This window comes from Mytilus edulis, chromosome 13, assembly GCF_963676685.1.
Source record: "Mytilus edulis chromosome 13, xbMytEdul2.2, whole genome shotgun sequence".
Taxonomy (NCBI): Eukaryota; Metazoa; Mollusca; class Bivalvia; order Mytilida; family Mytilidae; genus Mytilus; species Mytilus edulis.
In genome coordinates, this window is record NC_092356.1 from 59580128 (window position 1) to 59724306 (window position 144179).

The 144179-nt window shown below is 32.2% G+C and overlaps 5 protein-coding genes across 5 annotated transcripts; 3 read left to right on the forward strand and 2 right to left on the reverse strand.

Moving 5' to 3' along the window:
* The first annotated feature begins 920 nt into the window (after positions 1-920).
* LOC139501520 (sulfotransferase 1B1-like) lies at positions 921-28636 on the forward strand. Its single transcript, XM_071290635.1, has 6 exons — positions 921-1074; positions 6370-6539; positions 16673-16993; positions 21202-21305; positions 25677-25845; positions 28060-28636. Exons 1-6 carry the CDS (start codon positions 1061-1063, stop codon positions 28176-28178), a joined length of 897 nt encoding a protein of 298 aa, XP_071146736.1. The 5' UTR covers positions 921-1060; the 3' UTR covers positions 28179-28636.
* A 1975-nt stretch (positions 28637-30611) lies between these two features.
* Positions 30612-81425, forward strand: LOC139501521 (uncharacterized). The gene is made up of 6 exons (XM_071290636.1): positions 30612-32126; positions 63037-63168; positions 63998-64109; positions 78655-78753; positions 79523-79614; positions 80633-81425. Exons 1-6 carry the CDS (start codon positions 30930-30932, stop codon positions 81299-81301), a joined length of 2301 nt encoding a protein of 766 aa, XP_071146737.1. The 5' UTR covers positions 30612-30929; the 3' UTR covers positions 81302-81425.
* An 11071-nt stretch (positions 81426-92496) lies between these two features.
* LOC139501301 (acanthoscurrin-2-like) lies at positions 92497-96693 on the reverse strand. The gene is made up of 3 exons (XM_071290334.1): positions 96643-96693; positions 93823-94352; positions 92497-92601 (listed from the first exon to the last, which is right to left on the reverse strand). The coding sequence occupies exons 2-3, from the start codon at positions 94349-94351 to the stop codon at positions 92594-92596; spliced, it is 537 nt and encodes a 178-aa protein (XP_071146435.1). The 5' UTR covers position 94352; positions 96643-96693; the 3' UTR covers positions 92497-92593.
* Positions 96694-108861: 12168 nt separating this feature from the next.
* On the forward strand, positions 108862-116256 carry LOC139502111 (uncharacterized). Its single transcript, XM_071291477.1, has 3 exons — positions 108862-109293; positions 109794-115457; positions 115958-116256. The coding sequence occupies exon 2, from the start codon at positions 110626-110628 to the stop codon at positions 114937-114939; it is 4314 nt and encodes a 1437-aa protein (XP_071147578.1). The 5' UTR covers positions 108862-109293; positions 109794-110625; the 3' UTR covers positions 114940-115457; positions 115958-116256.
* A 2096-nt stretch (positions 116257-118352) lies between these two features.
* LOC139500990 (acanthoscurrin-2-like) lies at positions 118353-123055 on the reverse strand. The gene is made up of 3 exons (XM_071289929.1): positions 122986-123055; positions 119955-120484; positions 118353-118456 (listed from the first exon to the last, which is right to left on the reverse strand). Exons 2-3 carry the CDS (start codon positions 120481-120483, stop codon positions 118449-118451), a joined length of 537 nt encoding a protein of 178 aa, XP_071146030.1. The 5' UTR covers position 120484; positions 122986-123055; the 3' UTR covers positions 118353-118448.
* Positions 123056-144179: the final 21124 nt, after the last annotated feature.

The following is a 144179-nucleotide window of genomic DNA, read 5'->3' on the forward strand; positions in this document are numbered from 1 at the left end:
ATGTTTCGCCTTCTTTAAAAACTTCGAAAAGCTTTTTCTTTGGAACTATAATAAATCGGGCCAGTGGAGCTCTCAGATGAAGGAAATTTTTCACAAAGTGGACATGGACAGTTGCTATGAATATGTAAATTTATGCAACATTGAACTTTTTAAAACAAAGATTATGAAATACTGTGAAAACGATTGGACTGGTAAAATCACTTCTCTCCCCAAATTAAGGTTACATTACTATTAAACAGAAGTACGAGACTGAACTTTGCGTCAAAATGAACATTAAGAAACAAGAACGATCAGTTATGGCACAATTTCGCTGTGGTATTCTACCTTAACGCATTGAAACTGGACGATTTAGAAATGAGGCTCCTGATGAACGATTTTGCACTTTCTGCGATGACGGATCTGTTGAAGATGAAAAACATTTCTTGTTGTACTGTAAAGCTTACCATAATTTAAGACAATTATTATTTGAATCAGTGAACCTTGATAGACATTTTATTGATAATAGAACATTTGCTAATTTAATGACACTTCATCAAAGACAAACTGCTAAATATTTAAATTTATTTTTCTGTAAAAGAAAGGAACTTCTTTATAAGTAACAATCACATTGCGTAATGCAAATTTGAACATTAGGTTTAAAGTGACTTATAGGTCCAACGGGCCGGGTGTAAATTTATTTAACTATTGTATTCTTATTATGTAATATTATATATACTACACATGTCACTATAATAAATGATATACTTACTTACTAATAAAGAGCTTCGATTCTTTTGTTCTATTTCAACCGGGTTTCCGCCTGTATACATAATGATAATCAGACGTTTTTGTAATTTGAGACGACCCCTTCATTTTACCTGTAAACTGTAGGTATTATTAGTCGGTGTCTAGAGTTGTTGAAAAGGTCTAATACTATTTCATGGCCATATTATTATTCAATTTTGATTTTCTATGATAAGAAGGATAATTCTGGAAACCATCAGTGCGTATTGATTATATATGTGTACGTGTATAGTGAAGTTTTGTTAACGGTGTAGGATCGACTTATTGACAGAACACGATGGACGCAAAATCGTAAGTAGATAACATCTGCAGTATAATCATTGTTGTAAATTATATGTCAGACATGTCAGATAGAATGATTTTTGACTCGCCTTGACCATGTTGACGGAGTCAAAAAGCGAGATATAAGTATGCTGTTTCCGGTGTCGGCGTTGGCAGCAGCGTCCACAATGTATTAGTTTGTGATTATGTCTAGTTTATGGTGAACCACTAACTAGTGGTAGGTCTATGATATTTGGTATGCCGTTGTATAAGCGTTGGCATATCTCATTTCCATGAAGATTATTGGATTCAGCTACCTCAGTCATGGTCTATTGACTTTGATACTTTTGCTTAGTTTACGTGTATTAAGATACAAAGATTGCATATTTTGGCTTTAATATTGATTCACTTATAGGGTCTTTGCATCGGAACTAAACACATTTATTTAAAAAAAAAAAAGCAGTTGTTGGCATGACACGGGTTATGTTCTTCTCATATGTTTTGTGATAACTACACAAGTATGATACTAAACTCCTAACGGGAGGGATTGCGCGGGTGTCATTCGGTTTAACGAGAGAAATGATCGTGAAAGAATACCTAACGGTGGTCAAGTATTGCGAGACGAGCGTGAAAGTTCTGGTACCGGATCGTGAAAGACATTTAATCGAGAAAACATACAAAAGGTCAGCAAATAATCTAATTTAATTAGTAACAGAGACAAATTTACAACAAAATAAAACTGTCTGTCAAAATGGTTCAACGTTAATATGATCAGCATGTGGGAAAACCCAGTTTTTAAAAGTACATAGTTTTTACAAAACAACAAAAGCCAGATTGCTTCTCGACATTTCAATGACATAAAAAATGTAAATAAACAAACATGATTTTTTCACAAATTTGAATTAAATAAACTACTTTTCTCCGAATAAGGAAATTCTATTTGAATGAATCAAATGGTTTTCTTAGTTATTTTGCATAAACATAATCTGAAACTTGGTAAAAAAAGAAATATTTACAAAAAAATTGATCTCTGGATCGTGAAAGATCACGTACCGCTTTTTGAAGATCGTGAAAAGGATCGTGAAAGATCTGATGCTACGAAGACGTTCAAATTATTCTTCAATTATTTGATAATTAAAAAAGAAATATTATATGTTGGTATAGAGATAAAACTAGATTGGCCAAGATCCTCAATAGATTTGAGAAGTTCAAAATATCAATATTTTCAGAAATGAAAAGAAAAAAAGGAAATAACAACCACGACAATAAGAAAAGACAATGACCAACAAAACGCCGAAAAAAAGATTCCATACAATAGTTTATTCTCTATCTAAAGACCAGCAGAATTGACTCACTTTTATATTTTTAAATGATATAGCTATAAAAAAAAAAACTTATCTTTAATGATGATTTATACCACCAACTTTCGATATCACAGTAGTACATGGTGCAGTCGCAAAAAAGTAAATTTGATATTATCCACAAATGAATGTATATTGTTATTAACCTGCAATTTACACCCGGCACTTGAAACTTTTGTTTAAACATAGAACTCGAAGAGGAGCCAAAAGTGAACTGTTACGCATTTTAAGGCAATCCATATCATCGCTTGCTCAAAATATAAATGGGTAACAGAAGATTTTATTTGTGCAAGTACAAATAATACATAAACATATTATTTGTGCATTTGTGTACATGTTATTTGTATAACTGTTACAGTTGGCTAATTGCAGGATTGAGGTTCTCATTGTCATGTGGAGTACTCACTTATTACGAGTTATACGATAACTACATTTTATATATTGGATCCTATAATCTTCATGTCCGTCAGACAGGATTCACCTGACCTCGACTTTGCATCATATCATGGTTGAGGATTTAATTTTGTAGTCAAGTTCTTATCGCGGATTCGTTAAGCTATAGGATAACTGTCTGTTGTTATGATTGTATGGTGTACATTTTCGACTTCTGCAAAATAACTTCAAATTACATTGACCTCGTTATCATGCATCATTTGGCAATGTTCGTTTTATGTTGTTTGTCCTTTGCCTTATATACCTCTATACTATAGCGCCACATTATTTGGTGTATGGTGTACATGTCTGTCAGCATGTTTCATATATGACGTCAATTGAATTTGATATATTGAATGATAGTATTAAGATGTCTATTTCTGGCTGTCGGTCAGGGTTCATGTTCCGAATTTATTGGCCGAACATTACTTTAACATTTGTCAGTTTCTAAAGTACTGTAAGGATAGGAACACCTATATTTGGTGTACGGGATGTTTGTAGAGATCTGTATGGCACGGTTCATTTCACCTTGACCTCTTTTTATGAACCGATAATTTTTAGCGTATTTGACACTTCTAGTTAAACCCTTAATATTACAGACGTCAGACAAATATACTATCATGAGTTAAGCAGAAGAGACATTTCAGCATTTGTACTCTGGTATTTTTTAGTCTGTAGTATATAGTTATCTCATTGGAAATCAATTCACACCTGCTACGTTGTATATCAAGATACATAAAACTTGCATGTAAGTAAGTACATGTAGTGTTGCACAAAATATTGGTTATCGTTCAAACTCAAATTGTTCATGAAAGATGCTATAAGATTTTGGTTGATGGTTAACATTTTGGTTTAAACGTTGCATTCCCATATTATTGGCTAAATAGTGGCGGTCTGCCTGAATTGTTACACAGTACTATATAGATCAATTCTCAGAGCTAAATTTTTCACACTGATTTAGACATGTTTTTGATTGTGTTTTTTTTTTTGTAACTTTCGGGGTAAAGTGTTGAATAAAAAAAAGGATAGCTTTGATATGTTCATTCTTATCAAAATAGATACTAACAGGCTTCAACCAATTGCAGGTATATCAAGTGGTAAAAGAAATATTTATTTCTGATTACAAGTATTAAGTCTGGTCACGCATTATCTTTCACGATCAAGTTTGATGAAAATTCAACAACATTCAAGGCTTTCATATACAAATTAGCGGTTTTAAGGGAAGAGCATACTTTTATTTTACTGTCCTATTAGATACACCAAGGATTAAATTTCAAATATATCATTATATATTCAAATATGACCATTATAGGTACAAATAGCGTGTTTTTCTTAATTAATTCCATAGACATGAATTGCGCCTTTTGTGTTATTTCATAAAGTACTGCATATTTACTTCATCTTATTGCACAGTAATGTTGAGGAAGTTAAACCATTTTGACAAACATATTTTTTTGTTTGGATTTGTTCTGCGTTTTGAAATTTCAGCGATTTTTTCACAGATTTTGAAATTGAATTTAAATTCACGATCCGGTACCACTGAGAGCTTTCACGATCGTCTCGCAATACTTGACCAGCGTTAGATATTCTTTCACGATCATTTCTCTGGCTAAACCGAATGACACCCGTGGATTGTGCCTGATATTATGAAGACATAATCTTTCAATCAGGTTAATTAAGGTTTGGAGCTGGCATGTCAGTTAACTGCTAGTAGTTTGTTGTTATTTATGTATTATTGTCATTTTATTTTTTGTTTGTTTCTTCTTCTGACATCGGAATCGGACTTCTCTTGAACTGAATTTTTATGTGCGTATTGTTATGCGTTTACTTTTCTACATTGGCTAGAGGTATAGGGGGAGGGTTGAGATCTCATAAACATGTCTAACAATTTTGCGCCTATTCCAAGTAAGGAGCCTCTGGCCTTTGTTAGTCTTGTATGATTTTTAATTTTAGTTTCTTGTGTATAATTCGGAGTTTAGCATGACGTCCATTATCACTACAATATACTAGCTAGTATACATATTTTTTAAGGGACCAGCTGAAGGACGCCTACGGGTACGGGAGTTTCTCGCTACATTGAAGACCCATTGGTGGCCTTCGGCTGTTGTCTGTTTTATGCTCGGGTTGTTGTCGTTTTGACACATTCCCCATTTCCTTTCTCAATTTTATTTATTAGTTTATGATTAGGTCAGTTCAAGGGGAACCATTAGTGGCAGGCCAATGTTAATTGGTATGCACTTGTATAAGCATTAGCACATCTCATTTCCATGGAGAATATTAGGCCCCACCACCTCAGTCATGGTCTATTGACTTTGAAACATTTTCTTAGTTTATATGTATTAGTTTGTGATTTATTTAGATCAGTTTAAGATGCATTTGCAAGTCTCGTTTCCATGGGGATTGTATAAGCCCTATACGCCCTCATCATGGTTCATTGACTTTGAATATTTGAATAACTTACATGCGAAAGTATTTTAATTTCAACATTTGCACTATTACAATTACAAATTGGGGAGACATATCTCTGTGTTAACAGTTTATTATAATTATATCATGTACATAGCATACTTGAATTTAAATATGTGCGTGCCTCCTAATTGATACGGGAAAAATAGAAATACTATTTATACACATGTACCGGTAAGATTTCATTTGATGCCAGTTAATCAGTATAAATTATGAGATAACTGTATTGTATTTTAAGCTTGGACTTCGTAAAACATAGATATTACTGTCTCGAATTGAGTTTACATAGCGACGCGTAGCGGAGCAAGGTAAACAGATATTTGCGACAGTAAAATCAAGTTTTACGAAGACCAAGCCTAAAATACAATACAGTTATCTCCATTATAATAATTGTGCCACAATTTAACAAAAGTTCCATTTAATAAATATTTTGGCTTAAAAATACCATAAATGAGAAATCCGCGAAACTGTTGCATTGTCTTTGGTATCTAAACAATGTGACGTCATATATATAATCCCGTATCGAACATAGACATATTTATACTTTTCGTACGCTTCTGAATGGTTTCAAAATTGACAAGAAGAAGATTTTGATGCACACAATGTGACTTTTTTGTTTATTTTTTTGAGAAATTACATACCCCAAAAAAAAAAAATCAAAATGGTGGCCTTCTTAGTTACGGACTGGTAGAACGTGGATTCAAAATATTTGTCAACGTCCAATGAAAATTATCGTATTATTAATGAATTGCATTAAAATATTTATTTATTCGAGAAAGCAACCAATGCCACAATAATACCAATAAGATAATCATTCACCGTAGAACAAACCTGTTCAGTTCATATGAGAGAGAGAAACTAGATGTGGGATATACAGTTATGGGACAGCAGCCCAATATTGCACCAATGTTACAGTATAGAATATATTACAGTCTTCAGCACTTCGAATTCTGTGTTGACATGAATTATCATATATATTTTGAATATTCATATTCATAAATGATCTGTTTACAAAACTTTGAATTGTTAGAATGTGAATTCATTAAAGTGGAACTTTATTTTTCAGTCTAAAAACAGAAGAACCAAGAACAGCCTACCCCTACATTACATACAAGGGCAGTACATTTCCACCAAAGCCACCGATACTCGAGAAAGGTCCAGAAAAACATTTTGCAGACATAACAAATTATAATACAAGAGACAATGATATTCTGCTTTGCTCTTCACAGAAATCGGGTAAATAAATCGCTGTTATTATTAAAATAATTACTAGAGACGGTACTGTACAGCTACTTGTTTAATTTCCCGAAGCAGGATGTCGCTTGCTCTGTCGATGCATCATGTCTTGATTTTCCCGAAGCAGGAAATCACTTGCTCTGTCGATGCATCAAGACTTGACTTTCCCGAAGCAGGAGAACGCATGCTCTGTCGATGCATCATGTCTTGATTTTCCCGAAGCAGGAGTTCGCTTTCTCTGTCGATGCATCATGTCTTGATTTTCCCGAAGTAGGAGTTCGCTTTCTCTGTCGATGCATCATGTTTTGATTTTCCCGCAACAGGAATTCGCTTTCTCTATGCATAATGTCTTGATTTTCCCGAAGCAGGCGATCGCTTGCTCTGTCGATGCATCATGTCTTGATTTTCCTGAAGCAGGAGATCGCTTGCTCTGTAGATGCATCATGTCTTGATTTTCCCGAAACAGGAGTTCGATTTTTCTGTCGATGCATCATGTCTTGATTTTTCCGAAGTAGGAGATCGCTTGCTCTGTCGATGCATCATGTCTTGATTTTCCCGAAGCAGGAGTTCGCTTTCTCTGTCTATGCATCATGTCTTGATTTTCCCGAAGCAGGAGTTTGCTTTCTCTGTCGATGCATCATTTCTTGATTTTCCCGAAGCAGGAGATCGCTTGCTCTGTCGATGCATCATGTCTTGATTTTGCCGACGCAGGAGTTCGCTTTCTCTGTCGATGCATCATGTCTTGATTCTCCCGAAGCAGGAGTTTGCTTTCTCTGTCGATGCATCATGCCTTGATTTTGCCGACGCAGGAGTTCGCTTTCTCTGTCGATGCATCATGTCTTGATTCTCCCGAAGCAGGAGTTTGCTTTCTCTGTCGATGCATCATGTCTTGATTTTGCCGACGCAGGAGTTCGCTTTCTCTGTCGATGCATCATGTCTTGATTTTCCCGAAGCAGGAGTTTGCTTTCTCTGTCGATGCATCATGTCTTGATTTTCCCGAAACAGGAGATCGCTTTCTCTGTCGATGCATCATGTCTTGATTTTGCCGACGCAGGAGTTCGCTTTCTCTGTCGATGCATCATGTCTTGATTCTCCCGAAGCAGGAGTTTGCTTTCTCTGTCGATGCATCATGTCTTGATTTTGCCGACGCAGGAGTTCGCTTTCTCTGTCGATGCATCATGTCTTGATTCTCCCGAAGCAGGAGTTTGCTTTCTCTGTCGATGCATCATGTCTTGATTTTCCCGAAGCAGGAGATCGCTTGCTCTTTCGATGCATCATGTCTTGATTTTCCCGAAAAAGGAGTTCGCTTTCTCTGTCGATGCATCATGTCTTGATTTTCCCGAAACAAGAGATCGCTTCCTCTGTCGATGCATCATGTCTTGATTTTCCCGAAGCAGGAGATCGCTTGCTCTGTCGATGCATCATGTCTTGATTTTCCCGAAGTAGGAGATCGCTTGCTCTGAGGATGCATCATGTCTTGATTTTTCCGAAGTAGGAGATCGCTTGCTCTGTCGATGCATCATGTCTTGATTTTCCCGAAGCAGGAGTTCGCTTTATCTGTCGATGCATCATGTCTTGATTTTCCCGAAACAGGAGTTCGCTTTCCCTGTCGATGCATCATGTCTTGATTTTACCGAAGCAGGAGATCGCTTGCTCTGTCGATGCATCATGTCTTGATTTTCCCGAAAAAGGAGTTCGCTTTCTCTGTCGATGCATCATGTCTTGATTTTCCCGAAGCAGGAGATCGCTTGCTCTGTCGATGCACCATGTCTTGATTTTCCCGAAGCAGGAGATCGCTTGGTCTGTCGATGCATCATGTCTTGATTTTCCCGAAACAGGAGTTCGCTTTCTCTGTCGATGCATCATGTCTTGATTTTCCCGAAGCAGGAGATCGCTTGCTCTGTCGATGCATCATGTCTTGATTTTCCCGAAAAAGGAGTTCGCTTTCTCTGTCGATGCATCATGTTTTGATTTTCCCGAAGCAGGAAATCAATTGCTCTGTCGATGCATCAAGACTTGATTTTCCCGAAGCAGGAGAAGGCATGCTCTGTCGATGCATCATGTCTTGATTTCCCGCAGCAGGAGATCGCTTGCTCTGTCGATGCATCATGTCTTGATTTTCCCGAAGCAGGAGTTCTCTTTCTCTGTCGATGCATCATGTCTTGATTTTCCCGAAGTAGGAGTTCGCTTTCTCTGTCGATGCATCATGTTTTGATTTTCCCGCAACAGGAATTCGCTTTCTCTATGCATAATGTCTTGATTTTCCCGAAGCAGGCGATCGCTTGCTCTGTCGATGCATCATGTCTTGATTTTCCTGAAGCAGGAGATCGCTTGCTCTGTAGATGCATCATGTCTTGATTTTTCCGAAGTAGGAGATCGCTTACTCTGTCGATGCATCATGTCTTGATTTTCCCGAAGCAGGAGATCGCTTGCTCTGTCGATGCATCATGTCTTGATTTTCCAGAAGCAGGAGTTCGCTTTCTCTGTAGATGCATCATGTCTTGATTTTCCCGAAGCAAGAGTTCGCTTTATCTGTCGATCCATCATGTCTTGATTTTCCCGAAACAGGAGTTCGCTTTTTCTGTCGATGCATCATGTCTTGATTTTCCCGAAGCAGGAGATCGCTTGCTCTGTCGATGCATCATGTCTTGATTTTTCCGAAGTAGGAGATCGCTTGCTCTGTCGATGCATCATGTCTTGATTTTCCCGAAGCAGGAGTTCGCTTTCTCTGTCTATGCATCATGTCTTGATTTTGCTGACGCAGGAGTTCGCTTTCTCTGTCGATGCATCATGTCTTGATTCTCCCGAAGCAGGAGTTTGCTTTCTCTGTCGATGCATCATGTCTTGATTTTCCCGAAGCAGGAGATCGCTTGCTCTTTCGATGCATCATGTCTTGATTTTCACGAAAAAGGAGTTGCTTATCTGTCGATGCATCATGTCTTGATTTTCCCGAAACAGGAGATCGCTTGCTCTGTCGATGCATCATGTCTTGATTTTCCCGAAGCAGGAGATCGCTTGCTCTGTCGATGCATCATGTCTTGATTTTCCCGAAGTAGGAGATCGCTTGCTCTGAGGATGCATCATGTCTTGATTTTTCCGAAGTAGGAGATCGCTTGCTCTGTCGATGCATCATGTCTTGATTTTCCCGAAGCAGGAGTTCGCTTTATCTGTCGATGCATCGTGTCTTGATTTTCCCGAAACAGGAGTTCGCTTTCTCTGTCGATGCATCATGTCTTGATTTTACCGAAGTAGGAGATCGCTTGCTCTGTCGATGCATCATGTCTTGATTTTCCCGAAAAAGGAGTTTGCTTTCTCTGTCGATGCATCATGTCTTGATTTTCCCGAAGCAGGAGATCGCTTGCTCTGTCGATGCACCATGTCTTGATTTTCCCGAAGCAGGAGATCGCTTGCTCTGTCGATGCATCATGTCTTGATTTTACCGAAACAGGAGTTCGCTTTCTCTGTCGATGCATCATGTCTTGATTTTCCCGAAGCAGGAGATCGCTTGCTCTGTCGATGCATCATGTCTTGATTTTCCCGAAAAAGGAGTTCGCTTTCTCTGTCGATGCATCATGTTTTGATTTTCCCGAAGCAGGAGATCGCTTGCTCTGTCGATGCATCATGTCTTGATTTTCCCGAAGCAGGATATCGCTTGCTCTGTCGATGCATCATGTCTTGATTATAATAATAATAATAATATCTTTATTTAGAGAGAGTAACTCATTTGGATTACACCAATTTTCAATAAGGCTCTCTTAATACAATAATAATTACATTACAAATAAACAATGCATCAATAATAATAAATTAAATAAAGATTATGTACAATTTAAAATACAATAAACAATTATGATATGGCATTACAGTAAAAATATGATGGTAATGTTAAAAGTACATAGATTTGTATTTATGTTTAAATTCGGATACTGTATTTGATTTTTTTATTGAATTAGGAAGAGCATTCCACACTTTTGGTCCATTGTACGAGAAACTAGACTTATACAACTCTGTATTTGGTTTTGGAATAATAAAATTATCTGAGGATGAAAATCTCGTATTATATTTTTGGTTTGCAGAAGCTGATACAATAAGACTGGACATATATTCTGGAGCTAAGCCATGTTTTGCCTTATACATTAGTAATGATTTGTGATAAAGTATTCTTTGTGTGATTGGCACAATGTTACATTCGTGAAATAATTCTCTTGAAGGTTTGGTGTAATCATGTTCGTCTAAAATTATTCTTGCTGCCCTTTTTTGCAGTTTTAGTAAACTATCTAATAGAAAGTTATTACAGTTTCCCCATATTGAACAACAATAATCTAAGTGAGGTAAAACGTAAGCGTTATAGTACATTTGTCTAGCTTTATGATTTAGATATTTCTTTATCCTTTTTAGTAAAGCTAAAGAAGAGTTAACTTTTTTGATTATATAATCGATATGAGAAGACCAAGATAGAGATGCATCAATAAAAACACCTAGAACTTTTTCACATGTACTTTCTATAATTTGTTGTCCATTTAAAGCAAGATTAATGTTTTCATTTGATGTAACGGAAAGCTTTTGTTTAGATCCAATGCATATAGCTTTCGTTTTAGATACATTTACAGCCATCTTATTGTCATCACACCAGCGAAAAATATCTTGTAAAACCGTATTAAGTTTTTGACTGATGCAACTTTTGTTTTGTCCAATGACTGATATGGTGCTATCATCAGCAAATAAATCGGTGTTATGATTAGGATTAGACAAAGGAAGATCATTAATAAAAATTAAAAACAACACCGGTCCTAATACGGATCCTTGAGGTACACCCGTTTTTTGTTTTTGTACGTCTGAAAATGTATTTGAAATAGATACTTTCTGATATCTGTCAGCCAAATATGATGTAAACCAACGTAATGAAGTATAAGCTAATTTGTATTTGTTTAATTTTTGAATAAGCAGTTCATGATTGAGAAGATCAAAGGCTTTTGCTAGATCTAGAAATACTGCTCCAACAAGATCGCCATCATCAATGGCTTTAAGCCATTTATCTATTAAAGCTGTTAAAGCAGTTTGACAAGAATGGTTTGCACGAAAGCCTGACTGCATTCTATACAATAACTTGTATTTATTAAGATATTTTACTAAGTGTGTTTTCACATGTTTTTCAAGGATTTTAGAAATAAGTGGTAAAATTGCAATTGGTCTATAATTAAAAACATCCTGTTTTGAGCCTTTGTTCTTATAAACTGGTATGACTTTTGCCAGTTTAAATGAGGATGGAAAAATACATGTTTTGATACTCAAATTAAAAATATGACAAAGTGGTAGTGAAATAGCATGAGAAGACATCTTTAAAAATTTTGCACTTATGGTATCAAGGCCTGTTGCTTTTGATTCATCTAGTGCTTTTAGTTGTAAACACACAAAATCATTACTCATAAGTGGTATAGAAAAATACACGTCATCTGGTACATGACCCGATATAAAATCACCAAGTTTGTTAAAACAACTACTAGAATTGTCGATGTTTTGATCTATATTAAGATTATCTGTGATATTTGTGAAATAAGCATTAAAAACATCAGCAATGCCTTTTGGTTCTAAAATTTCCTTTTTGTTACAATCACTTATGATTTTTATACTGGTATGATTGTCGGTACCGCTGACAGTATGTAGGTGCTTCCATAATTTACTGCTGTTGTTCTTTTTTTGTTCTATGATATTGGTATAATAATTTTGTTTAGAGTTTTCGATGAGATATTTGACTTTATTTCTCCAAAGTCTATAACTATACATATCTTTTTTCTTATGATAAAAATCACGTTTTTTCATGCTATCTAGAATTTCATCATTCATCCACTCATTTTGATACAAACGTTTTACTCTCTTTTTAATGAGTGGAGCATGATGATTTAATACTTTAGTAAAAATATTCAAAAAAGACAACAGTGCTTCTTCGGGGTCATCAATTTCTAATACACAATTAAATGAACACTGTGATATGTCATTGACAAAATCATTTTCATTAAAATGTTTAGTAGATCTGAACGTAATATATTCATGAATTTTCTTTTTCGATTTTAACCCTCTTTTGTGAGAAATGCATACTGGATAATGGTCACTGATAGAATACTTCGGAACAGATATAAAATGAATATTATGTGGTTCATTGCTATAAATATGGTCTACCAAAGAGGAAGATGTTTGTGTGACTCGAGTAGGAACTGAGACTATTTGAGACAAGTTAAAAATGTTTTTTAAATGTGACCATTTAGCTGGAATCTTTCTCGACGACAAATTAATATTAAAGTCACCCAAAATAATCATTTCCTTATCTTCAATATCGACATTTGTTAACATTAATTCAAATTTTGTAACCCACTCTGCATTACTTTTTGGTGGTCTATAAATGTTACCAATTAATATAGGTTTTTGATGAACAAAAATAATTTCGATCCACATTGATTCTATATCATCATTTTCCAAATCATGTCGTCTTATTGTGGTTAACATGTTAGAAATATAAATTAAAAACCCACCGCCAGATTTTCCAATTCTGTCTTTTCTGTTTGTATCATAACCCTTAATATCTATTTCTTTGTTTTGGACAGAATCTGACAAAAATGTTTCACTTAAACACAGCACATCTGTGTTAGATTTTGATAGCAAATATTTAATTTCAGAAAACTTTGGCAATATATGATTGATGTTTAAGTGACATATATTAAGTGACTTGTGTGGAAATATAAAAGGGTTTGTAAATGGAGATGATTTGGAATTAGATGATAGAATATGTGTTGCAGTACATAAATACAAAATAACAATACTGACAATATTTCCTAAAATAGAATTACATGTTCTGGTAGTGGAAAAGTTATTGGTTAAATTTACCTCCAGTACGTTTGACTGGACACACTTTGTTCTTGAGTTGTTGTGTTGTTGAATGGTATAAATCTCCTCCCTGTTGACCTCACCGATTGAAAATTTGATTCAGTTTCTGATGTACAATTTGAAAATTGAAATAGATTGTTGACGCAGGAGATAATGTTGTGGCTTAAAACTTTGGCACCAGCAACATTTGTGTGAACATGGTCTGCAAATAAAGAAAGATTGGGCTGGTCTCCATATAGAAAGTCTAAAGTATTGTCCAAAATTTCCACATGTTGTTCCTCTAGAGAGAACAGATGATTATTGACATTGTAAATTGTACGATTAGCTTGAGAATTGGTTGGCCTTGGTAGAATTGAGGAAATTACCAGCTTAGTTCTTGGTAAGCTTTGCCTGACTGTACAAATCAAATTTTTGAAGTCGTCCATAATAGCATGAACAGAGTCTCCATCTGATACATTGTTAGTGCCCACATGAATAACAATAACATCAACACAATCAAGTCTGCCTTCTGATATGTACTGAATTAGGCAATCTTCAATGTCTCTGATCCGTCCTCCCCGGATAGTCTTTACTTTGGTATTGATTTGTTGAGTTGACATTTTCCTAGGAGACATCTTTTTAAGAGTTGAACTCCCAATAAGAAATAAGTTTTTCTTGTCAAAAGACCGATGAAAATGGGGATAAGTAGATTTGACTTCACGGTCCGTGTATTTTGTATTTATTGGTGACCTTTGTTTTTCCACATAAGTAGGACTTTGAGCATTATGCTTGTTACCTAGATTTGTTCTATTTAAAGAAACTGGCTTATTAGAGCTGCTTGGTAAACCACTTCTTACAGCGTTGCTGTATGTTCCAGGTGTTGGTTTATTTGAAGCTGAAATTCTTTCCTCTCTTTTGCGATTTGGTGTTTCTGTCACAGTTTTTGTTAAATCGTTGACGTGATATGATTTTAAATTTACAGATTTAATCTCATTTGAAACGGCATTTAATTTGTCCCACAAACTGTTGGATTTATTTATAAATGCCTTATTGTTTACATCGATATCCGATTTAATGAGCTGTGTTTGTGTAAAAACTTCTTGGACGGAGGTTAAAGCTGAATTGGTTTGAACTTTAACCGTATTTGTTAGTGATGCAAACTTGTCTTTCATCTCTTGAAATTGATTGTTTGACGAGTCAATATGACAGTTAAGGGCATCATTTAAATTTAAAACTTCCTCAGAAGTTGACAATAAAAGACTTTCAATTCTCCTGAGTGTTGACATGGTACAGAAAGTCGGAGAGTTTGCCTTATTATTATTTTTGCGAAATTTATTGGTGGAGATACTTCGACGCGGGGTTGTAACCTTCATCGGTATAGTTTCCTCTTCATCGTCGGTCCATTCAGTGTTGTTACAAACATTCACGATACTATTATTATTTGCTTGAACGGTGTTTCCAGACGTTTTTATATTTAAAGCAAGTTTTGCGAGTTTATCGGCTTCAATCTGACCGATTTCAGAATCACGAGCAACGTGCGTCCACGTTACTTTTATATTTGATAACAAATTATCTATCTCTGACCAGAGTTCTTTGTTTTTCACATCATTTCCGGAAGATTTAAGTTTCCAGTTGTTGCTTTTCCAATAAACAATGTCATTTGTTATACCTCTAACTAAATATTCACTGTCGGTTTTAATGATAATGTTTGATATTTGATTTTCGTGTATTTGTTGAAGGCATTTTACGGCAGCATACAGTTCCCCCGTATTGTTTGTTTGCTTGTAAGATTCAGGAACTGGACCATTTATATTTTTGATGTTATTTGGTTCCCAAAATATACCATAACTGGCCTTTGCCAATGGCTTGCCGTTATTCTTGCATGCTCCATCAATGTATACTTCCATCATTTAAAAATGTCCTAACAGTTCAGGAAAACGTTAACGTTGTTTTCGCGGGCTTTCTGATATGACGTGATGAACATGGTTTTGATTTATAAATTTTGCTTCATTTGTCTTTTGTTACAATAAAAATGTTAATATTGATAACAAATAGTAAAATTTACCATACCGTTATACATTTTGAAGTCTATCAAACAGTAAAATCCATCGTAATTCACGAATCGAGTTTTCCTAAAAAACAACATCCACAACGGACCACTGCAACTCGTCTCAAATGTAGAATACACTATAGGAGTGTCCAGTAATAACAAATAACTTCGAACAATGTTAAACGATGCTTTAGAAAAATATTCGGATACTTTCCACATTTTCCCGAAGCAGGAGATCGCTTGCTCTGTAGATGCATCATGTCTTGATTTTTCCGATGTAGGAGATCGCTTGCTCTGTCGATGCATCATGTCTTGATTCTCCCGAAGCAGGAGTTCGCTTTCTCTGTCGATGCATCATGTCTTGATTTTCCCGAAGCAGGAGTTCGCTTGCTCTGTCGATGCATCATGTCTTGATTTTCCCGAGGCAGGAGATCGATTGCTCTGTAGATGCATCATGTCTTGACTTTCTCGAAGCAGGAGATCGTTTGCTCTGTCGATGCATCATGTCTTGATTTGCCCGAAGCAGGAGATCGCTTGCACAGACAGCTCTGTCGATGCATCATGTCCTGATTTCTCTTTGATTTAAGTTCATGTCATTTCAATTGTTCCTTCTTCGATGTTTTTCTGCTTTGATGCATGTTTGTACAATCAAAGTTTTCAATCAAAAGAAATATTTGACAAGGTTTTATGATCGTGATAACCGGCATTAAAAAAATTGATCAAAACATTGATGGACTTTGAAAAATAACCTATCCTGTATTTCTACATTTGTAACCTTTCTGGTGGACTCTTAAGTGACCTGACCTAGTAGAATGAGTTTTGGAAAACAAGATAAACAAAAGCCCACAGCAAATATTGAAGAGAAAATTACATCTGCAAATATAGACACAAATGACCAGAAATATAACCAAACGAGATCTCTGACAAACCGATAAGTTAATTTGCCGTATTAATCATGCCAGTTTCGTTAAAATCAAAACCTTTGTGTACGTAAAATATGCCTTTTTTTCTTTTGATTTAGTTTTTCCTTCAAATTCTGTGGTATTATAACCTGAGAAAAAATATTCGGATACTTTCCACATTTCCACATGTCTAAGGTTTGTTATGTAAAGAAAGGTTTGGTCTTATGAATTTTCATACCGTATATTTCTAATTTTTCAAGCAGAATCATATACATATACATATATTGACTTTTGATATAATACATGTATATTTTTATTTCAAGGAACCCATTGGGTACATGAGATAATATCCATGCTTTTGACACAGAAAACAGAATATAACTCCCATGGACCAATGTGGGAATTAAATCTAGAATATCTAAGACAACCAGAAGAGGTTGAGAAACTTGTTGGCCCCCGAATTTTTACCACGCACCTGCCATTTAGTATGCTACCTAAGAAACATATAGAAAACAGAAATAAGATTGTTTATCTGAATAGAAACCTGAAAGACAGATCTGTGTCGTTGTATCATTTTCTTCAAGGAAAAATAGGAGTTCCAGTTTGGACTTGGGCAGAATATTTCGAGCAAACCGTTTTACACGGCAAGTATTTTGTAGGATTAAGATGTACATGTACATAATATAACTAAACATGATGTTCGCCTCCTACATTTATCGCTTTTTCTTTAGTGTTTCAATTATTTTGCGTTTTCCCAGGCTGTATATAAAAATCTTTGCCCAACAACTCCTACAAGTCATATTTATTTTTTTTCTTTTAAATTTTGCATTTCAAATACATAGTTGTTATTGTATAGCAACATAATAGTTTCAACAGAAGAAAACGAAAAGTTATGGTGCAATATTCTGTCTTATCATTGTATATTGTATTAGATCAAGTGATCGGCAATTTAGCGTACATGTATGTCAAGAAAATCAATAAAATTGGCGAAGTGTTATCTTGGCAGGATCAATAAAACATCTCCTGTGGACAGGATAACGTTTTGTATCGGTGTTACCACTGTCTGTATCCACACTGGTGTCTCTTCCTTATAGAAAACTATACACAGACGTGCCGCTGGTAGGGGTACATTTTTTCAATCTAATTTAAATATAGAACTCTGATTTCGTTATACTCCATAAAATATAGAACTCCGATTTCGTTATACTCCATATGGAGTATAACGAAATCAAGAGTTCTATATTCTAATTAGACTGAACTTTTTTGGAATGTCAAATATATCAATGGGGTGCAATTTCACGGAGGTGATACAAAAATGTATATCAATGGATAAGAATTCACATGTTTATGATGTTCCTATGAAATATATGAATGGGTTTGGATTTTCGCGTAAATTAATATACGAATGAGGGGTGTGGGTGTTTTCTAAACACGAACCGGACGTCTGTATCGTTTGTATGTTGAGACGTTATGTCTGTGGTCCGTCAACGATTTTATTTTGCACTATTGCGCAAATGAAAGACATGATGACGTTTTGTTGTTTTTTTTGTGGAATCTGATTCTATACTGCATGCCTCATTTATCGAGAAATAATGTAATAATTTAAATTTAAAGCAACCCCGCGACAATTTTTTTGTATGAGTTTGAACTGAACTTTCCTGTTGTTATTCTGATGTTTAAAGATTTTATAAAGCCCTCTGACAGATATTAAGATCTCGGGTTAATAATAGGGCAGATATGGCAAAAGGAAATGAAATATTGCGCTTGTACAAATATATAATGCAAATATTGACATCATCAGTGACAAAAATATATTTTAAACAGTTTTTCAAGCTTTGGGCTTTCAACGTTGCTAAAATATTTGGTACGTTGTCATGTGGAGTAGGAGCTGCTTACCCATCAAAAGCACCTTTGTATATATATATATGGTTCGTGTTGCTCGGTCTTTAGTTTTCTCCTTTTGTGTTTTGGATGTTATTTGTTTGTTTTTTTGCCATTGCGTTGTTAGTTTGTCGTTGACCAATGAGTATGAATATCCCGGTGGTACCTCCCACCTCTCTTTTTGTACTATATTGTTAAAGGGTTAGTACACTAATATTAATGCATATTGTCCCTCGTAGTATATCGTACTGCACTCGAAAGCTCGTGCAATATGATAAACTGATCGGGGTAATGTTCCTCAATGTTAGTGCAATGACCCTATATTTTTTCTTTTATTATTAACACATTTCATATGAAAAATCAAGGTATATTTCCCGTAAAATATTCTTGGAGGAAAAGAACTCCATCCTTTACGTAAAATAAAATATTCGTTCCCGGACAGTAATCAGTGATCACCATTCATTCATTCGTGTTCCCTAAAGAATCATAATGTTTATTGTAACAAATTCACAAAATTACAGAAATAGATGTCACAACACAAAACGTCAAAAGCGTACAATTTCAAAATTTTACTCTTCATCTAGAAAAAAACATTTACCTTGTGGTACTCGGTATGGTTAATACTACAGAGAAGTCAAATGAAGTTCTCATTGAAATATGAAATGAAAAACTTCTTTGGTGGTTAAATTATAGAGGTTGGAGATATGAAAGCGAACTTGATACCTAATTGAAAGTGAGTTCCTACATGCAATTTAACTATTGAACCAAGGTTTCTTGATGGTCAAATTGAATATGAATAAAATGAGAATTGTGATTTAATTACATGCGAAATAAAGATGCATTCACACGATACGATTTTCCATTCGATTTTCATTCAATTTTTACCTATGCACCTGCTTTCGACTAAAATCGTACCGTATGAACACTAAAATCTGAAGTCGAAAGTCAAGTCGAAACGTCGTTTTGAATTCGAAACGTACGCTATTTCCATTCGACGTTTTGACTGGAATCGAATCGTGTGAACGCCAAATCGACTAAATGTATTAGTCGATTGAAGAAATCAAGCAAATAATTTTAATCGACAATATTCCGATTTTCACATCATTCTAAACATAATTCGTAAAGGAAACAGTGTCATCTTTTATTCAAAACCTGGCCGCCATTTCACAAAGTCTATCGTAAAAAAAAATCGTTGGTCTACAGCTTTTCACAAAGCCGTCGTAAATTAAAATGTGAAAAGACGAAGACGAATCTTTAATATGAGAACCACATTTTCTTCATTTGATCATTTTTAAAATGAAATGGATATCATATCCAGATTGTGGCAGATACAGTCAACAGATTACAGACGCGCTAAGTAATACGGATTGGATTGGTTTCCTCTCAGACCTGGCCAGGGGCGGACACCACACGTGACACTAGCGAGGAACACCACCTGTGACACTAGTGGGGAACACCACATGTGACACTAGTGAGGAACACCCCATGTGACACTAGTGGGGAACACCACCTGTGACACTAGCGAGGAACACCACCTGTGACACTAGCGAGGAACACCACATGTGACACTAGCGTGGAACACTACCTGTGGCACTCGCCACTAGTGGGGAACAGTTCACCTGCTAAAGCACATTAGTTCACTCCCAGTTATCGGCGTAATATGAACTGTTGTTTCGTAGTTTATTTTCCAATTAGTCATGTTCTTGCCCATCTTTAATCAACTTGTAAGTGGCTTTATGGGGGAGGGAAATTTGTCTCCGTCCTCTACCCCTTATGAAATTTTCTGTTGTACTGTTTTGAAAATTGAATTAAGAAGAGTGTATTTTAGTTGGTAGTCGTGACAGGTCTATTTCTGTCAATTTTTACATGTGGTAAATGTAGTAAAAAGGTAGGCTCAAATTAGTGAAATTGCATTTTAACATCAGTTTTATAAGAAAGAAAGACTAAAAATGCATTATAGATAACACGACAATGTGTCATTTGTACTATAAAGGTCAGCGAAAGTTGCCATGAGTGTTACTTAGTGAATTATTATTTTAAAACTGTCGAAGTATTAACTCATAGCTTTTATCGGTATTTGAAGGGGGTTGTGTTGTTCATTCATTTGTTTTCTATATTAATTTTTGTGGACGTTTTTATGTTTTTTGTCGTTTGGTGTTGTTATGGCGTTTCAGTAACAATTATTGTATATCACTGATATATGTACGACTATGAACCAAGATTGTACTCCGAACCACGATGGTCACGCTTATGTGCGATGGATTGACGCTAAAGTGCGTTTTAAATCTTGCTGAAGTGCGATGGTGACATTGTGACGCTATTTTGTTAAAAGCTACACACACATAGTTGCTGCTAATCATTATGCAAAGCCGGATAAGTTGAAAATGATTTATACGGGCTTTAAACAATTTTTATTGAAAAAAATAACTATTAACATCAAACATTTTAGCAAAACCAGTTTTTATATGCAATTAAAAGCTTTGAAAAACTTGCAGATTATACACAGTGCTCACAGAAAATTTTTCTGTTTCCGCTTGATCTTTATCAGCAATGAAATAAATTCCACGTAAGGGAAATATCTCGTAAAATGAATCTCTAATTGGAGAGCTCGAGTCAATCACGGAATTTGAATCCGTCAGATAAATAGTCGATCGTAGCTCAATTATTACTTTCTATTAGGACCGCTTACATCAATAACTACAATAAGCAAAATATGTATAGAAAAGCAATGTAAAGTCTTTGAATTGATTGGAGAAATATTTGTTGGAAAATGTTGTATGAAATGAGTAGAGGTAATATCACTGAATATGTGGTGGATAACAAAATATATTAATAAATGGAAGCGACGTAGTGCTAATGAAACAAAACAAAAAACAACATCAATTAAAGCAAAGTTTAATTTACCAAGAAAACTAGAACCTTAATTGATAATGTCCTCTACCTAAAATGTACTTGTTCAATTTAATTTTAGACACTGTCTATACCGGATGGTTTAACTTTACAAAGGAGATGACAGAAGCAGTGAAGAATAGTTCTGGTCATATATTTCCGTTAATGTACGAAGACTTAGTATTGGTAAGTTATATATATAATTTAGCTGATCTGTAACAATAACATCTTCATGCCTTATATATCATGTACTGTAGTACGCCGCTAGATTAAAAACTGACGTGGAAAGGTAACACATGCCCACCGAAAGCTCTTTTAATGAGAGCCCAGGTGGTCGTGTGGTCTAGCGGGACGGCTGCAGTGCAGGCGATTTGGTGTCACGATATCACAGTAGCATGGGTTCGAATCCCGGCGAGGGAAGAACCAAAAATTTGCGAAAGCAAATTTACAGATCTAACATTGTTGGGTTGATGTTTAGACGAGTTGTATATACATTATGTACACAGCCATGTATCACCATCATTGATGGCGATCCGATGGATACATCTGTTGTAGGGTTGTCACTGACTCAGACGTACTTATGAATATAATTATTTTCTGTGACTGTATCTTACATTAATTTGTAGGATCCTTTACTATAGATAATTTAGCTGATCTGTAACAATAACATCTTCATGCCTTATATATCATGTACTGTAGTACGCCGCTAGATTAAAACTGACGTGGAAAGGTATCACATGTTTACCGAAAGCTCTTTTTTTGAGAGCCCAGGTGGTCGTGTGGTCTAGCGGGACGGCTGCAGTGCAGGCGATTTGGTGTCACGATATCACAGTAGCATGGGTTCGAATCCCGGCGAGGGAAGAACCAAAAATTTGCAAAAGCAAATTTACAGATCTAACATTGTTGGGTTGATGTTAAGACGAGTTGTATATACATTATGTACACAGCCATGTATCACCATCATTGATGGCGATCCGATGGATACATCTGTTGTAGGGTTGTCACTGACTCAGACGTACTTATGAATATAATTATTTTCTGTGACTGTATCTTACATTAATTTGTAGGATCCTTTACTATAGATAATTTAGCTGATCTGTAACAATAACATCTTCATGCCTTATATATCATGTACTGTAGTACGCCGCTAGATTAAAACTGACGTGGAAAGGTAACACATGCCCACCGAAAGCTCTTTTTTTTAGAGCCCAGGTGGTCGTGTGGTCTAGCGGGACGGCTGCAGTGCAGGCGATTTGGTGTCACGATATCACAGTAGCATGGGTTCGAATCCCGGCGAGGGAAGAACCAAAAATTTGCGAAAGCAAATTTACAGATCTAACATTGTTGGGTTGATGTTTAGACGAGTTGTATATATGTCGTGTACATGTTATTATTTTGTACAGGTTATTACTTGTACAAAATTTTCATACAAGTAATTACTTGTATGATGCCATCATACAGGTTATTACTTGTATAAATATAATTGTACAAGTAATAACCTGTACAAATTTTGTGGAGAAAAAGATAATAACTTGTACAAATCATTATTTTATATTGGCCTATTTGAAGTCCACAACAAATTGTTTCCCTTTTAACATATAATTCATTACTTTGCCTAAAGTTATAAACTCTCAATATGTGAGTACATTTAACATATAAAGTATATGAGCAAAACTGTTCATTTAAGTAGTCAAAACTAAAGTGCAGAGATGGAAAACAGTATAGAAAAGAAATTTAATGATGAAATAATTAAATTGTGTGATGACAATAATAAATCTTCTAATAATTCATTATTTACACGTGAAATATACAGAGAACCTTTTAGGAATGTAAAGAAAGCAAAATTAAGTTCCAAAAAGACTGCTCTTCAAAGATATTTCTTAAGGCAATATGATATTTTGAGTGTAGCAGGCATTGAAAAACTCATTCGCAAAGGCGACATTTTTTTTTACTATTGTACAGTAGATGAACTTTATCCATTAACATTAGAACTGCACATTCTGGAATTGGCCATGGAGGCATCCACAAGACCTACAAGGAGTTAATAAAACAATTTGCCAATATCAGCAGAGAAATTATCAGAATTTTCATTCAGATGTGTGAACAATGTATTTTGAAGAAAAGTCGTACTGCAACCACAAAATTAGTTGTTCGTCCTATCACTTCTACAGACTTTAATTCCCGTTGTCAAGTAGACCTTGTTGACTATCAGTCATTTCCAAATGGAGAATACAAGTGGATCATGCACTACCAGGACCACTTTTTTTCTACTTATGGGATCTCCACATATACTGCAAAGTGATAATGGAAGGGAATTTACGGCTATTGTAATTACAGAACTTAACGACCATGTCACTTTGCACCAGAAGTCCGTATTTACGTGGAATCTAGCTGTTTAGCTAAATTTGCATAAGATGTCACATGAGCTTATGTCATTACTTTGCGTCCTTCGTTCATCTGTAAACTTCTAACATTTCAACAATAATACTGATAAACACTTGAAAATAAGAACAGAAAAACAAACACAATATAAATTTCAAAAAATACGAAAGATAATGAGTTGTACAAGTTATTATCTTTTTCTCCACAAAATTTGTACAGGTTATTACTTGTACAATTATATTTATACAAGTAATAACCTGTATGATGGCATCATACAAGTAATTACTTGTATGAAAATTTTGTACAAGTAATAACCTGTACAAAATAATAAAATGTACACGACATATATATATATATTCATTAAATAAAATATTAAAATAAGTAAAAAGTTAACAGTTCCATTCTATCGATTTCATCCTTCCATTGGGACTCTTCAGGATAACTGATGTAGTGTCGCTATAGGCGACGTCGTTAAGGAGGTTTATATATATATATATATATCAAACATCTGAATAATAGTCAACGATTTTTCCCACGTGGGAGCTGGATCGTTACAAGTAACGATACATGTACACAATAAAATAAATTATATAAACGACTAAAAAGTGTACATAACAACACCAATGATATAAAAAGGAACTATAATGTAATTATTTATAAATATTTCGGATAACAGATATCCTTCGTCAGTCAGATTTTGATGTTAAATGAATCATCTTTCAGTCTTCTTAGATTAAACTTTTACTAAATCTTGAAATTTATACAATAAAAAAGGCAAACCGAACATCAGTTAAGACGCTTGCACCATTCTAAAAAATTGTTGAATATGACATAGGTTATATGACTAATTACATCAGAGAGTTCAAATATATGCTTTAAATAAAAATAATAATGTGCGATGTGAACTAGCACAATTTTAAAGCTTTAACGGTGTCGATATTATGATGTTACAAGAAAGATTGCGTCAATAAGAATTCCAAATAAACAGCACTGAACGGTCTAAATTTCTAAATATTTCAGATGTGACACCTGTAGTGTAGTTACATTAGAGTCTGCGATATATATATATATAATTCGTCTAAATAACAGCCCTACAATGTTAGATCTGTAAATTTGCGGAATTTTTTGTTCTTCCCTGGCCGGGATTCGAACTCGTGCTCCTGAGAGATCGTGGCACCGAATCGCCTTGCACTGTGCCAGACGCGCTAGACCACTCGACCACCTAGGCTCTTCAATAATAAAGCTTTCGATGGCCAGGTGTTACCTTTCCTCGTCAGTTTTTATCTAGCGTCATTTATACAAATATATTTACGTAAGAAATCGATTTAATGCCGCAGGGCACCTGTTCCGGAAAACATTTTATTATATTAGTTTTGGTCTCTTTTTGTCATATTTTTCCTCACATATTCTAATACTTAAATATCATACATTTGTATGGCCCCGCAACAAAGTTGTCGGTGCCATATAGTTTTACCCTTGTCCGTAATTCCGAAGTCCGTAATTACGTCATTCCGTCATTCCACAGCAAACCAGTATACAGAGTTTTTTCTAAACGCCATCAGATATTGGGCTGATTTTTGGTATGTGAGTTAACCATGATGAGTTACAGATCAAGTTTAAGTTTCTTTCTGCTCCACTAATTTGTGCCGAAATTACGGGCTTTGGACTTTGAGAAATTGTTGAAAATCACAGTTTTACGGACTTTTTTCTAAACACCTTCAGATATTGGGCTGATTTTTGGTATGTGAGTTAACCATGATGAGTTACAGATCAAGTTTAAGTTTCGTTCCGCTCCACTAATTTTTGCCGAAATTACAGGCTTTGGACTTTGAGAAATTATTGAAAATCACAGTTATACGGATTTTAATTTCTATACGCCTCCAGATTATGAGCTGATTTTTTAAATGTCAGACTACCATCATGTTTGTGTCCACATGTGTTTATATTGAAATTGCAGATTTTTCAACTTTTTGGGACCGGGCCATTCGTGTCGCTTTGACACATCTGACTAGTTCTTTTATTTTTTGGGCACTCCTGTTGAAGATAAATCCAGAAAAAGAGCTTTGGACGCGCAAGATTTAATTAGAGTTATTTGAATAAAATGTTTATGATTGTCCAAATATTGTTAATTTTAAAATGAATAATAATATGAACATTGATTTATTGTATTTTCAGGAAACGAGAAAAAATATAACTAATTTGGCCAAATATTTAGAAGTTCCATATACGGAAAACTTTATCAACGAAGTTATAGAAAGGTGTAGTTTCAAAAATCTTAAAGGCAATAAAAGAGATGTCTCTGAAGTAATTCAACCAGACAAGAAATCTACACTTTTCCGGAAAGGTATGTGTAAAATGTGATACGAATGAGTATACCTTTTATGCAATTCTAATTATCAAATCATCATATCCCCCCTCCCCTTCAAAACAATCCATTTTCTTTGAACTAGTACACATTTTGTTAAGGGTCCAGCTGAAGCCCGCCTCCGGGTACCAGGTTTTCTCGCTGTGATGAAGACCTATTGGTGGCCTTCGGCTGTTTTCTGCTCTTTGGTCGGGTTGTTGTCTCTTAGACACATTCCTAATAACCATTCTCAATTTTGCTCTTCATTTTTATTGGAAATTGGAGAGAATCTTTGTCTGTGGATATTTGAATTATTTTATACTTGTCTAGTAAAAGAACATGTAGGTCATAAGTCAACGAGACAGTAATTTAACTACACAGTAAACAGAAGGAGATTTAGAGCTAATCATACATTCAATAATAGACAGCTAGATTTTTATAGAAGTAAAAAGCTTTTGACTATATAATTCAAAAAAAGTTTTACTAATAGAAATTTCTGCAAAACTAGTAGTAGCAGTGAGGCTTATACTTCTTTTGTTTGTTTTAGAAAATATGTATTAGGATTTTTGTAACATATATTTCCATTACTGTATACATTTTTCATATGCAATTAAAAAATAGTATAGGAGTACTTGGTGGTATTCAAAAGGTTAAAATATACAACATAACAACACACAAAACTTTAAACCATAATTACATTCATTTCTACTCTTTAATTTCATGTTGCTTGAATATTAGAAGTCTCTAAGATTTATTTAAAAAGAATCTAGAATTGATATACACTAATTTTCTTTTAAAATGATTAAGATGCATTCGTTTTTTTTTAAATATTTCTTTGTACTTAGCAACCTGTATTGTTATTTTTAGCCTATTACAAATTGAATTATTTCATATAATTTCTATTGATATTTTTGTTGTTTTTTTAATTAAAAAAAAACCCAAACAACATAATTTCAATTTCAATTGATAGGTGTACATTGTTCACTGCTTCAAAGTTAAACATGATTTGTAAAGATTGATTGGTTGGTTTGTAGTACTATACAGTTGAATCTTACCCTGGATAGAATAAATTTGCGAAAACGATACATATTAGATTACATGCTTAATGAATATATACACATTTATAATACACTGTGCTTCTATGATTGTATTCCTTTAAAAGCAAGATACAATACCTTAAACAATATTGTGTCCATATAAATGTTTCATTTTTAAATCTCTCTTTACCTTGAAATTGATGGACAACTGAAACCTATGGTTTTTAGCAACTTCGATGAGTTCACTTTTTCTTATTATGAACGTCTCACTGCATGTATAAAACGCCCCTAGCACCAGTGGTATGGTTTTTTTTCCCTAAGTGTCGATCAAAATACATCTGTGCATTGACGACCACAGCTACAAGGTATTATCGCTATTTTACGAAATTTTCCTTTGATCTTACTGACTGATAATTTTCTTTCTCAACGAAGTGTAGTGATATGAAAACGGAGTCGAGTTAAATGAAAATTATCGCTAAAAACTAAGGGGGCACGTGGCGTTGCTAATGAAATTGACATGAAATTGACAACGTCGTCATGGGTAAAATAGCGATAAATAGATTATCACTGGTCATCTCAACTCGATTGCTTTTCTCACTTTCGCCGTCCCTGCTCAAGCGAGAAAACCATCCTCGTTGAGATGATCAACGATAATCTATAAGAATCAACAAATTAAAGTTTATATCCTGCAAAGAAATATTCGAACATATACTGTAATAAATTGCCGATAACCGCATTGTGAAATACGTAAACAATACAAAAATTTAAATAACCACGGAGCGCATTCAGATGTCTGATATCTTGGCAGTAAATAACGTATGATTAGGGTAAATATTTCGGATGAACTGCAGGGTAATTTAAATAAACAAACTGCGTGAAAAAGAGGAAATAAAGTAGCACAGATGTTTCAGTCAAATTTACAAAATTCGGTATTATACTATTACTTTAACATTTTTGAGCCTATGTTTTTGACGGGTTCTCTTCCATTTACCAACATGAATGTGGGTAAGCTTTTGACAATCAACATACAATATGCTGAAAGGTTAAACATTTGTTTTAATTTCCAACGTAGGGCACTACACTGATAAAAGAATAGAATTATAAGTCTAAGTACTTAAACACAATAAGTTAATCATCACAAGTTAATGATATTTGTAAATATTATTATATATTGCAGGAGTGATAGGCGATTGGAAAAACTGGTTCACGGTTTCACAAAACCAGCAGCTTGATGAACTTTACCACAAGGAAATGAAAGATGTTGATGTAAAATTCAAATATGAATATTCACAGTAGACTGCAAATTCTTGTTTTAATTAAAGTGAAAGGAATATATTTTTTAAATCGGAAATTTCTATTGAAACCATTAACTCAAAGCACTGAGCACCCGTAATATAGTTTTTCTAATAAGTAATGGCTGTCTCTAATTAGAAACATTTTTAAGTGTTGTAGATTTTTTCTGATAGCCACTTATGTATGCACATTTTTTCAAGGTATATCTTCCTTTAAGAAATGTACCTCGTATTTAGCCACACTGTTCATTTCAGTATCATAATCTATGACAAACGAGCGAGACGAGCCAGTTTTGAAATTATAAATTTTCCTCACCTTAGCAGCACCATTACATCTTCACTCTCGTATTGAGTATATACTCAACTCATACGATATTCAAGAGCCTGCTGCTACTACTCAGACTTTGTAAAACTTCATTGGTGTTCTGGGTTAAAATAAAAAAGCATGGGTTTTTATAAGAACGTCTCGTCTTATTTTTTTCAAAAAAATCATTGGAAAAGAGAGGCGAAAGATACCAAAGGGACATTCAAACTCGAAAATAATCTGACAACGTCATGGCAAAAAAATAATGACCAACAAACAAACAACAGTACCTAAAACACAACATTAAAAACCAAAGACTGAGCAAAACGAACCTCACCAAAAACTAGGGGTGATCTCAAGGTAAGCATGTTTTCTTCATCACAATCAACATAGATGTTTGCTATTTTCATTTCCTTGTCTCTTACCTAAACAGTTTTAGTCCAATTTTATTGTCCACATTAACATAGGGTTCTCTTTATTTAACTTTATATTTTAAAAAGACTGTCGTATCGGCAAAAAGAGTACAAGAAAGAAAACAAAATGAACAATTTTGTAGGAGATGAACCTGAAATGAATTTGTTTAAAATATTGGTAGGCAAATGATTAAATCCATTGCGTAAGAAAAAGCCAGAAGATTTATAATACTATGCAGAAGTTTAAAATGTGAGGAAAGAAATTCTTAACATAGAAAATCCGCCCGGAAACTAGTAATGTGTATATATCACAAGATTTACAACATCTGCACGTAGACTGTTAGTTCTAAGGGATAGTCTCTTCCCTTTTGTAAATAGTTTTTGATCTATCTTTATATGAAATAATTTTCAGCTGCACACATATTTTTATTATTATTATTGTCAATTTAATTAATATATAGACATTGATATTGTTTAAAAACTAAAACAATTTTCCAATTGTAAAATATTCAATATTTGAATTGTTGAATATTATTGGCAGTTGGCAATAAGTTCCATTTATCGTAGCCACGATCCTACCACCTGTTTCTGGTTTGTGACATCGCCAAATGTTATTTGTCAGTAAATATGTACTACTCATGAGCTACACGACTGTTTGTGGAACAAAAATAGCCAACCCTTTCAAAGCACCTGCATTTATCTTCAGCTTTTTGGTTTGGTTTTATGGAGCTCTATCTTTGCTTTGTAGAATTATTTGTGGATTGTTCTGTTTGTCTGTGCCTTTTTAAGCACGATTTAGTCTATCTTTCTTGCACTTATTATGTTTTTTATTACTCCCCTGGTATCTCGTGCATTAAATCATCGCGGTTTTTTTTTACCTAAGGTGCTTCTATTGATTAAAAAGGAACGCTAGGAGAAGGAAACTGTTTTATTCTATACAAACTTCATTAACAGGTGCGTGCTCATTACAAAAAATAATTCACACTTTATGGACTTCAATTACATAGATGTGCTCCTTACACAAATATTGCTTTAACAGAGTTATCGAAATGAACGATCGAAATCGTCACTACATACGTTTTACGGTCACCACCGAGAATTGCTTGACTGATACTATTATTTGATGTCTATATTAAATAGTGACATGTTTTCGCGGTATTTGATCTTTATATTAGATATAAGTATATTTGAATTTTTACCGCTTTTTCCTATCTCAATCGCGACATTTAGACTAAGTCTGATTTTCCAAGGGTGAAGATGCTTGCTCTTCTAACACACATCTGTTGTCGTTTTGTTTTTAGTTTATGCGGTGTCATCATTTTTTTTTTGGGTTGTTCACCTTGATCTTGTCTGGCAATCGATATATGAGATTTATAATCGGTAATTATAAATACAGGTACCTTGATTTATCTTGGTTTTCTAAATATCTGTTACCCAATTAATATATTTATCTGAAAGTTCTGCTCTAATTGATATTCTGTTATTATTACAAAAGTAAATAATTAGTATAAAAATATTAAAAATAAAATGCAGATTAAGTCACTAAAACCATCAAACATGCTAGCATTCACATAGAATCCTATAGATATAAACATTGATTGGTTACCTGGGAAATCAGTATGAATGACTGAAAGGTGTATAAATCATTTACAGGCTTACCAATGTTAATGTCATGCTGCTGTCATAGGTATATAGCGGAAAAACATTTCTGCTGCTAATTGAAAGATGACCGAGTTTCTTTAGGAATTTAATGTTGTCCTGATTTAAGTTAATTAAAGGATCTTAAATAGGTTTTCTAAATAAATTGAGATATCTTGTTTTTTGGGTCTATTCGTCCACAAAACGGAAGCATTTTTCTTTTTAGAAAATGTCAATTGTGGTGTAAATTGAGAGGAAAAAATCTATTTAAGTTGTTTTAATAACTAGAAAAGAGAATTGCCTAACAAGGTGATATAACTAAAAGGATCACGCCAAATATACCAAGCTGGATACTTGTGGAAGTTGCGTTTTTAAGACTGCTAAACGTTTTAAACATACGATGTTAAAAACATCAAAGAAGAATTCGGTCGCACCTCTTGTAACAAGGAAACCCGATGTAGAAAATGCAATTAAACATCCATCATTTTTCGGACAGGCTGTAAAATTACATTTGTTTAAAGTCTATGTTATATGTACTTTATCAGTGATAGTGATTCTTGGAATATCAACGTTTATCATATCTATGAACATTCAAAATTACACATCTGCTGACGGAAGTCTAGAAATAATTAAGATAACAAAAGAAGACATTGATACATTTCTTGATCTTCTCCTAGGAGTAACTGCTAAATGTGTGCTTAAAACCGTGATTAACAACTCCTCAATTGTTTACGATATGAATTCCTTGGCTATTTCAAAATTTCACGCTATGTGTAACTCAACAGTTATTCCGTCAAAATTCCGGAATTTATGCAACGCCACTGTTTTTGAGATGTGTACAAACGACACGTCATATCAAATGGAACTTATGATCGAAAGTACCCTAATTCTCCTTCAGTATGATTTAGAACGTATCCATTTTGAAAATCCATCTCAATTTGTATATTTCTACAGTCTTGTAAAGTCCGGGACTTTTTGTATTCTTGAAACATTTCATTGTGCATCTTCTATATCAACTATCAGTGATGCTCAGCACGTGAGATACTTTTATATGAAAAATAATGCTTTACATGACGTTAAGGATTTTAACTTATTGACAAATTTTGATAAACAAGCTATTACAAAAATTGAGAAAGAAACATGTCAACAATTTGTTCACAACGAAATCTTATTTTCTGAGCACTTACACGTTTTAAACAATATACTTGTAGATATCCGATCAGCTTTAGATAAACTACGAAATGAAATTGATACAAATACACGTTTAAAGGAGTCATTCTATATAGGACAAATTGTATCAGTTATAATTATGTGCATTTTTACCGCCGCCATGTTAATTGCTGTTGTTCAAACATCAAAGATAATGAATAAATGTATGGTAACATTTGCAGAAGAATATCAAATTAAAACGGAAGAATTAGATAAAGAAAAACAGGTTGCAGAAGATCTTCTCTTCAAAATGATACCAAAATCTGTTGTTTCACATCTCCGTAGTAAAAATGGTGACGTGTTTGCAGAAACTTTTGATTCAGTGTCAATTTTCTTCAGTGACGTTGTTGGTTTCACAGAAATAGCTGCTTCAAGTAGCCCAATGCAGGTATAGTTTTTCCTATTATATTTTTTTATTTTTATGTTTTATTGTCCACAAAAAGTCTGTTATTTATCTTTGAAAAAGGTGGGTCAAATGTCCATTTAAATCTTTCAAATGATTGTACACTAGTGTTCATTATAATGAAATTGTTTATGGATATTAGAAAAACCTTTCCAGTAAATATATATTCAAATTCCAAACGATTTCATTACATTTTTCGATTAACGCCCTTTTTTAGCATAACATTTAGAATAATTTTTTTTATCCTTACATATCCTTTAATCATAAAAGATTGTTGACGGATACCAAAGGGACATTTTTACTCATTAGTAGATGACAAATTTACAAACCATTAGCAAAACAATATCCAAAACAAAATGCAAAAAACAAACAAACAACGGTATATATATTGTGTTGTCGATTCCGTTCTTATAAATATCATAAATATCTAGAACTATTCAAATACTTCCAAAATATTATGTATATATATACGAAATTGTGTTTCATCTTTGAATCAAATATTTAACGACCACCATGATGCTTGTCAGGTTTTTTCATTGTGAAATGAAGTGAATGATAAATGTGGAAAATTTGTACAAAATGATATCAGATTTGATTTTAGATTTCTCCTAAAATTTAAAAGAAAATTGATTATAATAACACGATCAGATTTCACAACTTTTTCTGTTGATCATAAATCTTAATTGGTGGTTCATTCTCGTCGAGTATCCCTGATGAGTCTCTTGAAGGAGAAACGCGTGTTTTGCGTAACAAATTAAAAGCCTACATATAGTATATTTGATGAGTTTGTAAAACTTAACAATACACAATTATCCATTGCTAAAATATTTTTGACAACAGAGCAGACTGACTTTAATTTTATAATCATAAAACTACTTGTATTGCCAGATATTTTCTTTCAAATATAACAATTATTTTATCAATAACAACATTAATTAAAAGCGTTTGTGCTTTGCATTATGATATATGAACTGCGATCAGTATAATATCAAAAGACTTACTGTGCAGTATAATATACTAAAAGGGCTATGTATTGACAAATACTCCCTATTATTCTATTTTATAACAAGTAGTTTGTGACATATTTTGATATTAATGACCATGAAAAGGATGTTTGTTGCTCCCATCATTATATTTATTGTGTCAATGACATCGCATTACATTGATCTTATGTCATTGATGTTTGTTTATTCGGTTTTTTGCGAGTTATTTTAGACATCTATAAATTACAACTGTTGCTTGATGTATATGAGTTCAGTAAGTGATTCGTTTTTCGTGTGGTCTGTTGTACTGGGTAATTATGAGTAAATAGCTCCGTAAGCAATGCTTAGTTTATGTGGCTTGTAAAACTGTGTGGAAGTTTTAGTGTTTCATTCTATATAAGCGAGGACAAAAGGACTTTACTGATGCAATCGGTTGATATTTTGCAGCTTGTTTTAGCGATAATTGTTATCATTTGTAATAATGTATAATGTTTGTTCGGCTGTCTTTACATTCATCAGAAACACGTGACCCAAACAATTAGAGAAACGGAATTGTTAAACTTTAGTATTTTTTCTTGAAAAAAAATGTCATTTTACAAGGCGAAACTCTATCTTCTGTTATTTGATGCTAGACTTGTTGTCTCCCTTCAGAGGGACCAGTTTTACCTGCAGCAAACGTTATCTAATAATGACTTTAATTAACGTTTTAAGGGTGGTTATTTTTGTTTAATTGAAAATTAGAGATATTAGTTTTTGGATTTCTAATGTTTGGTTTCTAGAGGTTACAGTTTGTTTGATATAAACACTTTTCAATTATTGAAGAAGATTAGTTGCATGTCAACACATCCGTCATATCATATGAAAAAAAGAACTATGCTGATCTTAAATTAAAATAGATGTTACTAACAATAGTGTAGCAAGCTGTGACAGATAGACATTTCAAAACTTGAATCTATTGAAAATGCATAATCCGATTTAAACTTTATTAAGCATAAGTCGTAAAGTATGTATTTATTGATACGCATCCTTTGCTTTTTTGCTTTTTGATTGTTTGAACAATTCTTAATAAAGTTAAATTCGGTACTGACATAATTTATAATAACTTTTCTTAAAATGATCTTTGTATATATTTCGAAATTATAAAGTATCCAAAGTTGCAAGAGAGGCGAACAAAACCAGAGGGACATTCAACCCCATAAGTTAAAAATAAAGTGAGAACGCCATGACTAAAAACGAAAAATACCACCAGAAATAGTTATCAAAGGTACCAGAATTATAATTTAGTACGCAAGACGCGGGTTTCGTCTACATAAGACTTATCAGTGACGCTCATATGAAAACATATATAAAGCCAAACAAGTACAAAGTTGAAGAGCATTGAGGATCCAAAATTCCAAAAAGTTGTACCAAATACGACTAAGGTAAACTATAAAATCCTTAGTATTTCGAAAAATTTTATAAACAGAAAATTTATAAAAATGACCACATTATTGATATTCATGTCAACACAGAAAAACAATAGTACACTTCACGCAACATAGACAACTAAAGACTCAGCAACAACTCTTGCAGGCAAAGTTGACCTTTTGATTTTGCTATGTGTTTAGGTTATTTTTGGTCATATAGCATTTTAAATGTTTCGATTATTATACATATTAAGCTTACAAATATTCGACTTAGAGAGTTCCTGATGAAAGTAAATCAAGAACTGTGTTTCGGACGCATGTAATTTATAACGTGCGCACAGACGCATAACGCTTATGTCTAAAATTTGAGATATCTTAATACATTTACTTACCTCGGGTGTAAAGAAACATTTCGGAATAATCGTTTGTAAAAATATAGATCTTAGATTGTTTGTGAAATTTGAGAGAAATTCGATAATTAATATACCAGTGGCATTTCTTAAGGTTTCGTGATTTGTTATGAATCTAATCAGGTGGCTTATGACTAAACAAGACACAATAATTCTTAACAACAGAGGAGATTTTATATTCCTTGTGAAATCTGATTCTCATTAAACAATATTTTTTTGTCAATAGAACGTTATCAACAGAGGAGATTTGAGATGGCTTATCAATATGATTATTATTAAATTATTCGAATTGACACGTTTTGTTCAATAGACGAAACAGTTCTTTGTTGTAATAGCAAATAATATTTAAGGTTTTTCATGATAGATATTCCAAACAAAATTAATGTTTGATAATTTGTTACATATTTTATACTAATGTCATTGCCAAGAATACATTTTCGTCAAGAATAGTAGTCTCTCTTATGTAATGCTCCTCTGATAATGACATTGTGTTATTTATATTTTATGTAACTCAATTTTGCGTTTTAAAATTCACTAGGCTTCATCTTAGCCAATAAGTTCACGCAGTTAGAAAATCTGTGTCTGTTTCTCCGTTGTTATATTCTGATCGGATATACATATTTACCTTGTAATAATAGCAAATTAGATTTTACATTAAAAGGTATAATATGACTACCTCTTGAATTCGATAAGCAAACTATATAAAAGATAAAACAAATAACTGTCAAAGATGTTCATATAATTTTAGTTTGTAAGACATCAGTTCTTATATTTTCGAATTTTAAATTGTCATTTCAATTTTGCAATGCGAAGAAAAACGTCTTACATGTAGAGAAATAAAGCCTCAAATTAGTCTCAAAGAAATCAACGCGACAAAATATATGCTCTTTTGATCTCCACAGTTGTGTGTTTATTTTGTAACGTTGACATTGTTTAATCTTATTATGTCATGAAACTGTGCAAGTTATATCATGAAAATAATGAACGAAGAAGGCATATGGCTAAATAAAGGCAACAGTAGTATACCGCTGTTCGAAATTCGTAAATCGATTGAGAAACAAACAAATACGGGTTACAAACTAATAATTGAAAACAACACGTTAAATAATTTCTCGCGTCGGAAGCGCTTTATGGATTTACCTTCATCAGGAACACTCAAAGCCAAACATTTGAAATCCGAAGATGTATAAGTACCGAAACCGTTGAAGAGCTATTTGTCAAAAATACCTAAAATAAATAGCCAAATTCATCTTAAGCCAACATTAACTGAGAGAGTTGAAACCGTGTTTTCTTAATAATTTCAAAATTTATAAACGGAGCATTTAGTAGTTTGTTTAAAATCATGTCAGTACAAAAGTCCTGACTAAAAGTAAGAGAAACACATCAAATATAAGAGGAAAACTACGACACAACAGTAATAAAACATTAAAATGTAACACCCACAGAAACGAACTATAATATAACAATGACAATTTTCCTGACTTGGTACAGGACATTTTAATCAAACAAATGTTGGGATGAACCTGGTTTTGTTGCATGGCAAACCTCCCGTTTTTATTATGGCAAAATTAAATATAACATGAAAATGACAACATTACATGATAGAACTACAATACAAATAAATGGGAGAACATATAGGACAGTGAAACACACGAATAATAGCTGACAAAAGGTGCCAGTTTTAAAATTTAATTAGCCATACGCGCGCCTCGTCCACACAAGACCAACCGAATGTTTTGCGTTTTTTAACTCGCTATGCTGACAGCAACAAAAGACAACAACCGAATTACAGGCGCCGGAATTGGTAATATGCACTTACTGCATGTGAAAGAGTAAAACAGACGCGATGTGAGTGCAAAATCATCTCCGAACCTTAGCCAGTAGTGTTGATGAGTTATACCGGCGCGTTGTGAATATTAGGTCCCTAATAAAATAATGTCTGGTAATGTGTTACATATTTTATACTTACGTCTTTGCCAAATTTGTTTGTCAAGAATATTTGTTTCTCCCTGTGTCATGTAAATGTAATGTTCCTCTGATCACGTCGTTGTATTATTTTTATGTTATGTAACTCAGTTTTGCATTTTTTAATTCGCTATGCTACATCTTGGCAAATAAAGTTCATTTAGACACTGTCTGTCTGTTTCTCCGATGTTATAAATCGTCATGTCCTAATGTCTTCGGATAAAGAATTAAAAAAAAGTGTGTTATGAATGCCAGTGAGACAACTTTACATCCGATTCACAATTTGTAAAATTAAAGCCTTTATAGGTTGAAGTATGATCTTCAACACGGAGCCTTAGCGCGCACACCGAACAACAAGATATTAAGGGCCCAAAAAATAACTAGTGTACAACCATTCGAACGGGAAAATCAACGTTCTAACCTGTAAAAAAAAAAGAGAAACGAGAAACACTTATCAACCACATCAACAAACGACAGCAACTGAACATCAGGTTCCTGACTTCGGACAGGTACGCAATTGCAGCGGTTTTAAACGTTTTATAGGTACCAACCATCGACCTTACCGAATTAGATTTTAAATGAAAAGGTATAATATGACTACTGTTGGCCTCTTCAAATCAAAAGATATAACAGCCAAAAATTGTTAATATAATATAAGTGTGTTGGACATAAGTTCTTATATTTTCATAAGACAGTAGCATGAAAACAAAAAAAAACATATTTTAAACATTAATAGGAAATGAATGTACTAATTTCAATGGAAAAAAAACCTTAAAACAACTAGAATAGAAACAGAAAACACAAAGTTGCTGATCTAAGATTATTTGCAGTTATGGATAGCTAGTTAAAAACAAATATCAATCACGTTCTCTAAGAAAACCTTATCACTTTCGTCTTGAGAGGATTACAGTATACCTTTATTAATATAAATACTGTTATTTAACTAACGTTGAAGTATTGATTTGGATATTCAATTTTATAGCATAGTTATACTGTTCATTAAGAAAATCTTTTAAACAGCCGAATTAAATATTTTCTTACAAATTTTATTACCTAACAAAGTTAATAACCAGAAATGCATTGATTTCCTTTTGAAAAATTTCTTTTAATCGTCACTTTATATTAGAGCCTATTGAAAGTATCAAATTAACTTGAATGGTTTTAATGTTGATTAAGCAACGCATTAGTAGAACGTGTAATTTAGGATTAATCAGTATCACGTGTATTGTCACGTGTCTCGGATAAAAAGTCTGCACCTTCGTGTCCTACGTTTTTATTTAAAACATTGAGATGTATCTGTATACGTAATTTTAGTTGCTATAACCAAAACATAGGCATTCGTTTCAAAATTCAATAGATCTGTGTTGAAATTTACAGTCGAGACAAAATGATAAAAAATCTTAAAAGTATATTGAAAAGAATTTTTTCCATATACGTGTCTACCTTCTTAAAAATCACTTAGATAAATCCTTAATTGGCTATTGCATAATCCTGACAAGGGACAGCACTTTATGATGCATGTTGTCAGTTGACAGTACATAACATCTATGAAGATAACTTAATCAAGCATGACTACAAAACGTCTGCATCAACTAACGAATACAACAGTTTTCCTGGTACTTCTCTGCTGTTTGCGCACTACAAACCCATTGCATAATTAAACATACCATTTTAATACAATGATTTCAAATTTAGTTTTAAAAGGACATAGCAAACAAACTCATAAATACATGTACCAGCTTCACATTATGTACGCCAAACTACAAAAACTAATCGTTTACGATCAAATAAACAAGTACGGTCATTTTCGATATTTGCTCAGCCGTACTCTTACAAATTATCCCTACGAATGTTAATTGCAAAACTTTAAATTTCATATAAAACACATTAGTTTAAAGAATAGATAGTTTTCAAAATCAACTAAAAGAAGAAGAAATTAAACTATGTTTACCAAAGAACAGAGCAATTGCTACATGTACTCTAAATATCATTAATATAAATGGTTTAGCTGACTTTCATGTAATATGTAGACTAAAACTTTCATTTAGAGTGTATTCTACATACTACAATTACCAAATCATATGGCTTACCAATTTGATTGACAAGGAAAACTTATTGAGAAATTTTGAAATTCAAGTGATAATCTTGAACTGGTAAACCTTTTTCAAATATACAAAAGTGATTTCATGTTTGATACTTAAAACAATACGTGACTGCAAACTCGTCATAGTTTTAAAATTCATCAAATATAATGGATTTCATGTTGAATATTGATTCATCCTATACTTTGGAAATTGAAATATTGAAAGACTCTTAATAATTCAATGATACACTAATCGCAATAAGTTTAGTGTAAACATGCAGTTATAATTAATTTGAACATACTTTAAGGAATTATGTTCACGAATCTTAATGTTGTTTTCTTTGAGGACAAATGACTAGGCAAATATGTGGCTTTTGACAACCGTTACCATCATAATGTATTTTTCATTTAAATTGAAGTACTAGTATATAAGATATGTGCATAAAATCGTAAACGCATATCTACATCGATTAAAACCTAATGTAACAAGAAAAATTCCTACTAGTATCATCATCTTGTTATATTTATAGTTTAGTGTCGCTCGCCTTACTAACATGGCTGTTAGTTATAGCTGTTTTAGATTTAAAACTTGAGTTCAACCGGACAATATAATTAAGATATGGCATAACATAAGGATGCCACAGGGGTGATTACGAGATATAAACTGATGAAATATAGACAACACTTTGTCTGGTAAAAATAAACTAATGAAACTACAGATTGAGAAATACAGAACTTCCCAGAAATCAAAAGACTCTAGGTATTCGATTTCGATACCGCCGAATGCACTTTATTACTGACATTCCTATTGCCATTACAGCATGGCGGGTGCCACAACTAAAGTTGGATCTGTGGAATATAGTAGAGTTCATCCTAATTCATTTTTGGTGGGAGGGGGATCTTGTTACTCATTTGTGTAGTAATCTGTAGATTTTTTTTTTCTTTATTGAAAAGACTTTGTCCTTTTTTTAACTTATGATTTGATTATCTTATTTGCATCTTTTGCTTCATTGTTTTTATGTAGAAATCGGAAGCAAAAATGTTCGTCTTATGAAAACCAATTATGTATGCAGAAAGATATCTTTCCTGCAGAGCATTTGCATATAAAGATAATTTTAAAAGTAAACAAATCATGCTATTCAATCGATACTAGTACATGTGTGATTCTTCTTTGATTTACTTTTATTTCAAAATTGCACGATATATTTCACTTTTTATTGCTATAAAATAAGCCTTTCAATTTGTTTCTTTTTATTTGGTAAACTGTCAGAATGCGTGATGAAACCATATAATTTTTCTTTAGATATTACAACCTATCTTCATATAAAACTTGTACTTCCTTCATTTGAGTAATAATCGATGATCTATCAATATCCTACTTATGGTAATATAAAGATAAATTCAACAAGACAGGTTAATATGAAATGTTATGGTACATATATAAAAGTATGATTATACCTTTGATGTGAAGAAAGTTCGCCACAGAACATCGACAAACATAATATGCTGATATAGTATACATAAAAAACATATGTAAAGTATGAGTAAAATGATGTTATAATGTTAATTATGCAGCAAACGAACAAGAACATGAACAAAAAGACATGTCTCGATCAGAGTGGGAATATAAATAAAAGCAACAGTAGTATACCGCTGTTCAAACTCATAAATCCATTGACAAAATACGGAAAAAATCTTTCCATTTATGCCGGTGAAAATATGTTAACACATTTCGTAACTCCTCACCAAAAGGACAACTGACAGTATGAAGAGGATTAAAATTGGCTGTTTAAAATTCACATATATGAAGTCAAATTAAAACACGTGTAATCGGTTTTGTTTTAAAAAGTCCAAAATGAAATTAGTGCACTTTATTTTGATACCTTGTTCCGTATTATGTACTAATTTTATTTTATTTTGTGTTGAAGAAGTATTTTGGTGACTCGTAAAATTAACCAAATTAAATAGCAAGATCTTCTTACATTTGTCATGACGTTTTGAAAAGTTGGGATTCCCATGGATCGTTTTATATTATTTTTTTTTTAAATGTTTACAGGAAATTGAATACTTAAGTACTTTGAACATAGGAAATTATGTATTATCTTGTTTTAATTATGAGCGTAATACCGTTTTATGTAACTATTGGAAGCCAATGATATTGATAAATCAACTCTTTAATTATGTAAACACATATTGATATCCAGTTTAAACTACGCAAAAGGAATTGAACTCTTTATAAGAATAGGAAGAAAATAACAATGTACTTGTAGGTGCATAATTAAGGATGTTTCGCTTCTAATATGTGTTTATTCTCAAATTAAAGTATGAAACTTCGAGATATCTGTACACTTCAAAGTTCACATAACAGTGAATTATAAAAGGTGCAAATACATTATAATTGATATTAATGATAATAAATCCCGTAGAAGGAGTATTCCACAGATAGATGTTTTTAAACCATTTAACTTGCATCTTTGCCCGGCAACATATTTTGGAAATAACAGAAGTATTTTCTGATGACACATTTGCCCCCGCGCAAGCTTTTAAACGAAATAAGAACAGACAGAAAAGCGTAAGGACGAAAGACGACACGAGAGAAAGACGGGAAGAAGAAAATACGGAAGAACGAACGGTCAAGGGATACACGTGATGCGTCCGTCGCATACGGGTGGCATAAATTATATAATGATTCTTATCGGAAAGAGAAAGAAGGGTACATCTTGTTATGCCCAGGCGTATTTTACATGACTGTTTTGTCTCAATCAAAGAAAGTGCATGCATCATTTCGACTTAAAACTAAAATGATATAATAGCATTATTAATTCACAGTATTAAACATTATTTTTATAAGGGTCAAGTGAAATGCCTTTCTATTGAGTTAGTACAACACAGTAACAGTGTTACGTTTTAGCAACAACAAAAAAATCTTCGTGCTACAATATTTTATTTGAAACTTGACGTGTACTTCTGATTTCTTTTTTCTTAATTTTCATTTACTCATCTTTTCATTTCAATTTATAAATTTATAAAAACAAATTCGGACACATCAGTTACTAATATCCTCCCAACTTCCCCTTGGAATACTAGTATTTACTAAATGTCCTTGACGACAAACTTTACTTCTTAATAATGTTTATGTATCTAGGTTATAATATTCAATTTCTGAACTTTGCAGTCTGTTATTCCACTGTATAATTAAACAGAATGCTTTAAATGCTTTCACACAAAAGTTAGAAAATTCCGTCTGACAACCAATCAGACAAATGATGCTAATAGATATATTTGTCTTTTAAAAACACATCTCATGTAAGAATCGCTATTAAGACAATTCGATAAATTTATCAGTTTTCAGGCTTTGTTAAAATTATCACTGTGATAACTTCCCTTTCACGATTTCAAAACAAGAGTGTCGTAATGTGGAGATAATCTTGGAGAGGTAGTATATGCAAGGTTATCAGTTCTTATATAAAAATATATACATATAACTGCAACAGTAGTATACTATTGTTAAAAAGTCATAAATCAAATGAGAGAAAACAAATCCGGATCACAAACTAAAACCGAGGGAAACACATCAACAATAAGAGACAACAAAACAACAGAAACACGGAAGTGCAACAAAAACAAAAGCAAATGCAACATACATAGAAACGAACTATATATTTGATAACAACTGCCATATTCCTTATTTGATACAAGTGCTTTATTGATTTTTTTTATTTTCGTGCAAAGAAGAGAATATCTGGATAGCAATAATCTGGAAAATAAGGCTGTAATATCCCGCATAAAGATTGTTTTATTGATTCAACATAGATATATTATAGACACCACTGCATCTAGTAGCCGAATTCTATCAAACAAAAAAAGGTTTGTGGCCTCCGGCTGTTTTTTTTTTTTTGTTATCTTGATCGGATTGTTGATTCTGTGACAAATTACCAATATCCATTCTCAATTTTTTGAACTATTTCCAGTGCACGATGTTTTGTCGATATTGTCAACATCGCAATGTCGACTTTATAGTGTCGTTATTGTGTTTACATTGTATCCTATCAATATGCTGTATACTATGGAAGCTTATAATAGTCACGAGTTGATCAGTTCTCAGGTCAACTTGTTGACATAAATAAGTGGTAAAGTTGCATTATATCCAACCTTGTTAACTTGATTGTATGTACTTGTTTAGTTATTTTCTAAACTGTCCGACTTTCAGAAAGTGTACTTGTTAACTTCTTCTGAACAAGTTGACTTTGAGAAAGTGAACAAAAAGTAAAGACTCGTCTTGTGTACATGGTCTTTGTTCGCTTGTAACATAAAACTAGTCTGATAGTAGCATTACAACACATCTTGTATACTTCATTTTGTGTACTTGTTTAGTTGTTTTCTAAACTTTCCGACTTTACGAAAGTGCACTTGTTAACATCTTCTGAACAAGTTTATATCAACAAAGTGAACAAAATCTTTATTCTCATCTTGTGGTGTTGTTTTTGTTCACTTTCCATGCTAATAGTGTTTACTTGTCGGGTTGTTTCTCACCTTTCTCATTTACTGAAAGTATACTTGTATTGTTGTATCTAACTAAGTGTACTTTTCACAAATGCACTTGGTTTGGAAATGTTGCAAGTTTACTTGTTAAAAGTCAACTTGGTCTGAAATCTGTCGACAGGGCTTGATACTTTAACCACGTGGTCTCAGTGGATATTTTGCGTACAACTCTATCCTGTCTGGAAGCATGGCAAATAATTAAATTTTAAAATCTCAGGCAATAACTAAGGTCTAGCTAGGATATGTTAGCAAGCCTCAATTGAAGACAACGTTCAAACCTACGAGGGCGTTGTATAAAAACTCTCAGTTATTATATGTGTGCATGCAAAACATATTTCTGGGGAGAGGTGTCTAAATACAAAACAAACAACACTAAAGACTAAACATTAAAAGAATATATTTTAACAAAACGCATTTTACACAGCCATGTATCACCATCATTGATGGTTATCCGATGGATAAATCTGTTGTAGAGTTGTCACTAACTCAGACGTACTTATAAATATAATTATTTTCTGTGACTGTATCTTACATAAATTTGTAGAATCCTTTACTACAGATAATTGAGCTGATCTGTAACAATAACATCTCCATGCCTTATATTTTAAGTACTGTAGTACGCCGCTAGATTAAAACTGACGAGGAAAGGTAACACACGGCCACTGAAAGCTTTATTTTTGTAGAGCCCAGGTGGTCGTGTGGTCTAGCGGGACGACTGCAGTGCAGGCGATTTGGTGTCACGATATCACAGAAGCATGGGTTCGAATCCCGGTGAGGGAAGAATCAAATTTGCGAAAGCAAATTTACAGATGTAACATTATATATATAAATAACTCGTCTAAACATCAACCCAACAATGTTAGATCTTTAAATTTGCTTTTGCAAATTTTTGGTTCTTTCCTCGAATCAATGCTACTGTATATATACGAGTCTAAATTGAAATCTACGTTCAAACCTATGATTGCGTTGGATAAAAACCGCTATTTTTATACGTGTGCATGTAAAACAAATTTCGTTGTAGAAGGGTCTAAAAACAGCACAAACAACATTTTTCAAAAGACCAAAAAAGTGAAAAGGTGTATTTAAACAAAACGCATTTGACTAATAGGTCGAACAACTGATGTTCTTTAAACCTGCCGATTGCCATTGGCGATTGCCAAATAAAATTGATCACACGATGTAACAAAATGGATCTTAATATAAATTTAATATTAAACAGAAATGTTTTTAACTTGGGGCCGCGATGTTATGCCAAAAACATACGGTGTCAATATTTTTTTAGTACACCAGATCCGGATTTATATGTATAGTCATTTTTGAATAGAAATTCAAGTGACAGTTAACCCATTTTAAAATAAGATGTGGCACATTGCCGATTAGACAACTTTCTATCCAAAACCCACGATAGTACGAATGTAGGACGAAAAGTTAGACAAAAGGTCACAATTCAGTGTTGAGATTATTTTCTTTGAATAAGAAAACAAAAAATGTTCTTTAACTATTATAAATAAAGCAACTTACATGTAGTTATTAAAATGTATTCAATAAATATTATGAATTATCAAATAATATGAAAACAAAATGTTAAAGTGGCTTGGTATTTAATTCTGTCGCACCTTTTATAACTTGCTTAATTGTATGGTTTTGCTTATTGTCGAAGGCTTTATGTTGACATCTACGTCGTTTGATCTCGGGTGGAAAGTTGTCTCATTGGAAATCATTACAGTTGTCTGCATCTACTTATAACATATTGCTACATTGTACAGTATGTGCGTTCTTATGTCTTTTTTATTATTCAAAAGAAAATAGTGTTGGAACGGAACTGTACGGTTTTCTAATATCTTGGTCATTCGGGAGACTGTCAAGCGGGGCTTCGACATTTGAAAAATAACAAGTCTTTGATGAACTCTAATGTTACTATTTAACGTTTCTGCTTCAAGTGTTTGGTAGCTAAAACATTCTATATGTAAATATGAACCAAATAGATAATAAAAAATATATATGCATCCAACGTTTTCCGTAGAATGGAGGAGCTCCAAGTAGAACGATCAAAACTGTCACAGAACAGCATTCAAAAATGTCAAATAATCATCGAAAACCCAATCGTTATTACCAGAATTTTCACATGCACCTTTTTTGATATTTAGTCTTGCTTGTATGAAAGTTTCAAAGCCATTGTCCCAGTAGAAATCAAAATATGTTCATTTTCTTCATGCCGGAAATTTTTCTTGACTATACAATCGCTTGCGAATTTAGTGTACAATCACTTTAAGATTTCCTGTAAAATCAGTTGGCCAAGTAGACTACTACGAAAGGATGGTAGTATATCTTTACTTAAAATGACTACATCGTTCAACTAACAAGCAAGCTAGTGAAATATATTACATTTACATACACACTCAATGCATTTTGCTGTAATAGTTTCTAGTGTTTACGTTTTTTTTTAGGTTTTTTTACATATATAATTATAACACTCAAGTAGGAATTTTTACTGCTTTCTCTTTTACCACGTTCATGATCATTTTTATATTTTCAATGAGACTTCTGTTACACAAATATTTAATAATCTACTACAATCCAATGCAACATATGTCAAAATAGCAGTTTATCACCTGTTCTGATATCGTCAATGATAGTATTAGAAGATGACCCGATCATTCAATTGATTTTTAGCTCACCTGACCCGAAGGGCCAAGTGAGCTTTTCTCATAACTTGTCGTCCGTCGTCCGTCGTCGTTCGTCGTCGTTAACATTTTACATTTTAAACTTCTTCTAGAGAACTAATAAATGGAATTAAATCCATCACATAAGATGGCCGCCAGCGGGAGACTTAGTTTAACATAGGACCCTATGGGAAATGCATACAAATGACTTCTTCAAGAGAACCACTGAATGGAATGAAACCATACATTGCATGAATATTCCTTATGAGGTGCTAACAAAGTGTTGTTCCTTTGTAGCCGATCCATCATCCAAGATGGCCACCAGCGGCCAATTATTAATATTTTAATATCATGTTTATGATGGTAGTTATTCACAAAAAAAGACACGTATAGATCAATAAACATGATATTAAAATATAAAGATGTGGTATAATTGCAAATGAGATATCTGTTTATTACAAGCTATATCTACTGATGGGAAAAGATCCCGTAAAAATAAATATTATCAAGGATCGAGGAGGACTTGTTCTCTGAAAGAGAAAGAAAACATAAAAAATTACACATGAATTTCTTCATAAAAATAAGCATGGTCACGCCCTTGGAATTTTTCAATATTTCTAACTATGATATCCGACGATCGAACAAAACAGTTTCTTTTAGTGAGAACAACATCATCAATATTATAATGAGATGTGATATGATTGTCAAAGTTAAAATGAAGTGAATTTTAGCAATTATAGTCGGCTATAAAAGGTCCCGACATAAAAAATATGAAACAATAAATTTCGAAAACTGACGACCTTATTTACTATAAAACAATTTAAGAAAGCATATTTGACAGACATAAACCAACGACAGCCACTGAACTAAGACCTTCAGACTTTGAACAGGCACATAAAGATTGTGAAGGGGTTAAACGTGTTTATGTGTGTTCATTCCTCTCCGAAACTGGGACTGGTATAACAGCACAACACAACTCACAAGACTAAACTATAACTAGAGGCTCTCAAGAGCCTGTATAGCACACCTTACTCTACTTGGGTTTTTGAAATAAAAAAAAAAACAGATAAAATTTGGCTACAAAGTAACAACACTTGGCCAGCATCTCATAAGGAAAGGACTATTCATGCTATGTTTTATTTCATTCAATTCCATGGTTCTCTAGAAGAAGATTTTGTATGCATTTCCCATAGGGTCCTATGTTAAACTAAGCCCCCGCTGGCGGCCATCTTGGATGATGGATCGGAGACAAAGTAACAATTCTTGGTCAGCATCTCATAAGGAACATTCATGCTATTTTTGGTTTCATTCCAATTTTAATGGTTCTCTAAAAGATGTCATTTGTATGCATTTCCCATGGGTCATATGTTACACTAAGTCCCCCCGCTGGTGGCCATCTTGGATAATGGATCGGCTACAAAGTAACAACACTTGGTCAGCACCTCATAAGTAACAGTCATGCAATGTTTAGTTTTATTCCATGAAGTGGTTCTCTTGAAGAAGTCATTTGTATGTATTTCCCATAGGGTCCTATGCTAAACTAAGTCCCCCGCTGGTGGCCATCTTGGATGATGGATCGGCTGAAATGTAACAACACTTGGTCACACCTCATAAGTAACATTCATGCAATGTTTGGTTTCATTCCATTTAGTGGTTCTCATGAAGAAGTCATTTGTATGCATTTCCCATAGGGTCCTATGTTAAACTAAGTCTCCCGCTGGTGGCCATCTTGGATGATGGATCGGCTACAAAGTAACAAAACTTGGTCAGCACCTCATAAAGAATATTCATGCCATGTTAGGTTTCATTCCATTCAGTGGTTCTCTAGAAGATGTCATTTGTATGCATTTCCTATAAGGTCCTATGTTAAACTAAATCCCCCGCTGGCGGCCATCTTAGATGATGGATTGGCTACAAAGTAACAACACTTGGTCAGCACCTCATAAGGAACATTCATGCCATGTTTGGTGTCATTCCATTCATTGGTTCTCTAAAAGAAGTCATTTGTATGCATTTCCCATAGGGTCTTATGTTAAACTAAGTCCCCCGCTGGTGGCCATCTTGGATGATGGATCGGCTACAAAGGAACAACACTTGGTCAGCACCTCATAAGGAACATTCATGCAATGTATGGTTTCATTCCATTCAGTGGTTCTCTTGAAGAAGTCATTTGTATGCATTTCCCATAGGGTCCTATGTTAAACTAAGTCTCCCGCTGGCGGCCATCTTATGTGATGGATTTAATTCCATTTAGTAGTTCTCTAGAAGAAGTTCAAAATGTAAAATGTTAACGACGACGGACGACGACGGACGACGGACGACAAGGTATGAGAAAAGCTCACTTGGCCCTTCGGGCCAGGTGAGCTAAAAATCAATTGAATGATCGGGTCATCTTCTAATACTATCATTGACGATATCAGAACAGGTGATAAACTGCCATTTTGACATATGTTGCATTGGATTGTAGTAGATTATTAAATATTTGTGTAACAGAAGTCTCATTGAAAATATAAAAATGATCATGAACGTGGTAAAAGAGAAAGCAGTAAGAAATTCCTACTTGAGTGTTATAATAAATTATTATATGTGTAAAAAAAACGAAAAAAAACGTAAACACTAGAAACTATTACAGCAAAATGCATTGAGTGTGTAGGTAAATGTAATATATTTGACTAGCTTGCTTGTTAGTTGAACGATGTAGTCATTTTAAGTAAAGATATACTACCATCCTTTCGTAGTAGTCTACTTGGCCAACTGATTTTACAGGAAATCTTAAAGTGATTGTACAGTAAATTCGCAAGCGATTGTATAGTCAAGAAAGATTTCCGGCATGGAGAAAATGAACATATTTTGATTTCTACTCGGACAATGGCTTTGAAACTTTCATACAAGCAAGACTACATATCAAAAAAGGTACATGTGAAAATTCTGGTAGTAACGATTGGGTTTTCGATGGTTATTTGACATGTTTGAATGCTGTTCTGTGACAGTTTTGATCGTTCTACTTGGAGCTCCTCCATTCTACGGAAAACGTTGGATGCATATATATATTTTTTTATTATCTATTTGGTTCATATTTACATATAGAATGTTTTAGCTACCAAACACTTGAAGCAGAAACGTTAAATAGTAACATTAGAGTTCACCAAAGACTTGTTATTTTTCAAATGTCGCAGCCCCGCTTGACAGTCTCCCGAATGACCAAGATATTAGAAAACCGTACAGTTCCGTTCCCACACTATTTTCTTTTGAATAATAAAAAAGACATATGAACGCACATACAATGTAGCAATATGTTATAAGTAGATGCAGACAACTGTAATGATTTCCAATGAGACAACTTTCCACCCGAGATCAAACGACGTAGATGTCAACATAAAGCCTTCGACTATAAGCAAAACCATACAATTAAGCAAGTTATAAAAGGTGCGACAGAATTAAATACCAAGCCACTTTAACATTTTGTTTTCATATTATTTGATAATTCATAATATTTATTGAATACATTTTAATAACTACATGTAAGTTGCTTTATTTATAATAGTTAAAGAACATTTTTTGTTTTCTTATTCAAAGAAAATAATCTCAACACTGAATTGTGACCTTTTGTCTAACTTTTCGTCCTACATTCGTACTATCGTGGGTTTTGGATAGAAAGTTGTCTAATCGGCAATGTGCCACATCTTATTTTAAAATGGGTTAACTGTCACTTGAATTTCTATTCAAAAATGACTATACATATAAATCCGGATCTGGTGTACTAAAAAAATATTGACACCGTATGTTTTTGGCATAACATCGCGGCCCCAAGTTAAAAACATTTCTGTTTAATATTAAATTTATATTAAGATCCATTTTGTTACATCGTGTGATCAATTTTATTTGGCAATCGCCAATGGAAGTCAGCAGGTTTAAAGAACATCAGTTGTTCGACCTATTAGTCAAATGCGTTTTGTTTAAATACACTTTTTCACTTTTTTTGGTCTTTTGAAAAATGTTGTTTGTGCTGTTTTTAGACCCTTCTACAACGAAATTTGTTTTACATGCACACGTACAAAAATAGCGGTTTTTATCCAACGCAATCATAGGTTTGAACGTAGATTTCAATTTAGACCCGTATATATACAGTAGCATTGATTCGAATGCCGGCGAGGGAAGAACCAAAAATTTGCAAAAGCAAATATACAGATCTAACATTGTTGGGTTGATGTTTAGACATGTAACTTCATATATATAATGTTACATCTGTAAATTTGCTTTCGCAAATTTGATTCTTCCCTCGCCGGGATTCGAACCCATGCTACTGTGATATCGTGACACCGAATCGCCTGCACTGCAGCCGTCCCGCTAGACCAAACGACCACCTGGCCTCTACAAATAATAGATCTTTCGCTGGCCGTGTGTTACCTTTCCACGTCAGTTTTAATCTAGCGGCGTACTGCAGTACATGATATATAAGGCATGAAGATGTTATTGTTACAGATCAGCTAAATTATCTATAGTAAAGGATCCTGAAAAAAATGTAAGATACAGTCACATATATATACAACTCGTCTAAACATCAACCCAACAATATTAGATTTGTAAATTTGCTTTCGCAAATTTTTGTTCTTCCCTCACCGGGATTCGAACCCATGCTTCTGTGATATCGTGACACCAAATCGCCTGCACTGCAGTCGTCCCGCTAGACCACACGACCACCTGGGCTCTACAAAAATAAAGCTTTCAGTAGCCGTGTGTTACCTTTCCTCGTCAGTTTTAATCTAGCAGCGTACTACAGTACTTAAAATATAAGGCATGGATGTGTTATTGTTACAGATCAGCTCAAGTATCTATAGTAAAGGATTCTACAAATTAATGTAAGATACAGTCACAGAAAATAATTATATTTATAAGTACGTCTGAGTCAGTGACAACTCTACAACAGATTTATCCATCGGATAACCATCAATGATGGTGATACATGGCTGTGTAAAATGCGTTTTGTTAAAATATATTCTTTTAATGTTTAGTCTTTATTGTTGTTTGTTTTGTATTTAGACACCTCTCCCCAGAAATATGTTTTGCATGCACACATATAATAACTGAGAGTTTTTATACAACGCCCTCGTAGGTTTGAACGTTGTCTTCAATTGAGGCTTGCTTACATATCCTAGCTAGGCCTTAGCTATTGCCTGAGATTTTAAAATTTAATTATTTGCCATGCTTCCAGACAGGATAGAGTTGTACGCAAAATATCCACTGAGACCACGTGGTTAAAGTATCAAGCCCTGTCGACAGATTTCAGACCAAGTTGACTTTCAACAAGTAAACTTGCTACATTTCCAAAGCAAGTGCATTTGTGAAAAGTACACTTAGTTAGATACAAACAATACAAGTATACTTTCAGTAAATGAGAAAGGTGAGAAACAACCCGACAAGTAAACATTATTAGCATGGAAAGTGAACAAAAACAACACCACAAGATGAGAATAAAGATTTTGTTCACTTTGTTGATATAAACTTGTTCAGAAGATGTTAACAAGTGCACTTTCAGAAAGTCGGAAAGTTTAGAAAACAACTAAACAAGTACACAAAATGAAGTATACAAGATGTGTTGTAATGCTACTATCAGACTAGTTTTATGTTACAAGTGAACAAAGACCATGTACACAAGACGAGTCTTTACTTTTTGTTCACTTTGTCAAAGTCAACTTGTTCAGAAAAAGTTAACAAGTACACTTTTTGAAAGTCGGAAAGTTTAGAAAATAACTAAACAAGTACACACAATCAAGTTAACAAGGTTGGATATAATGCAACTTTACCACTTATTTATGTCAACAAGTTGAGCTGAGAACTGATCAACTCGTGACTATTATAAGCTTCCATAGTTTTATGTTACAAGTGAACAAAGACCATATACACAAGACGAGTCTTTACTTTTTGTTCACTTTGTCAAAGTCAACTTGTTCAGAAAAAGTTAACAAGTACACTTTTTGAAAGTCGGAAAGTTTAGAAAATAACTAAACAAGTACACACAATCAAGTTAACAAGGTTGGATATAATGCAACTTTACCACTTATTTATGTCAACAAGTTGAGCTGAGAACTGATCAACTCGTGACTATTATAAGCTTCCATAGTATACCTTTTTATTTACATCGTTCACATCGTATACATCGCAATGTTAACAATATCGTGTCAACATCGTGTTTTTATTGTGTATGTAGATTCTATACCGTTGACTTCTGTTTACATAGTTCACATCTTATACATCGCGAGTTGACAATATTGTGTCAACATCGTGCTTATATTGTATATATAGAGTCTATACCTTTCTGTTTACATCGTTCACATCGTATACATCCATCGCGATGTTGACAATATCGTGTCAACATAGTGTTTATATTGTATATATATATATATAAAGTCTATACCTTTCTGTTTACATCGTTCACATAGTATACATCGAAAGTTGTCTCATTTGAACCTATACAGCATTTTCTTATATGTATACATCGCTTTGTTAACGATGTCAACGATGTAAACAATATATAAGAGTTCAAACAATGTTAACGAGGTTGACACGATATTGTATTAACATTGTGTACATCGCGATGTTAACGATGTCAACGATGTAAACAATATATAAAAGTTCAAGCAACAAAAGTTGAAACAATGTCAAATATTGACACGACATCGTGGTTACATTGTATATATCGCAATGTTCACGATGTCAACGATGTAAACAATATATAAGAGTTCAAACATTGCAACGATGTTGATACGACATCGTGTTAACATTGTTAACATCACGATGTTAACAATGTCAACGATGTAAACAATATATAAAAGTTCAAATAATGTCAACGATGTTGACACGACATCGTGTTTACATTGTATACATCGCAATGTTAACGATGTCAACGATGTAAACAATATATAAAAGTTCAAACAATAAAAGTTGATACAATGTCAAATGTTGACACGACATCGTGTTTACATTGTATATATCGCAATGTTAACGATATCAACGATGTAAACAATATATAAGGGTTCAAACAATGTAAACAATGTTGACACGATATGATATCGTGTTAACATTGTAGATATAGCGATGTCGACAATATTGAATAAACATCCTGTACTGGACATGAATGAATTTTTTTACACACAAAAGTTTATCATTTTATGATGATATTCCTTTTGGGTTTTTCTTACAGTATGTGTATTTTTTTACAATGCACGGTTTTTTATGTAATGATGATCAATGAAATTTATCTATACAGGGTAAATACATACAAAACATATGAAATTTGCTTTTCTTCATTTGAAAACGTTTTATTTGAATCATATATTCTTAAAGTTTTCATCGCGTTCCTTTATTCATCCATGATGAGTTTATAGCAATAGTGCATTGTCACATTCACGTCTTATGTCTGTTTGGGTAGCTCGTGCATATTTTGACCATAGAATGGAACTAGTAACTGATCATAAAAATCAGGAGTTAACCGACATGTAGCTATAAAACTAGGTTTAACTCACCATAATACATAATGTCAGCTTTCCTATTGATATTTTTTTTTTATATCTTTGTAAAATATCAAAAGCGATTGCATATGGAATTAACATCTCTAAGTTCAAACGATTTTCAAGATGCACTATCAAGGTGTTTTAGTTAATGAGTTGGCGTTTACCAGAAAGTCATTGAACCACAAACCCGTTTGAGTATAGGTGAAGTTATTCCTTTGCTAATTTATGATCGGCATCATGATTTGGTTGATCGTAGCCGAATATCTATGTCACATTTGACTATTAAAACTTTTCAAGCCACGATTCCTTTCTATTTTGCTGATAATGACATCCTCGATAAAGATAGGTAACGATCAACCGGAATCATCGAATTAGTAAATATCTTATCAGCACGACCGGTGCCACATGTTTGTTCTCCTTAAACCTTAATCGTTCTAACAAGAGTTATAAGGAAAATGAACTGCAATCTACAAAAACAAAGGTTAACGATCATCATCATGAGTTCGTTGACTAATATGAGGCATCAAATGCATTTTTTGTTATTCTATTGGTTGTAAAAGCTTTCATAGTGCACACACATTTATTATGAAGCACTTCCGCGTGTCTTACTAAATGTGCTTCATTCAGTGCTAGTATATTCCATTGAAATTACTAAAAGAAACACTCAGTTTTATAATTATAGAATCATATTTCATGCTGCCCTCAGTCTCATTAAACATTTTGTGTTCGTTTAATTGAGTCATCCGGCATCAATTTAAAATGGCTGAGCGGAAATGGAAAAATAATAACCTGTATCTTATATGAATGTATATTAAAAAAAAAATTTTTAATATATCAACCAAAGAAGACTGAATTCATAAATAGTGTTACATTAATATATACATCAAGATTACAAGAAATGATTTATTGGCCAATAATTGTTAATCATAAATGACAATTTACTAGTTAATTATCAAATGAACAATGTTAAACCCTGTCCGTCTTTCAAATCACGAAATTTTGTCATTATTGTTAGGATAATTGTATTAATGATCATATGCAATTTGCGGGAAGTATTTGTGGCTGATCATTGGATCTTGATGTAAAATTCATCTTTTCTAGGGAAGTTTGATTATACCAAGAATTTATTCTTGATTCTTCAAAAACATCCGTGACTTATTAAAAGAGCTCCGGAAATTTCTATTTGCATGTTAAGCTAAAATGAAAAAAAACGTTACTCAAAATAGCAAAGAACGGATATTTTGTGAAATATTGTCAATAATAAAATTACCAAAAATGCACTCATGTTAACATAGTTCTGAAAATTCTGCGAATTGATCGTAATTTGTGGTAAGTTCATTTTAGGATATTTACATAACCACTTGTCACTATGAAACGGTTGTTATCTCGGCAGATGAATTGAGACTATGATGTTTTACATTAAAAGAAATCAGAACTTACAGAACTTATCAAAGTGTGTAGTTATAGATTTTAGAAGTAGTGGGAGTAAATATCGCTGAACATCAACGCTTGTAACCTTATTTAGATTTTAAAAATGAACAAGTATTTGGCGGGTTAATTATTACTTTATAAATAATACTAGTAACTTATAATGATATCAAGCGATGTCCAGTCCTCATTGGTTGTTAAGCCATTTTATCGTATGGGAAATATTTGCAACGTGTTATATAAAAAAAATATACTATTTTGCACATAACGGTATGTCCTGATGTCGATAAGTCAAAAAGCTGATAGCAGTTATCGTTGATGTTTTTATAAAGAAAGAGATTGAGTATAACTGGAGTGATTATGATTATAATACTCTTTGTAATTCATAAAATGAAATAAAAATGTTAAAAAGTTACTCATAATGGAATCACCCAATGCTCCTTTTAACAAGGATATAAGTATGAGTTTAAACCCCAAATACAAAAAAATCATCATGAAAATAATATAAATTTGTTCCATTTGAAACATATACACTGATTTGTATTGACTGTTCAGTTGATGCTATGAATAAAGTAAACCTCTGTTAATTTCGTTGTATTCATCTCTGTGGGATTTTATTTACAATTAGCTTGTAATTTGTGTTCTAATGAAGTATGTTATATCTCTAAGTGCATATTTATACATGTTCAAACTTGTAATATTGTTTTATAACCTGAATACGTAATTTGTAAACCTAGGTTCTTTCTTTTTATAGTTCTCAGTGTATATTTATTTTGAAAAAAATGGCTTTAAAGCAGATTTTTAATGAGAAGGAATTTTCATAAATTTGCATCACCGACGCGGTAAAAATTTATATTTTAAAATATCAAAGATTTAAGATTCTATAAGATCAACAGTATTGCAGATAATTAGTTTAGATAGAAATTAATTGGTAAACATGCTTGTTCTGTTCATTGAACATTGTAGTTTCTTTTGAAAGTGCTATGCACTTTTATTATTTTTAATGAAAGACTTTTATCATTTTAAATTAAGGAATTATCATCATAATGCAATGCTCTTTATATTCTTTCACTTTGACTATATTTTTTTTAGTTTTGTCAGCTCTTCTGCGTTTGTATTTGGTTTTAGAAATTTTGATATTTTGACCCAAAGCAGCACTGAAGAGACAGTGATTTTGTCAAAATGCACAACTGTCGTAGAACAATTTGTACCATGTTTGTTATTTTTTGGAGAATGTAGCCACATAAATTGGATTTCGACTCTATATTTTATTTTATGCAGGCAATAAATACATCAGCATTATTCTATCATATTTAACATATTTTATAACTCTTTGTGACACCATAGATCAACTACATTTTTATGCCCCATTTATGGGCATTATGTTTTCTGTGCGTCCGTTCGTCCATCTGTACCGCTTCAGGTTCAGTTTTTTGTCGAGATAGTTTTTGATGAAGTTGAAGTCCAATCAACTTCAAACACTTAGTAAACATGTTCCCTATGATATGATCTTTCTAATTTGAATGGTCGACTGTTAATAGAAAATGATAGTGCAGATGGAGCATCCGTGTACTGGGGACACATTCTTGTTTGGGTCATTTTTCGTTTTCATGCCATGGAATTGTCAGTTCGTTTTTGTCTAATAATTTATTGAAGTCCAAAACGGTCTTTTTTACTTTACAATTATCTAAAAAGTCTGACCAACAAATAATAAAGTAATGTTCAGTCTTTGATTTGTTTCTATTAATGGCGGTAGATTAAGTATCGTTCACGCTGGTAGTAAATTTAAAACTCCTAGTAGCCGTTTAGAGAATTCCGTACGTTGTTGATTTGTCCATAGACATCTTGATTGTATGCTTTAAGCAAATTTTCTAAACAATACTGAATTAACCGCATAGGATAAGTAAGAAAATTAGTTTAAAGACTAATAATAATTTACTGTTAGTCTTTTAAGAGCTGTTCTGATAAAAATGACCTTGTCGGATCAAAAGATAAAAAAATATGTTTTGTGATTTTTTTAACCAAACAATAGGGCATGTAGGAAAAAAACTCAAAACATAAGTTAAACGAAGACTTCTGAAGTTCACGAGCACTAGCGAGGTAATATTGAACAATCTCGTAAATATACGCTATACAAACATCGCATTTTAGTCAGATTTTTATGTATAAAACAAACTCGAAAGTTACTTCAAATAAACAAATAATTCGTGTTTGATTAACTATAAAACAGTGCTATAGTTTTATATGAAAACGTTTTTTTCATTTAGACATTTATGTATTTCCTTTGACAAAGTTTTTTCAATTAAACAGCATCTTTTTAAATGGATTTCTTTAATAAAAAATAATTTGAATGATTTATTGTATACTATATTACGTTTCCTTGTCCTGGCAAATAGTGCGTTAATATAAAAACATACCAAGGACATGTATACATGATAAATGGGTTAGAAAGTTCATTAACAGCGGGTTTAGAATTTTCTAGATTGAACATCAGTAAATAAATGTTGCCTTAATTAATCATTACAGTCCATAAATCGTTAATTAAACATCAAACATTCGTCCTGCTGAATGTTTAGTACGATAATCAACGTAAAATACCTTATAACCTCCGTGTAAGGCGATGATGCAAATGTATTTAAGAGGCGAGGCATTTGAACTATTCAAGTGAATTAATGCCTATTAGATGCAATTTGTGCTATGTTTTACATAAGTCTTGCTTGTGTAGATAAATTGTTGTTGGTCAATTTATTCTTGTATGTGGTATCAGCTAGCGGCCGTGTTAATCCATCTTATGCCATTTTCCGTTATTTTTTAACATTTTATAATGAATGGAACCGGGTAAGTTTAAATTTCTCTTGTATCTTATAAAACAACATTTATCCGAAACTTTTCTAAAAAAAAGCATTTTTCAACGTATGTTTCAACTGGTTGATGTAAAGCATTCGTGTACGAGTACTATAGTTCTTAGTGGGTTCCAAAGATTACCAGATTACCAAATGCATTGATAACGCTCAAAGAAAAATTAGGTCAAAGTATAATACATAAACAATAAAATGACGAACTTAGCATTTTTTTTAAACTTAAATGAACACGCTATATTATATAATAATTTAAACACATTAAAATGAAATTTCAAATATTTTTACAAACAAATATTAGTTGTCTAAATAATAATTGAATGTCGTTTAAAGATTTCTTTATACATTACACATAGATATAATGCTTCAATTTTATATATCGTGGATGTTTAGTAAATTATGAAGGTACACAGGCAAATTTCAATCACATCAATTGCACGTGAATTTAAATTCATGTGAATCTTACATGAATTTCACCTCATACGAGCTTATAGTTTTCTATGTTGTGTCATGTGTACTATTGTTTGTCTGTTTGACTTTTTCATTTTTAGCCATGGCATTGTCAGTTTATTTTCGATTAATGAGTTTGACTGTCCCTCTTGTATTTTTCGTCCCTCTTTTATACATGAAACTCACATGAAATCAGTTTTATGAGTTTCACGTGAATCTCTTGTGAAACTCATATGAATTTTACATTAAATCACGTAAAAAAAAATCATGTGAAATTCACATCATTTTTTTTAATAGGGTAATTTAAACAACATCCAAAACAATCATGAAAAATATCAATTATTTTTATTTAAATATCACGTGAAATTCATGTGAAAAATTTCCCATCAGATTCATGTGAATCTCAATTCACGTGAAATACACATGACAATTTTTACGTGAGTTTCATGTATAAGCTCGTTTGAGGTGAAACTAATGTGAGCAAACTTAACCTTTGTAAGTACTGTTTTATATAAATAGTTTTAGAATCATGTCGACATATAAAAATACCATAAAAAAAAATTCAACACCAACAAATTAATTCATACAAATCAGTTTTTTGCTGGTCTATGCATATTTTGCCTACGCCCGTCTCGATGTCTTAACATTTGGTAAACTAGCCCCTTATCTATTTAGATAGCCTGATAGGATAAAATGCTCTCTTAGGTCTCATTAAAAAAAATCAATGGTTGATTGAAACCTAATCAAGTTTTTATGATATTAACTACGCATTTTTGTGTTATATATATGAAAGTGTTTAACGACCTTGACTGGCTTTTCAGCCCTCGCACGGTCGGTGGCTTTTTGTGTTGAAATGACCGACACAGTTTTATATTTGGTGATTATTGTAAATGGAAGAGGAATATATATATATCTAATTTTACTTTTAATGTCTAAGATACTTTTTATCGTGCCTTAGTTTTGAGGTTAACATCATTAATATAACATTACTAAATAAGTATTATCAGACATCAATTGATTTAAAGATGTTTGCGACTGTAAAAGCAATTTTATCTTTTTGTTTTGGGGTATTGTTATCTGTGTTCCCTGATATTTCCGTATTTAGTTTTGTTTAATTATAAGAACATAATATGTATTTAAAAGAACATTTAATGTTAATCGTCAGTCCATACTAACTTCATTTAATTCACAGCAATGTCTTAGAGTAGTGTTACACGGTGTTGCTCAATTCCCAAATACCACTTTTTTTGCAATTCATACCACTTCTTATTTGTTTCCTTCTTTTTTTAGTCTTTTCTTTTTCTTCTTTCCACATAATTACACATTTAAATGATAAATAATCAAAGAACTCAAATATAGAAAAATAGTCAACGAATGACCGAACAGCGCATTTATTCACGAATCCATGTTGTGCATTGATAAATTATCAGTGTTGTTCTGTCATGAAGTATCTTAAAATTCGTTTACAACTATACATCAATATCTACTAACGGCACTCTATATTGCAAAATTTAAATTTTGGTATCTATAATGAGTTTATCTATACATTCCTGGTTTCGAACGTTTAGATTTGAGCGTCCCTGGTGAAGGCTTATCAACAAATATTCTCTTTCGACTCAGTAATTTTAAGCTATATCTTATTTTTTCAAGTTTGTTACAAGCATGGTGAAACATGACTTCCTTGTATGAATCGTGATGAATTTATCTGTTATATGTCTGATATGCAATGAAAGTTCACCTTGTTATTTAATGGAGCAATATCAGGCATGGAAATAAAAAGACATTTGCCATTTTAAAAACAATCATGCAAAATTTGTTCTTTTAAGATAGCACTGATCTTCAACATCTGATGGTAGTTATGACTATATTAAGGTCTTACTAGTCATTATAAAATGAAAATAAAAAAGAGGAAGAAATTGATTTACCATAATGAGAGGGATGATTTATTTTGAGAAAACTTGAAATATAACCGTTAATGGATAAAACACGAGGTCTTTAAAAAGCGTAATAACAGTTTAGTACATTAGAGTCTGTGTGTACTTTGTCATTTGTTTAGTCTGTAAAACGTTTAAAAAAAATAATAAATAAGTTATAGAATAAAACGAAATGACACAGCAAACCATACACGAGACTTTTTTTTCATTATGACGCGAAGGGTATGTTTTATTGCATAGGATACTTCTATCGGTCAAAAACTAAAAACCTCCATTATTGACCGTTGATAGGTTTAAAAAAAATGGTTGATTCCTTGACAAAATTAAATGTCTATATTATTGTCAAACTTAGTTTAATCGAAAATACCTCCTTATTTCAAAAACAAGTCTGTACCAATCATTTCTTATACCTATACCAAATCTATTGCAACTAAAATTTTCAATTACAAACACGTTTTGCAGGATCTCAGTATTGACGACTTCAAGACTAAACCTCCTGATTGCACTTGTGCTAGTTCCCTATTCGCATATAATCCGGCTGGACATGTTATTACCGGTGACCTCAACATTGTTAATAACACTTCCCTACCAAATGTGTTATCGAAAGGTCCAAAATATTGTGAGCCGAAATCCATCAATTGGAAAAACAACTTTAAAATTTTGATGGATTCCGTCGAGGAAGAAACTGAATGGGTCTATCAATGCTCATGCTACGTCAATCTTTAAAGACCCTAATGTTGCAAAAAACTTATCCTACCTTCATGACAAATATGTTGTTGTCCCCGCAGATAAAGCCCCAAACAACATCGTTTTTGTGTGTAAAACTCATTACATTAACTGCTTGATAAACGAATTAGGTATTGACAATTCACTTGGAAACCCAACATATACCCTCACGACACTTACCAAAGAGGAAATCATAGATAATCGTATGTCTGTTCTATGTTGCTTTGGAATTTCAACCAAAGATGATGAACTTTAAGTGTCCTTACAAACAACGGTATATTGCTGGGTCGTCTAAGTGCTCCACGAAACCTCTTTCTAAATTATTAACATCTATTTTATCAGCAATCAAAGATGGGCTTCAAAGTTATTGTGAAACTGCCTATTCTAGAGGTGGCGTGAATCAGATGTGGATACTTAAAAATTCCAAAGATCTTTTAGAGTACATACAATCTAACTCTCTTTCGTCTTGTAATAGTATAAAACATTTGACTTTTCTACACTTTATACGAGTATTTAACATTCCAAACTAAAAAACAAATTGAAAAAGTTAGTATTGCTTTGTTTCATAAAAAAGAATGGCCAACGAAGATACAAGTATCTTGTCTTATGAAGGGATAAATCCTACTTTGTAACATATCACTCTGATTCAAACAAAAAACTCTCTGAAACTGACATTATCAAGATGCTTAATTTCTTGATTGACAACATATTTGTTACTTTTGGCGGGCGTGCTTTTCAACAGACTATTGGCATTCCAATGGGAACGAATTGTGCTCCTCTTATTGCCGACTTGTTTCTTTATTATTATGAGGCTGAATTCATACAGTGACTTCTTAGAAAGAAAAATAAGAAGTTAGCAATATCCTTCAACTCTACTTTCCGCCTTATAGATAATGTTCTTTCACTAAATAATTCAAAATTTGGTGACAATATCGAACACATCTATCCCATTGAACTAGAGATAAAGAATACAACAGATACAGTTCAGTCGGCATCATAAAACTAGAAAAAGAGGGTCGATTAAAAACAAAACTTTACGCCAAGAAGATGATTTCAGCTTTCCAATTGTGAACTTTCCATTTCTAAGTAGCAGCATTTCAGCAGCACCTGCATACGGTGTATATACCTCCCAGTTGATACGATATTTCCGTGCTTGCATTTCCTATCATGATTTTCTAGATAGAAGGTTGTTGCTCTTAAGACAGCTATTAAATTAAGAGTTCCAAATGGTGAAGTTAAAATCATCTCTTTGTAAATTTTACGGACGCCATCACGAGTTGGTTGACCGTTATGGAATAACCGTTTCACAAATGATATCGGATATGTTCCTTACGTCGTAACTACAATCCCCTTCCCTTTCATGAATGTGACCTACCGAATAAGACTATTTACCGGATTTGTTATCTCATAAGCAACACGACGGGTGCCATATGTGGAACAAGATATGCTTACCCTTCCGGATCACCTGAGATCACCCCTAGTTTTTGGTGGGGTTCATGTTGTTTATTCTTTAGTTTTCTATGTTGTGTCATGTGTACTATTGTTTGTCTGTTTGTCCTTTTCATTTTTAGCCTTGGCGTTGTCAGTTTATTTTCGATGTATGAGTTTGACTGTCCCTCTGGTATCTTTCGTCCCTCTTTTAGGTAAGCGATAGTATATGTATGTAGATGACTGTTTGGTCTCGAGCATCACTGAAGAGGCATTGATTGTCGAAATGCGCATCTGGTGCAGAACAAATTGGTATCGTTTATGCTATTTGTATAAATGTTTTATTAATTTGATACGTACCAAATTTGGTATCTTACTGGATCTTTTATGCTGTATGCATTTTAAAATTCTAAATATGGCAAATTGTTTAGTATCATAAATTGATGTTATAATTATGAAACTTCTAGAAAAAGCAAGGCTAATCAAGAACCATACTTTTACATTGCAGGTTGTAGAATTTCTAAACAGTATGTATTCCATGTTTGATGAACGTATAGATGTTTATGATGTGTACAAAGTAGAAACCATTGGTGATGCATACATGGTAGCAAGTGGGGTTCCGAATAGAAATGGTTTGAAGGTAATAAAATATACAAATATGCATATGTTTTCGTATAGATATGCATAAAGATAATTGAATATAAAAATGCTCTGAGGTAATTGGTAATGATAGAAGAAAGAAAAACTTAAATGGTAAATTATATAAAGATATTTCTTTATAATATAGCTGTCCGCAATTTACGATTTAACTGAAGACAAATTTTTTATTTCTTTTTTATAGGAGTAAAATTCGGCAGTTTGTAAGTTGAGCAGCCAAGTTAACTGATTTAATAACCTAAGAAAAATCTGTTTTTAGCCTAAAGATTTTCAAAAAGAGCCTTTGTTATTTACCTTGAAATTCAACTGTCCTTGAACCCCAAGATTTAATTCGGTTGGATCACGCATGAATATGAAACACATATATCGGCACAGTGTGTACATAGGATAAGAAAGTAGTTTCTTTCAATTTATAAACAAAAACCCAGAAAAACAACGGAACACTGAACTGAAACATATGTCCAACATCCATTCTTTTTTTCACAATAAACATTTTTAGCCTATCTAATAATAAGTTTTTGTAATAAACAAGAAAATGTGGTATAATTGTCATTGAAACAACTGTCCACCAGTTTTCAAATAAAGTGGATGTAGGCAAATGTTTACGCAACCGTACGGCCTTCATTGTCAACTTTGTTATTGACTAAGTAATACAATTGTTGAGTGAACAGCAATATATTCGTACATGTAATATATTGATCATTGAGTTGATATCCCATTTTCAATTACAAGTATATTTTGTACATTTTCAATCGTTTATTCTATTATAGAGCTTTGTAATGATAAAACACATTCTTGTTTTTTTTTCACAGCACGCAGAGGAGATTGCTACGATGGGAATCGACCTCGTGGCATCAATAAAACAGCTCAAGATTCCACACAAAAAGGAAGAGCATATCAAAATACGCGTAGGAATACATACAGGTACTATTTGAATTTGAAATAGATTATTGTTTATGGTAAATGTTTTGTTTCGATTAGATAACTTGCAGTTTAATATAATATCTATAAAGTTATAACATTGCTGTTTGTTGCTGAATTTCTTTGAAAAAAACAAGTTATCGTACAACTTAAGGCTGTATTCTTCTGACGTTTCAGTCTCGTTGAAATCTCGTTCTGGAATTATTTCCAAAATATATGATAAACGTGGAAAATACCAAAGAATTTTAAAACATTTCTAACCAAACTTAACTGTGTGAAAAAATTGTGTATTTACAATGAACAGTTTTTGAGTAATCCCGTTTTCAAATTTTTTGACCAATCAAGTCTGTCTCTTTACCCAAAATTTTTAGAAAAAGGGGGAGGGGTACAAAAAATGAATTTAAAAGAATCATGTACATCCCATATCATTTGTGTCTGTTTAAATTATTTAGAAATGTATTTTTTCAATCATTTATAACAAAAAAGTTGAAATAATATGCATTTTATCCTTAAAACTAAGAAAAAACACAAATTTACAAATTTGACAGCATTTGACACAAAAAAGCATCAAAATATGATAAAACTTTCTTATATTAACAGCTACCTAAGTTAATTTATTCAGATTGGTCAATTTCATCTCTATTGAAGTATGAAAAAAAGTTTAATTGGGGAACTGTGATTTTTTTCACGTTAAAAGCCCAAAAATAGGTAAAAAATTATGAAAAATGGGATATTCATCAAAATTAAGGATTTTCAAAGGGAAGTAGCAAAAAAAAAGAAGTGCACCACCATATGATTTTTTTCTACACCAATTCTTTTTTACAGTCATATAATTCCAAAAATCAGGTTAAGAAAAAAAGTTTAATTCTAGAAATTTTTTGCTCCTCAGATGTGTACATCCTTAAAACGTTCGGTATGCTTCAGAATGAAAGTGTGTACAACTCTTTATTCTATAGAAACTGAAAAAAGAAAGTATGCGTTAAGGTCAAGTAACAGTAAATGAACGCCGTCTAGCGGATTCCGCGAAATATTGCGACGTTTTGTACGAATTACGTCCCTTTGACCAGATTTTGCAATGTTAAAATTGCACCCGGCGACTTTTCGATGGGACAACGTCAACGGTAAATTTGACGGAAAGTATGTTACTTCTAGGAGAATGAACTTGTTTTTCTAAAATTAAAAATTGAAAATGAATATGAAAACAGTCTTGAAGACGATTTTCAAAACGAAAATCAGGACGTAGGGTGGTAGAGTTTGTATATCTGCCGACCAGTTAAAACAAGTCTGAAAACTGTTGCTCACTACTATTTCTACATAATTGTGATGAGAAAAAACAGTGTGGTCTCGGAAGTATTCTATATGTAGTATGTCAAAACTGTCCTTTCAAAAACCCTATATTCACCGGGAAAAGACATCATCTAGCAGAAAATACGCAGAAGGGGTGCAAGTTTGGGACATTAATACTAAAGTTAAAACTTATAGTATTGTACGGTAAGACTATAATATCTCCCATATTTTGAACATTATCACACCAGTCGGAACAAGTAAAAATATTTTTAAATTAGAGAAAAGGAAATGAACCACATAAACTAATACTGCCATTACTGGTCATAAATTCGTCGCTGCTGTCAGTCAGTCATAGATGGCACTAAACTATAATACACTTAAATTAATTAACCTTGTTCACGGTTGGAACAACAAGTTTTAATATTCATACACAGTTTTTAGACTATAACAAATTAAAAATAAGCAAAAATGATGTTTCACGATCATTAATGGATCCATCGCTACATTTTGTAATCTAACGTTGTTTTTTGTTGTTTTTTTTTGTAATGGTGCTTTCTTTCACGTCCGCAATTTCGATGTTAAAAATAGAACACAAATCTTTAAATAGATACATGTATAAATAGTATATGGTTTGAAGATTTATACAGGGCTTAGTATCCTAATAGTATTGATTCGTATGGTTGTCTCCTCAAAGGAAATTGTTATATATATATGGGTAAAATTAACCGAATAAAAAAAATTGTACCCTAGCTGAGAGTAGCATCTCAAATATACAATAGAACTGTTCTCAATATTCTATTTCACTCATAAAACTTGAAGGTTGAGAACGAGATTATATCGATCACCTCTATATCATAGTACTACTATATATACCGACTGAAAAATGCAGACTTTCAGTACCTAAAGTTAAATTTAAATCCCGTAAGTAGCAGGGGTCCTGATCCCGAAATCCCGGACTTAAAAACATGAAATCCCGAGGTCCCGAATTTATAGAAATTTCAATCCCGCCATACCGAAATTCGAAAAAAGAATAGCCGGATACATAAAGAATCAATCCCGAAATCCCGTTTAAGGTCCCCCCCTCATTTGTGTAGATGGACTAAATAACAAAACACAATATAACCAGTCATGTCTCAGCCTGTATGCGATTGTTTTTTTCTTGTTTTTTTTCGGTGGGGGGGGGGGGGGGGGTATTTTTGTAGGCATATCAAACATAAATATGTGCATCTGTTTTTATGTCATATCTCAACCTCCGTTAATTTGGTTTCCTCGGAAATGTTTTTACATTGTACTACAAAGACTACAAATGTCTTGAGAGAAAGCGAAATTCAGAGAGAGAAGCACAATAATTTATTGTCACATATAATTAGATCTCAAAGGGAGTTGCAGAATAACGGATACTGACGAATGTCAAAATTGAACAAAAAAGTTTGCAAAATTATAAAGAATAACAACGGAAAATAAAATAATTATTTAATATACTAGTAATAGTGTAGACCATGTACAGAATTAAGAAATCATGTAATGATAGAAGAATTTTACAAAAACGTTAATTGACGATTTTCAGAATAAGCGTTATATCTAAAGATAAAGACCATTTAGGTCCACACTTCATATGGACCCTTAAAAATCGTTGGATTATCTCGGTGTTGCTGGTCAGTAATGAATACAAAATCACTGGTCAATTTAAAGGTTGTTGTAAGTGATGCAATATATTCTTATTTTCTTGTTCCCCTTATGGAACTTCCAGTTTTATTAAAGTTTACATTCATCAAAGCCTTAGTTTAATTTAGTTTCCTGTCATTACTACCGCCCCCCCCCCCTGTATTTGTCGCATGTTGTGTATCATGTACTGATTCTATGTATACTTCGAGCATACATATGTACACTTATGGAACAATAACCATTTAGTAAACTTTTTAAAACGTTTTTGTAGACTTGTATACAATAAATTTTATACAGAACAAAAAAGATATTAACAAAGATGTCAGTTTGTCTGCGTGTTTTACTTGTTAACTTGAAGATGTATAAATAACCACACGACACTCTTTCAAGAACTTGTAGAATCATTGATATAATGTTTGTTTATATATGCGATGTTAAGCAGCAGTATATGGACAGAACACTTCGTGATATAGTACCAAAACACAAGCTTTTACATGTTCCGCTGCTAAAAAAAAACGTTTTTTTCAAAAGTGGCCAAATCATATATCGGAACGGAGAAAAAGTGTAAACAGATGACTTATAAGATAGTCTAAGAGATTTATGAATTGGTTACCCAAAAATGACAAAGTTCAACTATCTCTCATTAGAGCAAATATTAATAAAGATCAAAACCCTGACCACATGCAAACAGACAGCAAAGTACGTTCTAGGATTCAAACTGTAGATGTTTTGCGGAATAACTATAAACTATAAATGGGGACGGACGGACGGAAGGACGGGCGGCCAGACGGAATGACGGACGGACAGACGTACAGGGGTAGTTGAGGGGGATAAAAAAATATAGCTTCAATTACATCTTTTATTGAGTCAACTTGTAGACAGTAACCCTGATGATTTCTATTTTTAAGATTTTACCATTTTTGCGTTCATGTACTTACAACGTATTTTTGTCTGAATTGGTAATTGTTTTAGATATGTATATTGATAATGAACATACATGTATCACATTTTTTACAACGTATAATTTCTTTTTAAAATGTTCCATAAAAGAGGGTCTGATTGGGGTTTACGGAATACAGAATAATGGGCAAAAATTGCAGAATAAAATGCAAAAAAAAAAAAAAAAAAAAAAATTGTATGAGGTGCTAAAATTTAAGAATTCCTATTTCCGTGGCACGTAGTGTAACGGGAATTAATTGTCTTCTCACGTAGTAGTTCGAAGGCGTATGAATTTTTTGGGCGGGAAAAATTATTGTGTTAAATGATAGGTGTATATATGGTTATTTCTAGCACTGCTTTGCTTGAGTGAACATCAAATTTTTTAACATGTACGTTAAGAAACGTTCTTTAAATGTTTTTTTTATATATAAGACTTAGTATGTTCAAATTAGCATTAAAGTTAAAACTTTTCGTTATATATATAGGTGGTATGGCTATACAAACGTAATCGGATTTGGTTATTTCAGACTCATTTCTGTCTTCAAATTATTTTTTCATTTAGCAGCAGTCTTTTGACTGATAGCAGATTATTTGTTTTTTAAATGTTTTCTTAAATTGTTTTTTGAACATTCTTATATCAAGTGCGGTCCAACACTCGGGGTTTCGCCTGGCATCTGGCAAACGGACACAGGTTTCTAAAAGTAGTTTTTTCCTGGACGGCCACGAAACATTTAGATATTAGTAGTAGATATTTGAAGTCATTATGATTGCCACAATTTGTTATGTGTATTGATGTGACATGTTTGTACATATTTGTTTAATAAAATTCGGTAGCTCAGAATATACACAAGCAGCAAGCTAGTCGACAAACATACGTTTGTGTTTTAGTTGTCTATTGGTAGAAGTGTTACTATGTTAGGAACATAAGGTATAGAGAAGACTAAAGAATATTTGTGATACTAAATAAAAATTTATGATAATTATCCAGACTCTTATGATAAAAAGAATCTACTAATACGAAACACATAATCATCGTGCATAATCAACACGAAGAACGTTGGAAATTATTAGCATGATAAATTGACGTTATGTAATAAAAATTACGACGTCACGAATTTTGATGGTTTTTTTTTTTTGTCAAAATGTTGGGTTTGCGTCGCTTCTACAGGGAAAACGAAGTCGGTGACCATATTTTTTTTTGATATCATCTAATTCGTAAGACAAAGAGGAAAAAAATATTAATTTAAAAAAAAATTCTATGGAGCGGTTCTCGTGATTTATACCAGAAACCGAAAATTGTAGAAGAAAAATATAGATTTACCCTATATATTCAATGTAATTTAGTACCCTCTCGGACCATTTTAAAAATGGATTTTTCTTGAAAACGAAGTCGGTGACATATACTTTTTTTTACATTTTCTGATGTATATTTTCAATATCTAATTGAGTTTTAAGTTTTAAAAAAATCTATGGACTAGTTTATTTACTGATCCTTGACCTTAAGGCAATGAGAAAAAATTATACCAAATTTTATTTATTATTTTTATTTTTTTTCACGAAGACTTTCAATTTGATTATGAGACCTTATATCAAAAATTAACATGTACTGTTGGTCATCATTGAATTGGCAATTGCATGTTGAAAAAATATCCCAAAAAATAAAAACATTTTATGTAAATCCAAGAAATTGATTATCTTTGAACTGTTAATCTCTAAATAATAATGTTTGTTAGAAGAAAGAGGAGTGAAAGATACCAGAGGGACATTCAAACTCATAGATCAAAAATAAACTAACAGCGTCATGGCTTAAAACGAAAAACGACAAACAAACAAATAATAGTACACAAGACACATCATAGAGAAGTAACTACTAAGCAACATGAACCCCACCAACTATTGGGGGTGACCTCCGGGTTTCCGGATGGGTAAGCAGATCCTGCTCCAGATGTGACAACCGTCGTGTTGCTCATGTTATTACAAACCCGGTTAATAGTCTAATCCGGTAAGTTACATTCGTAAAAAGGGAACGAGATTGAATTTCGACATAAGGAACATACCAATATCATCTGTGAAACGGTTATACAATAACGGTCAACCAACTCGTGATGGCGTCCTTAAGATTTACGAAGGGATCATTTCAACTTTACCATGTGGAACTCTTGGTTTAACAGTTTCCTTGTGAGCAGCAACTTTCTATCAAGGAAATAATGATAGGAAATATAAGCCCGGGAAAATCTTAATAATTGGAAGATATATACCTCGTTTACAGGCGCTGCTGGAATGTTGCTGCAGAAAAATATAAGGTCACAAGTTTGAAGCTGAAATCATCTCTTTTGTAGTATTTTTTTTTTTGTTTGAGGCAGACGTATCGGCATCTGTTGTATCCTTTATCTCTAATTCGATGGGATAGATGCGTTCAAAGTCACCAAATGTTAAATGACTTAGTGAGAGAACATCCTCTATATAGCGGAAAGTGAAGTTACAGGATATTTCTAACTCTTTTGATTCCTCCTAATAACTTTCTGTATGAAGTCAACCTCGTATGAATAAAGTAACAAGTCGGAAAGAATAGTGGCCCAATTGGTTTCCATGAAAACACGTCCTCCAAACGTAACAATTATAATGTCAATCAAGAAATCAAGCATTTTGATAATGTTAGTATCTGAACATAGTTTAAAAAGCGCTCGCATGAAGAAAAAACATTAGTATAGGATTTATATATATTGAGTGACCGATATAAGAACTGACCCGTAGAATTCAAAATTAAACTAATTGAAATTCAACAGTATGGAGTTTTTAATTGAAATTTTCATTAAACAATTACCTAAGTCGCATGTATTTACACAAATGTAAGTATAAATTAATATGCTCAGAGTAATATTAGTTAGTTAATCTGATTTTTTGTTAAAATAATCCTATATTCATCAAAGTAACAACATACTTATACGTTTTATCATGCGTTCAACGCTTAGCTCCATGTTTCTTTTTAAATTTTAATTGAGATGAAAGACATAAATAATCAATACACACATTTGATCTAATATATTACACCATTAAGGTATTATGTCTGCAGTGCACTTGAGTCAATTGATAATCCTTTATCTGTCTAAATACAAATGGACGTCAACTGCACTCAAAACATGTTTACTTATACGTTTTTTATCGCTCTTTCAATCATTGATCAAGCGTCAGTATCCGGCGCAAGTATTTGATGATGTAACACTGTTGTCTGTCAATGTTGACTTAAGAAATTCCTTAATTCAAAGCTTTACATAGCCACAATGCTAATATCAGAACAAGTGTAGTTTTTTGTTTTAGATTTATTTTTTTTATATTATGGACAAAGGTTGATATTGAGTATATTTATTTTTATGACAGAAAGTCCCAGTACACATGTAAACAAAAATCCTGCGAAATAGAAATTCAACGTTCACTTTCTGATTACAATTATTTTTTCTTTATCACACCATTACTGATCCGTGATGTCACCCTTGTTCTTGCTATAAACTAGTGTATAATATTTCCCTGAGGATGACTGATATCTATGTTAAAATAAAGAAAGAAACCCATATAATTTCCTATAGCATCTGACATTTGAATGAATACGTTAAATTGATATAAAAAAAGTAAAAAAAAATAGTACTGAATGTTAACAGTTGGTACTCCTTGTGAAACATCCAAACGAAACTTGAGTAGTTGCTAAATTCAAAAGAAAATGTACGCTTTCGCATGCTTCGCTTTCTATTGCAAGATAAATAATGAATGCTTCCTATCAGCGCGTCTGTAAATTCATCGTCCGTCCTTCCAGTATGATACAACATAGAAATTCGCTCGTTGGGAAGGTGTCCCGAAGTTTGGTTTATATAAATTGACAACCTTGACCGTCGGATTATTTTGATGTGCACATTTTACAATTTATATCAAATGTTGGTTTTGACCAAAATTTGTTCTTCATTAAACTTGCAAATGTGCTTGTGTCAGTGAAAAAATGTCATTTCGATATATATTGCTATTAGTTTATTTTTTGATAAAAAATATGGTAACAGAATCAACAGCACATTCTTCTTTGAATAAAAATCAAGTGTGGCTCTAAAACAAAACGTGCGGTTATATTCAATCTGCTTACATTTAGTGTAAGTCGCTAACGAAAAACGTCGACTTACGACACATTTTTGTTTAACCTTTTTCAACTGATTAGTAAAAAATGTATAATTTGTCGCGTCCAAAAAAAATATGATTCATTTATATATTTTCATTTTTTTGTATTTTTTGAACGTCGATCGATACAAAAACTCTACTTTCTTTTACTGAACTTGCAAATTATTTTGTACAATAAAGATAAATTAAGCTTTTTCATAAGTACTCCTTCAATGTAAATGATGCTGTATTTTTAAACGTATCATCTGCTCATAATCTACTTTTTATAACAGTAAGATGCAAAATGATTCTTTTTAAACTAATGTCGTGTGTGTTTCATAAGATCCTGTAGACGAACCCAGTCTCTTTCCTTTTTGAGTTCGTTTGATTGTCTCAGTATGTACTATCTAAATTAGTTTGTTTGTCATCATTATTAGATAATTGACATTTGACATTTGAACATCAGAAAACTACTGGAGCTTCTAACTTACAAGTCTTTCTCAAACACAACGTTATTTTGTTATTAAAAGCGTCCTATCTAACAAAAGATTAATATAATAACTAATCAAAGAACTGAAATATGGAAAAATACTCGACGGGAGACTGGAGAAGACATTAATTCACGAATGCACGTTGCGCATGAGTTATTTATCAACGTTTTCTGTAACGAACTTTATATTTTTCGATATGGGAATTCTTTGATTAGTTATTATTTTTATTACATAAATGACACTCGGCCTTTTCATAAAAATAAAGTAACAAAATTGAATATATCTTTTTTCTGCGCTGGTGCAACGTTCTGGGCAACGTCTTTTGGAGACCTTTTGTTGTATGATGCTAGAAAAGTTATATTGTCGGTTATTATTTCACTTGAACATCGATGTAATTTAGATGCAGTCAATGTAATGAAATTATTTACTTATGTTGAACAAAGATGAACAATGGTACACTAATGTAATTTACTACATTTCAAAGGAATCAAGACATAAGCAAAGTGCGTTTAATGTGTGATTGTTATGAACATATACGAAGAAAAAAGAAAGCTATACGGAAAAGTTTAATAGAATGTTAACTGTGAACCACAAGAGATTACAGCAAACCCCTTCCCTTTGTTTTTTGTCGGGTTCGTTTTGCTCAGTCGAATGTGTTCAATGTTATGTTTGATGATCTATTTATTTGTTTACTGTATTGTCATCGTCTTTTGTCTTTTTCCCATGACGTAAACAGATTCTTTTGGGTTATGATTTTTAAATATACACTTGATTACTTCCTTTTGTTTTGTGTATGTTAATAGTGAAAATAAGCCATGTCTCTTTCATACATACAAATTTAAATACAAAGAAAGAAGACGTGGTATGATTGCCAATGAGACAACTGTCCACAAGAGACCCCAATGACACAGACATTAACAACTATAGGTCATCGTACGGCCTTCAACAATGAGCAAAGCCCATACCACATAGTCAGCTATAAAAGGCCCCGATAAGACAATGCACAGACGTTACGCACGGTATTGGTGCCACTCAGCGTTACACGACGTTCCTAATAAAACGATGATTTTGACGTTGTTCCACGGAAAGTTTCAAACGTTGACCTTATATTCTACTCATGTGAAAATGCCGCTTAAAGTAAAGAGATGTTCGAAGTTACTTCTTTATGTGGTTTTATTTTTTCAAGCCGGTGCAAATGCAAAATTCCATTGAATTAAAACAAAATTTTAGATACTGATACATGAACAATTTTTAATTTGCGAAGAATTGTCTGCAACAATAGCACAAAATGACAATTTGATGTCTTGTAAAATGATTTAAATATATAAAAAGACGATGTGGTATGATTGTCAATGAGACAATTCTCCACAAGAGATCAAAATGACACAGAAATTAACAACTATAGGTCACTGTACGGCCTTCAACAATCAGTTTCTTCTATTTCTTAAAATTAAGCAATGCTCTCTCTGCCAGAAGACGTCCCCTATCTTTGCTAGTGAAATTGTAAATATTTCGTTTCTTGTTTCTGTTTTTTCCCCCAATTACACGTTTATATATGTTTGTTGTAATTTGGTAATTTCGCTCCCTCAATTAATATTCAAATGCTTCTTGATTTGTCTTTGATTATGTGAAAGATGTAGGTAGTATATCGCAAGCTATTTTTTCATAATCTTATTTTATCAATACTTTAATCCTGGGACTGTATACTAACGTTAATATAAAAGTCCAAGAATTTGGTTTTATTTAATTTTTCTTAAACAGTGACTTATAATTACATCATAATTCATATTATTTATTTTAACGTATAAGTAAGTCCACAATCTTTACATCAATCCCGATTTTATGGAAAATGTTAACTATATCATTATTTAAAAAATCTCTAACAAAAACTTTATAAATGTGCATTATGTTTTAAAAAAATACGTGCTCTTATGCTGCCGTTGTCAACTTTCAATAATTTAAAGTTGGTCGGGGTCTAAATTATTTTTTTTAAAAGAAAACGTTTTCATTGATTATTTTTTTTTAAATTAGGATTGTTTTACCAGGGAAATAATTAAGAAAATTCATGTTATGTAGGAATTTACACATTTTGCACATAAATCAGGCCGTTAGTTTTCTCGTTTGAACCGTTTTACATTTGTCATTTCGGGGCTTTTCATAGCTGACTTTAAGGTAAGGGTTTTGGTCATTTTTGGTTTGCATATAGAAATTATTAATTGGTTTTATACGGCCACATCTTCTACTTTATTGTGAAAATGAGAACCGTGATACTGTATTGTATTGTTTTTGCTTTCGGAAACATATTTTGCAAGCTATCCTTTCATCTGATATTTTTTCACAAACTCAAGCTTCAAAAAAGGGTCGGCAATCAATATTTTTTTTTTTAAATATTAGAATTTGGCAAAGTATGGAAAACTTTTACACAGACCAATACCTACATCACAGATTACCAGCAGTTCGAAATCCGATTTTGAATAATACAACTATTTTTTTTTACTAGATGTGATATTTTTAAGTAACTGATATACGTGCATGTTTGCATAGTTCAGTTTTTTCTCAAGCGAACAACTACGGATTGTCAGGAATGCATTTCATGCATTTTTTTATACTATACAATATTTTTGGTTCCGCGCTTCCATTTTCAACATATAACTGAGTATCGGTTTACACAAAATCTTCTTTGACATTCATCTAATTATTTTTATGTTTTCGGTTTCAATCTTTTTGGTTTCGTATTTACATTGTTTTAAAAGTATAATCAAAGTACTGAAGTACTGAACCTCGGATGACCGCGGATGGTCACAAGCACTTGTCTCAGAAAAAAAAAATCACATTTCTATACCGTAAAACTGAGGTTTATGTACAGAGATATATTTTTTCTGAGACAAGTTCGTGCGTGGATCATGAATAAATGACAAGGAATTCAACTTCACTGCTTTAATATCTATTATATTGTGGTGATACAAATACGTATACTCATGTTTGTTGTTATATGTTATATTTATAATTGTATATATATAGCAGTTACATGTATGTATAATTTTCATCCAATTGTATATCATTCTATTCTACGATTCTAATACAAGTGCAGTACAAGTGCACGGTGGACACTCTTCTATAACAATTCGATTTTTCCAATAGATTGGATTTGAGAAGACATTCATATTTTCCCAAAAAAACTTTCTTGTGATATTCTTCCGCATGCGTTAACACAATTTTTCTGTACGTGTGCATTTTTTAATGCATATAAATATTTGTAACGACATAATATTTGCGTATTATAAATTTCTGTTCTTATGAGTATTCATTGAAGAAGTGAATTTATAACAAGCGATAAGAAATGTTATTTTGCACTCGATGATATCCGCGTATTTATACGATCGGTTACCAGTCAAAAACGAAAGTCAAATCTCTATGACAACAATACATCGGAATGCCCTCACGGTCATCGCGATGTAAAAATTAAAATTCAAGCTATGTGGCGTTTTGTGAAGATAAAAAAAAATCTACTTTACACCGCAGATTGATTGGTTGATTTTTTTTCTAGAATGAGTTGGGAGTGTCTGTAAATTAATACCTTGGAGTTAGCTGCTACATGTTTGTGTGCCATCCATCATATATGTCGGACAACTACTCTCTTACTCTCTCTCTTTCGTTCTTTCTCAATTATGGTAAAAGAAAAGTTTCAATTTCAATATACTAGTTTCATCACATGCCTATGTACCAGGCAATTCAGTTGGAGATTCGAGAAAATAATCTTCATTCTGCCACACTACTTCTAAATATAATAACCTTATTTTTCAAACACATATTGGTAGGTAGATGACTAGGAATTGTTCTACTCACAGTAGATAAAAAATGATCATTAGCTATACTGAAATGTTTATGACATACAAGTATTTCTCTGATAAAACGTTTTGTTAAATGAGTCGATGCGACAAAAAAAAAATGATTGCACGTTTTACTGAAATGTTTACGACTCAGGTGTACTTTTTCTCATAAATGTTTTGGGAGAATTTTCATTCATGTGTATAGCTTCGAATCTTTTAATAGCAACGCTAGGAATTACAGATACTATCTGGCTTAGGATGATAATTAAGAAGATCTCACTTTTGATCGCATTTCTTTTTCAATGTATCTTGCTTTTATAAAGTGGGAGTGTGGTTATTAGTAAGTTATCTCTTTGTTATACCTCCGGGGCCTTGTCTTTATGAAATATCCGAGTTAAATATTTCGACATCTTATATGCATGAATTAATGCAGATCTGTATTTTAAGGCATATTAAACGAGAACATTATTTTATATAGATCAGACCATATCATGAAATTATGTTATGCCAAATATGCAAGAAAATTCATATACAGTTTAACGTTATTATAACGCGAACGTCAAATTACGGTTACGGGGACATTTCATTGGACATCTTAGATCGTTTCGGATTTTCTAACTGCAAATCAAACAAAAGTACATATCATATCTTTTTAAAGGAAATTAAATGTATTTTCCATTCATATCAGTTAACAGGTGTTAAAAAATTGAGATATAGTAGAATTTCGTTTGATAAAAAGCCTCTGAATTATTCTTTATGTTATTTTGTCCATCGGGACATTTTATTGGACACGGGAAAAATGACGATGTTTTTAAAATAAGACCGCAGTTACTTAATGATGACTTCAGATAGCTTCTTCGGGACATGTATAATTTTTCTGATATTATTAAAATCCATTTTCGTCCGTTATATCTTATGAAAGTGAAGACAGAAAAAAAAATTACGGGTTGAGCAGCTAATTGGGACATTTTTTCTCTTTTCTTATTTAAACTCTTTTGACGATCTTCCTTCTCTTAAAGTTAAAACCGTCTGTTACTTCATTTTAAGTTAAATGTATAAAAAACAATTGCAAAATTTTTAACCATTCTACTTACTAATGAATCCGCACTGGGATTTTAAAGACTCACATAAAACAAAATTGTAACAGCGGGACACCCTTGAAATGACGTTATAGGCATCGAAATGAGCAAAGTTTTTCATTAAAAAATAGACAAAGCACAAAATCATCTATGTTATTGTTTTCTGTGGTTTATTTCCTTTCGAATGATATGCATAACATGGATATTTATTGTAAAGGATAAGAGCTTGAATTTGAATAACCCGCCTTCTAACCCATATTTCCAAAGTGACACCAATATCGTGCGCAACGTCACAACAATTCAAACGAGAAAACTAACGGCCTTATCTGTATGAAAACAAAATGGTTAATACGATTAGCTAAGGAATATATCAAAGCGACGTCTTGATATTCTTGATATATTTCATCTTATTTGGATTTTATTAATCTCACTGTTTTAAGTACCGTTTTCTCTTACATCTTTTTAATATTCGAAAAGTAACTTTTTAAAAATATATCAATAATACTTGATCTGGGGTTATTTTTAATCGGAAATGGATTGAAAAAATAGAAGTATCTTTTACATAAAAAGCAAGTAAAGTTCTTTTTTACCTGTAGAATAATCCTCAACGATGTTAGGCTTATAGTAATGTACGCTAGAAACAGTTTCCACAAAAGACTTTAAAATAAGTAACAACATTTAATATATGACTTTTTATTCATTATAACGGTTTCTACATCACGGTTACATTACCGTAAGAAAATATGCTAAGACCGATTGAGAAAAGTGATTAACCCTTTTCGAATAAAAAAAAACACCTTCGGCGAACGCAGATAAAAATACTTTTATGAAGGCAAGTGAACGTTATCTTTCAAAGTCATATTTATTCATTCGTGTTTGAAATATTCGTACGATCACGTATTTGTTGTCTTTTTTTTTTTTGTAAACAAGACAAAAGAAAAGAAGCTAGAAAGACATTTTAACTTCACCTTCGAGTTAAAGATCATGTCGTTTCTCTGAATAATAGGAAATTTAGAGACTATGTTGATTTTGCATCGGCAGATAAATAATAAAAAAAGACAACTTTAAAATGGTTTTATTGTATGCTAGTAATAAAATGATTATTAATTTTTATAATCAGGTCCATGTGTTGCTGGTGTGGTTGGGATCAAGATGCCGAGATATTGTCTGTTTGGAGATACAGTTAATACAGCTTCTAGAATGGAGAGCAATAGTTTACGTATGTATATGATAGTATAACGTACACTAATCTTTTGTAACAACGAAATAACTTCATTATTTATAGCTAAATGTCGAAAAGTTTGTTTTTTTTAATCTTAACTTCCTAAGTGGTCTTGCACGTTCGGTATAGGAAAAAGTTTGAATCTCGATGATAATTTGAATTCTATAAAATAGCAGCAAATGGAAATAAAAAAAATAACTAGTTTAACTTTAAATGTGTGATCTTCAATTTATTTTATTCGAAATAGATATTTTGTTGTTGTAAGTCTCTTATTCCTTGGTCTTTATCTACTGTGTAGTGTTTTGTGGACTTTTAAACCTTTGCTTCGTTTTTTTTTATCTTTGTCATGTCGTCGTCCGTGTTATGTTCGCCTTTTAAGTTTCAAATGTCCCCGTTGTACCTTATGTTTCTTTTTCATAGTCATCTATGTGTCAATCTATATTCTCCAACAGTTAACAAGATTGTCGAGATATATATTGTTTTAGTAAGTTGTAAATAACACAAATTCTCCTAATGACACAGATCAAGATATGTTTCAGACAACCACTGACAAGTTCCTGACTAGAGACAGGCATATTTACATGTGTCGGGGGTTACTTTAGATTCTGGACATCTCAGAACATCCCTCTTTAAATGGCACATAAGGTCTAACAAAATTTTTAAAGTTTGTTTCTTGAATTAAAAACCATCGATGGTTATGTACACCGTATGCAAAATTATTTTATACATGCATTAACTGGTTCTTGTCACAACATTTCTGTTTCAGCACTGAAAATTCATATCAGTAAAGAAACACGAGACATATTAGAAGCAACGAGTAACTATGAAATTACATCACGTGGTGAGATTACTATAAAGGTAAGGCGAAGGTTTAAAAGATATATGTATATAAATTAGGATTAAATCTAAGAAAACCTACCGCGAATAATATAACATTATAAATAAAACCACCATAGATTTCCATGAGTGTTTGTACAATGAATTTTGCCCATTCTGTCTAGTTATTTTCAAAATGCCCGCCAAGAAAAATCATGAACAAATGAAAAAAATAAAACCGATGCAATGGCCTGAGTTTTGCTAAAACCATTAACGTAAATAAGATGAAAGCAGTTTGCAAACAACGACAACCAATTATTCACAGGCTTATTCAATGATCATAAGATTATGTTTCAGTTGCAAAACAGCATTCAAACAGAACATGGCGTAGAGTCTGAGATGCATTACCATGAGTCGCAGCAACTCACCTATTTACGTATGATATTGAATCCCGGTTCATTAAGCACTGTTAAAAGAAAAAATATTGTTAATGAGACCACTATCATCCAACAAAGACCAAATAACGTGACCCAAACTGTATCGTTTGCCTTTAAAGGCCCCGACATAATAAAATCGTTATGAATTCGAACTGGAAAACCAACAGTCTTATTAATTAAAAAATATTTGACAGAAAATGAACAAAAATACTACCACCAAAACTATATAAGCGCATAGCTTGACTTTTACATACACATAATTTGTGGCAGACGTTCGTTCTAATAACCGCGACACCTTCCCCGAATTGGGACAGTGTTATGATATCACTACAAAAGACAAAAACTGCAACAAAACAGTAACCAGGTACACTTGAAGCAGAATGTTTTGGAATACATCAAACGATGAGGAAATCGATTTATTAAAAGAGAAAGCAAAACATTTAGCACTGGATATGAGAACATTTACAACGCATCTACAAAATGAACAAACATATATTAAAATGACATACGAAAAGCACCGACGCAGTTCATGGGTTTATATGATCTCTGGACATTTGGTTGTAAATAGTGTTTAGACCTTATCTTTAAATAATAGTATTAGTATACTTATCTGAATATTTCAGGGGAAAGGAGCTATGGTAACGTATTGGTTAGACGGTAGAAAAGACATGTCGGCAGCAAACGATACAATGGTTTGTTTATGGCAGCCAAAGAAAAAACCGAAGAAAAAGAAACAAAACTCTGCTGGTGATCTCAATAAAAATAGTGACACTAAAACAAATCAGGAAAAAGCTGAAGCAAACAATTCATTTGACGGAAATAATACTGAATGCATCAACAATGTTGTAGATGGAAAAACAAATTCATCAGCTACTACTACTCCGGTCATTGGTCTGAAAGTGGACAAAACAGAAATATTTCAGAGTGAGACAAACATAAATGGTGAAAAGACTACAGAAATATCAAATGCAAATGATACAAGTGTAGATCATCAAATGGCCAAATATGAAAATTGTGATAAGTTCAAAGAAACTAGTTATGAAACCTTAAATGATACGAAAACGGATTTTAAGAATAGTTCTAGAGAACACAGAAATAATTCATCGATAAATATACAATACACTGACACTGGAATTATTGAAAGCAATGTAAAAACTGATGCTTTAACTATTGTTCCTTCCGTTACAGAGACACTCTCGCGTGATACATCATTAGAAACTGACGTTTTAAATGAATCGTATGATTTACGGAAAAAACGAAACAATAATAGAAATATCTTCTTTAAATCTTAGCGAATTCAGTTCATAATTGAAGACAATTTTTGTATTGCTGATGATTGTTAAACATTTTATGAAAAAACAAAAAATAATACGGGCATGTAATACAAAAAATGTTTAGTTAAACAGTTTAAAAAAACAGCTTGTTTTTTTGTGTTAGTTTGTGAGTTTGTTGCTTTTGTTGTCAGGAGCCTTTTACATCTTACCATACGGTGTCATTGAAAGCCGTTCGGGGACCTCTATTTGTCAACTTCCGTTCGGTGATCTCTATTTGTTAACTTCCGTTCGGTGATCTCTATTTGTTAACTTCCTTGTTCTTTTTTATACTGGATATTTCGTTCATTGACAATCATACCATATCTTATAACATTACCCTTCCAGGGCAACTGAGAGTACCCCAAGTTTTTGGTGTGGTTCATGTTCTTTAGAAAATACATATTAATTTAAAAGAACTTAAACAATTATTAAAAAAAATGATAAAATTCTAGGATAGTTCAAAATAACTATAAAAAATGCTGCAAGATACGGGTATGGCACGCCGTTATTATATTTATTCAATTTCGAGATATCTTATTTAGTTAAATAAGATATCTTATAAACTAATTGAGATATCTTTATAACAAAAACAGATATCTTATTTATTAATTGAGATGTCTGATTTATTAAATAAGATATCTTATATGTTAAATAACATATCTTATATGTTAAATAACATATCTTATTAAAATGTTTATAAAGATATCTTATTAAATATATAAGATATCTTATTTAAAATATAAGATATCTCTATTAATTTATAAGATATCTTATTAACTATATAAGATATCTTTTATATAGTTAATAATAGAGATATCTTATTTACTTAATAAGATATCTCCATAAGTTAATAAGATATCTATATAAGTTTCTAAGATATCTCTATTAGTTTATAAGATATCTCTATTAATTAATAAGATATCTTATAAAGTATGTATTTAAAAGATATCTTTATAAAGAAGTAAGATATCTTATATACTTTATAAGATATCTTATTAATTAATAAAGATATCTTATTAACTTATAGAGATATCTTATAAACTAATAGAGATATCTTATAAACTTTAAGAGATATCGTATTAACTTATAGAGATATCTTATTAACTTATAGAGATATCTTATAAAATAATAGAGATATCTTATAATCTTTTAGAGATATCTTATTAACTTATAGAGATATTTTATTTAATTGGTTATAAAGATATCTTATTTAATATATAAGATATCTCCATAAGTTTATAAGATATCTCTATCAGTTTATACGATATCTCTATTAATTAATAAGATATCTTATAAAGTATTTTTTTTAAAGATATCTTTATAAAGAAGTAAGATATCTTATATACTGAATAAGATATCTTATTAATTAATAGAGATATCTTATTAACTTATAGAGATGTCTTATAAACTAATAGAGATATCTTATTTACTTTCAAATTAAATAAGATATCTTGTAAAAATTAAAGATATCTTAATACTTAATTAGATATCTTGTTAAATAAATAAGATATATTCGAATTTGAATAAATATAAAAACGGCGTGCCATATACGGTTGTCATATATGCAAATACACTCTATTAATAATAACACTAATATAATCATCATCAGATTGTTTTCCATAAAATGTCAAGCATAAAGGTTTAACGGTACACAATGAATACATTAAGACAATATTAACGCATACTTGATAAAATATAATGGCATTAGATAAGTGTTGTACCGGGTGTGGAAAAAAATTGCTGATATTTTACCAGGAATCAGCCATGAAAGCTCTATACTTTGTTTCAAACGGGGTCGATTCGTGTAAATGGCTGATAGTTTCGTCATACATTAAATTTGATAACACACAAATAAATATGACAAAAAAAAAATCAAACAAAATGATTAAAAATAATATATTAAATAATAAAAAAAGACGTCTGATGAAGCCACACTATACTTTTTGTTCAAGTACTCTGACGCTTATTTTAAATATCTTTATTTAGCTATTTTTTACATTATTTCACAAAATTTACCGATCTTTTATGCCATTTCAATAAAATGTATCTTTTTTGGTGACTCTTAACTGATGGATCACAAAAGGTATATTCACTATTTCGGGTAAAATTATGTTTCGTAGCTTAACCTATATTTTCCTTATATTTACATGTATGTGTTTAAAATATGCAAGAATCAATTTTACAAAACTGTACTAATTACATATTTTGATCGAAATTAATATTATTTTTTTTAAGTTATTGAAATAGAACACATTAGAGTTAACAATTTGTCAGATATTTGTTTGTCTATCTATCTTGGTCCGGGTTGCCGTAAACTTGGTAACAAAAGAAGCTATTTTTCGTCATTGTTGGAGAGAGGTTTTGTGAGCATACCATATCATTTTATCGTCATATTAAAAATAAGATAGCGAAAACATGTCTCTAGTGAATCGAGACACCAACATATAATATAATTACAATATGTAATTTGATGCGCCTGTCATACAAGTAAAAGGTTGAGCTAGCTATAAAACCAGGTTCAATCAACAGTTGTCTACATGCCTATACAGTTGTACCTTATCGAGATTATGACAGTTGTTATTCATTCGATATTTTAGAATTAGTGGGATTTTTTCGTAAATAAAATATGTTTCTCTCTTTCTACGAGTTTGATATCATGAAATTTGACTTAAAATTAATGTTTTACTTGCCATGAGATACAAGATGAATGTCACTTGCAGAGATAGATAAAGGCAACAGTAGTATACCGCTGTTCAAAACTCATAAATCCATGGACAAAAAACAAAATCGGGGTAACAAACTAAAACCGAGGGAAACGCATTAAATATAAGAGGAGAACAACGACATAACATTAAAATGTAACACACATAGACAACATCCCACGAGAATAACAAATATAACATATATATATAACATCAAAACCAAATACATGAATTTGGGATAGACAAGTACCGTGACACGTCTTATCGCAATGTGAATTTACACTCAAAAATAAGAGAAAACAAACGACACAACGTTATAATGTAATACACACAGAAACGAACTATAATATAACAATGGCCATATTCCTGACTTGGTACAGGGCATTTTTAAAGGAAAAAATGATGGGTTGAACCTGGTTTTGTGGCATGCCAAACCTCGCACTGTTATGGCCATGTGAAATATAACATCAAAATGACAACACAGGACTACAATATAAATAAATTGGAGAACACAATTGACAAAGAATCACACGAACAACAGCCAACAAAAGGCAACAAGTTAAAAATTTTAATACGCCAGAAGTGTATTTTGTCCACACAAGACCTACGTGTGACGACCAGATACAAAAGTTTGAAAGCCGAAACGAGTACAAAGTTGAACAGCATCGAGGACCAAAAGATCAAAAAGGTTGTGCCAAAAACGGCAAGGGTTTTCTGTTAGTTACCAGAAAATCCCTATAATTTAGAATAATTTATACTTTTGCAAACAGTAAATGTTATAAAATGAATATTCAAAAGATGTACATGATAAAACTGAAGTATTAACTAATTACAGGAAACAACTGAAATACATTTACATCAACCAGACATTTGAAACACAAAAGTAGACACATCCGAATAAGTTTAAACCTCTACGCCAAGTGACGTCCTATTTGAAACTGAAAAATGACGAAAAAAGACGTCATTTGAATTTGTAAAACAGATCATCAAAAAATGCCTATCTTTCTGTTTCTCAAAAGATTTACCACCGGATTTTTGGTGGGATTGTGTTGCTCAGCTGTTTTTTTCTATGTTGTCTTTTTTCCCCATTTAGTTGTATTGTAATCCTGTCATTTTCATGTTATATTTAACATTTCCATTAACGCGGGAGGTTTGGCATGCCGCAACCCACCATTTTTTTTTCTTAAAATGCCCTGTACCAATTCTGGTGCTACTTTTTCCTTAATTTTATTGGCTTATTATTGAACGGAAGATTTTAAAAAGAGATTGACGTCCAATTTGAATTTTTTGTTAAATTTCAGATTTACATATATTCTAAAAATAAAAACTGTTCACGTTTAATAACCAGTTTTGTACTGACATCATTCTATTGTTGTATCCGTTCTTTATTTCAGTGATTGGACTATCTGTAAGAAACCATATGCAAGTCAGGAAAATGGCAATTATCATATTATAATTCGTTTCTGTGTGTGTTACATTTTAATGTTGTGTGTCTGTTGTGTCGTTATTTCCCTCTTATATTTGATGTGTTTCCCTCAGTTTTAGTTTGTAACACGGATTTGGTTTTTTTTTCCAATCGATTTATGAATTTCAAACAGCGGTATACTATACTACTGTTGAATTTATTTATCCATGGTGTGAACTTTTTTTTTAATCTTTTTTTCTTAAACTAAAGAGAACGATGTATTTCAGTGATTGTTTTTGTTTGCAACTATAATTAGTTGTCTCATTTGTTGTTTTGACGTCTTTTAGAGCGATAGTCTACTTTGATATGTTTCACGATTGTCATGTCGGTTTTTGTTATAGCTTGCCTTTTCGTTATAAATTTTGTAAATTGTTAAGGGCTTTCAATGTCCAACATTTGATACTTTTTACGCCATTTTGGTCTATAATCGAAAGTTGACTGTTCAGATAATCAAAATAAGGGGAATAACGCTATGTGATTCATAGGTATTGTATAGACATATGACAGTTCATCATGTTGCTTCCAAACATACCGTGTCTTTTTGATTTCTAAATAAAAATAGTTTTTGTATTAAAAGGAATTAAATGTGAAACATAGATTAAAGCTAATAAAATGTATGATCATTACATCAATTTGGTTCTAAGTTTAAATATCTAAAAGCCATGCTGGTACGAAACAAATGATTTTATACACCTGTTAAAGATGATTGACCGAAATAAGTTCTCCTTCAGGTAGCATCTTGGTTTATGTTTATTTTATACACACCTATTGTAACGTTATGGTTTTTCGCATGATTTGCATTTGCATATTTATTTTATGTTATGATGTATTTTGCATGCTGTTTTTCTTTTGTAATGGTAATATATTATACTGCTCGCTGTGATTGGTTTATTTTATGGAAGTGCATGTTTCAATGGTGATGCTCTCATTGGGAAATTACATTGTTGACGGACATTTCTGATTGTCATACAAGAATTATTTTGTCTCAAATATCCGAAAGATTTAACAAAACATCATATTTGTCAAACAAAAAGATGAATGTCTTTTCTTGATACAAAATATGCACTTCTTTCAATTTTCTATTATTGAAAAAAATATTATTTGTAAACCAGTTATTAATCGTAATTTTGCATTTTCCTTTTAATGTAATGAATGACACAAATTTATCTGTGATACACAAATATAATTTTGTTAGGTGTATACAATAAATATAAAAATTGGTTTGGATTAATGTAGAAAACGCGATAAGCTTTTTATTTTGTTAGTCACGCTAAATAAATTTTAATGCTAAACCTCAATATAACATATTTTGTTTTGCTGTTATCTGTACATCAATTTTACTTTAAATGTATTTACGCAAATGAAGATTGTGTTCAATTGTCATTGTTTACGGAGATGAATATATATGCTACTTTAAAAATATTATTTTTTAAACCATATACCGAGGACAGGTCCAAATTCAACTACAAACAAAAGAGTAAAACATTATAGGTTAAAGTACGGTCTGCAACACGAAGCTATGGCTCACACCTAACAGCAAACCAACAATGACAAATGTAAAACCATTCTAACGGGAAAACAAACGGTCTAATCGATATAAAAAAGAGAAACGAGAAACGCTTATGAACCAAATCAACAAACGACAACTACTGAACATCAGATTTTTTTTTTAATATTGCTGTCAACAAGAACACTTCAATTGTCTATTGACATGACACTTGGTTTTCTTCATTTAAAGACCGATGTGAATTGAAATCCAGTTAGGATATAAATAAATGTTACTCTATGACTATCAAGTGCGAGTGGCTGGATTGGGGTTTTCATTTCTGTATTTTATTTAGTCCATTTGTCTTTATTCCTCATTCAAAGTACCCATTATTTTCCATTCTATATCTCTATCCAGACCTCACGTCGGGGAATATTATTTCAATCATTTTATAAATGATTTAGACTTCAGCATTCAGAATAGATTAAGGACAGGAGACATATCATTGCTATATTTTGATTTCTACAATAAAGAATAGTTGTATGATTTTTTTTAGATTTTTAACTTCATATCTTTAGTTACCATCCCTGTATTATGTTACGTAATAGATTTCACATTCAAACATAATACTCGCAGGACAAATCTGATCAGGAATAGAGATTAAGGTGATAAAACAATTTCAACGTTTAATCGAATTGTTTAAGATTCAATGACAATGACTAGTCGATATCAAAATAAGTAGTCGGGACAAAAAGAGAAGGTAGAAAATGACAGATCTGTAGTTCTAATTGTTATTTTTCTTAGATCATCACTTTTGTTATAAGTTTAAAAGTTATAAAACCCGGATACATAGCATAATCATTTCTATAAATACTGCATACAATGTCATTGTTATCAATTCAGACTAAACGTTTGATGTGTTTGAGCTTTTGATTTTGCCATTATATTAGGGACTTTCCGTTTTGAATTTTCCCCGGAGTTCTGTATTTTTTTACTTTATTTTTTTTTGTTTCCTTCTTTTGAAGAATTAACAATATTTTCAAAATTCAGTTGTATTTGATACTTCTGACATACAGCTTAGCATCGTTCCTTACGTCGTAAGTATAATTCCCTTCATTTATGAATGTGACCTACCGAATTACATATTTACCGGATTTGTTATAACATGAGCAATACGACGGGTGCCACATGTGGAGCAGGATCTGCTTTCCCTTCCAGAGCACCTGAGATCACCCATACGTAGTTATTGGTGGGGTTCGTGTTGCTTATTCTTTAGTTCTCAATATTGTGTCATGTGTACTATTGTTTGTCTGTTGTTGGTTTTTTTAATATTTAGCCATGGCGTTGTCAGTTTATTTTCGATTTATGAGTTTGACTGTCCTTCTGGTATCTTTCGTCCCTCTTTTTTAATCTCATGTTTTTGAAGCTTATATATTTTGTATTAATTAAATACTTTTATTTTCATCGGGTACTTTACTATATTTATTACATGGTGACGGCCCCAATATTTTACATATTTGATTTGATTTAAGATCAAGCTAGAATGCTGTCGAAGTTCCAACCTGATGATTCGTAGTAAGATAACTATATACGGACAAAATCGTTAACTTAGAGTACGAGAAAAATTTATTTCAATTGCAGTAATTAAATTGACAATGTAAATGGGGAATGTGTAAAAGAGACAACAACCCGACCATAGAAAAAACAACAGCAGAAGGTCACCAAAAGGTCTTCAATGTAGCGAGACATTCCCGCACCCGGAGGCGTCCTTCGTCTGGCCCCTAAACAAATATATACTAGTTCAGTGATAATGAACGCCATACTTAACTCCAAATTGTACACAAGAAACTAAAATTAAAATAATACAAGACTAACAAATGCTAGACGCTCCTGACTTGGGACAGGCGCAAAAATGCGGTGGGGTTTAACATGTTTATGAGATCTAAACCCTCCCCCTATACCTCTAGTCAATGTAGAAAAGTAAACGCATAACAATACGCACATTAGAAATCAGTTCAAGATATATCTATAGATTTTGTTAATATTTAGGATTTTCTGTTAAAAGAAAGTCCACGTACATTTAATTGACAGAAAAAATTAGCCAAGCATACACTTATTTTAACATTTTCTTTTTCGTTTGAAATATTTTATTCTAAGTTTCGGACGCAGCAAAGCCGTCTTTTCATTAATTTACATCGAAAGTTTGAAAAAAAACAATATATATAAACACAATCATAGAAGTATATATTTAAATATAGTTTTGTAACCATGGTAGTACTATTGATGTTGACACAGAATAATATTTTAAAATGGAAATTAGGATTGTGACAAAGTAACATCAACTCGACCAAAGAACAAACAAACAGCAGAATTGATTAATTGATTTTGTTTAATGCAACTTTCTTCACTACTGGCTATATTGGAAAGGTAAGTTTTTATTGCTGAAGGAATTCGAATTTTCCATGAAGAAATACCGATCTGCGCAAGGAAATCAGACAATCCTTGTCAATAAAAATTGAAGTCAAACACATTGTCAAACATCATGTTGTTTATGTAATTTTTCGATATGCCATTTTGCATATTGTTTTTACATATTTGTTTGTTTTTATAGTGATTAAGATTATAATGCAATGTTGACTGATGTGCTCCTTGTCGTTTTGTTTATCATTTCCTTGATATATTTTTGTCATGTGACCGTGACGTCATCAACATTTTTGTAATGATTTACGCCGGTTCAATGCTCTTTAATTTTGTACTTGTTTGGCTTCAAAACTATTTTGATCTGAGCGTCACTGATGAGTCTAATGGAGACGAAACGCGCGACTGGCGTATTGAATTATAATCCTGGTACCTTTGATGACTATTAAAATGGAATTTAGAACTAAATTATAAGGAGTGACTGTAAAGTTTTATTTTGTCTATTCAGAATAACATCAAAATTGAGGTTCACACTTAATAATAAAAATGCGGTGGGGTTTAACATGTTTATGAGATCTAAACCCTCCCCCTATACCTCTAGTCAATGTAGAAAAGTAAACGCATAACAATACGCACATTAGAAATCAGTTCAAGATATATCTATAGATTTTGTTAATATTTAGGATTTTCTGTTAAAAGAAAGTCCACGTACATTTAATTGACAGAAAAAATTAGCCAAGCATACACTTATTTTAACATTTTCTTTTTCGTTTGAAATATTTTATTCTAAGTTTCGGACGCAGCAAAGCCGTCTTTTCATTAATTTACATCGAAAGTTTGAAAAAAAAACAATATATATAAACACAATCATAGAAGTAAACAAATGTTCAAACATTTGTTTAATGTAGCCATGAGCGCTAAGTATTTTTTTATGATTGTTCTTTGAAAAGGTTCATACAAAACTAAATACCTTCAAACTGAAATATGATTCAAATTGTATCTGTGATGGATAAAGATAGTCTTGTTATTTAATATAATTGCTGAAAATAATACAAAGTAAAAACAAGTTCTTTTCTAAACTGGTTCTAACTAACATTTGACAAATACTTCCTGAATGATGTAATATAAATACCGCATATTGCTGGTTCTTTGCTTAATTTTGGAGAAAAAAAAACACTTCCTGATTGAAAAACTTTTAAAAATGCGTTAGATAAAACAAAAAGCTGGAAAATCATAGTTTAGGCAGAATTAGTGTTCCTTGGTGCCTAGTTTTTCTGGCTAATGCAGGAATCATACTTCAGATAAGGTATGTATACAAAGAAACTAATACACATATATATATAGTTTTGTAACCATGGTAGTACTATTGATGTTGACACAGAATAATATTTTAAAATGGAAATTAGGATTGTGACAAAGTAACATCAACTCGACCAAAGAACAAACAAACAGCAGAATTGATTAATTGATTTTGTTTAATGCAACTTTCTTCACTACTGGCTATATTGGAAAGGTAAGTTTTTATTGCTGAAGGAATTCGAATTTTCCATGAAGAAATACCGATCTGCGCAAGGAAATCAGACAATCCTTGTCAATAAAAATTGAAGTCAAACACATTGTCAAACATCATGTTGTTTATGTAATTTTTCGATATGCCATTTTGCATATTGTTTTTACATATTTGTTTGTTTTTATAGTGATTAAGATTATAATGCAATGTTGACTGATGTGCTCCTTGTCGTTTTGTTTATCATTTCCTTGATATATTTTTGTCATGTGACCGTGACGTCATCAACATTTTTGTAATGATTTACGCCGGTTCAATGCTCTTTAATTTTGTATTCGTTTGGCTTCAAAACTATTTTGATCTGAGCGTCACTGATGAGTCTAATGGAGACGAAACGCGCGACTGGCGTATTGAATTATAATCCTGGTACCTTTGATGACTATTAAAATGGAATTTAGAACTAAATTATAAGGAGTGACTGTAAAGTTTTATTTTGTCTATTCAGAATAACATCAAAATTGAGGTTCACACTTAATAATAACACGCTACGCCGGATATTCCATGTGCACCACATTTTTTTATGTTATTTCTTCATAGACAGAAAAAATATTACAGTCATTCCTTAAATATCATCAGCATATCTCAGGAGCCTGTTATTCAGTGGTTGTCGTTTGTTACATATTTGTTTTTAGTTAATTTTTTTATATAAATAAGGCTGTTAGTTTTCTCCTTTGATTTGTTTTTCATTGTCATTTCGGGGCCTTTTATCGCTGACTATGCGGTATGGGCTTTGCTCATTGTTGAAGACCGTACGGTGACATATAGTTGTTAATTTATGTGTTATTTTGGTCTCTTGTGGACAGTTGTCTCATTGGAAATCATATCACATCTTCTGTTTATATATCTGCTCACTTCGGTATCCTATATTTATATTACGAATCTTATGGATTAATTCTATCAAAATCGACGAAGAAGCTTTCTTTTACAATGTACAAGTCATGATTTTTGGCACTTACAATTACCCTATTGCCTGATTGATATTTCAATCCTACTTACACTGCCTTTTAGAATCAGTCAGATCTGACTGAAACGAAACTTTGAAACGGGAATTTTTAGACATGCACGTTCCCATTCAACAGCAATGCGACTTCATTCTGGGTACTGCTTCAATAAGCCGTCTAATGTATTTTAGGTAATATTATCAAAAGTGTACTACAAAACGTCGTGATTGGTTAAAAATGTCCTAAACAATGGGAAATCGACCAATGACGTGACGTTATTTTCACTGTGGTGTACGAACAATGAAATTACCCATAGTCCTTTAGATTCAAAAACGGCTAATTAATAAAGTGACTATAAAGTTAGGGAGCAACCATTTGTCTTCAAGGAGGCGGTGGTAATGGTTTTTATCTGAGTCAGATTTTTTTTTTCATTTTTCAACGCTATCAACCAAAAAAAAAATATCAAAATTTAACACTATAAGGTATTGGGAAAATCTGGATTTATAATATTTTTTTGTGAAAAATAATACCCCCCTCCCCTTAAAGTTAAATAAATGGACGCTCCATTATGATAAAAAAAAATGTCAACACAAACTGAATGCAATGATTATATATTATAACAAAAATGTAAAATCAAATCATTCGTTGTCCGTTTTGGGTAATATCAGTCTGCTTTGGATGAGAACCTGCTTTTAATATCCTGAAAAAAAAAATATATTGTGTTAACATTGGTAGGAATTTTGTTTATTGCAGAATGCCGTATGGTGACATATAGTTGATAACTTCTATATATATCATTTGGTCACTGATGTAGAGTTGCCTCATTGTCAATCATACCACATCGCAATCTTCTTAGTGTCTTATAATTTTTATCGTTTTGTGAGATTGTCATGTGTGCGTACACTTTTGTATGATTACGTTATATCTTTAATGATAAATATTCAATTTTGTTATATTTTGACTAGTATTATGATGAATGACCAACAGACGGTGTCCTTTCAAAGAGAGGATGCTCCGTGGTTTTGTTCGAAATGATTAGTTTAATATAAAATCGACTTCTTTAGACATCAAGTTTCTGACTATGTTTCAGACAAAACTACAAATTTTCATGAAGAAAAAAGAATATTAATTTAAATGCAAAGTTTTATAAACATGGATTAAACCTGCAATTTGTTTCGGAAACAGTCTTAATTTTTGTATAATAGATACCAATTGCATTCTCTAATGGAAACGTAAGCGCAGACAACGTATAACAGATTTTAAATGTAAGACTTGGCGTTGTTTTCAAGCATTTCATAAGGAAGGAGATAACAATATTGTATTAAAGCTTTGATTGCCTCAATTGGTGATTTGATGGTCGCAAATACCCGTTTACTGGCTCCGATAAGGCGTCTCCAGTAAACTTATCTGTGACCATCAAATCACCAATTAATGCAGTCAGATTTTAAAATATAATATGGTTATCTCTTAAATTTACAATTTTCCTCTAAATTATTCTTGTTGCCATTATGATCCATTATGATTTATAGTAAGACGCAATGAAAGAAGAGATTTGAGATTATCATGTCAACATATCTGAAGTAATCGAACAGACAAAAGAAATGAAGTCTTTGTATGAGCAATTACACCAATTATCTATTCTACTGCAACATCGTTTTTAACCTTCTTTTTGATTAAATAACGTCACTAATTTTCATGTCAACAACTTACTTTCGATGGTATAAAAATTTACGCGCAAGCGCAGACGACGTTTGACAGATTTTAAATTTTTGAATTTGCTTTGGTGTTTGTCAGTTTCATAAGAATGGAGATACCAATATTGTATTTTAAGCTCTGATCGAGGGCATCAATTGGTGCTTTATTGCCGTAGGAGCTTAAAATGCAATGAAGTTATCTCCAAAATATTGTTTTTTAATATTACCTTTGCCCTTTCCATATTTATAACCACCGGAACCACCATAACCCCCATATCCTCCTCCTCCAATGCCACCAATTCCTCGTCCGAAACCACCATATCCTCCATAGCCACCGACACCTCCTCCGAGACCACCTCCAAGACCACCTCCATAACCACCTCCATAACCACCATATCCTCCATAACCACCAATTCCGCCACCAAATCCCCCTCCGTAACCACCATATCCTCCCCCTCTTACAACAAAGACTTGTCCGTATCCTACGTATCTTCTTCGCCCGTAACCACCACCGTATCCTCCTAAACCACCTCCTAAACCGCCTCCGTATCCTCCTAATCCGCCTCCGAATCCTCCGAAACCGCCTCCGAATCCTCCTAAACCGCCTCCGAATCCTCCTAAACCACCACCGAATCTTCCATATCCACCTCCACCGTATCCACGTCTACCGCCTCCGTATCCGCCTCCGTATCCCCCTTTCGAGAGAGCGCTTACAGAACTACAGACGGCAATCAATACGCAAATAGCGATCTTCATTCTGTCGTTGACAAAAAAAAAAACTATATAAATCATGTATTAAGGATGTTCGCTACTCTGTTTCAAAATAACAAGCTTTTAAAAAGACTATTATATATTGATGGTACATAAATAAAGAAACGGAAAAAGTCAAATATAATTAAGGTTCCGAGTTTTTGTTTTCGAGATACATATAAAATCTTGTTTAGTCTTTATATTTGAATATAGTTTTTATTGGATGAAGCCTAAAACATATAAAAGTTGAGACTAGACACGACTGCAGTCACTTACATTTAAGATCAAAATAATACATCTGAACAATGACGTTTTATGTTATATATTGGATAGATTTTTGTGATATTATAATTTTGCTAATTAATACATCTTGTTACAAAATATCTTATGAGTAAAAGGTATATGACTGATAGAACACCTTGTAATTTGAAGGTATCATTAATTCATGTTTTAGTACCCAAATCTTCAAAATTTAAGCATTTGCGCAAATGTGAAGAGTTTCTTTTTTTTCTAAAATGGAAGTGGCCGCATTGTGTTGAGTCTTTATATTTTAATATAGTTTGTATTGGATGAAGCCTATCATATATAAAGGTTGAGACTAGGCACGATTGCGGTCACTTACATTTAGATCAAAATATTACATCTGAACAATGACGTTTTATGTTATTTATTGGTCGTCCCACTGTCTATATCACTCTGTTCAGCTCTTAATATTATTCCGTATCATGTCTTTGTGACGTCAAATACGTTGACCCGGCCTTAATAACTTTGACCCGGACATATCAGCGACGTCATAATGTTTGAACCGACGTTAATAACTTTGACCCGAACTTATCAAGTGATCTTTTGTGTGCTGGTGAAACAAAGAAAAAACTTCTGAAACACGCAAATATAGCCCGATAAATCGATTATCAGATTATCTGCATATTGATATTGTAAAATATCAGGTGCTTGACATTATTTGAAGGCTTTTTGATCTCGTTCGTTACGCTCACTCGACAAAAAGCTTCATATTATGTCTCGCAGCTGATATTTTACGATATCAACATGCAGATAACCTGATAATCGGTAAATATTTGATAGATTTTTGTGATATTATAATGTTGTCTTTAGCAATTTATAATTAATTTAAATGGACAGTAGATATTTTAAAGTTTTTCGAAAATTGCAAAAAAAAATTATCAGATGTAGTTCAAATTTTAGGCCAACATTTGCCCTTACTGGACATGCCCCGTTGATCGTGAATAAGATTAAATTGATCATTAAGTTAATTACAGTTTTCGTGAAATGTTTTATTTTGTATGAGAACAAGCCCATAAACGTTTAAAATATGTACATAAACACTTTTTTCCACATTAAACAAATAATACGGGATAATGTAAAAATAACGTCTAAGTAAGCAATATATACCATCAGAGATTTATATACAAAAAATGTATATCTCGATAAAAGTTATGAGCCAAATAGAAGCAACATTAGTAAACCGTTTTTTGAAAGTCATAAATCGATTGAGAGAAAACAAATCCAGGTAACAAACTAAAACCGAGGGAAACACATCAACTATAAAAGTAACACAACAAAAAGACTGAAGTGCAACAAAAATAGACAATGTAACACACACATAAACGAACTTTAAGATAACAACTGAATTTTAAACAATATTTCAGTAATGTGGTTTATCTTGGAAACAGCTTAATAAATCAATATATTGAAATTTTCTTTCAAACCTTTTTATTTGTTCGACACCTCCTATTTATATACAACAATGAAATGTATGGCAACCCGTGAAACAATTACTCATAGACTGGAGAACAGATATTTGAACCATAACAGGTCATGGTACGGCCTTCGACAATGAGAAAGGCATTCAATGGACCTTACATTTAGCTTTAAAAAGTCCCGACATGGCCTAAAAATGTTAATCAATTAAAAGGAAGAAAGAAAAATAGCTATTCTAAGTCACTAAAAAATAGAATATATCAAATTCAATAAATTAACTTTTGTTTAATACCATGGCCATAAATGAAAGTAATTTGAATCTATCGGATAATTCCCTTATTGTGAATAAGAAGCATAATTTGGATCAGACTGTTTCAATTGTAGCATATCTATACTGTACACGAATTCTCCTATAGCCTACTTTGAACAGTCCAAGAATAAAAACAAGTTTTCTCTCTTATAAAATTCGAAGAAAAGTATGAGAAGGAGATACACCAATTAGCAAGAGAGAATAACTTTATTTGTCAATAGAAGACTGTAGAGTAAATTCAAAATTGAGAGAAAATATTAAGACTTACTTGTTCAGGTTCGGTGCAGTGGTCCAGTGTTGTGCTGATAGTTTGATTTTAGAAGCCTTATATATTGCTTATTTAGTAATAAAACAAGATGCATTATACTAAATATCTATATATCACCACAAATAAATCAAGATTAATTGTGCATTATATAATGAAAATTGTTCATAACGAACAATAGATCAAAATTTGTTTTAGTAAAAAATAAACATTTTAATTTTGATAAATGTTAAAAAGTTGTATATTGACAAATATTGTTCTTTTTAAAATTTTGGTGTAAACAACGTCGTTGAATAAATCAGCAAATTGCATTTTTAATTGGCCAGCTGTATTTCTTCTCACGTATTTGTGAAGCATTGGAGATGATGTTTTTAAGAGAAAGGAAATCTGAAACATTTTTCTGCAATGTGAAATGAATTAAAAAAAAGAAATAGTAAACTCCATAGAATTAATCAACTTAAAGAAGGATTGACAAGACTTCTTTGATGTGCAGTTTATAAAGATAAGGATATAAACCAAAACAATATGCTTAGTTCGGTTTATTCCAAAGTGACAACATTCCCTCACTTTAATTTAATCAGAATCTCCATCTTGAGGCCTACTAAAAAATCTTCAACATAAAAGAATTCACTTTCTTTATCAATCTTATCATTGTCCAAATTCAAAGGAAACATTTGCTAATAATTGTCTACGAAATTATCTGAAACTGAAAACCATCAGTTTTTTCAAATAACAACGATGGAAGTTTTTAACGATCTTGACTGGCAATATAATCCTTGCACGGTCGGTCATCAAATAACAAAAGATCTCAAACCACCTTTTATATATGAAAAAAATCTAACACTGACGATGTTCCTTGCAAATCTGGACGTTTAATATCATCTTTTGTATAGTATTTAACTTTCAATATTTATTTATCTTAATCAGTGAATACATGAAAACTAAAATTAACAAATATAGTCCACGCATATGTAAGATAAACAAAAGGGGGAAAACACTGATGGTTTAATATATTTTGCTTTGTGGTTCTTAACACACAGAATCAAGATACAAATCATGTAAACGCAAGCATTACTTGACCCTGGATAAGTTATTACGGCCTGCTTTCAAAGTAACAGCTTTCTTTGTGATGTGGTATCGACAAAGTAATAGGTACGAAACTTGCCTACACCACGAATTTCTGCATATATCTAGATCATGATGGACTGCATATGATAATGGAACAAAATGAACTCATCATATATACCAGTATTAATTTTTGCATTAACGCCAGACGCGCGTTTCGTCTACAAAAGACTCATCAGTGACGCTCGAATCTAAAAATGTTTAAAAAGGCCAAATAAAGTGCGAAGTTTAAGAGCACTGATGACCAAAATTCCTAAAAGTTTGGCCAAATACAGCTTAGGTAATCTATTCCTGAGGTAAAGAAGGCCTTAGTATTTAAAATTTAAAAAAAATTCAAACAGTTAATTTATAGATATTACCATATCAATGATAATGCATGTCAGCACGTGCACTGAAGTACGTTAAAAAGGCCAAATAAAGTCAAAGATGAAGAGAATTGATGCCCAAAATTCCTAAAAGTTTTTCCAAATACAGCTAAAGTAATCTATTCCTGAAGTAGAAAAGCCTTAGTATTTAAAAAAATCATTTTTGTTTGTAAACAGTTAATTTATAAATATCACCATACCAATGATAATTCGCGTCAGCATATAAGTACTGACTACAAGAGATATATGTGCAATTTTATTTTTTCTGGCATGTATTAAATAAAAGGTAAACACGTCAAATGTATTGAATATATGTAAATAAATGCCGACTTAATATTCTGATTAGAAAACAAAATATTTAATTACTAGTATTACACGTTAGTGGAGACAAGCACTATTCGAAATGATTTTTTAGAATTTCAGACGCATTTTTAACCTTAATATCGACAATGTTCTTGACTAAAAAAAAATTAAAATATTTGCATATCTTATTTAATTGCCTTACAACAAGATCAATAAACATTCATATTTTTTTAATTGAAAGAAATAATAGATACGTGTGTTGAGTAGTAAAACGAATAGTTTATTCTTTATGGATCACAATTATCCTGACCTCCTAATACCGAAGTTAATTTAACTGGTCCTGGAATTAATTAGGCTGTTAGTTTTATGGCTTAAATTGCTTGACATTTACAATTTCGGGGTCTTTTATAGCTGACTATGCGGTATGAGTTTTGTTAATTGGTGAAAGCTGTACAGTGATCTATGGTTGGTTTTTCTTTATAACTGGATACTTTTTCTACGTCATTTTGCTTCTGGTGGAAAATTATATCAAATGCAATTGTGGCACATCTTTATTTTTACATTAGCAACCAAAGAAAGAAAACAATTCCAAAGCTTGCGACATAGGTCATGCAACAAAGAAACTAACAAATAGCTTATCAAATATAAAATAAATTAATAAAAAAATAATTTAATGACTGTGTCTGGATCAAATGAGAAGGGAGAACATGACAGAATGTTAATACTTTCACTGTATACGGAAAAATCGACAACTTAGAGTACGAGAAGAATATCTTTCAATTACAGTGCCTATCAGAAGATTTTGGAAATATTTAGGATTTTCTGTTACAAGAAAGTCCACGTACATTTGGTTCACAGTAAAACTTAGCCAAGTATAAACTTATTTAACATTTTTTCATTTGAAATATAAGTTTACCGGACGCAGCAACACCGCCTTTTGATGAATTTACATCGAACGTTTGAAAAAAAACCATATAAACAAAATCAGAGAGGTAAACAGATGTTCAAACATTTGTTTAATGTAGCCATGAGTGCTGAGTGATTTATTACGATTATTCTTTGAATATGTTTATTCAAACAAAATGACAATACATTTAACCTGAGATATGACACAAAGTGTAACTGTGATGTATAAAAATGTGCATGAACAACGTGATATTTCGGCATTAAACGATTCATTAACTCGAGAGGCAGTTACCCTTGCGATCATAAGTGCAAAAATTAGAAAGGCCACGGGAATAGACAGTATTCCGGCCGAGGTTTTGAAAACGATTCAGCAGCAGAATTGATGTTTATTATTATCAGTAGATGTTTCGATCTAGGAGTACTACCATCGGAGTGGAATAGAAGCATCATTAACCCTATATTAAAACCAAACCAGATGATGACAGGAATCCATTATACTTTATAGGAATAACGTTGGTATCGGTTCCGTGGAAAATTTATTGCATCATACTGAATGCACGGCTAACAAAATGGTAGGAAGACAACAACTACTTATGCGAAGAGCAAAACGGTTTTCAGAAAGGTCGAAGTTGCGAAGAATACATTCATTCCCCCTCCAGACTTTAAACGACAGGAATATTTCTCGAAAATCAACTTTTGCATGCTTCACTGATATGAAAAAAACATTCGACACAGTGAATCGAACATTATTATGGTACAAGTTGCGAAATATTGGAATAAGAGGACAGTTTCTTAGTGCTGTTTAATCCCTCTTTGATACCGTCGAATGTACTGTTCACGTGAATGACGATCTGACTCCATGGTTTGATGTCACGAGTAGCGTAAAACAGGGATTCATTTTGTCACCATCTTTATTTTCGATATAAATTAACGACCTTGTGGAGCGTATTAAAGCCTTGAATTGTGGAGTACCAATAGACGACTGCCAGATGAGTATATAACTGTACGCAGATGACATCGTATTACTTGCGCCGAATGAACCCTCTTTACAGAACATGCTTTATATTTTAACAGAATCGTGTGAAGCCTGCAAATAGTCGATAATCGATAGTTAGAGGAAGATAGTTCACTTAAGACCACATTCAATAGACATTTCGCAAAGTATGTTTACATGTGGTGGACATAGTTTACTGTTTACCGACTCATACACATTTCTTGGTGTATGGTTGGATGAACACTTAACACTCCAGAAAAATGAAAAAGAACTATCTAAGTCCGCCAGCCGTGCTCTTGATGCATTATGTTGTAAAGTAATAACAGTAAATACAACACAATGGTAGAACCAGTTCTTTATACGGAAGTGGTGTTTGGGGATATAAGAACTATAGTTGGATCTCATCCGTTCAAACTCGAGCATGCAAATTATTTCTGAATGTTGAAAAACACACTTTAAATCTATCTACAAGAGGTGACATGGGTTGAACATCACGCAAAATTAAACTGCAGATATCGTGTCTTCGGCTATTGTGTAAACTTAACAGACTTGAAAACAATCGACTCCCAAATAAAGTTGGGCGTTGGGCGGCGCGACGATGAAAAGGTTAGACATTCGAAGTCAACAAGCTTGTGACTAAACTTGACGTATGTGGACTTATAAGTGACACATCTTTATCCACAAAATACGTTATGAAAATAATTAATGAAAAGCTAGAAAAAATGGACAATCATCAATGGTGTGAAGACATTTCCAACGACCGTGATGCATTAAACGGAAACAAACTCCGGGCATACAGACTATACAAATTAACTGCAAACGTTGAGTCATATGTAAAAATTAGCATTCCACTTAGTCAAAGGAGATATATGGCTATGTTTCGAGCCGGCTAGTTACCTCTGGCCTTGGAGACGGGTCGCTACCTCAGCTACTTAAAGTAATAATTGAAGATAGACTTTGTATATATTGCGATCACAGAAATGTAGAGACTGAAAAACATTTTCTGATGAAGTGCACTTTATATGCAGACATAAGATATGATTTATTTTGTGAATGTAGTTATTTAATTGAGAATTTTGATACAATGCATATGGACAATAAGTTTATTTTTATAATGAGATCCGAGCAAATTCAGAAATGTCTATGTAAAATTTTACAAAAATGTTTTATGAGAAAGAAATTATATACATTTGATTGAAGATATAAAATGTTTTATTTTGATAGCCTAGCTTTTGTTTAAGTTTTAATCATTAAGCATTTTTGTTTTTCTCAAATCTTTAAAATAAGGTATTTTTATTCATTGAGATTTATATTTTAATCATATTATTTATTTATTTCTATTTTAGAAGACAACTGATAACTTTTTTTTTTAATCATTTGTTAATAAGAACTCTAATAGTGTATTTCATATAATTATTATTAACGGTTTTTTTTTAATTGTATTTTTGAAAGCGATTTTGAAAAAATAATTTTTAAGATTTTTACAGTGTCTCATAAGACAACTTTTTGGCTGGGCAATAATTGAATTTCAAAGATATTACTAAAATTTATTTGTATATATGTACTATATCAATCAATGTGTGACACTCAAACAAAATATATAAAATATGATATGTATAAATACCGCATATCGCTGCTTCTTTGCTAAATTTTATTTTAAAAAACTAACATTTCCTGATTAAAAAATGCGTTATATCAAAATATACGGAAAATCTTAGTTTAGGAAGAATGAGTGTTTTTACTTGCTAATGCAGGAATCATACTTCAGATAAGTTATGTATATAAAGAAACTAACACATATATTTGATTTGATTTTATATTTGCTGTTGGGTTGACACTGAAAAATATTAGGAAAATGGAAATGAGGAATGTGATAAAGAGAGAACAACTTTACCAAAGAGCAAACAAACAGCAGAAACCACCAATGGGTCATCAACACAGCGTAAAAATCCTGTATTCGGAAGCGGACTTCAGGTGATCCCTAACCAAAGACAGTCTAGTTGTTGTATTTTAATCTGTTCATTGGTTTTACACATTGTTCTTTTAAATTTGTTACTCAACGAAATGCGCGATAAATGGAAGGATTCAAACAATGGATACTATAAATATTATCCAATTGAAGAATGCAGAAGATATCAATAAATGATACTTGTCACCATTGACAATAAGTTGAAAAGAAATTTACACAGTTATAACCATTTTTGTACAAAATAAAAACATATTACATGTATCCCTAGTGACTCGAAAGATTGAGTGATTGATTAATTGATTAATTGATTGTGTTAAACGCAACTTTCTGCACTATTGGCTATATTGTGAAGGTAATTTTCTATTAATGGAGGAAGTTTAATTTTCCATAAAGAAAAACCGATCTTCGCAAGGACATCAGACAATCCTAGTCAATAAAGATTGGAGTCGAAAACACCGATCATGTTGTTTCAGTGATTATTCGATATGCCATTGTGCATATTAGTTTTACATATTTGTTTGTTTTCATAGTGATTAAGATTATAATACAATGTTGACTGCTGAGCATTTTCACCTATTACATGTGTTTGTTTTATTCACAAATTGTTGTCAGTATGATGGAATTGTGTCATACAAGTGGGAGCTATATAACGAGATTAAATCAATTTCGACATAAGGAAATGTCGTTTAGTAATATGACAGTTGTTACCATTCGATTGATGTGTTTGATCTTTGGATTTTGCCATTTGTTGAGGCGCTTTCCGATTTTAATTAGGTCTTTCCACTTTTCTGTGGAAAGACCTATTGTTTTTCTTCTGATTATTAGGTCTTTCAACTTTTCTGTGGAAAGACCTATTGTATTTCTTCTGATTATTTTATTTTCTTCAGCCTTATTTTGTTCTTCCGATAAATTTTTGTTTCACAATATGCGCTTAGATATTTGGTATATGATATCGAACAGCTAATGTGCCTTTGAAATTTTCCCTGCGTTACCGAATACTTTTCTTTGTAGGAGTTATTTCCCCAAACACTGTTTTCCTTGTGTCCACTACTCCTTCGCAACCGATTATGACAAATTTATTTTATAAAATTGCTCGTTATATCTTTCGCATGTTTTGTTGTATTTTTACCGAAGCGATATGAACACTCCATATGAGAGTTATTTCCCCTTATGTATTTGATATAAGTGATATGCATTTCTATCTTGTAAACCATTAGTGATAGAGACCTATGATCTTTTAATTTGAGGTCCTTGGTCCAAAAAATGAAAATTTGGTCAAGGTCAATGGTCAAGGTCATATTCTAAATTTGGAATTGGCTTATTTTCACTCATTTCCAAAAACTGTATAAATATGGACAAATTATTTTTCTTAATTGTAAGTTGCGACATGTCGTAACCCTTAAATTTTGATTACAAGGGAACGTATAAAATAAAAGGGGAGTTTTCTCCCCTCTTGTTTTAAAAAAATACACATATGGTGATTTAACTCATAAATCAAATATAATTAAAAAGCAATTGTTCAGAGATAAACAAGTATTATGATATTATGATAGTAAAAATTTGGTTTAAAATGTCATTAACAGCGTCAAATGATAGCTGTTTGTACGCCTATTCTAAAAATATATGGTTGCTATACAATATTTTTTAAATGAGGGCGATAATTTGTTACTTCCGGTTTGAAAAATGTTATTTCCGGTATCATTGGAATGTTTACTTGACACTGCTTCCAAAAATATCTGGTTCTATATACTTTTATGTTAATAAAGTACAAAAAATAGCTACTTCCGGTTTACACAAGGTCACTTCCGGTTGTTTTTTCAAGGTTAAATGGTTTAATACCTTTTGTCAAAAGTATATAAAACTATATTTTTTAGAATCAGTTTGTTTCGCAATATGTCGCTTAGATATTTCTTTTTCCAATTTATACGCTTTTTTCACCCTGTTAAGACGAACAATTTTCTTTGTAAGAGTTATCTCCCTATTCACTGTTAATCAAATGTGTGCATCTCTTTTGTAACAAAAAAAGATATCAACAAAATATTTTTTTTAAATTGTAAGTTACATCTTCAGGAGATTTCGGCTAATTTGGATCGAAGCAATTCGATGAAAGTAAAAACAAAAGTTTTACCTTTACAAAATAAATTTGTCGATATGTTTAACTCATAAACTTTTTAATCTATAACCCTGGAACCTTTTTATTTGATGTCTATAGGTCCTAAATTAGAAAATGAGGTCATGGTCAAAAGTCAAGGTCAAGTTCTAAATTTGACTTCTGCTTAGTTTTGCATTTTCTCAAATACCTTGAAAAGTATATATAAAACAAGAAGTGCAACATGTTTGCTTCTTTGTAATAAAGTGTGTTACATTTGGTCTGAAACAATCCAATGGCATCTTATAGGAGTTACTGTTCCTGAAATTACTTCAACATTGTTCATTATAAAGCCATATGACCTTTTACAAAAGGTTTGGTGACTGATGACCTTGCAAAATGACCATCGGAAGTGACCTTGAAAAAACCGGAAGTAGCCAATTTTGCACTAATAATTATTTCATTAAAAAAGTACTCAGAATGCATATGTTTTGTATTTTAAATACATTAACTCAGTTAACTGATCACCAACTTTGGTCAACCGGAAGTGGCCAATTATCTCCTGGTTTACAGGCAAATGCATATAGAAACTATATATTTTCGGAATGAGAGTGAACGAAGCTATTATATGAGACCGGAAGTGACATTTAATTCACCGGAAGTAGCACATTATCTTCCTTATTTCTCTCTAAGTATATAGCAAACACTTATTAATCTCATCAGTATAAAGAAACTTATGATTTGATGCAAATTTCAACTTCGAGTAAACAATAACTAGATCTTCTTAACAACTTTGAAAATTGATGTGAAAAGAGGTTCAAGTGTTCTCTGAACAACTGGTTTTTAATTATTATTATATTTTTTTTTCTTCCGCCACTTTTTTCTGACGGTGATTTTTGTTTCACAAGATGTTGCTTAGATTTATGCGTATGATATTGAAGAGTTATTACGATTTTAAAACTGACCCTGTTAAGCTGAACACTTTTTATTGTAAGAGTTATCTCCCCAAACAGTGTTTCTCTTGTGTACAAATCTCATTCGAAACCGTTAAACATTACGACAAATTTATTTCACCAATTTGCTCGTTATATCCTAGGGATCTTAAAAATAATTTTGAGCGGTTTGGACACTCCATATAAGAGTTATTTCCCCTTTTTTAATTTAAAATTTAAAATTTAAAATTTAAAATATTTAAAATATGTAAAAATGTAAATGTAATTGGTAAACCATATTTGATAGAGACCTAGGGTCTTTTGATTTGAGGTCCTTGGTCAAAACAAAAATAGGGTCAAAGTCAAAGGTCCAGGTAATTTCTTAATTTTGATTTTGGCTTATTATCACCTCTTTTCAAACACCATATAAGATATTGACAACTTATTTTTACTTAATTGTAATTTTCGACTTGTCATAAGACATACATGTTGGTTTAAAGGGTACGCTAACCTAAAATTAGAGTTTTCTTCCTTCTTTTATTTAAAAATATGCGTATGGTGTTATAACTCACCAACCAAATATAATTAAGAGTTAGGATCTTTTGATTTGAGGTCCTTGGTTTATAACCTTGAAATTGAGCTCAAGGTTAATATTCATTTGACGTTCTAGATTTTCACCTTTGCTTTTATCTCATATGTATGCATCATAAAGCCATTGGATTTTTTGCATTTAGTTGCAAACCATATGATCTTGAAAAAGGAACCGGAAGTGATCTTTTGTAAACCGGAAGTAGACACTTTTTGTACTTTTTGAATGTAAAAGTATATAGAACAATATAATTTTAGAAACAGTGTCAATTAAAAAGTTAAATGATACTGGAAATAACATTTTCAAACCGAAAGTATTTTAGTATCGACCTTATTAAAAAAAAATTGGCATAAAAGCCATATGTTTTTTTAATCAGCGTACTATAAAGACCTTCAATTTTTCTTACTTTTTGTTTTAAATCTTGTCAGTACAGAAGTTTTTACCACTGAGCTGATGATACCGTTGGGGACTGATATTCACCAGCAGAATGTTTTTTATAGTTTGAGTATCAATTACAAGATGACGTCAGACTGGACTCCAATAGGAGCAATAGATGACAAAATGAATTTGGAAGTCGATAGGGTTATACTGTATCAGAATACTAAGAGTTATTATGTATCGTGTCTTCTGATTTGCTGACAGTGTTTTGTTTATCATCTCCACGGGTAGTAAGGTCGTCATATCGAGGAGCAGTTAATACAGTGATTTTGTCATAGTTTAGTTCAGTTGGTCATGGATAAATTATGTTACTTCCGAAAACAATTGCCTAAGTTCTTTTCAAATGAGGAAATAAAAAGCAAGTTACATGTTTGTATCTATATTGTAAGTCAAACGATCTTAATTGAAATTGTTGTTTTAAAGAAACTAAAGCAGGATATCGAAATGGGTATGGTTTGGTTAGGCGACTGACATGGTTCGGTTAAGAGTTTAGAAATTCGTCATGGTTTTGATTACATTTGTCATGGATTAGATCCAAATAAATACATATTTTTGACACCTTAATATTGATAGTTTGTTTGAAGTCGATTGTGAAAAATTAAAGTAACACAATTAACTAATTAAATAAAAAGAAAAGATGCCTTATGACCAAATTTTTTTTTTGGGGGGGGGGGCGTAAACGGCAAATCGGACTTTGATATATTTTTGTACCCTGCGTCACTTATTGCAATGTCAATGGAAATATCAGGCGTTTGTCCTTCCGTCTGTCCGTACGTCTGACCAATATTTGTCAGATTCTTTCATGGCTTACATTTGTTTTAGCAATATATTGGGCTAGTTCGAAATGCAGTGCTGATGATTATTTAAACAGAGTTATGCCCTTGGATACATTCGTTATATTAAAAATTGCATTGTTAACACTTTCATATGTACAATTCTTTCCAGAATGTTATGAAACTTACATCGGAGGTTTATATTAGTAATTTCTTGGACGAATTTAAAAATAAGTGCCGATCAATTAATTTAAAAAGAGTTATGCACCTTGGTAATTTAATTATATGGAGAACTGCATTGTAAGCGCTCTCATATTATCAATGTACTTGCAAAGTTCAAAAACCAGTACCGATCAATAAAGAGTTACATGAGTTAAGCACTTGATAATATTGATTATATGAAAGATTACAATGATATCGCTCTTGTGTGTTCAACTTTTGTTATGATTTTATAAATCTTATATTGAATGTTTATATCAGCAATGAATTTGACACTTTTGATAAGAAATTCGGATCATATGTTTTTATTAAGTTATGTCCCTTGTAAATATAAGTTATAATGGAATTCACATTGCTTTGGCTCTAAAGCCTTCATTTCTGTAAAGATATTTTTAAAAGTTTTTAAAAGAACAGAACGGACTTTTGTTTAGTTATTACCCTTGTAACTTAGAAAAATAAGATACGTGAAAGCGGGAGAAATTCTTTTGTTCTTTTCTTTTTTTTGTGTTCCTAAGATAAAGATAAAATAAATATAGCCACTGCATTTACTAACTGGCTTTCGATATAATATGTCCATAATAGATTCTGTCGGTGATAAGTATTGTAAGAAATGATTAATGACGTCTACGTAAAGTTGAGAAAAAAAAAATTTATACATATTTTTTTGTAGAAAATTAAACTTCAATAGTTTAAATTTGAAATACATTATGTCTATGATTAATGAAAAGAGATTTTGGGGGTATCCGTCCGTGATATAGTAACATAACTATAACATTAAACAAACGATAACGAAAGGACACTATATAGTCCCGAAACCTCTATGGAACAAAATATTAACATGGACAACAGTTTAAACTTAATTATCAAGTGAAATCAATATGAAAATAACTTTCAAAGTGTCGAATTTAAATATATGAAAGATCACGATTTCGAATTAGAAATAGGTCCATAATGTATGCCATATAATTCCGATAATATCAGAAAATATTAGTATGAACAAATGTACATTATTAAATGTGATCGAATAACATATTTAAAAAGACACGTATTATTGTGCTAAGTACTAGTAAATTCAAACTGTGTACGGCCTACTGTTTCACCCGACGACAAGACGAGAAAACACAGAGAAAAAGATGAATATTGCGCATGGTAGCAGTATTCAATTCTGAAGTGACAAGAAAGGAGAAATGTTTTGTCTTATATTTATGATTTTTTTATAAGTTGTTATTGGCTTGGAATATACTCACATATCACTACATTTTTCGGTGATTTTGTTTCTTGATTACTTTGCCTTGTATCGATCTGATTTTTATAGTCTGTTTTGCTTTTATGCCCATGTTAAGAAAAGAGGTGGGTTGGGATAGTTGTCTCACTCGAAGTCATACTGCATTTACATATTGTATTCCGAATACAACTACTTTTAAAGAAAATTACTTTAATTGAAATGCATTTATATATAATACTTTAGTGATATCTTTATACGTGTGTCACGATCCAGATGTATTTTATAGAGCTATTCACATATTTATTTAGTCGAGCTTGTATATAGATAACGATTGTGAAATTGTCGTCATGATCAGAGAATTGCACTTGCAGTCTTTGCGCAGGACGCCTATTGTTCACGGTTTATTTTATACATAGTTTTAACATACGCTTTTATGTATATATGTACGTTTGGCCTAAGTTTGGTTCACCTGTGTTTAAACGCACACTGATTAGGCTTGGCCTATTTACACACCTGTTGACTAATTTTAAATAGTGGTCAATCGAGTTCTTCGGACAAGTTTGGCTATTTTTAAACAGTGGTCAGATGATTTCTTTGGACACGTTGTCATTTCATTTCTGCTTGGGATTGTCGTGTGGAAGGATGCCACACTCGTTAGAGCATTTCATATTTGTTAGCTAAATTTAACCTACAATGGTTCTACTGTATATAGTGCATCAATTCCGAGGTAAGTGTTTTATTCTTACATATATTTATATATACTTTTCTGTATGTTACTTTGTTTATCAAATTTCCGAAACTTTCAGACTTCTGCAGATAATTTTCCATTATGTAAATTGTATAATTTAGAATGTTTTGTAAACGGATTTAAAGATATGAAAACCATGTTTTATATTCAGATATTTGCGGTTTTACTAGTGAACAAGAACAAGATTATTAATTACGGGTACAAATTGAATGTACGTGATATTTATGTGTACAAGGTTCCGAATTTCCTTATGTACGTGAAACTATCATGCAAATTATGATATTTATTACAGTATGACACATTTTGCTACATATAAAATGTATGTACGTATTTATCTATGTAAATTAATAGAATATATATGTTCATTTTATGAACGTGAGATTATAGAGTTCATGTTTATGTTGCATGAACGTGCAAGTAAAAAGCATATCTAAATTGATAATCGTACTAAATAGTTTGTACAATTATATTATTACCAGGTTCCAGCCTGCACCAGAGTAATACAATGCTGCGGTGTTAAGGAGTGGTCATACAGATTGAACGCAATCAATACATGATAATTCATCAAACAACATATCTACATATTATAGTGGAACTGTCGTGCACGATACAATAACCGTCATAACGATATAAAGGGAAGTAATCTGGATATACAATACAAACTACTGAAGCTGTTGGACTATTTATTTGGACTTTAATATTTATAATAATTTGATGTATTTTTCTTCTTAATTGTTTATTTTTTTTTGTTTGTTTATTAAATAATTTATTTATTCTAATCGTTGATTCTTTTGTCAATATTGTAAAATAGCACTGAAAGACTTCTCCATCCGTCCGTCTGTGACAATTGGTGTCAGAAGTGGGATAAGTCTGAAGTGTTTTTTTTTCTTATACATTTTGAAGTTAAATTTATATTTTCTATAGAAGAATTGTTATTTTTTTTTTATATACATTGAATATACATTCATAACGTGTAGTAAAGCTTACTATTGTATTTTTCAGAAACTGTAATGTCGACAGAAACCTGATAGTTTGGAACCTCAGAATTTGTAAAATTTCTACACTACATTACCTCGGGGTTGTTGCACGCTGCAAGTACAAACAGTAGATTTAATGTAGGTATTGTTATTTAGAGTAAATTTAGTCTAAGGCGATTGTTTATTTTGTGTTGTGATTGACACTTGTGGACCAGGCTATGGTCAACTGTGATACTAAAGCGTAGTGTTACGAGATATATATATGTGATATATTGAGCATTGTCCTTGGTCTAGTTTATTGTTACATAGCAAGTCATATTAGCAGGAAATAATCATGGAGGGTCTTAAAGAGTTAAGACAGTATGGTGAGTCATTGGGGTTAGCCAATGAAGATTTAATTAGGTTCATTGAGTCACAACAGGCGAAACAACGCGATGATAGACGTTTTGAAAGAGAAAGAGAAAAAGAAGAATGGGAAGTAGAAAAGGTAAGATTAGAACATGAGTTGGAATTGAAAAGGCTAGATAATACTCGTTTATTTGAAACGGAAAAACACGGGGAAGAAAAAGGTAATGTTAACCCCTCAAAGGTACCTAAACTACCTCCTTTTGAGGAAGGTACTGATGATATGGATGCATATTTGCGTCGTTATGAAAGGTATGCTATATCGCAAAAATGGGACAAATCAATATGGGCTACTCATTTGAGTGCACTTCTTAAAGGTAATGCATTAAATGTGTACGCTTTGATGCCCTCAGATCAAGCATTAGATTATGATGCTCTTAAGACATGTTTGTTGAAGAGGTATAACATGACTGAAGATGGCTTTAAGCAGAAGTTTAGATCTTGTCGTCCAGAGTTTGGTGAAACGTTTCAACAGTTTTCTGTTCGTTTGGGTAGTTATTTTAGTAGGTGGATTGATATGTCTAATGTTGTGAAGACGTTTGATGGACTTTATGATCTTATGTTAAGAGATCAGTTTTTACACATATGTAATAACGAGGTAATGTTATTTCTGAAAGAGAGAGTACCGAAGTCCATAGATGATATGACTCGGTATGCTGATCAATTTAAGGAGGCAAGGCGAGTAAATATAGTTTCACTTACAAATCAGACTCAAAAAGGTAAGTCACAGCCGTCTCAAAAACCCAACAATGCACGGAACCAAGAACCGCCAAAGCAAAGTGACAGAGATAGAAATAGACATACAGGAGGTTATGGCGGTGGAAACAGGTTTGATAGAAAGTGCTTTAAGTGCAACAAATCAGATCACTTGATATCGAACTGTCCATTATTGAAAAACAAGGTTGGTAATGTACAAAATAGTGGTTCACGGGGAAAGGAAACTCCAATCTGCGGGAATGTTATTACTCTTACTGATAGCATTATTACTACACAGGTAAGTAATCTTACAATACCTGAACAGTGTGAAAAGAAACCAATCAAAATGCCTGTAGCTAAAGGTAAGTTAGGTAACCGTGTTGTGACAGTACTTCGCGATACAGGATGTAATGGAGTTGTTATAAAGAAAAGTCTTGTAAGTATAGATTGCTTTCTAGACGATTATCAGACATGTGTATTAGCTGATGGATCGAGTGTTAAAGTACCTATAGCTATAATTACTATAGACAGTCCCTATTATCAAGGTGAAGTAAAAGCATGGTGTATGGAACATGTACAACCATTATATGATGTTATTATAGGAAACATAGATGGTGCTAGGGAGCCTTATGATCCCGATATATCTCCGACGGTAAGTGTAGTAACTCGACAGCAAGCGAAGAAGAGAGATAATCCATATCCGAAATTAAAAGTTCCAGGAAGTATTAAGGATGTTAGTCTAGAGGACATTGAGAATGAACAGCAGTCTGATGCAAGTTTGTCGAAGCTAAGACAGTATGTAGCTGAAGGCAGAAACTTTGAGAAGACCAATGGTACAAAGGTAAATTACATATTGAAAAAGAAACTTATGTATAGAGAATTTATGTCGCCAAAAGTAGAAAATGGTAAGTTATTCCGTCAGTTGGTCGTTCCTGAAGTTTATAGAAGCGATGTCATGAAATTAGCACACGAGTCATTGATGGCGGGACATATGGCTACACGACGTACAGTTTATCGTGTATTATCAGAGTTTTACTGGCCAGGAGTTGAATCCGATGTTAAGCGGTATTGCCAGTCCTGTGATATTTGCCAACGCACTGTACCAAAAGGTAAGCAAGTTAGAGCTCCTTTGGGAAAAACCCCTATCATAGATGTACCTTTTCGGAGAGTAGCTGTAGATATAGTTGGACCTTTAGTACCAGTGACTGATAAAGGAAATCGGTATATACTAACACTTGTTGATTACGCTACAAGGTATCCAGAAGGAGTAGCGTTACCATCTATCGAGACAGAAAGGGTAGCGGAAGCATTGATTGATATATTTTGTCGGGTAGGTTTTCCAAGAGAGATGTTGACAGATATGGGCGCACAATTTACTTCCAATTTAATGTCTGAGGTAAGTAGACTGATTTCACTTCGGCAGCTTACTACCACACCGTATCATCCTATGTGTAACGGACTCGTTGAAAGGTTTAACGGTACGATGAAGCTGATGTTGAAGCGACTATGTGCAGAGCGTCCGCGAGATTGGGATAAGTATTTAGGACCAGCATTATTTGCCTACAGAGAAGTACCTCAGGAGAGTGTTTTATTTTCCCCATTTGAATTGGTATATGGTTGGCCAGTCAGAGGTCCAATGACAATTCTTAAAGAATTGTGGACTAGAGAAATTACTGATCCTGAAGTGAGGTCCACATACGAGTATGTTATCAATTTACGAGAAAGATTGGAATCGACTTGTGAATTGGTTAAACAAAACTTGGAGAAAGCGTCACGTAAACAGTCGCGTATATATAACAGAAAGTCACGTTCAAGAAAGATGAAGGTAGGTCAGAAGGTATTGGTGCTACTACCCACTAAAGCAAATAAGTTGATGATGCATTGGAAAGGACCATTCTCTATAGTAGAAAAGATCAGTGACCTTGATTACAGAATTGATATGAGAGGTAAACTTAAAATGTTTCATGTCAACATGCTGAAACTGTATGTTGAACGTGAGCAAACTAACGTGTGCGTTACTGCACCAGATCACAAGGTAGGTTTTGCTGCTACAGTATCAGTTATAGATCTCGAAAATGAAGATACAGACGATGTAGACAATTACGAAAGTGAGTTAATCGAAACGCCCGTTGCAGTTGCTAAGGAGACATTACGAGATGTTCATATCAACGAAGCTTTAAAAGCAAATGAAACAGTTAAGGTACAGTGTTTGCTAGATAAGTTCTCACACGTGTTAACAGATATTCCAGGTAGGACAAATGTACTACAGCACGATATCAAGTTGACTTCTGATGATCCTGTTCGATTTAAACCTTATCCCATACCATATGCTATGCTAGACACGGTAAATAAGGAAGTCGATAAGATGTTAGAAATGGATATCATTGAGCGATCAGATAGTCCTTATTCAAGTCCATTTGTGATTGTGAAGAAGAAAGATCAGAGTAATCGGTTTTGTATAGATTTTAGAGGTTTAAATAGTATTACAATTTTCGACGCAGAAACGATGGGTAATATAGAAGAGATGTTTTCAAAGTTGTCTGGTTATCAGTTTATATCTAAAATTGATTTAACCAAGGGATATTGGCAAATTAGTCTTGTGGATGCTGCAAAACCCAAAACAGCATTCCAAACACCTAGAGGATTGTTCCAATTCAAGGTTCTGCCATTTGGCTTGGTCAATAGTGGTGCTACTTTTGTACGTTGTATGAGGAAAGTTTTAGAAGGGTTGGAAAACGTTGATAACTTTGTTGACGATATTATAGTGTACACACGTTCTTTTAATCACCATATGGAGGTTTTGGATAGTGTATTTGAGAGGTTGGCATCTGCTAATTTGTCAGCAAGACCCTCAAAGTGTTATATAGCGTATAGCAGTCTTGAAGTTTTAGGTCACATTGTCGGAACAGATCGCCTTTCACCAAATCCAGATAAAATTGAGGTAATCAAAAATGCTCATAGGCCTACAACCAAGAAACAAGTTAGAAGTTTCATTGGCATGGCTGAATTTTACAGAAAGTTTGTTCCCAATTTCTCAGATATAGCAAGTCCGCTTACTGATCTGACGAAAAAGGGACAACCAAATCAGGTATGTTGGGAAGCTATTCATGAAAGAGCATTTTCAAGTTTGAAGAATGCATTAGTAAAAGCTCCTGTTTTAAAGTTGCCGAACTTTTCTCAGGTATTTATCCTTCAAACTGATGCTTCTGATAATGGAATAGGCGCTATACTGCTACAGGATGAAGATAATATTAGATTGCCTGTATCGTACGCTAGTAAAAAACTGAAAGCCAGTGAACGAAATTACTCCACTATCGAGAAAGAATGCCTAGCCATTGTATGGGCAATCAGCAAATTTCAAAGGTATTTATATGGTAAACAGTTTATATTAGAGACCGACCATCAACCTTTGATATATTTGCAAAAGTCTAAAATTGCAAATGCACGATTGATGAGATGGTCACTCTTGTTACAGCCGTATAGGTTCAGGATTGTTGCCATCAAAGGAAAGGACAACGTTGGAGCAGATTTTTTGAGTCGTATATAGGATCGTGGAGATAAATGAAAGTAAGAATACTTTCTTAAATTGGGGAGGTGATGTCACGATCCAGATGTATTTTATAGAGCTATTCACATATTTATTTAGTCGAGCTTGTATATAGATAACGATTGTGAAATTGTCGTCATGATCAGAGAATTGCACTTGCAGTCTTTGCGCAGGACGCCTATTGTTCACGGTTTATTTTATACATAGTTTTAACATACGCTTTTATGTATATATGTACGTTTGGCCTAAGTTTGGTTCACCTGTGTTTAAACGCACACTGATTAGGCTTGGCCTATTTACACACCTGTTGACTAATTTTAAATAGTGGTCAATCGAGTTCTTCGGACAAGTTTGGCTATTTTTAAACAGTGGTCAGATGATTTCTTTGGACACGTTGTCATTTCATTTCTGCTTGGGATTGTCGTGTGGAAGGATGCCACACTCGTTAGAGCATTTCATATTTGTTAGCTAAATTTAACCTACAATGGTTCTACTGTATATAGTGCATCAATTCCGAGGTAAGTGTTTTATTCTTACATATATTTATATATACTTTTCTGTATGTTACTTTGTTTATCAAATTTCCGAAACTTTCAGACTTCTGCAGATAATTTTCCATTATGTAAATTGTATAATTTAGAATGTTTTGTAAACGGATTTAAAGATATGAAAACCATGTTTTATATTCAGATATTTGCGGTTTTACTAGTGAACAAGAACAAGATTATTAATTACGGGTACAAATTGAATGTACGTGATATTTATGTGTACAAGGTTCCGAATTTCCTTATGTACGTGAAACTATCATGAAAATTATGATATTTATTACAGTATGACACATTTTGCTACATATAAAATGTATGTGCGTATTTATCTATGTAAATTAATAGAATATATATGTTCATTTTATGAACGTGAGATTATAGAGTTCATGTTTATGTTGCATGAACGTGCAAGTAAAAAGCATATCTAAATTGATAATCGTACTAAATAGTTTGTACAATTATATTATTACCAGGTTCCAGCCTGCACCAGAGTAATACAATGCTGCGGTGTTAAGGAGTGGTCATACAGATTGAACGCAATCAATACATGATAATTCATCAAACAACATATCTACATATTATAGTGGAACTGTCGTGCACGATACAATAACCGTCATAACGATATAAAGGGAAGTAATCTGGATATACAATACAAACTACTGAAGCTGTTGGACTATTTATTTGGACTTTAATATTTATAATAATTTGATGTATTTTTCTTCTTAATTGTTTATTTTTTTTGTTTGTTTATTAAATAATTTATTTATTCTAATCGTTGATTCTTTTGTCAATATTGTAAAATAGCACTGAAAGACTTCTCCATCCGTCCGTCTGTGACAACGTGCTTGTTCTATAATTATGATAACTATAATGATATCTTAGATTTACTGTAGATAGATATAGGAAGAAGTGGTGTGAGTGTCAATGAGACAACTCTCCATCCAAATAAAAATTTATAAAAGTAAACCATTATAGGTCAATGTACGGCCTCAAACACCTTGGCTCACACCGAACAACAAGATATAAATGGCCCCAAAATTACTAGTGTAAAACCATTCAAACGGGAAAACCAACGGTCTAATCTACATGTGTATATAAAAAAAACGAGAAATGAGAAACACGTATAAATTATATTAACACACAACAACTACTGTACATCAGATTCCTGACTTAGGACAGGTGCAAACATTTGTAGGTTCATTTGTATTCCGAATACAACTACTTTTAAAGAAAATTACTATAAAATTACTGTAGGCGGCTTATTTTCTCGAGCGAGGTATTTTTGGGAGTTGAAGATCATCGTTAATATGTGAAACTCATATCTACTCTTATGGGAACAAGACAACAACATTAGAAAATATCGACCCTATATTGCCACAAAAATAAGATAGAATGGGTTAAAAACAAAAAAGAGTAACAGCGAAAATATTGTTTACAGTATTTCAATAGTTGTGCATAATGTCTGTTTATTTTCATCGTAACATTTCCATTATTCACGACAAGAATCACATAACTGAACCATGTCGAACATGATCTAAACCATGACACTAATGAACCAATCATGACACTAAACTTTCTGTAATTACAAATTGTGTGCAAGTGTAGGTTTTTCTTTTGATAATTGATGGCAGATGTATACCATAACGAAATGTGTGATGTAACAGACAGTTAAAACTTATACATTTTGATATACGCAAGCACTATTCTGTGTCAAATAATAGCTATATGATTAAAACTTGAATGTACTAGATACATTGTACTAGCTATAAACAAAGATTCTAACCAGCTTGAATTTATATTCAGAAGTTCCTTAAGCGCAAAAGCCGAATGTTGATATTGTGATATTGTTTGTCAATAAAAACACATAACGCAACCATGTCTTACTTATCCAAACTATGAAAAAATCACTGTACTAAACGCTTCTCGATATGACGATCTTACTACCCGTGATCTCATAGACATAATTTTGTCATGTGACCGTGACGTCATCAACGTTGTTTTCATAATTTAAGCCGGTTCAAAATGGAATTTAGAATTAATTTATAAGGAATGACTAAACAAAAACATTTCTGTCTATTTAAAATATGTGGTGCACACTAAATAATAACTCGCTACTCCTGTTATTCAGTGTGCACCACGTTTGTGATGTTGTTTCTTCATAGACAGAAAACATATTACAGTCATTCCTTTAATATTATCAACATATCTGTTAACTTCGGTATCCTATATTTGGATTACGAATTTTACAGATTAATTCCATCCAAATCGACTAAGAAGCGTTCATTTATAATGTTTAAGTCATGATTTTAGCACTGACACGTACCCTATTGACTGATTGAAATTCCAATCCTATTTACACTGCCTTTCCAGAGTAAGAGAGATCTGAATAAGACATAACTTTGAAACGTGAATTTTCAGACATTGACGCTTCATTCAACAGCACTGAGACTTGAGTCTGGGTGGTGCTTCAATGAGCCGTCTAATGCATTTTGGGTAATATTTTCAAAAGTGTACACTAAAACGTCTTGATTGGTTAAAAACGTCATAAACAATGGGAATTCTACCAATGACGTGACGTTATTTTCATTTCCTTCATTTCATAGTTCTTTAGATTCTGAAACGGCTTTTTTAAAGTGACTATAAAGTAAGGGAGCAACCATTTGTCTTCAAGGGGGCGGGGATAATGCTTTTTATCTGAGTCAGATTTCTTTTTTCTTTTGTTTTTCGACGCTATCAATCAACAGTTAACACTTTAAGGTATGGGGAAAATCTGGATTCAGAATATTTTTGGTGTGAAAAAAAATATCCACTCTCCTCTTTTACGTTAAAGGGTCGCTTCCCTATGATAAAAAAAATGTCAACATCAAATGAATGCAACGATTATATATTATAACAGAAATCTAAAATTAAATCATTCGTTGGCCGTTTGGGTAATATCAGTCTGGTTTGGGTATGATTCTGCTTTTAGTATCCTGAAACAAACAAAAAAGTATTAAGTTAACATTGGTATGTACTGTGTTTATTTCAGAATGCCATATGGTGATATGTCGTTGTTAACTGCTATATATGTCATGTGGTGTCTGATTGAAAGGTGCCTCATTGCCAATCATACCCCATCTTAATCTACTTAGTGTCTTTTAAGTTTTATTGTTTTGTGAGATTGTCATGTGGGTGAATACTTTTGTATGAGTTCGATCTATCTTTGATAATAAATATTCAATTTTGTTATATATTGACTAGAAATTCTCATTAATGATCAACAGACGGTGTCCTTTCAAACAGAGGATGCTCTGCGGTTTTGTTCGGGTGTAACTGTGAAATAATTAGTTTAATAAAAAATTGATTTCTTTAGACATCGCGTTTCTGTCAATGTATATTAGACAGAGGTATAAATTTTCAAGAAGAAAAAAAGAAAATAAATTGCAAAGTTTTATAAAAATGGATTAAACCAGCAAATTATTTCCTGAAACTGTCTTAATTTTTTAATTAAAAGATACCAATCGCAGTTTGTAACGGAAACGTATTTTTCAAATTCATTCATTGTCCTATGATATTTAGTCTCGATCCGGATATTTTTGCTATAGAAATTACATTGAAGTAGTAACACGTTATCGAATTCTAAAGAAAAGAACTTTTGCGTATGACTTTTACGTTTTTTTTTGGTTAAAAACTGACGACATTTAGTTCTGTAACTAATACTACATTGTTTGTAACTTTCAAATTGATTGGATAACGCCACCAATGTTCGTGCCATACATTAATCACAGTCGATGCTATGAAAATGTACGTATAAGCTTAGACGACGTATGACGGATTTTAAATGTATGATTTGAAATGTATGGTTTGTTTCCTGTAATTTCATTAGAATGGAGATAAAAATATTGTATTTAAGCTCCAGCGGCATCAATTGGCGATTTGATGGTCGCAAATACCCGTTCACTGGCTCCTCTAACGCGATGCCAGTAAACCTAATTTGCGACCATCAATTTCAAAAATTGATGCCGTCTGAACAAACATCGCCTACATTTTCAGTTTTCCTCTAGATTATTAATGTTGATCATAACGATTTATAGTAAGACGCAATGTAGGAAAAGGATTTAGAATATCATGTCAACATATCTGCAGTAATAAAAATAAACCGACAAAATAAATCAAGCCTGTGTATGAGCAATTACAACAATTATCTATTCTACTGCAACATCGTTTGTAACATTCATTTTGATTAAATAACGTCACTAACTTCCTTGTCACCAATTCCCAATTGATGCTATTAAATGTACGCCGTAGACGACATATGACAGACTTAAAATGTTTAATTTGGCGTTGGTTTCTTTCATTTTCATTCATTGGAGATACCAATATTGTATTTTAACCTCCGATTGAGGTCATCAAATGGTTATGTAATTCCATCGGAGAATAAAATACAATACAGTAACTAAGTATGTCCTAAATATTGACTTTTAATATTACCTTTGCCCTTTCCATATTTATAACCACCGGAACCACCATAACCCCCATATCCTCCTCCTCCAATGCCACCAATTCCTCGTCCGAAACCACCATATCCTCCATAACCACCGATACCTCCTCCGATACCTCCTCCGAATCCACCTCCAAGACCACCTCCATAACCACCATATCCTCCATAACCACCAAGTCCTCCTCCAAGTCCTCCTCCGTAACCACCATATCCTCCCCCTCTTACAACAAAGACTTGTCCGTATCCTACGTATCTTCCTCGTCCGTAACCACCACCGTATCCTCCTAAACCACCTCCTAAACCGCCTCCGAATCCTCCTAAACCGCCTCCGAATCCTCCTAAACCACCACCGAATCCTCCTAAACCACCACCGTATCCACCATATCCTCCATATCCACCTCCACCGTATCCACGTCTACCGCCTCCGTATCCGCCTCCGTATCCGCCACCGTATCCCCCTTTCGAGAAAGCGCTCACAGAGCTACAGATGGCAATCAATACGCAAATAGCGATCTTCATTCTGGCGAAGACAAAAACTATATTAATCATGTATTTAGGTAAAAATTTCTGTATATATACCATTGACTATAGTTAAATTAAGTGTGTGCCATTCGGTTAAAAATGGTTTATGGGTTCCGTATGCACCATGCGTGTGCCATTCGGTTAAAAATGGTTTATGGGTTCCGTATGCACCATGCGTGTGCCGTTCGGTTAAAAATGGTTAGTGGGTTCCATATGCACCATGCGTTTGCAATTCGGTTAAAATTGGTTTATTGGTTCCATATGCACCATGCGTGTGCCATTCGGTTAAAAATGGTTTATGAGTTCCGTATGCACCATGCGTGTGCCATTCTATTAAACAGGTGTAAGGGTTATACAAACATTGTCGACTTGTATTTTTCCATGCGTTTGCCAATTAGAACATTTTGCTACAAAATATCCTACGATTAAAAGACGTAGGCGTGATAAGACCCCTTTTTAATGGAAAGTAGCATTAATGCATGCATTATTATCCAAATTTTCAAAATGTGTTTTGTGCGAGGTTTTGTTTTTGCTTTAAAAATGGAAGGGGCCGCACTTGTTGTCGGTCTTTATATTTAAATATATGTGGAATTCAATGATGAAGCATAACATATATAAAGGTCGAGACTGAACACGACTGCTATCACTATAAAGGTCGAGACTGAACACGACTGCTATCACTATAAAGGTCGAGACTGAACACGACTGCTATCACTTACATATATAAAGGTCGAGACTGAACACGACTGCTATCACTTACATATATAAAGGTCGAGACTGAACACGACTACTATCACTTACATTTCATGCATTTAAGACCAACAAAAAAACACTCTGAAGAGTGACGTTTCATGTTTGTTAGATTTTTCATATTTGTGATTTTGAAATTTTGCCTATTGCAATTAATAACTTAATTTAACGGATTCAAACGGATGAAGTAGACACGTTTAAGTCTTTAAAAACTGTACCGGACATGCTCCGTTGATCATGAATAAGATTAAATTGATCATTAACTTTGAGTGATCGTAAAATGTAAAATTTTTGTCTGAGAACAAACGTTTAAAATATGTACATTGACACTTTTTTCAAATTAATCAAACAGTTTTATATAGTATATTACTATTATACTGAATTTTAAACAAACGTTCAGTAATATAGTTTATCTTGGAAACAGCTTTATAAATCAATGTATGGAATTTGTCTTGTAAAGCTTTTTATTTGTTCGACACCGCCTATATATATATAAAACAATGAACTGTATGGCAACCTATGAGACAATTATAAATAGACTAGAGAACATATATTCGAATCGTTACAGGTCTTTGTAAGGCCTTCGACAATGGGCAATGCCTGCTATAAACCTTATATGTAGCTTTAAAATGCTGTTGAATGGCCAAGAAAATAGGAATTGATAAAAAAAAAAAAAAAGAGAATACAACGGCATGATTCACTACAATAAAGAAAAACAATTATAATAGACAACCCAACAAAAATCATTTGATTACTGGCTCATTCAGGATATATAAATAGTCTTACTTTTCTGCATTGGCTAGAGGTATAGGGGTGGGTTGAGATCTCATAAACATGTTAAACCCCGCCGCATTTTTGCGCCTGTTCCAAGTCAGGAGCCTCTGGCCTTTGTTAGTCTTGTTTTATTTTTAATTTTAGTTTCTTGTGTACAATTTGGAGTTTAGTATGGCGTTCATTTTCACTGAACTAGTATATATATTTGTTTAGGGGCCAGCTGAAGGACGCCTCCGGATGCGGGAGTTTCTCGCTGCATTGAAGACCTGTTGGTGACCTTCTGCTGTTGTTTTTTTCTATGGTCGGGTTGTTGTCTCTTTGACACATTACCCATTTCCATTCTCAATGTTATTTAAAACAGCTAATCATAGTCACAATGAATAAAACATACAAAATATATTAAATTAGATATATAAACTTGTGTTAAAAAATAAAAGTACAAAAATACTGAACTCCGAGGAAAATTCAAAACGGCGAGTCGCTAATCAAATGGCGAAATCAAAAGTTCAAACACAACAAACGAATTGATAACAACTTTCATATATATGAATAGAGTATATTCAATAATAAAAAAACAACAAAAATACCATATGTACAGGTAATTAGAATCTTTTTGATATCTATCTTATCATGAATGAAAAGAATGATTTTGATTAGACTGTTTCAATTTTAGAACACATTTATAAAACAAAAGCACGAATTCTGAAAAGTAAAATAATAAAAAACCAAACTCAAGGGAAAGCTGAATACAAAAAGTCCCTAATCAAATGGTAAAATCAAAGCTGAAACACGAATTAATAAATAACAATATATTCTACTTTTTGGATTCTCCATGAAATGCAAACTTTTATCTCTTTTAAAATACGAGGAAAAGTATCAGAAGGAGATGCACCAATTAGCAAGAGAGAATGACTTTAGTTGTCAATAGAAGACTGTAGAGTCAATTCAAAACTGAGAGAAAATATTAAGACTTACTTGTTCAGGTTCGGTGCAGTGGTCCAGTGTTGTGCTGATAGTTTGATTTTAGAAGCCTTATATATTGCGCATTTAGTAATAAAACAAGATGCATTATACTAAATATCTATATATCACCACAAATCAATCAAGATTAATTGTTCATTATATACCGAAAATTGTTCATAACGAACAATAGATCAAAATTTGTTTTAGTAAAAAATAAACATTTTAATTTGATAAATGATAAAAAGTTGTATATTGACAAATATTGTTCTTTTTAAAATTTTGGTGTAAACAACGTCGTTGAATAAATCAGCAAATTGCATTTTTAATTGGCCAGCTGTATTTCTTGTCACATATTTGTGAAGCATTGGAGATGATATTTTTAAGAGAAGGGAAAATTTTAAATATTTTTGTGCAATGTAAAATGTATTAAAAAAATAGAAAAAAAGTAAACTCCATAGGATTAATTGACTTAAAGCATTAAACATTGACACGACTTCATGAAAGTGCAGTTGTTAAAAATAAGGATATAAACCAAAACAATATGCTTCGTTTGGTTTATTCCAAAGTGACATCTACCCATCAATATAGTTTAATCAGAAACCCCATTTTCTAAATCATTTTGTCTCTGGTGAAGAGTTGAACATTGTCAATCATTTCACATCTTTTTATTTTTATATTATCAATTTAAGAAAGAAAGAAGTTCCAAAGCGTGTGCCTGCAATCATGTAACAAAGAATTTATAAGTTGTTTATCTTAATGCTTATTTAGATAAATGTCACTGAGGTACTTTAAAAGGCGCCTTGTCATGTTTAAAAAAAACGCCACTAGGATAGATTTTTTATACTTTTTTGAAGGAGAGGAAATATATTTAGATTCAGTCTACATTCAAGAATAAAGTATACCGCCTTTACTGTGCTTTTTCAATCATACTTGTGTGGCAATATACTAATATTACAACATATAAGAAGACCGATATTGCTATCGGTCATACGCCTGTGGATATCAGGGGTATTAAAGTCAGCGTTATACAACATTATGTAGATTTCTTGATTGGTAAAGGTGTGGTCGTAACAAGTTACTACACTTTATCACTTTTGTTTTTATGTTGTTATGTAAATAAACCATATATTATAATATTCGACTGACTTCATTATATTTTCACCTCCTTTCATCAAAAGGTACAAGTTTATAATATTTTAATAGCATATCGCATCGATACCTTATCCCAGCCTCCTTTACAGTCGTACATATATATGTTAGTACTTATATTAAGTTATCTTCATTTTAAAATATATACATTTCTAAATTCTTATTATAATCTACATATCCATCATGGACACCCGATACTACCCTTGTTTCTTTTTTTATTTAGGTCGTGTTGCCCACTATAAGGTTTTTATGCAGTAATGTGAAGACTGTTTTTGTTTTTTCTTCAATTTTCTATGTAGTCTTGATCTACTTATATGTTTATCTTCGATTTGAGATTTCAAGTTGTCTCTTAAATATCTTTTTTTTTTTTTCAAATATTTAAATGAACTCTAGACGCACAAAAAACGTCATATTTGACAAATGAAGTGATTGAGAAAGGGTATCCCGCAGTTTCAGCTTCTTGTTTAACGAGAATTTCTAAGTAATTGATGAAAATCTTATAAACATTAATCGATTTATATTGTCATTATTTTAAAATTTAAATCGATCAGTTTGTTCCATTTTACAGCCGTGATGAAGGGAAGGGTCTTTTATTGATATATACTATTTATATGCAGCCAGGTTTTGATATAAATATATATTGCTTAATTGTTATTAGATTGTTTTGTTTCAACGATGATTCATATTTGTTTGTATGTTTTTTTATCAATTTGCATATAAATGACCTCCATAAGTTTACATTTAGCTTCTAAATTTAATTCAACATTGTGCATGGTTCTATACCTCATGTCAAAATGGTGGATCGTGTGTTTCTCCAGACAGATGTATGTGTGTTTCAGGATTTATCGGTTCAACGAGCTAAGTTAAGTGCAGCGTTCAAAAGAATTAGTATTATTAAAATAATATATATTCATAGTCATGTGTTTTTTTTCATTAATTTAACTTGCATGTAGTTTACAGCATTCATTTATGCAATAAGGTAACAATGTGTAGTGCATGTCAATATGAAAATTAGGAGCTGTGGTATAATTGAAAATGAGACAACTATCATACTCAGAAAAAAACATATTTTCCTCACTAACTGATTTATAATTAACGTGACGGTACCCAAATTGCACCTATTTTGACAGTTTTTTCATCTACGTTTTTTTATGATGAAAACAAAAATGTCCATTCTGTGTTTATTTTGTAGCCCTATCCTTCTTTATTATAAATGTACACCAATTTGATTTTTATTCCATATGGAATCATAGAAAAATTGGTCTAAACTGACCTCCAAACCGTCAATGTTTCTGAAATGAGGAGTACCCAAATTGCTTCCATGCTTAACTTCACATAGTCAAAAGTCTAATAACAGAGCTTTTGTCTAATTTCTTTAAATATTTTGAACAATTGGATATTAGTCCATGCTTACTTTTCATTATTTTTTAAATGGATACTTGTAACATATTGTATCTGCTCATTTTAAAAAGATGACGTTTTGATGACGTCGCATGGCGACGTTTCAGTACATTTTCCTTTTTAGTAAATACTTCATCTGTTGATAGATACTGTGAACGTTTTGTGCATATCTAAATAGTTTTACCTATGTTGAAAGATGTGCTTAGTATCAAATCATAAAAAAAACAAATTGTTTAGTCTCTAGAAAATCTTGTAAGATTTTCGCTGCTAGTTTTGCTAAATAGGTGCAATTTGGGTACTCGGTGCAATTTGGGTACCGTTACGTTACATTTTTAATTTTAGATGAGAACGAGTGTGTAAATGGAATACATAACTGTCATAAACTTTGCATTAATACTGCGTCGTTCTCTTGTTCTTGTCAGCCTTGTTTTCTATTTAATGACGACAACACGACATGCACAGGTAATTTTAATCTACAAATTGAAATCTAGTAAAATATTTGACATTTGTAAATAAAGACAACATCAGTTTATCGATGTTCAAATCTCATAGATCGCTTATGAAGACAAATTCAGTTAACGGAATTGCTAGAACTTAAAAAAACTTAGTGTGTCGACAGTTTCACCAGCCCAGTAGTCAACACTTCGGAGTTGACATGAATATCAATAATGTGGTCATTTTTATAAATTTCCTGTTTACAAAACTTGAATTTTTCGAAAAACTAAGGATTTTCTTATCCCAGGCATAGATTACCTTAGACGTATTTGGTACAACTTTTTGGAATTTTGGATCCTCAATGCTCTTCAACTTTGTACTAGTTTGGCTTTATAAATATTTTGGTATGGGCGTCACTGATGAGTCCTATGTAGACGAAACGCGCGTCTGGCGTACTAAATTATAATCCTGGTACCTTTGATAACTATCAATGATTCATAACTCACATTAATAAAAATGTCACAATTTCAAAGAAGGCGTAATAGGTTAAATAACAGATTATAGTTTTTTCTGGTATCTAATGAATAAATTCTGCGAAAACATGTTGTAAATGTTTTGAGGCTCACAAATATGATTTCTGCCACACGATTGGTTACGGTAACTGTAAAACTTCTATAGTGTCGATTTGAGACAAAATATAGTATCGATAAGGTTTATTTCTTATAAACATGTAAGCAATTGACATGTTTATATGCTTTAAAATGTATATGTATAGACACTACCACTTTAGTTGCTGGTTGACACGTCTGTTTCATGTGTTTAGGATATTATCCTTAGCATAATGGCTTTTTTGTTAGCAGATTTGTATTGCTGTTATGTGGAAAATATAAATACCACAATAACAATAACGTTCTTTATAGAAGTTGAGTATCACATTATATCTTAAATCTTCATTTAAGTGTGTTTGGTATTATCCTTCCTCCCCCCTGGTTGTAGCATAAAACAAAATCTACGATTTCGACTTCTGTTAAAGGGTTGCCTCATAAAAAAGTAGTATTTTAATCATTCACCTTTTATTACTTTGGCGAGGTAAAGAATGTAAAATATTTAAATTAAACCAAAGGGTACGAACGTCAATGAATTAGGCACCATCGGTATGATTTTGTTACCAGTTAATGAAATACCAAGTCACAATCGTACGTCCAAGAAACACAGAGAACAGGACATAAAATGGCAAGTATATAACTAATATTCAAACATGCTGAGCCACATTGATTGTATTTGCTTTATGTTTTTTAGATATGAACGAGTGTGAAGGTGGAATACACAACTGACAAAAACTATGCATAAATACCCTAGGATTTGTTAACTTTTCTAGTGAATTGGCCGCTAAACTATAGTAACAGTGATGATAAACAATAACAACAAAATAATAAAACGAAAGTCTAAAACAAAACATTGGAATGTTTTGACAATCTTAAGGGCATATCCAATAGTTTCAGGGGAGGTAATAACAAACGTAAACGTCGTCTATTGTTTCCCGTAATTTAACGTTGAGTCAATGACGTCATAACGAAATCACCATTGGAATTGCTGGAAAGGGAGGGTTCTTTCATCAAAGGAAAGGGCACGGCGGAAATCGGCAAAAAAACTCATACAGAATATTAACAGAAATAGAACTCAAATCGTAAAGATATTTTTGTCCTCTTGTTCTATCATAAAAGAACTGCAATTATCTTGATCATTATAGACCATACTCACTTAAGTTTCCGTTTTATTGAAATTATCTTCAATACATGCAGTAGGGAACAACGAGAACAAATGCGTAATGATTTATTATTGCATTAGAATGCAAATTGTAACTAATTCTTTAACAAACTTTTCCGAGATTTTGTCATTCAGAATAGAAAACTCAAAGTTTGGTTTTACTTGAGAAAGATGAAAAAAAAGGTTTCTTGAGAAAACTAAAATAAGGCGTAAACTAACATTTATCATGCATATAGCTTTGCGTTGAAGTGCTATTAATGTACAATAGCTCTTTAAATGAAGATGACCTTTAACTAGTAAAAAACAATGTAAAACAAAAGATGACACTGAAAAAAAATCATGAAATAGGAAAACATTGTCATATATACACTGACATACAAGTAGAAAAAATCTGACAATTTTGGTGTATACTTATGTATGAGGACACAAATATAATTTAGCAAAAAAAAAACCGGTGTAGAGTTGATGTAGGTCTTGATTTATTAGATACGCCCTCATAAAATCAGCGGGTACATAATAGGATAGGAAAAAAAACAGTTATCGAAATACTATATTTCAAAATTAGGAAGGGGAGGCTAATAGCTTACCTCAAGATTTTGATCTTATTCAACTTATTCTAGTACGGCATACGTTTTTACCGCTAGCAAACTCTTTATCTTAATAATGTATCAATGCTTTACTTCAGATCCACTTTCGCCTCGTCGTAAATATGCGTGATATATTTGCCACTGGAGCACGGGAGCAATCAATTTATTAGTTTCATATAGTGATGCATAATCATTAGGTCTCAACTGATAATTGTCTCAAACAGTTTTTCAGTTTTGGTATTTTATTTTTTTTTATTTTTTTTTTTTTTTAAACGAAAATTTTAGACTTTCTTTCCGCATTTTTTCTTTGAATTCATCTGTTTGAATAATCAATAATAATATAGTAGTCTACGTCAGTGGTTACATTGTATGCAGCCAAACTAGGTGGAAGGCAGTAGAACAGAAAACAATCTCCATTGTGTGCATATGCAATAACTCATATATTGAAGCGGAAAACAACGGCCCTTTCGTTTATACTCAATGTATTGTCTTACTGATCTCTTTTGTTAAATAAATTTATTTTTTTTCATCTACAACTGCAAAAGGCGCAACAGATGTGTTAAAATCAGCAATGTGACTTATTTGAAGATTCATGTGACCTTTGTTGTTGTTTAGATGTTTTATTCGAAGTTCGTATATATCCCTTTAACCATTTATTTAGATGGTTTTTTAACGTATAGATAGCGCGAAACTCTTACTGCACTATGCATCGGATATACGACATTTTTATTTCGACTAAACAAGGCTGCAAATTTATACATCCGAGCAGCTAAACGGCCTCACCCAATTTTAGCAAAGATATACTGTCGGACGGAAGAAGTCTAGAGATGTGAATATTTCCATACCCAAATCAATCCTTTTGTTTTGAAAAAGATTTAAAAGGTATACATTAATACGACAGCAACCCAACGATCATATAATTCAAAACACTTAAGAGTCAACATACATTTTTGTTATAGCTAGAAGCCTATAAAGAATAAAAAGCCCGAAACTGCAAAATGAATAAATAATACGGAGTCAGTGAGTTTTTAGACAAGGGTTTTGTTGCAAAATTTCACGTGCTCTTTGTTAATTTCGAGATGTGAAATTTTAGACGGTGTAATATAAATCAGTATAAGCAAAACGCTTCATTGTAAAGTAACGGTAAAATGAATAATGATTATTGATGACGGACGTCAAATGGCATACTAAATGAATATTCAGAACAAAAACATCAAATGGAAATATAACATAAAAATTAACCCTGCTTTGTACTATAGACTGAGACACAGAAATGGATTTCGAACGTGTATTACTCTTATTTTAAAAGAGGGATGAAAGATACCAGAGGGACTATTTTAATACTCTGTAATTCCACGGTTTGTATGTTTCACACCCGGGTTTCACAATTTTGACGAACACAATAATAAAACTAACTGAATTGTTTTCTCGTCCAGATACTGGTTCAATAGAAATAAGAAGATGCGATATGAGTGCTATCGAGACAACTATCCAACAAAGTCACACTGTAAATACATTTGTCTGCCACACCGTCGCACTGCCTTTGGAAATTAGCGGGGAAATATAACGTTATTTTCGGAAATTTTGGCGCAATTTGTGAGGCTCACAGGAGGAATTGAGTAAACAATATTATATTTCTCAATTTTTCTAAAAAACAAGTATGATGACAAATATTTTTCAAAACGTTATGACGTTTCATTTTTTTCAAAGAATAACATATCTTACTTTGGCCAAATCGACACCGTTAGAAATATTTTAAAAAATCAAAAATGTGCATTTCAAATGTTCATTTCTTGCCGTTGTTTGGGTCCACCATAACGTTTTTGGCTTTATTTGAGTAAGAATTAATGCTTTAAATGGTAAAGATATATTTTTCTTACCATCTTGAATTATTTTGCTTCAAACTGAGCCCAATTATTTAAGTATATATTGATTAAAAAATCATATTTAATTTTTTTAAATAAAAAACGTTTTTTATTCCAAAATTGCAAAAATATTCAATTTTCAGCAGCATTTTTTGCAAAAACGAAATCGACAACATCTATTTTTTTTGGCAAAATTTGATTCTCTGTCAATTGAAGAATAAAATATCTTAAAGGGAAAAAATTCTCACCGTCAGAAATAAACTGTTGGATATGCCCTTAAATGATCGACAAACGTCTTAACGACATATAAACCTCGAACATTGCTATAATACTAGTGCATGCTGTTGATGAACTCTGAATTATATCAAAGATACCATATACAATCTGTGCAGTGGAAGTATCCTTAACTTGAACAGGCCGTTCATATATTAAAAGTTTTAGTAATTATAACTTAACCTTCCTCTTGTACTAGTAATTGTAAATATAAAGTAAAAAAATAGAATATGTTTCAACAAAATATTGAAATTAAAATTTAAGATTAGTCATTTCATTTGACGGTATTATTTGATAAGGTATTTAATAGAGTGTGGACATTTCTTTCAGATATTTATAAATGGCATGTCAATCATGAAGGATGTGAACATATATGCATAAACGATTATACAACTTTCCGTTGTTCATGCAAGCATGGATATCAAGTTGGTTTAATTGAATCAAAGTATGTTTTTTTTTTTTTCCAACAAACCATAGATATTTCCTTTATGATTGTTTGTGTTTCAATCTAATAAAAATTTAATCCTTAAATTGCTCTTGTTCTGATTTGTCATGGTTTTTGCATTTTGTTGTATTATAAAATGTACATATGATTTAAAATACTTTAAATCCCTTTGCCGCTTTATTATTCAAGCTATCGCTTGAAAATTTTTGAAATTTAAATAGTATATTGGTGTCTTTCAACTGTGAACAATGTAATTTTCTGAAATGCGTGTTTTTCGATCAGGAATTGAGATGATATGTTTATAGTATTAAAGATTTATGTAACTGCACGTGTCATATACGCATATGTAACTCCCAATGGAACATTTTATCCTCTGCGTTGCTTATATTGAATAGGTGTTTTTGACAGTTTAGTCTGTTCCTTTTGTTTGATTAAAAATTCTTTTTTTTTTTTTTTTCTTTCATTGTAGACATTGATTATTGTGTGAATGTTACTTGTTTACACGGAGGGAGTTGTATCGATTTTCCAATTTCCTATAAGTGTCAAAGTTTACATGTACAAGGATATGAAAGCAATTATTGTTAAAATGTTTACCATTATTGTTACATTTTCACTTATAACATATAGTTTTGAATTTCTAGTATCAATATTTTGTAAAAATAAACACTGAAACAAATCATCACTGCATTACATTCCTAAATTTAAATACAACACAAAAATTATTGGTGTCGAAACATTTATATACCAATGCCGGTAAACTATCTTGTTTAAAAAGTTGCTAAAAGAAACTCATTCATTGTGTGAACTTAATTACAAAATACCATTATATACCAAATTTAAAAAATAACTTTAGTTTCATGGTTATATGAACAAAGGAATGTATCTATATAATATAGTATAAGAAGACAAGCTGAGGACCATCAGAAATCTCAGATCTGCATATGATGTTATCTTATTTTAGCAAATTAGGATTTACACCAAGCCACCTCACTTGATATACGTTCTAAACACCAAGTCCGTCTGATATCGTTTGCCCCTCTTTCATGCCTTCACATATTTCAAAGACAATTAATGTAACGGAACTTATAAATGATTTTCTTTTCGTTTAGAACAAAATCCCTTTTCCTGTCTTATTACAGTTCAATCTAACAAAATAGGTTTCCTTATGACTACACTGGTTTAAACAACTGTCAAACAAGTGAAGGGTTTAGCTAGCTATGAAACCAGGTTTAATTCCCTATTTCCTGTATAAGATAGTTCCTATATCAAGTCACGTATATGACAGATGTTATCTATTCGTTTGATTTGATTGATATTTTGATTTTGATATTTGCTAGGGACTAACCGTTGGTTTTCTTTTGTTATTTCACTTTTTTTAAATTGTTGCATTTAATTGTCCCCTTTGAACTACTACGACCTTCATGACTTAAAAGGTTCACTATTGACTATTTGTTCATAATTTTGCATCGGATACAAAAACCATTCCATTATTTTATTCATAATGCTAGCACAAACTAGATTAATAAGAAATCAAACGAAATAGACAAATACGCAGTAGCAAAATACTATTTATAGCATTAAGTCCAACATAACCATGAGAAAGTATTCAAACAATTTTAAAGATGATTGTTTACTTTTTGACATTTATACGACTGTAAACACTTTATCATACATATAAAATGCCGAAAAAGAAATCTTTAATCAACTTGACTTGGGCCTTTTAGTGAAATATGATTTAAAATCATATGCATTTTTATTTATAATAGTTATAATTCAAATTCAAGTTATAGTTTATCCATAGTTCAACGCAGTGTCAAAACAATAAAACAAATCATAACCAAACACTTCCGGATTGATAGATTACAAATGATGCTATGACCAAATTGTATAATAATAAATCATACAAAATTAGATCATTGTTATAGCCAAAATGGCAGTGCCTTGGCTGCTAGTTTTTCTGGTTGTAGCAGAAATCTCAAGTAAAAACAGGTTCGTATAACAGAAATTCACATGCATATTGGTATGTAAAAAAGGTAAGTGCAATAGCACCTGGTCTTCACTGAAGATAAGACAGTGTTTTGTGGTTTGAGAGTCATAAACTTTGTTTTGAATAGTCACTCAGCTGTTCTGATTAATTATTTTTTTTCGATGTTTCGTTTGGCTTACTTAAAAGTTTTCATTATTATCATTGACATTCTTGTTGCAAAATACCATTAGTACGTTGTGTTGAAAAACTATTACCAATTTATATAGTATATCTATATTAACATTAGTCATTTTTAAAGTCTTTATGTTTTACATAGGAGAAGACGTTACTAAATTGTAAAGCTTTTTTCTAATGCAATTTTGTCCAAAATATATGAAAATAAGGAGATGAATTATGATTGCCAATAAGACAACTATCCACCAAATAGATGTAAGCAATTACAGGCAACATGTTTAAGCGTAACAGAACATTGAAATCCAACCTAGTCTTAAGTAGAATTTAAAGAGTAATGAGTACAAGGTGTTTAATATTGTGATTTCGACATGATTCTTTTTCGTTTTCATTTTTGTCTTTATAATGAGTTGTTCTCTCAGAAAGAATTTTGCAAAACGTACATATAATTCAATACTATTGTTACTAGTTTTCAATTTCTTCATTATAAGTTATGTGAACGTAACACTTGTTTATTCTCGTGCGCTCTTCTTGATTTGACTAGTTAAGCAACGCCCACATGATTTTAATTGTTTGAAAGTATTATCAATTACATAAAGCTAATTTAATATAGATAGCATTTTATAATGACGGAATCATCCCGTATCAACAATCTAAAAATCCAAAATACTACGTTTTATTTGTTTTAAAACGCGATCTTTGGCGTGAATATTTATATCAGCTATAACAAGGGTAGTAAGGTCGTCATATCGAAAAGTGTATAGTGAAGTGATTTTTTCATAGTTTGGATAAGTTAGACATGGTTGTGTTATGTGTTTTTTATTTACAAAAAATGACACAACAAAAACATTTGGATTTTTCGCTTAAGGAACCTCTGAATATAAATTCAGGCTGGTCAGTATCTTTGTTTGTAGTTAGTATGTTAGTACACAAAATTTTTAATCATATAGTTATAATTTGACACAGAAAAGTTGTTGTTCGGTTCTAATGGATAAAGTACAGTGATTTCTTTACTGTGTCTTATATCACATATTTCGTTATGGTATACATCTGCCGTCAAATATTCCTTAAAACCCCTATATTTGAACACAATTTAATATTACCAAAAATTTGGTGTCATGGTTTGGTTCATTAGTGTCATGGTTTAGTTCATGTTCGACATGGTTCAGTTATGTAATTCCTGTCGTGAATGATGGAAATGTTACGATCACAATAAACAGACATTGTGTACAACTATTGAAATATTGTTAAACAATATTTTTGCTGATTGTTTTTTCGTTTTTAACCGATTCTATCCTTTTTTAGGCTATATAGGTTCGCTATTTTCTTATGTTGTTGTTTTGTTCCCAAACGAGTATACCTGAGTTTCATATATTAACGATGATCTTCAACTCGCAAAAATACATCGCTTTAGAAAATAAGTCGTCTGCAGCAAAATCTGAGATACTATCATTATAGTTATCATAATTATAGAACAAGAGCATATAAAGAGATCACTAAAGTATATATAAATGCATTTCGATTAATAATCATCGATATGACGATCTAACTACCCGTGTGGTTTAGGCGTCGAAATGCGTTACGCCGGGTACAACAATAAATAATGTTCGATTTGTCGTTTACGCCCACCAAATTTGCTCAAAAGGCTTTTTTCTCTTTGGTCAATTAGTTCATTGTGTTACTTTAATTTTTAACAATCGACTTCAAACAAACTATCAATATTAAGGTGTCACAAATATGTATTTATTTGGATCTAAACCAGGACAAATGTAATCAAAACCATGACAAATTTCTAGACTCTTAACTGAACCATGACAATCGCTTAACAAACCCATACCAATTTCGATAATTTGGTTTTCCTGCGTTAATTTCTTATTACAACAATTACAATTTAAATCGTTCGACTTACAATATAGACTCAAACATGCAATTTGCTTTTAATTTGCTCATTTTAAAAGAACGGAGGCAATCGTTTTGGGAAGAAACTTTACTTATCCATGAAACTATAACAAAATCACTGTACTAAACGCTCCTCGATATGACGACCTTAATATCCGTGAAGTAAACAAAACGAAAATGGAAAATCTTTATATTCTCATATCATATGCATTATTATAAAGATTGCAACATGACAATAATAACAAATAGTGCATATATTACTGTTGAACTAAAATGAATAACAGATGTTATAGTATGATATATAGAAATAAAACAAATAAAAGAATCAACAGCTTCAATGGCTGCAACGCCAATAGAAAATTCAATCATTATATTGCATTTAGAAAACTAGACAAGATTGTTTTAACAATTTCCATGTGTCTCTTCGTAGAGATTATTTATTTTTGTTGATGTCAATACTTCTATATTTTAGCATTATTGAAGCCGGATATTGCTCTCGGTCATACGCCTGTAGTAATCAACGGTACAGCAGTCAACTTTATACAATTAAATGTGGGGTAATGGGTTGGCAAATATGTAGACGATACAGGTAGAATATTCAGCAGTTTTTATGTCAATATCTGTGTGTTACGAGACGGAATAATATAATGATCCACTGTTAATTAATATTTGAATATCAAAGGAGCTTTGGTTTGATACATCATAGTTGATCAAACATACCAACAAAAAAAAACGTTATGACTAAAAAATGCTATATGATAACCAAAGATATCAGGCTACAAATTTGCTAAACCAGTGACTATTGAATCGCTGTAACATAAAAAAAAAATCAAATAGACGCATTTTATAAAACTTAATTCATTACAATTGACATAAAAGTACTAGTTATTGTACAGTATTAGTATCTGGTTTTTTATTATAATCATTAGTATTGAAGTACTATAATCCTTGGTATTGTTGTTTTGTTGTGATCGTTTGTTTTGCTGTTATGTATTACATTAAACTTTTGAAATCAAAATTATTGGTCTTATATAATCAATTTTACTGTTATTTATGTAGACAAATAGGAGAAACATATTATCGTGCCTGTTACCAATCATATTGTTGTTCGGGATATACTGGATCTTCCTGCTCACAAGGTATTGTTTGTAACTGTTTCTGTATACCATTTTATTTTTAATAAAGATAAATCCTACAAAAAATGACGGTTAAATGTCTTCTCGATACAAACAACTGCACCCGACTTCCTTTCTGGCAAAATTAGTATATACATACTTACAAACTTTTCAAGTCATTTAGTGTTTTCGTCATATCAAGAAACGTAACCATCTAGAGCATTGCCTGGGCAAAATAAGGAAACATAAAAAAAAATAACAACCCATAGACATGTTGTATAATAAAAAAAAATTACTTGCGTAATTTGTGAATATTTCATTTATCATAATGGTCAGTGATTAGAATATACTACCGTTCACAAAATACAAGAAGCACGAAGAAAATCCCATACTAACAGCATAGCCCTGTTATGTAAGGTCCTCAATGCTCTTCAACTTCGTACTTGTTTTGGCCTTTTCAACTTTTGTGGATTTGAGCGTCACTGATGAGTCTTTTGTAGACGAAATGCGCGTCTGGCGTATATACTAAATTTAGTCCTGGCATCTATGATGAGTTTATTTACATGTGTTGTATTGTTTAGTTCTTGACAATGATTATTAGATCTACCTGCAAGATTAAAAGATAGTAAATATTGTATTTGTGCCTGTTACCAATCATATTGTTGTTCGGGATATACTGGATCTTCCTGCTCACAAGGTATTGTTTGTAACTGTTTCTGTATACCATTTTATTTGTAATAAAGATAAATCCTACAAAAAATGACGGTTAAATGTCTTCTCGATACAAACAACTGCACCCGACTTCCTTTCTGGCAAAATTAGTATATACATACTTACAAACTTTTCAAGTCATTTAGTGTTTTCGTCATATCAAGAAACGTAACCATCTAGAGCATTGCCTGGGCAAAATAAGGAAACATAAAAAAAAATAACAACCCATAGACATGTTGTATAATAAAAAAAAATTACTTGCGTAATTTGTGAATATTTCATTTATCATAATGGTCAGTGATTAGAATATACTACCGTTCACAAAATACAAGAAGCACGAAGAAAATCCCATACTAACAGCATAGCCCTGTTATGTAAGGTCCTCAATGCTCTTCAACTTCGTACTTGTTTTGGCCTTTTCAACTTTTGTGGATTTGAGCGTCACTGATGAGTCTTTTGTAGACGAAATGCGCGTCTGGCGTATATACTAAATTTAGTCCTGGCATCTATGATGAGTTTATTTACATGTGTTGTATTGTTTAGTTCTTGACAATGATTATTAGATCTACCTGCAAGATTAAAAGATAGTAAATATTGTATTTGTGCAATTATTTCAGATATAGATGAATGTAGAACTGGAACACACAACTGCCAGCAAGTATGCGTAAATACTAAGGGATCATTCAACTGTTCTTGTATGTCTGGTTTCCTTATTGATGGCGACAGGAGGACATGCACAGGTGATTATTACCATTTCCTACTATCGATACCACGACAAAAGACGTCTGTTATAGATGTTGCATATGTTTAGGGTATTTTTTCGTATAACAAACCAAGAGATGTCAAGATTGATCAAATGAAAGATCAACCGTGATAAGGTTTTCTTATTTTCCTGTATATTTTTAATATTTGTGTAACGAACTTGCAAAAAAAGCAATAATTCATTCGGTGATTTCATTCATATATTGCATCATTACATTCCCTCTATTTGAATTATATTTGGAAAGACAAAATGTTTCTTCTATCTAATAAGCATTTTAAGACGGTATGTCTATGTTTTTATAATACTTAGAATTATTGTCTGGTTTGATAGTAGGGCACATTTTCAGTGAAACACTTAACAATTGTATGAAAATATTTCGAGAAAGGGCAGACACGAAATTTTGATAAAAGGTACCAGTATTATAATTCAATACGCCAGACTTGCGTTTCGTCTACATAAGACTCACCAGTGAAGCTCAGATCAAAATAGTTATAAAGCCAAAGAAGTACAATGTTGAATAACTACTTTCTTTTATTGCAGATATAAATGAATGTTTGGAAAATAATGGAGGTTGTAGTCATATCTGTAAAAATAAAGCTGGATCATATGAATGTTTCTGTGCAAATGGATTATACCTTGCGACTGATGGAAAAACTTGTAAAGGTATACTTGTGTGTCACGTCCTTTTTCACTGCAATATTTAGACATTGTATTTATGGCGGAATGTTAATCAAAAGGATAACACTAGCGTCGTGTACTAGAGAAGTACCTGTATAAAGACTGTCTTTATCGATACAGGATCAAGTCGGAGGATTACACTTGGTTCAACAAGGTCTGACCATTGTTTAAATAAAATTGAGGTCCTCCAATGTAACAAATAAAGCGTTCTTAAAAATGTAATTAATTCTGATAATACCAGTTTCAGAGAATCTTTTGTTTCAATAAAGGCAACAGTAAAAATCAATAAATTCGGGTTACAAACTAAAATTGAGGGAAACGTATCAAATATAAGAGAACTACGACACAACAGAGACACAACACCGAAACGTAACACTAACTATAATGTAACAATGGCCATTTTCCTGACTTGGTACAGGGCATTTTATGAAAAAATGGTGGGTTGAACCTGGTTTTGTGGCATGCCAAACCTCCCGCTTTAATGGCAGTGTTAATTATAACATTAAAATTACAACATTACACGACAGGGTTACAATAAATAAACAGATAAATGGGAGAAAATATAGGACAAAGAAACAAACGAATAATAGCCATCCAAAGGTAACAGGTTAAAAGATATTTGTATACACCACACGCGCTAGGTCCACACAAAACTATGCTCAGATAAGTGTAATTTTTTGCAATTTTCATGACACCAATATTTTGTAGTAAATATTGGTGTTAATGATCTAGTATATTAATTAAAAAGAAGACAAGGTTAAAGACACTCTTTCGCGATAAGGCAGGAATATATATGGTTGTAGTTATAAAGAAGTCAAGGATAATATGATATAATACCGTAAAGTCGTGCTGATTGTCTCATTTTTTTAAGGCAAGTTTTTATTTTTTCTATTTACGTTTAGTAAGGTCTAAAGATATATGAGAGATTTTAATTGAAAAATTGTTCTATATAATGTAAAACATTGCCTGAGGTAAAATATTTCAGATACAGACGAATGTTTAGAAAATAATGGAGGCTGTGACCATATATGTATAAACGATTATACCACTTTCCGGTGTGTGTGCAATGTAGGTTACCGCATCGGGTTGGACGAAAAGTCTTGCGTTGGTAAGAAGATACTTAGATACTATTTGTATTTTTTTTTTGAAACTTTTCTAATTTAGAATTCCATTATTCTTCTACCAAAACAAAACGTCAACCAATAAAGCAAATTATAGAATTTAAAACGGGTTTCTTGAAATGTAATGTCATGGCTTCCGCAGACCGTAAATAAAAGCAGAAATACTAACAAAGAGTCTTACTCCACAAGTAACACATGTCATGTTGGTTATGATCAGATCAAATCGGTGGAAGCAAGAGGACGGCATTGTGCTTATAAAAGTAGACGAAAGATACAAGAGGGACCTACAAACTTATAGGTCGGAACACGATACAAATAGTTTGTAGTATAACAATTGATACATAAGTTTAATGCATCAGTATAAAATATTATTGATAATGGCTTCCGATAACTTTTAAAAGAACTCGTGTATCCGCTATGCAAAATTTAAAATGAAAACATTATGCGAAAGCTAAAAACATCACCATCGGCCTTTCGTAAGATTGCGTAAAGCTATCTCCGACGGTTACAAAATATTTATGGTATATATACTAATGTGTCATTTTAAAACAAAAATGTGGAGAGATTCGAAATATCAATTAATCATTAATCATAATACACGTGTTTATTAGTCTGTACGTTTATCATGATACAACATTGCAGATATTGATGAATGTTCAGGATCGAACAAGTGCTCTCAACGATGTCAAAATGCTATTGGTTTGTATAATTGTAGTTGTAATTCAGGATATGAACTTGCACACGACGGCGTTACATGTTTAGGTAAGTAATTAGAATGACGTTTTTATATTCTTTATCTTGTATATATATGTCGACTTAAACGCTACCAACAGCAAAGCACCAAATGCACATTTGAACAATAAATGAATCTTTAATTGACAGATTAATATAGCAAAAAGTGAAAAAGGGACTATAGATATGCATTATATATATATTTTCCAAATAATGAATAAAATACATTTCTTTTCCAGTGTCAAGCATATGTATAAAGGATGTTGGCAGACATATGCGTCTTCCGCTTTACAATTGAAACAGATGATACATGTGTATCTCCACAATTAGGTCATAAAGACATATTTTTCAAAAGAATACACATTTGTTAAGTGACAAATAAAAACTCTTCTTTTCTCTGCATTTTCTATCTAATCGGAAATTACATTCTGTTCACCTTTTTAAGGAAATGTTGAAATCATTCTTTCTGTATTTTTGTAATTTTAGACATTGACGATTGTGTGAATGTGAGTTGTTTACACGGAGGTAGCTGTATAGATTTACCAAGTGCCTATATGTGTCACTGTTTGGAAGGATACGGGAGTGATAATTGTCAAACAGGTTTGTAAAAAATTATATATAATTTTAGTAGCAACTAATTCTACTACATTTTCTTAAATATCATCTTTCAAATATTCACTTCTTGATTTTACCAAAAGATGAAAAATAAGATATAAAAATGTATAAATGGTCATCACTTTTGATTTTGATAGTTGTCACTCTTGTAGTCGGAATATGCTGTAAATAACAACGTTGGACTACACATTACTATTATCGTCATGAGACCTCAAATTCCACAAACTAAGGGATGTAATTTAATCAAAAGACATTACGTACAAGTCCTATGATTTTGCAACATGCATTACTCCAATAAAATGGTATAATGTGATCAACCACACACGAAGTCAACACATGAAACCTACAAATTCTGAGATCTATCTGTCAAATGATTTCAGAGGAGTTACAGATGGGTGCACTCCTAACCTGTACAGCAAGTTAACTTGATAACCAGTCATTTGGACTGGTCAAAGTTAACCTGTGACCGAATATAGGACTGCTCTGACCAGTCCTAGGACCAAAATCTAGTTAACTTGAAAAGCGGACTTGGTCCTAGGACTGTTTTTTTGTCTGCCAAAAAGTTAACTTGGAAACAGGTCCGCTATTGATATAAGTTAACTTCGAACCAGTCCTGTCATAAAGTTAACATAAGTTAACTTCGGAACCAGTCCTGTCATAAAGTTAACATAAGTTAACTTGTAAACCGGTCCTGCCACAAAGTTAACTTCTGCTTGGACAAATCCGATCAAAACCAGACCTGTTCCCAAGTTAACTTTTGACTGGTCTGCTCAACACTAAGTTAACTTGTAACCAGGACCGCTCTTCGTTGATTTAACAAAAAAATATTTTTAATATCTTTGTTTCGTAGTATAAACATCGAAAATAAAGTAATTTGAAAATTAATACTTCCGTTTTATGAACAGGATTAAATACAATTTTTTGAAAATAAGTACGCACAGAACGTAACACAAATTTATCTGTGATCTGACAATCTATCTATTATAAAAACGATCTCGGTTACAATGATAACAGGCACTGAATATATATATATTCCGAGATCAAATTCAATCATATTATGTATATTTTTGAAAAGAAGTATATTTGATGTTAGGTGTATACGTCCTTGTTAGTTATACATCCTTGAACTATGCAGCCACAATCAGCAATAGTTTAATTCATTTAAATAATGACTACAAATTTTTGTTCGCCTAAATTAAGGGTGCAAGCATGTCTTCTTTTTACTCAAAATACTGATAGGTTACAAAATTTCAGTAGTTTTGATGCCTCCAGTTGACTTGTATAACAAAATTATTTGACCGCATCCACCAAAACTGACCATATATGCACTTTAATTTGTAAATCTATATACCCGCATAGTAAATCAGCCATATTTTTTATGTCAGGATTCAATGTATAATACAATCATGACAATGGACAGCAAAATTGCAATATAATAACAAAAAATTTTGGTTCGCATAAATTTAAGATACCAGCATGTCCTCATTTTATTCAAAATATTGATACGTAACAAAATTTCAGTAGTTTTGATACCTCCAGCTGACTTGTACAACAAAATTATTTGACCGCATTACCAAAACTGACCATATGTGCACTTTAATTTGTAAATCTATATACTCGCATAGTTAATCAGCCATATTTTTTATGCCAGAATCAATGTATAATACAATCATGACAATGGACAGCAATATTGCAATATAATAACAACAAATTTTTGTTCACATCAATTTAGGATACCAGCATGTCCTCATTTTATTCAAAATATTGATACGTAACAAAATTTCAGTAGATTTGATACCTCCAGTTGACTTGTACAACAAAATTATTTGACCGCATCCACCAAAACTGTCCATATGTGCACTTTAATTTGTAAATCTATATACTCACATAGTTAATCAGCCATATTTTTTATGCCAGAATCAATGTATAATACAATCATGACAATGGACAGCAATATTGCAATATAATAACAACAAATTTTTGTTCACATCAATTTAGGATACCAGCATGTCCTCATTTTATTCAAAATATTGATACGTAACAAAATTTCAGTAGATTTGATACCTCCAGCTGACTTGTACAACAAAATTTTTTGACCGCATTACCAAAACTGACCATATGTGCACTTTAATTTGTAAATCTATATACCCGCATTGTAAATCAGCCCTATTTTTTATGTCAGGATTCAATGTATAATACAATAATGACAATGGACAGCAAAATTGCAATATAATAACAAAAAATTTTGGTTCGCATAAATTTAAGATACCAGCATGTCCTCATTTTATTCAAAATATTGATACGTAACAAAATTTCAGTAGTTTTGATACCTCCAGCTGACTTGTACAACAAAATTATTTGACCGCATTACCAAAACTGACCATATATGCACTTTAATTTGTAAATCTATATACCCGCATAGTAAATCAGCCATATTTTTTATTTCAGGATTCAATGTATAATACAATCATGACAATGGACAGCAATATTGCAATATAATAACAACAAATTATTGTTCACATCAATTTAGGATACCAGCATGTCCTCATTTTATTCAAAATATTGATACGTAACAAAATTTCAGGAGATTTGATACCTCCAGCTGACTTGTACAACAAAATTTTTTGACCGCATTACCAAAACTGACCATATGTGCACTTTAATTTGTAAATCTATATACCCGCATTGTAAATCAGCCCTATTTTTTATGTCAGGATTCAATGTATAATACAATAATGACAATGGACAGCAAAATTGCAATATAATAACAAAAAATTTTGGTTCGCATAAATTTAAGATACCAGCATGTCCTCATTTTATTCAAAATATTGATACGTAACAAAATTTCAGTAGTTTTGATACCTCCAGCTGACTTGTACAACAAAATTATTTGACCGCATTACCAAAACTGACCATATATGCACTTTAATTTGTAAATCTATATACCCGCATAGTAAATCAGCCATATTTTTTATTTCAGGATTCAATGTATAATACAATCATGACAATGGACAGCAATATTGCAATATAATAACAACAAATTATTGTTCACATCAATTTAGGATACCAGCATGTCCTCATTTTATTCAAAATATTGATACGTAACAAAATTTCAGGAGATTTGATACCTCCAGTTGACTTGTACAACAAAATTATTTGACCGCATCCACCAAAACTGACCATATGTGCACTTTAATTTGTAAATCTATATACTCGCATAGTTAATCAGCCATATTTTTTATGCCAGAATCAATGTATAATACAATCATGACAATGGACAGCAATATTGCAATATAATAACAACAAATTTTTTTGTTCACATCAATTTAGGATACCAGCATGTCCTCATTTTATTCAAAATATTGATACGTAACAAAATTTCAGTAGATTTGATACCTCCAGCTGACTTGTACAACAAAATTATTTGACCCCATTACCAAAACTGACCATATGTGCACTTTAATTTGTAAATCTATATACCCGCATTGTAAA

What these genes read in the sequence shown, in the direction of transcription:
- LOC139502111 (XM_071291477.1), top strand. Translation starts at nt 110,626, where the DNA reads ATGGAGGGTCTTAAAGAGTTAAGACAGTATGGTGAGTCATTGGGGTTA.
- LOC139501301 (XM_071290334.1), bottom strand. Translation starts at nt 94,351, where the DNA reads ATGAAGATCGCTATTTGCGTATTGATTGCCGTCTGTAGTTCTGTAAGC.
- LOC139501521 (XM_071290636.1), top strand. Translation starts at nt 30,930, where the DNA reads ATGTTAAAAACATCAAAGAAGAATTCGGTCGCACCTCTTGTAACAAGG. An exon ending in CTTCAAGTAGCCCAATGCAG is followed by an intron (nt 32,127 to 63,036) that starts GTATAGTTTTTC and finishes TTTACATTGCAG; the next exon opens with GTTGTAGAATTTCTAAACAG. An exon ending in AATGGAGAGCAATAGTTTAC is followed by an intron (nt 78,754 to 79,522) that starts GTATGTATATGA and finishes TTTCTGTTTCAG; the next exon opens with CACTGAAAATTCATATCAGT.
- LOC139500990 (XM_071289929.1), bottom strand. Translation starts at nt 120,483, where the DNA reads ATGAAGATCGCTATTTGCGTATTGATTGCCATCTGTAGCTCTGTGAGC.
- LOC139501520 (XM_071290635.1), top strand. An exon ending in TTGCTCTTCACAGAAATCGG is followed by an intron (nt 6,540 to 16,672) that starts GTAAATAAATCG and finishes TTTTATTTCAAG; the next exon opens with GAACCCATTGGGTACATGAG. An exon ending in ATCTACACTTTTCCGGAAAG is followed by an intron (nt 25,846 to 28,059) that starts GTATGTGTAAAA and finishes TATATATTGCAG; the next exon opens with GAGTGATAGGCGATTGGAAA.